We start from the raw sequence: 144,179 nt of genomic DNA, 5'->3' as shown, positions 1-144,179 counted from the left end.
TGAGGAAAGATTATTAGCTCTACAAAGTCTAGAAGCAATGCAAAAACGTCGTAAAGCATGGCATGACCAGAATATTAAAGTACGGGAGTTTAAAGAAGGCGATTTAGTTTTACTTTATGACAGTCGTTATTATAAATTTCCTGGGAAGCTTAAAATTCGTTGGTTGGGATCTTTTAAAGTGATTAATGTTTATGATAATGGTTCTCTTGATGTGCAGGATATTAATGCTGAAAATGAGATATTTAGGGTCAATGGCCTGCGCCTTAAACATTTTGTGACTTAGGCTAGCTAGGTATAGTTAGATTAGTAGTTAAAATAATATTTTGACTAATCCACCCTTGGATGTCTTTTCTTTCTTGGGGGGTTTTTAAAAGGGATGCAGGTATGGCCTTTTTGTGGATGGATGCGCTTTACCCTCGTCTTGATGCCGATAGTACTGATCCTGTTCATGCTGGACCTTACGATATTCCGCGTCTTCAGACGCATGACAGGTTTTTATATGCACCGAGAGGGGAGGCCTGTTGTGGTTCTTCTTTTGTGATTATTTTTTGTTTACAGTATCATCCACCTTTTGGTTGTAGGTCCTGTCAGCGGCATTTATTTGTGCGTGCTCAGCTCTTGTGTTGGGAGTGTCGCACATACTTTCGACGCTATGGTACCACTGCCATGCAGGAAATGATTGGTTATACCTACCAGCGTCATGATTATAATAGTGTTTTTTCTCCTGAGTGTGGCGCTGGTCAGTCTAGGGTAGGCCGAGAGCAAGCAGAATTTGCGAGATATCGTTCCACTGTCTACCGCCTTACTCCATCTTATCATGATCTGCAGACTAGAGTTCCATGTCCATGTTGGGATTATATTTGTTGGTATATGGATGCGACCGAGGGGCATTCTTTAGATGCTTTACCAGTGGCCCCTATGCCCTACTATGATGATGCAGCTTCGGCTTCGCTCCATGATGTGATGGAGGTTCTTAGCGATGCACCTGATAGCGGATTTGTGACTTCTGATATGCCTATGCTAGAGGCTATTCTTGAGCATCCTATAGCTGATAGTTTAGTTAATAGGTTTGACTTAGATAGTGTTGATGATTTCGGATTAGGATTATTGTTTTCACTAGAAGATCTCAGAGACTTTGAAGATTTTAGTCTAGATATTTTATTTTCTTAGTCTTTTATGTTTTTCTTTTCTTCTACATTTTGAAAAAACAAACAAACAAACAAATATATATCGTTTTTAAAAAAAACATACAATGCTTTGAGTTATTGATATCCTGTAGGTTTTCATGCACTTTAGTTTTATTTTCCACGTAGTTAGGTAGTTAGTTGCACGCACGGTCAGGGTATTCCTTTCAGTGCTGGAGTTTGGGATATTTAAGTTAGTGAGATGGACAGTTCTATATGCAAGAATGGTTATCAAGTGGAGCAATATACTACTTCTTAAACAACTGAGCAGTGGGAGCGTTACGACAGTCTAGTTGATCGAGATTGTGCCATGAGTATCTGACAATTCTTTTGCACAGGGAAAAGTTTTATTATTTATCTAACCCTTTAACATTGTACTGGCTAGTGTATGTTTCATGTGCAGATTTGACTATGATTTTGCGTTACACACTGTTGTATGCTTTTGTTGCTGATTCTTGGAGTTGCAATATCCACGAACATACAAGGTTGTTTCATACCTAAACTTTTTATTTCATATTCATTTTGGTATTAAAAAAATAAAATAAAATATAAGAATAAAAAATTGATGGAACGAAATTGGATATGTTAAAAAAAAAAAAACCTAAGTAATCACAGAGGAATTATAAATAAATATTTTAAACGAATATGAATGATATATATACAATTCTGTCTATATGAAGTCCACTCACAAGGGATGGGACTTAGCATTAGGGAGTGATTAAAAAGGGGGTGATATGTGTGCATAACATAGTGAATTTCATTGTATGGGTGTCCGATTAGGAATCCTATAGAGTTTTTCCCTATCTTTTGGTTGTTTTTCTAGCGATATGTGGGATAGCTGAATAACAAGGTTCTCTCCACGAAATTTTGACTAGGAGTAGCGTGGAAGAGAGATGCTGAGCTGGTGAGTATTCTTTGCTTATCATTTGCCTAGGCAGAGTGACTAGTATTATGCGTTAGATTAGATTCCTCGAGCAAAGTTGTTGAGCTGAAATGTTTGACCGTTCAATTAAGTAATGTATTCTTAGCTTTCTAGTTGATCCTTTAAAAAAAAAACTACTTAAAATCCAATCCAAATACTAAAAGTTCGGAAGAGTCTATATATTTATTCTTTTAAAGAAAGAAAGAAAGAAAGAAAAAAAAAACACCCTGAGACTGCAGGGTTTGAAAAAAAAAAACAACCAAAAGAAGATAACCATCGCCTCTGAGGTCTTGGTAGGCTGTAGGGATTTCCTTGACGGGTGCCCTGCGTCCGATGCCTTGTATCTCTTTGGGGTGGGACCTTTTGGGAAAGAGAATCAATGTATATACTCTTTTGACATTGACAAAATGCCATTAAAACTTAAACTTAAAAGAAAAGCCTTGGACAGTTAGAAGTTACGAACCATTGGCTGGTTGTTCTAGTAGAACGTGGAGGGTTAGCAGCTAAACCCTGGGAGTCCCATTTAGTGTTGTAGTATTAGTTTGCCTTGTTTGGGTTCTTTGTTAAGTAACGACCTTATCAGTGATGCTATTTCATAAGCAATATTTTTAGTAGGATAGTAGTGTGGCAATTTATTGCCTAGAGGGATTATTGTTGTTTAGCGGCTCTAGACAGCTTCCTAGTTGGTATATTCTATGCAATGGATGAAGCTCTGTTATGCATTTCAGTGGGGAGAGTGAGTAAGGGAGAATGTTAGTTTGCATAAGTTTTTATACAATTTACTTGAAATGCTTGTATGGTTTGTGTTTTAATATGACACCAACAAGTATTTTTCCTATCTTTTTAGTGTCTACTAGTTGTCCATGTGCGGTTTTGCAGATGATATAGCTGTGCTCGCGAGGACGCTTCGCAATTAAGTGGAGGAGAGTATATTTTTCTTTCAAAGTTGCGTAGCAGTGCTCGTGGTAGTTGTGTTCGTGATGCAGAATGTTCGTGATGTAGCTGTGCTCGCGAGGACGCTTCGCAATTAAGTGGGGGAGAATGACAACACCTAGAAACATGTCATACATTGCAAAAATTTTCGATAAGATTGTATACATTTGATACATTATTACCATTATTTTACATTAATTTAATGCAGATGCGGTATTCGTTGTTGCTGTCTTTGGAGGCCGTGTCCCTGCAGTCTAGCCAAGAAATGTCGGTACAAAATTTAATCGGGGTTGGCCTGTGTACAACCACAAGAAACTCCTATATCTCATTTGTAAGGCATAGGCTATTGAGACCAAGACTTAGAGACTGTAGGACTTTGCAAAAATGAAGTCCTTTGAGCTTATGCAATCCATATTCTTAGAGCCACTAGAAATCATGTTATTCATAGCAGATTATGTAGTCTTAGGTTATGGTTCAGGTCATGGAGGGCACAGTTTATTTCAACTGAAGATGAGTGCCACTGCATCAATGCAATTAAGGAGTAGTGCATAAGAAAATGCAATAGAGAGCTGAAAGTTCCAATCAGCTATAATGAATCCAATGCCAACATGAAATCATTACAAACTTAATAATGTGTGCACTATCCCTCGGCTTTGCAATCGACCTGAATTGAAAAGATTTCAATGTTGGTCTTATCGTAAATGTGAGTGTGCTCGAGGAAATTCTCAAAAACTCCTACTCCAAGCCACAACTGGGAGGAGTCGTTTATTTGCAAAAGAAGATGGATGGGGTCTTGACTTTGCCTTAGGGGAAGGAAGGGAAGATGGAGGTGGTGAGACGCTTTCAGAAGAATTTTACATAGTGGAATGCATTAAGAAGAAGCGAGTGCATAAGGGTCAGGTGCAATATCTAGTTAAATGGGAAGGAACCTTAATAGGAAGAAACCTTAATAGAAGGAACTTTAACGAAAAAGAAGAAAAAAACGAATGTCATGGGAGAGGGAAGCCGTTGCAATTCGTGTCGTGGGGATGGAGAGAGGTGCCTTCTTGGCTATGAGAGAGGGATGGAGAGAGAGAGAGGACCAAGGAGATTGAAGGCGAAGGTGATTGGAGGCGGTGTGATGAAAGGGAAGGGAGGTTCTTCTTGGCCGAATAGAGATGAAGGAAGGGAGGAGATCTTCGAATTGTTGGGGCATGAGAGAAAGGCGCCATCGTGAGCATCAATCATCTTCTTCATCTCCTCTTGCCAATCCTCATCCTCTTCATCATGCTTCTTAAGGAGAAGAAGAGAAGCGAGAGATTGTCGTTTCCCTACCTTTGAGAGGTCATTGCCTTCATTATTTCCTCCTTATGGTTCATCAATGATGCGTAATACCTACCCACAACAAGCAATATACCACTACTCTATTGCAAGTCAATGACATAGAAGCCGCAAGGATTTAGTTGGTGCTGTGATACATCATCGTTTTCTTTCCTCCTCTGAAGTCCATGAAGTATTCTTCTTTCCCTTTGAGTTGATCGAGGCGGGATCAATTGACACAATTCCAAGACATGGGGGCTCCAATAAACGACATCATGGCGGCCATAATTCAGAAGGATAGCATAGTAGGCGCAAAGGGTTATCTGCAACCGTTGCTATCATCATCATCAAATATCGTAAAATCAACATAACAATTTGCAAAACAGAGAGAATCCTTTTAAGGGAGAGAATCTTCTCAAGGAGAGGAAAATGATGAAAGGTGCCATCTTCTCTCAAGTGACACCTTTGTACCTTTGTAGGAGAGAAAGAGGTGGAGGGCGCCATCTTTTGCCCATACGACTGGTGCAATAGGAGCAGATGGAAGTCTAGGGAAGTAAAAAGAATACAATTTAACTGTTGATATCCAAAATGATACCAATTATTGTTTCTCTCCTCCATCGCCATGTCCTTCTTCATAATGGCCAAATTGGAGCCTCAATGTACTTGGGCAAACTGAGATCATAGGCTGGTAGAAGATTTTGTTCTCATCAAATCGCTTGGCCTCGCGCAGGAATTGGTGGACAGATCATGGAGATATTGAATTAGTCTCCACCTCCTTCATAAGTCGTCGCTTCCTCAACCAAAAGCCAATCAACTCTTGATTAAGAGTTTAATCTTTAATTTAAGAGAAAAAGGTCATTCCCATTGCCATGGAGCAACAGTCATGTGAGGATCGGTGAGAGAGTAAAAAGATCGACGAGCTGATGGTTGGAATGACTGGCCGGACGATGGACTTGCATTGACTAGATTGCAAGAGGACACGGCCTTCAAAGACGCGACAACGACCCGCGGGATTTACAAGTACATGCCTAAACCGTTTATCTAAAATGAATGATATATTATCAGTAAATGTTTAGTTTAGTATTTTTAGAAAATGCTTTGAAACTTGTTTTTCTACGTTGAATGGTTGTTTGCATTTATGTGGACTTGTTTCTATTTATTAGAAATAGAAAATAGTCGAAAATGCTTAAAATGACTTAAAAATGACACAAATAAATTTTTATAAAATGGCTGATTGAAAATTTATACGTTGTGACATTTTTTTCTATAAAGTTTATGACTCAAGAAATTTACTGAATTTTTATCAGAATTTTTAGAGATGGTTTAACATATTTAAAAATTCAAAATTAGTTATTTTCAAAGCAAAATAGCGGTTTTCATTTAAATAAAAAATGTTCTCTATCAATAAAAATATGGATCTTTACATGGAAAGCTGAAAAGACAATTCTTGATTGCTGATGAATTTTTGTAAGCTTTAAGATGAAAAGAAACATCAGTTTAATTATATTCTATCAAAAAAACATTTTTTTTATAAACATGGTGTTTTTATTTTAAGTAAGTAAAACGATACGTGATGTACTACTCAATAATACAGGGATGGAAAAACAAATGAGAGATACAATAGTATTTTCCTGATGTTTGCTGATGATAAGAAAATTATAACCTTAAACTAAGTTACAATTTTTTTTAAAAAAAAAACTTAATAAGATGATTGAATGGATGGCATGGGGGAAAAAGCCTCAGCATCTATATTAAATTTTTACATGTTATTCATCTTACAACCAATTTCTTAAATACATAGAGTGGAGGGCTACTAGGACTCATTGATAAATTAAAGGGTGATATGGGAATTTAAAATAAATTATGAATGTGGACACGTGAGAGTATGAAAGAACTTGTTTTATTCTGGTTGATGTTTAATAATAGAAAAGAAGGAAAGAACGTTATGTTTGCAAAATGAATTAAGTATTTAAATACTAATAAGCAACGATGAAATCGCGGTACAAAGTGGGGAGACGTTTATCAAGGGATAAAAGCTATGGGTTTTAGAACGTTGGATTGTTTTGATTTGAATGTTTGTTGTTAATTAAATAAATAAAATGAAATAATTTTAATCAGTTGAAGAAGATAAATATATAAAGGAATTTAAATGGAGATATTTAAATAGATCCAAGGGATCTGTTACATGAAACAAACTTCTTAAAGTAAAACATCAAGACTTCCTGGATAAACCGCCACTAGTTGGCAGGAGAAATTTATGAGAAGCCGCTCCTGAAAGATGGAGGGAAACTGTAGTTATCCTAGGTTTAGCGTTTTAGTGCCCAATATAAAGATCTAGCTGTAAAAGTTGAAAAGAAGCGAAGTATGAGATTAAGTATGTTTACTGGAGTTTAGATATTCATAGTTGGACTACTACGAACAAACGTTAAATAATGGAAGACTAAACCAATTTAGTAAAGTTAGTAGTAATAATCACCTGTTTAGTGCAACAACTCTTAGGAGTTGGCTTGTTAACCGGGTTAAAAGTGGCTTGGTCTTTGGCCGGTCAACTCGACCCAGTCTCATTCGACCACTTGGCCCTCGGACATAACATCCACTCGGCCCTCGGCCATTCGCTGGTCGACTTAGCCAATCATCCACTCGGCCACATCCATTTGGCCCACCAACCATTCCGACCATCTGAACTCCATATTCGGCCTCGGCCTGTGTCATTTGGACATCCCAATTTGGCCTAGTTCCACTTGGCCCTCAGCCATTCGGCCTGCTCGAATTATACACTTGGTCCTTGCAATTTGGATATGTTGGACCAAATTTGATTTTTCTCAAATTTTTTAAATTCTGGACTAGACCCACGTAGACACCAGTCGTACGAACCTTCGAAGGCCATATAGACACTTGAAACACCTTTATGGCACAAGGAATAGAAGAATCAACAAGACACAGATGTAGGGGCAATGCTAGTCGACTATCTAGCGATCCAACTTGTTAGCGGCATCAGACAGAGTTGTAAACCCCCAAACAAATCTTGACTAAATGGAAGGTGCAACGAAAACTCTACAAATCGACGAGGACACCCAGAAATCGAAACATACAAGCTTATCAGGCTAAACTCATAAAAGAGAGTGTAAGAGCCGCTCAAAAACTTTGTTTTCTCACTCACTCTGATTTCTAGCACTTGAAACACACTTAAAAAAAGCTAAAAGCTTGATTGCGCACAGTGCACGGAAAAGAGTACACACACACACACACACACATAGAGTGAAGATAAGTTGAGGATTGTTTGTAATTAACAAGGAACTCACTCGAACATAAAAACTTGAAAGAACCCACTAGTAAGAGAAGATCCCAAGGCATAGAGGGGTGATCGAATCCCCCAAGTATAGGACCAATCGAAGAACACAACTGAAAAGACATAGCAAGGACTGACACTATCGGGAAAGTGGATCTAGCCAACCTCATCAACCTAATCGACAACGTCGCTGAACAGGAAATCTTGGGCATGGAAGAGGGCAGCTCAGATCGTAAAAGCAACAAAGAGCTTGACGTAGGAGACTTTCATGAGGTGATCCAACAATTAGTGAGTAAGTATGATACTCAAACCCAGTTAGAACATCGCGACAGACATGCAGAAGACATGAGAGCGGACCTTGACGAGGAGAGGAATCTAGTACGCAAAGCTTTGCAAGGCATACTTGCTTACAAATACGATCAGCAGACTAGGAACTTTCACCAGAGCATGGAAATGCGAGAAATCTAGAGAGTGCTAGCCCTAGTAGGTAGAAATCAGAAAGAGAAGGAGAGAGCGCTAGAAGGAGACCTCACGCTGAGCGAGCTTTTGATGAGGTAGCTGCTAGATAACAAGGCAGTGGAACCGAGTGCTGTACCATTAGCAACATCACTACTAGTAGGGTTAGAAGTTAGCCAAGGCTTTAACAGCCAATAGAAAATTCCGTAGTAGCGAACCAGTTGGACAAATACTAGCCAACCCATATACAACTTTGTAGAGAAGTTCAAGTAGGTCTATGAGGCCAACGGCCTCACTGATCTCACTCAACACTTGCAAGCTTTTGGTTTGTGCTTAGGCAACAAGGGTATGACCTAGTACATGAGTCTAGATGCTGCTGAGTGAGCCAATTTCAATGGCCTGACAAATCTCTTCATTAAGAGATTCTCCGAATTAGCATACTCCAACAACCAGCTAGTGCGACTCATGAATGTCAAGCAGAGAGAGAAAGAGGACATCAAAGATTACGTGACCCATGTGAGAAGCCTCTTCAAGAGAATCCCTATGGGCGAGAGACCAACTGAAAGAGCGGTATCCACAATAATCATTAACGGAGTACGAAGTGAAGAGCTCTACAAAGCCTTGGCAGGTGACTCGAGCCTACAGTGAGATGCGCTGCAAGGGTTTTTGAAGAAGCTATTAGAGTGGACGACCAGCTTGAGGAGAGAAGCTCCAGGAGCTTGAATCGAGAAGAGTCCAGTGCTAGGAATTCCAAGAGAGCTTCAACGTCAAGTGAGAGATCATGCCGAAGTGCTCAGGATAAAGGGAAGGGCACTGATTCAGGACAAGAGCTAGCAGAGATGAAGATGGAAATAGCCAAATTGTAGGAGATGATGAGATGACCAACGCTCCCACACGTTCAATGAATGTATTGTGGTACAACCCTAGGTCACGACCTTTGTGCTAATTGCGATAGGTTTGGCCATGACGCCATGCATTGTTGATTACTCATAGACTCCCATACTCGCAGCCTTATGGTCAACCCTACCTTACGAATAGGCCATTGACAAAATTCTTGGGAAGGGGAGCCCCATTGGTCTTCCTAGCACCTAATGACACTAAGCCGGCCATCCCTAGGATAGAGATAAACCCTACAGGTATCCCTAGACTACTTGGACCCTACGTAACCCATCCATCAAGTGACACTCCAGTCCACTATGTGGAGGAGCCGAACGGCAAAGAGCCTTATGTACACCCTTACGTATCGTACGATGAAGAAGGCAATGCAGTCCTTATGGGCTATCGACCAGTATTGGTGATGGCATTAGGTAGAGGGGGAGGCAGAGGCCTAGGAGGGTAGACCCAGGAGCCAATCTTGTGTTGGACTTGTGGTCACCTAGGACATGTTTCTTCACGTTGCCCCAAGAGGGAGTAAGAAAATAGAGACAAGGCTGACCTAAGATGCGTTGAGTGTGGAATCACTCATCTCTTTGTCAATTGCCCTAGACAGAAGCCATCCTTTAGTTCGACAAACAAGCCATCGGTCCCATTGGGGTTGTTCGGTGTTGAGACACTCAGTGGGGAGGCCACACCTATCCCATTGCATGCCATGACCCATGCACAGACAAAGCAAGCCGGCATATCATTGCTAGGGCCTAGCAATCTCAATGCAACCTCAATCGGAAAGAAGAGTCAGAGATGGAGGAAGAAGAGATCAGCCACTAAGGTCACGCTCAAAACCGAAAGTGCCATGACACTACCCGTTGGAAAGAAAGTCAGTGACGTAGAGGCAGAAATGTCAGCTCCAAAGATGGCTGAAAAGGGAAGTGCTAAGGTTGGGGAGTACCCCAACGTGAAGCCCCAACTTGAATCCATTGAGAAAGTGAAGGAGTGGGTAAAAGAAGCCCAACGACACCTAAAAGACATTGAGTCCATACTAAAAGATGAGATTGATGATCTCTCAAGCATAAGCATGCTAGTCTCACCCCCATGACCAAAATTGAGGGATGCGAATGGACCACAATTAGTACTACTTACACAAAGTCTAAATGCTACGGGCCAGCAAATTAGTCAAGGCCATTGGCCAAGAACCACGGAGTTAGGAGAGAGGCAAGCAGCTAGCAACCTCCTTAATACATTGGTGACCACCCCTATGACTCTAAGCTTAGGAGACATGCTTAGATAGCATCCAATGCTATGGCAAGAGTTGAAACAATGAGTCCATTTGTAAGAGGAGTAGTGAGGGCTTAGGACTAGAATCCCATATGCACAGTAAGAGAAAGTGCCACCACTCAATTTCTATAAAGCATTGTACTCACACTCTTTTTCTAATGCAATGATAGTACTCTTTTCTTTATAGTAAAGTGTCTTGTCACTGTCAATACACAAGATTGTGTTTATGAGTCCAAGTCTCAACCTGGAACCTAATTCACTTGTATGACAATTTGTCTTTGTTAGGGTCAATGTCTTCATGAGTCTCTTCTTCCTCTTTCAACCTCCATAGCTTCCGCATCTGCCATGCTCTAGATCCCATGTATTTTAGCATGGTATCAAAGTGCAGCTGAGTATGGCTTAGCTCATTTTAGTAGATCTTCACCTTTGGTCAATCTCTACTCAGCTCAGTCTCAGTCTATGAACTCACTTTTCATCTCCACCTTCAAGCTTGCCTTCATGGCTGCCATAGCCAACTGCACCTTGTTAGCTTGAAGCTCTTATATCTCACTCCACATGCCAAATCTTACCGAGATTTCTTTTGGAGAAATGTTCTCCCACTGCTGATGCTTCTCTATATAATCTCAGAACTTGATATTGCCTTATCCACTACTCAGCATTATCAAATTTCTCAGGTTCTGTTTTGTGGCCTCCATAGCTAGGCAGTACCTAGGCATCTTGGAGCTTATGGATCTCACACTACATGCCACCATTCATCATGATGTCTTCTAGAGAAATCTTCCTCAACATCAATGCTTCTCTGTGGCACATCATGCTGCAACATTGGTCATTCTATGCTTCAGTATTATTGAAGATTCATCACGCTGTCAAAATCTGCGCTCGTGCTGATCAAAGGCTTTGATCCATCTCTACGCAGCATGATTTCAGTCGCCATCATAGTGCAATGATAGCCCTTGAAGTAAGCTTCATCCTCATATAAAAAGTTTTTAACATGATTAAATATAGCTTCCACAATCAGCAAAAAACCAGTGCTGGGTCAAAATCCTAATCAAGGAAGCCATAGCCAAACTTCATCAAGCTCGAAAATCTCATCATTTTCTCTCTCTGCCACCTAGAACAACCCATTGTCACTCAGATTTGAAGGTCCCAGCATCAAATCAAGAAGGGGAAGATTTGGATCTGAAATATCTTGAAGGATTTTGTAGATTTGGAAGACTCAAGGAAGAAACATAGTGTCTATTGACACTCATTTTTAGTGCTCTAAGCACTTGTGTCTTTTGACACATCTCAACCAACTCTTTTGCTGCTTAAATCTAATAATTCTGAAATTGATTTGTTGATGTTCTGCAAGTCTAACATGGGCAAAGATTCTCCAATTGCTCGTTTCAAAGGAGGAGGGTTTCATACCTGGGGCAAACTCGTATCAAACTCATCCTGATGAAGAAGGGCCTCTGAGCCATTATCAATGGAAAAGAAAAGAAGCCTCGTGATACGGACTGAAAGGAAGTGGAACCTAGGAGGAAGAAGCTTGGTGTCTTACGATGGCGGATCTTATATTGCTCTGTCAGCTCCTCCATGATTTTGTTAAGGAAATGAGTACCTTTGTCACTTACCAGCTCGAGGGGATTGCCAAAACAGGTGATAATATTCTCATATATGAATAGGTCTACGCTGTTACCATTGTCCCGCTTCAGAGCTTTAGCTTCACACCACTTTGTGACATAATCCATACATACTAAGATGTATCTATTCTGCTTCCGTCTGGTGGGTGGATTAATGGGACCCATAAAATCAATCCCCCACTTCTCGAACGGCTTTAGGGGAAGAATAGGTTGCAGTGCATGGCACTTGTTTTGGTGGGTTTTTCTATTCGCTAACAAGCATCACATCTCTTGCAGTAGTCATATGCATCCTTGTGGAGGGTCGCCCACCAATATCCTGCTAATAGAGCCTTCCTGGCTGTCGCTTCTCCTGCGAAGTGTCCACCACATGGTTTGTCATGACATGCTTTCAATACTATGCCGATTTCATCCCCTCCAACACATCTTCGCAGCACTTCATCTTTGCCTCTCTTGTACAGTGCACTGCCTAGCAAAGTGTAGGGGGCTGATTCTAACAAAAGCTTCTTCTTCTCATGGCTTGAGATGCCAGGAGGATACCGTTGAGTTATTAGGAGGTTGGCTATGTCTGGATACCAGGGAGTAACTATTTCAACTAGAAAAAAGAAAGCATCAGGAAGGTCTGGATTATCTTGTTCCTCTTTTGCAGTTTGAGGGATTCGTGAGATGATCGACTAGGACATGGGAATGGCTACGCTTAGTGACCACTTCAAAGTCAAACTCTTGGAATAGGAGCAACCATCTCATCAGTTGTCCTTTAACATCCACTTTATTCATCAGGAAGGACATGGCTTCATGATCCACGTAGAACTTGAAATGCACTCATGGCCTACCACTGTGTCCAACAGTTGGTCTGTAAAAGGGATAGGGAAATGATCCTTCTTCGTCTCTTCTAATTGAGCTTCCGAAAGTCTACACATATTCGAAGTTTCCCATTCTTCTTGGGTACTACCACAATTGGGCGAAACCCATTCACTATTAGCCACGGGATAAATGAATTCAATAATTCCACCTTCACAAGAGCAGAATAATTAGGATTCATATGCCTTTGTATTTGCCTTATAGGTTTGGCATCAAACTCTAGGTCAATGTGATGTTGGCATCCTGTGGGATCAATCCCCTTTAGATCTTTATATGACCAAGCAAACACGTCTAAGTTCTCCTTTAGTAGATCTCGCAAGACTACTAGTTCTTCTTCTGGAAGATTGAGACCCACTTTCAGGTGACGTTCAGTACCGTCAGTATCCAAGAACGTCACTTGCCTTTCACCTTCCAATTCACAGATAAATGTCCCACGGATTGCTTTTGGAAAGAGGTGACTCTTTCAAGGGAGTAGTGTCATCGTCTGGTGTTCCACTAGAACCAATGTCCTCCTTCTGAACAGATTACTCATTTGTCTGTTGAGATTGCTGGAAGGGTATTAGAGCTTTGTTTGCTTCTGTGTGAGTGGTGATTTCTTCTGGACTCAGGGATTCATCTTCAGAGGATGCATCTAGGAATGTCACATAGCACAGTGTCATAGAGTTCGTGCAAGAGCTGCAGAACACGGGGTTCAAGATACAGCAAGGAAAGAGGCTAACAAGAAGAACTCAAATTTTTGATGCCAAAGATCACTATATTGCTTGTCAAGTGAATTACAACGAAGATACTGTAAACAAACAAATTTTGTTCAAGTCCTTTTTATCTCAGCATATAGCTTTTTGGACAAAGATTTTGTAGCTTCATCAGTTCATAAAGTGTCAAAGTATCCTGAGCAAGCCCATGTTCATTATATGCTGTCATGAACAGTTTTGATACAACACCTTGCTGGTATCTCAACAAGTGAGCCACACCTTGGTAACCAAAGATTTGCCAATTGGAGAAACCTTGTCAAATCTTTTCTGAATAATCACAGTATGAAAGCTTAACCCTTCTTCTTTATTTCTGCATCCCTGTCTCCACTCTTCTTTAGGTGTTAATAGAGATTAGGATGATCTGTAAGCAAGCTGGGCAGAATGTTTCTCCTTTTACAAGCTCCGGTACATCCTCATCATCAACTGCAGCAGCATCTTCAAAATTACAGTCGAGCATCTTCAACATTTAACTCCCTTCAAAGCATCTGGCTCCTTCCTTGTAGTATGCAAAGACCAAAGAAGTGCCATCCTTCATGCTCTCATCCACAAAGTATTGTAAGTCATTTAACTTAGACATGAATCACTTCACTGCATCTTCCTCTGACAGGACATCAGATGCCCTTAAGACAGCAGGAGGCTCCTTTAGGTGTATGGTTGAAAAGGCAGGTTCATTACTGGTCACAGGTTTGTTGTAAGCTTTATTGACTGTGGTATCTTGCCCATTGGAACGAGCATCATTTCCACCAAAAATTGACGAAATGCCCACATTCCAGCAGGCGTTGGCCCTGAAGAGCTGCCACCCTCAGAACGGGCGGTTCTGATCCCATGATCAGCAACTACTCCAGATGGAGTCGTCCTTGCAAGGATGGCTCTTGATTTTGAGCCCTTCTCGGACTGTGGAGCTACAGACAGCCTCTCCTCGTCGGCCTCCAAGTCCGTCCTCTTGTTATGCACCTGCCTTGACACAAAAGCAAGACGCCGTCAGTTATGTTGCAACGATAAAACATCTTGCACAAGAACTCGCTGCTTTGACATTCTCTCTCGTGTGAAAAGGGGATGTTTTCCCCTTCTGTTGTTCTACATCGTGAGCTTTCTGCTTCCCCTCTCCACTCAACATTCTGGTCAGAGCGAAGGTTTTCCAGATGTTGTAGCTGAGCTTCTAAAGGCGGATCTTCTGCTCCTCTCAATGAGCTTTGCTAAGATCGAAGGTAGGATCGGGGCATAGCTAGTCGCTGATCACGTTGCTCCCATGAAATCCGATTAGCTCTTCAATGGAGGTGTCCACGATCTGCGGAGACGAGTCAATCATGTGGGCCTTGAAAGAGATTGCGAACTCGACATCAAAGGGGATGCAGACGACAGAGAGGTGTCTACTCGATAGGCTTTAGTCTGACGGACCAAAAGTGTCAACAAGATTCCTTATCTTGCCCCATTTGCTACTGACAATAATGTAAAGTCCAGCGCGATCAGCTCTCATTATCATCAAGCTCCTCATCTCAATCATCTGCAGCCTCAATCGCTTCTGTCAACTGCTTTTTCTTTGGCATTCTTGGAATGTCAATCTTTCAATCGGTGAGTGAAAGCCGCTTGAAGTTCATAGCTCCACACACCATGTTTGGGTAGAGCCCTGTTCTAGTCGATGACATCAACAATGACCACCGGCTTTTTATAGCTTGGACCATAATTCGATATAGCAATGCGCCCCCCAATCTCAACATAGCGTCCGAAAGGCTATATTGAGGATGCGAAGCTTTTGATCTTTCCCTCCAACTTATTGCCTCCTGGATCTCAATGTTGGAACAATTTTATGTTCCTTTGGGAAGTTTTTCGAAACAGGAAGCCTAACCCAAAGCAATCTGGTTCACATCCTGTTGTCACTACACCAAAGCAATCGAAAAGCTTATCTGATAGCAGACTATTGCAACCTGGTTCTGGTTCTTCTCTAAAAGATGAGGAGTTTGTTATGTCATAAAGCAAAAAGGGCCAACAAATTTAGTTGCTCCTATTAGCAAGGACTAAAACCTCCGCTGGTAACTTCTCCGACAACCTTCTCTGAAGCATCCAGTATCTCTGAGTGACCACATGGAGGAGCCCCTATGGCTATTAGACCAACCATAACCCATGGCTATGTTCTTCTTCAAGAATGCTTTATCCCGCATGTTACGTTGGCCTTGTTCACGTGCAACCTTTATCTTCATAGCTTAAATGTAAGCTTCCTTTGATTCCACGGTATCCTGCACTTTTCTTGGAATTCATCATTGAAATTGACAACATAATATTACTCTTTGGCATCAGTTTTTCATATTTTTCTGACACACACACAACATGCACACAAACTGAAAGACACACAAACACAAACACACAAGTGGAGTATGTACATTGGATGCGGGTACTGAAAAGGACGGAAAGATAATGTAGCAATCAAACACAATGAAACACACGCGAAAAGATAACACAGATGCACAACAAAAATGGAGGTGTTTACGGCTCGGATGCGCAGTAGCACGACAACGGACCTTCTAGAAGCTGGGGCTTTGATAGCTTTGGATTTTGTTGGCAAGGGGCATCGTCATCATCTTTTCTCTGGAGTGAACGGTCAGGGCGACAGGAGCCACTGGTGAACTTAGTTTTTATGCCTTTGATCCATTGCTTATGCAGATTCTGCATACTTTGTGGTCCATTGGTCAACCCAAATGAAACCATGGTCATTCCATCCAACACTTCCAACACCCCGATATTTTCGACCTCTGAGGTCTCTGTAGGGACATCAACAAGATCATCCACTATCAGAGGATCTTCTTCAACTGCACTTTCATAATCTGCTTTGTTTTCTTCCTCATCATTTTCATCCTGTTCCTCTGGAGGCTCTGTCTCTACTTTTGTAGAGGCTCTGTAGGAGAAGAACAGATCTTCCACTACTGCGTCTGTTTCTGCTTCTGCTTCTGTCTCTGGCTCTGGCTCTATTACTATCTCTGCGACGACTGCCATGTAACAGGGAGAACAGTACATCCATGCTTCTATCTTGCTGTCAGAGGTGATTTCAAAAGTTACTTCTAGTTGAGGCAGGAGGTATTCTTCCATGGACAAAGACTTTTCTTCCCTTGTAGTTGGCTTACAGTGCCCATTGTTAGGGAATGTGCCTCTGTTTTCTTGGGAAAGATCTATTTAACAGCCTCTTCATCCCCTGATGTACCATCTGTTACTTCATTGGAGGAGTCAGTTATGACTTTGATGGATGTGGATCCATTGCCTTTTTGCGATCCATACAATTTCAACACACTTTGTTTGGTCCTTTGCCTAGGGTTAGGGTTCCTTTGAACCAGTCAGTCCTGGCTCTCGCTTCACAAAGCCAAGGTCTTCCCAACAGCAAAGGGTATGAGGTCCCATAAGAATTTGGTTTGACCACCAAATATGTCAGCCAATAGTCTCTCCCTGCAAGGGTTGTTTTTACGTATGGGAGGATGCCCAACGGTTTAATTCTGCTTTGGTCTGCCAATCTAATAAGCCACTATGTAGGTTGAATTCCTTGCATCCTAAGTCCTTCATTTTCACATCCGTCATTATGTTTATTGATGAGCCTCCATCAATCAATGCATCTGAAATAAAGCATCCTTCTATCCATACACTAATCTCTGGGGTTCCAGGATCTAGGAAGATGTTAGCCACATCTACTTCCTTTACAGGCTCTGGGGCCTTATTGGTCTTGATCGCCGTTGAAGGAGCAATTTTTAGTCCACGTCTTCTTATCAAGATGCTTTTGAATTTCTTTCGGCAGCTCAGAGATAGCATCAGAGTGTTGGAATGTTAAGTTAGGTTTAAAAGTATGTAGGTCTTTTACCAAGTCATATTCTTTGATAGGATCCACTGGCTTCTCCAGCTTGCTGGGGAATGGGGCTATACCCATTTTCATCTTTCCTTTTTCTTCTAACAATGGCAGCATCGGCATTTCCTCTGTTTCTGGAAGTGCTTCTGTATCATCTATCTCCTGGACCTCTGGTCCTGTTTCTGGGAATGTCTCTATGACTCTCTGTGGCACTATAGTGCTTTGTAGTACTGCACTGTTCTTTCCTGTACTGCTCTATCCCTCTGTTGACAGGTTGAACTTCACAGTCTTGGCAGGAGAATTATTTTTATTCAAACAATTGGTTCCTTCTTCTTCGAGCGTGTGATAGCGGCAACTTCCAACTCTACCAAATTGGAGGCAGGCTCTTGTGCCTTCTGTTGGCTATCGGTGGCATTGGCCTTGATAGGGGGTGGACTTGGACAGTCCTTTGCAGTGTGGCCTTCTCCTTTGCATTGGCTGCATAAGGGCTTGTAATCCACAGATCGTCTAGGGTTTAGACAATTCAGGGAGATATGACCCTTTTCTCCACACCTGTAACATTCCACCTCTGATCTCTGAGACCACCGCCAGACTGTCGTCCTTTGTAACTTTGAGAGGGAAACCTCCTTGGACCAAAATTAGGACCAAATTCCCTAGGCTTTGGTCCAATATCATGTGTTGTCATTTTGGATTCTAGCAAGTTGAATCTTGCATTTTCAACCTTCTATCTTTGTTCGTGCATCTCTTTCAGAGAGCAAATATCCTCTGTATGGTTCTTCCGCAAACAGTAGGAACAAAAGGCTCCAGGAATGGTTGGTTTTTGGGTACATTCAGTGGCTAAATGTCCCACTTGATGACACTTTCCGCACCATGTATTAGAGCGCATCACATCTCTTCCAGCTCCCGTAGGGGTGGATATATTTGCGGTAATCACCTTCAGCATCTGTAGCTGCTCTGTAATCACATCCATAAGCTCTTTCTTGATACTTGCAACTGAGTTGGATAAGTAGTCCTTTAGATTTTCACCTCTTGAAGTACTTGTAATAGGGTTTTGGGAAGCTTCTGTAATTACTGCATACACTGGTTGGGTCGATCCAGAGGGTCCTTTGTTCTAATTCTGATTTAGAGCTCTTGTTGAGACTTGGGGTTGTTGATTCCAGTTGGTAGGTTCCACTGTTGTTGAGTCGCCATTGGAGGAATTGTTTGAGGCCACTGTTGTTGTGGTTGAACCATCATTTGAGGCACTGTCGTCTGAGGCGACCATAGTGGATTAGGTGCATTATACTGTGGCACTGTTTGCATCTGGGGATAGGGGTAGGGAACTGTCCCTGGGACTGCATTTGGTGGATATACCATTCCTGTCATGGGAGGAGGTAAGACTCCTCTTCCTAGAGTCATTGACAGCCTTGCTTCAACTTCATCATACAATCTTGCACCTTCCACTGCAGCTTGCAGATTGATTGGTCTTCTCAATTCCACGAACTTGCGAACTTCTAGTTGTAGGCCTCTGAGAAACACTCCTTTCTAGATTTCTTTGTCCAAATGATGGTTAGTCCATCTCTTCAGGATGGATTCCATTCGCGAAACATAAGCTTCTACTCTTTCTCCAGAGGACTGACTTAGGTTCATGAACTCCTCTCGCATCCGCTCTTCAAAACCTTCACGCCTGAATTTAGTGAGGAAGGCCAACTTCGGGTCGTCCCATGTGCCAAAAGTTCTTGTTGCTTGTCTCTCATACCACTGAAACCCCGCGCCCTTGAAAGTGGCGGGGAATATTGCTAACCAATGCTCAGGGGTTATGGCATTGTTAGCCACACATGCTACCATAAACTCTGCTACATGAAGATCATGGTCTTCATTGTACTCTCCCTTAAGAACTGGCAATGGGACTACATTTGCTGGCTTGTCATCAATATTTAAAGGATGAATCTGACTAGGAAGGGGACCTTGAGTCGCCATGGAGACTTTTGTAAAGAGTGCTTTTAGGGCGTCAAAGGAAGCTTCTGTTGTTGTGAGCTCGTTCTCAGTCTTGATTCTTGCCTTCTCTCTTCTTACGTACCTCTAGACTCGTTCTAACGCTTACCTCTTGATTGCGTCATTCATCAAGGGCTTGGCTCCAACCAGTTGTTCACTACTCAACAGAATAGAATCAGAGAGGGGCTTCAGCCTCTAGGGGATTCTCTGGCCAACATCTCCCTACTTCCTTCTTTTCAACATCTTTGAATTTGGCTTTCAAACCACTATAGAGGGGGAGATATTCCATTCTGAAAGTATCAAAACTCATTCTTCTTAGGATTGTTGTTGTGCCAACATTATAATAATGCTAGTTTCTGAGGGTTTCAATAGTGTATGTTGTGAAAAACACTCTGTCTACCAACTTCCAGTGGGTTGCTAACTGGACAAATAGAAGATTGTCAGATGACCAAGCATCCCACGTATCTTGCTGTTGAGCATCCCCCACGAACAAATCCCAACTCTTTTCCTTCTTGTTTTCGTGAACCTCCACAAACCACGACTCCTAAAGCTTCTTCACGATCTCCCACTTAATGATGTCTGGAAACCTCTCAATGAATACCAAATCTTCCATGGATAGTCATTCTCTCTACTTCTGCTCTTTAGTTTGTTCCCAAACAATTTGCCACCAAGATGCAAGTTTCTACTGCCTCAATAGGAAGAGGAAATAGTCCACCACATAGAGCTTGCATCATGATGATAATATGTTTCCGCCATTGTGGGATGAACTTCTTGTGGAAAGTGGCTTTGGCAATGAGAATCTCCAACTCTTCAATGGAAGAAGGAACTTTACAACCATCCATTGAATTCTTCTCTTCTTGGCAATGCCACTTCCTTCATTTTCAGCCTCTTTGGATGCTTATTGATGGCAAGTTTTCCCCGGCTGCGCACCAAAAACATGGAGCCCCAAGAGGAACACCAAGGAAAAGGGGGTTTCTACTGTAAGAAAATCTATATTGTAACATCAACAAGCTTTTATTTCATTCTTTTGATGACCAAAACAAAGAAAATAGCAAATCTTCACGTAGCATCATAGTAGATATCTCCCACGGATTTGATAGAATCAACCATAATCTTCAACATCTTCATAGAATACATCAATAGAACAAGGAACATAAAAGAATACACCATTTTTGAATGGAAATCAATCACATAGTATTCATCTTCAATGTCTTCATAGTTTTCTTTCTCAATCTCTCATATACAGATACATTGTTTTGATAGAATTGGCTATCTCTGACTCTCTTTCTTTCTCTCTCTCTCTCTCTCTCAATAGTACATCATCTCCTCACTACAATACTCAATAATGACTCTCAATTATCTTTCTTAGGTCGTGGATGCACCTCCCAAGAGGTATGTCTGATGCAAAGAGGCACCAGAGCCACTACAGTGTCTCTTCATAGCTCACTACTGTCACTTCATTCCAGTCTTTACTTCAGTCTTCAGCAGCTACTTCTTTGACTTTCTTAAGCTCTTTTGCACTTAGAGTCATCTCTTTCCAAGGCTAGAAAACTTTTCCATGCTACACCGTCATTCAATAGAACACATACAGAGGCATACAGAAGGTCTACAAAAGCTCACAGAGGCTCAACAGAGAGTTACAGAAGGTCAACAGAAAGCATTAGGACCACATAACTCATACCAAAACCATTCAAACCCATCAAAAACCACTCAATGAGCTTGCAAAAAATCTCAAACCTTATCAATCAATACTTCGTCCTTCCATATAGAGAGAAAACAGAACAAAATAGAAGCTATATAGAAGGTATTAGAATCAAACAGAACATATCAGAACATCAACAGAACATCACAGAACCTCATATCTCTACTAAAAAACATCATGAGCTTAAGAAAACCATTCCAACCTATCCAAAACACTCTCAAACCACTTCCAAACCCAATCAATCATCACATAAAATCAACCATTCAGCTCTCAAAAACAACAAAAATTAGCCAAAAAATAGGTCATTTCAACACTCAATACGCTTCCATTCGGTTCCCTAGGAACATTAGATCATTGCCCCAGTCTTCAATGACTCAAGCGTTCCTCATCCAGGGTCATCCTAGCAGAATGTCGTAGTCCACTCCCTTCATAACAATGAAGTTCACATAGAACTAGACACCCACGATCTTCACTGGCCAATTTTTTAAGAATCCAAATGGCCTTACTTTCATTCCATTAGCTAGAGCGATGTTGAACCTAGTGGTTTCAACGGGCAGATTTTCCCAAGCCTAGAGCACAGTATGGCTAAACACACTCACTCCCGCCCTGGTATCTATGATTCCTTTCCATGTGACATCTCCGAGGGCTAGGATAGGCAAGACTGCGTGCATTTCAGTGCCTTCCCAAAAGGCATTAACGTGTAGTGGCTTCAGCATTGAGTGCAATGTCAAGTTGGGCATTTGCATGACTGCATCATGATCCTGCAAGTCAGAGATAGCATGCTTCACCAGTTCTTCCACCCAGTGTTTCAACTCTTGCCATAGCGTGGGGTGCTATCTAAGGAGGTCCCCTAAACTCAGGGTCACTAGGGTGGCCACTAATGTCACGAGGAGGTTGCTAGTTGCTTGGCTCTCTCCTAGGTTTTTGCTCCTTGCCCACTGGTCTTGACTGACTTGCTAGCCCGTGGCATCCAAAATTGGCCTAGGTGGCACCGCTGGTGGCATGGGTGCGTCTCTCAACCTTGGTCGTGTAGGTGAGACTGGAGTGCTTACACTAGATAGATCCTTGATCTCATCTTCCAAGTTACACTTAGCATCTTTGAGGTGCTCCTGGACTTCTTTTACCCACTCCTTGACTTTGGCTATTGCCTTGAGTTGGCATCGACGATGGGGATACTCCCCTACCTTGGCACTCCCTTTCTCTACCACCTTTGGAGTAGTAGTTTCTACCTCTGTATTCGTGACCTTCTTGCCAATCATTAGCATTGTCGCACCCTCAGTATTAAGAGGGACCTTTGCATCTATCTTTTTCCTCCTTTTTTGGCTCTTTTTCCCTATTGAGGTTGCATCTACATTGCTGGGCCCTGGCAATGATATGCCTACCTATTTCGTTTGTGCTTTTTTCATGACACGCAATGGGATGGGTGTGTCCTCATTGCTGAATGTCTCAACCCTGAATAGCCCCAAGGGCACCAAGGGGAAGTTCACTGGGTTAGGGGATGGCTTTCATCTAGGGCAATCAGCAAAGAGGTGAGTGATGCCACACTTGACACATCTGAGGTTGGCTTTTTCCTTATTCAATTGTTCTCTCTCGAGACATCGTGATGATATGTGGCATGGGTGACTGCAAGTACAACACGAGATTGGATCTTTGGTCAGCCCTGTGAATCCCCTTTCCCTACTTCTACCTAACACCATCACTGGTACCAGTTGATAGTCCATCAGGACTAGATTTCCCTCTTTGTCGTACAAGACATAAGGGCTTACATAGGCTTCGTCTTCATTAGGCTCCTCCACGTAATGGACTGGAGCATTGGTGGATGGGTCACATAGGGTCCTGGTGGCCGAGTTGATCTCTATCTTAGGGATGATGGGATTTGCATCATTTGGTGCTGGAAGCACTAGCTGGCCTCCTCTTCCAAGGAAATTTGATGGCCCGTTCCCTTGGTACATCGGGTTGTACTGCTGGACATAGGGGAATCTCCTAGGCATCCTATAGTGCATGGCATCATGGTCGAATCTACCACACTTTGTGCAACGCCTATACCTAGGATCTTGGCACTCTGTCGAGAGGTGGTTGCTGCCACAATGCACGCATTGGACGTGTGGTCGCGTTGGTTTCCTCAACAATTCGTGTAATCGTGCTAACTCCATCTTCACCTTGGCTAGCTCCTAGCCTTGGTCTATACCCTTCCCCCTGTCCTGCATGCTAGGAGTTGATTCATTGCTGGAGGCGCTGGCCCCCTCTAAGGTCCTCTGACTGGAGTTATCGCGGTTCAAATTTTGAGAGCTCCTCTCTCTCACCTAGTCATCCACCCTAATTGCTTCATCGAAGACCTTTGCTAGCACATCTCACTGTAGGCTAGAGTTACCTGCCAAAGCCTTGTACAACTCCTCATTGCCCACGACCTGCAAAGTATTCACGGTTGTAGTTTCTATCTTATCCACATCTTGCCTTCTTTGTTGTTGTTGCCAGTGTTGTTGCAACTCTAACAATTGTTGCTGCTACTATTGTTGTGCTTGCAACAACAACACAACCTGTTGTTGTTGTGCCTGCAATAATAGCACAACCTACTGCAATACATCACCATCGAAATCTAATGAGTCTCCCATATTCACACTCCATCTGATGGCCTTCACATCGAGTTCGCCAATGTCAGAGCATGTTTAGTGGAAGGTCAACCGCCGGCGGGGTATGAGATAGAAGGGTGTGTAGGTATTTAAAGATAGGAACAAACGAAAGAGAAGAGTTGTGGAAGAAAAGAAGATTTAGATGAGACCAATAGAGATGAATCCTATCATTTTATTTCATAGTCTATGTTGACTCAATCCATATGTTGCAGTAGGTATTCACCTCAACTCCTCATGTAGACATTAAACCAATAGTGGTAGATAGAAAATATCATCATCATAAACAACACCCACAAGCATTTGGTAAACCAAAAGCACATGGCAAATCCTTGCTAAGGCTACCAAAGCACATTAGCCCTATTATTTCTATGTATTTACAACAGCCAATCAAGAGCCATATGAAGCTCAAATTCCAAGATAAATATGCTCAAAACTATCTAGACTATGTCTAGTACTGTTAGAGATCCCTTTCGGGTCAAAAGCTCTTTAAAAGAATCACTTTGATGCATCCAAATGAAAAATCACAGCAAGTTGTCCTGATTTAGATTGTTTATTATAGCCAAGAATAGCCCAAATCAAGTCCATACATGGCCAAAACTTCTCTTTGGTGAAATATGCAAGTGCCCCTATTCTCTATGACGATGAACCAAGCATAAACCATCATAAAGTGATCAAAGAGAGTGCATGAAACCCACATACAATATTTGGCCTTATTTTTTCTTATCATAAATAGTCAAAACAACCCACACTCAAAGCTTGTAGACCAATCCACCAACGATCAAGGGTCAATCTTCCATTGTTAGAGGCTATGTATCCAGCAGATGATGACATAGTTGGTTCAAAGAGAGAAAAGGATAATCAAAAGTTTGTCTTTAGCCATGTATGCTCTATTGTTGGTTATCAAAATAGTCCCAAATTAGTCCACAAATGGCACTCATGACACATAGCACTCTCCTTCCATGAGCAAAGATGAATTTCTATTGGTAAAGTCCAAGATGCAAGTATAAGAAGATATGGATAGTGTAGAGAGAGAAGAAGAGAACAAATCCGAGTATTCAGCCTAAAGACTCTGTTCTAAGATTGAGAATATAGAAGCACACCCTATTCTAAGATTGAGAATACAGTAGCACACCCTCTCCAAGAGAGCCACTTTGCATGAATAAAAAGTCATTTTTACCTACTCTAATGGTTGAGAGCTTCCTCCTCACTTGCCACTTGAGTTGCATGGCCACCATGAGCTCTCCTCCATCCCTTTTTCTCCATGATTGAGACCATGGCACCTATCAAAAGAGGCTAAAAATTGTGCTGAAGATACTGGCCATACTACATGGCCCCTTGTCTACCACTTTAATTCTCTAGTGAGTCACTTGAGTGACTAATCAAGGCTTAAGTTATGCCACTCACTAGCATGACTTGTCAAGTGCTTCCCATGGCCATAAGATAAGTCAAACATCTAGTAGACCATCATTAGTTGGTGAAATGGACAAGAGCTCTACTATCACTACCTTCAGTTAAATGTCCATTTTCATACTCTGTACCAAAACTCCTTCGACACCATTGTTGATGGATTGCTCGTGGATATCACTTGCATAGATCGATTTGCATTGGACATGTATATTCCATTTCTCATTATTTAACCACGGTATTTGCTTGCAAATATCACATTATAAACTAGTTTCTCTCTACACAAAGGGTTGACTTTGTATGGCATGGATGGTGCACCATGTTATGAGGTTGCACGGTTGATATTTGCAAACTTTCCTACGAGTTTGCTAGTGGACACATTGGGTCTAGGGTTAGCATGTGAGTTATGCTATGTGTCACATACTAGGTGTGCATTATGTGTTGTATGCCACTTTTGAGGTTCATGAGTTGTCATGTTGTGACATGTATATAGAGTATGGTGATCGGGCACCATGGAACTAGCATATGAGTACTTGGTAGATGAGGGATTCTTGGTTATTATGTGCTTAGTAGAGCACATTGGAGAGTTCGTTGCAAATGTCATGAGGGTAGGCCTTGTTCTTCATTGCACATGGAATCTTTTTTGCAATATGACGGCTTATAGACACCCTATTACTCGAGAGGCAGTAAGAACCTAGAACCTTCTTTACTTCTATGATTTGGTTTTGTGAGTTTCTTTATGCTGCATATACACATGTGCACTTTTCATAATGCTAAAACAAGTGCTAGACCTTGACATTTACTTGTGTCATCAGGCGAGTAAGTGGGTATGATTATACAACCATGAGGTTGGTGAGGCCATTGATGTAGTTTACTTTCCAACATTGAGCTAAAATCTAGTTCTTCTTCATATTTGGGCTCTTAGGCTAAGTACTTTTGAAGTATCTAAACTTTAAACTAGTACTTTCCATTCATGATTCTTAATGTCATATTCTTTTAGTAATTATGCTATTGTAACCCTTGACTATGCTTTAACCTAGCACTTGTATGCAAAATATTTTAATTCGTGATTTTAATGACTATACCCATCATAACCCTTGACTAATTCTTTCTTGTAATTGCTCTACTAGCAAATAAGCCATATGCAACTAGGTGCGATTAACTTCCCTTGATACATGCACTTCGCAAACTCCATCTTTTGATTACGTGAGATGAAATGATCTATACTTGTGCACCATAGTATGGCCCTAATGTATCTGATACGAGAATCAAAACAAGCATCTATCAATTTTGAAAATACATTACTTACGACTGGTACCACAGTTGGATTGACAGTGATGCCTTCGCCTGAAGCTTCGTCATTGGTAATGGGATTGCCATCTACACGTGACATTCTTCTCTTGGGGCCATCGTCCGCAAGTAGACTCAAGGGATTAAGAAGGCAGAATAGATTCGAGATGGGAGAGTGTAAGGGAAGTTGGCTAATTCGAGGATCAGAAAAGAGGGAATTGAGCTAACTCTCTCCCTTGCAGCCTCTCGAGGTAGCTCTTCTCTCTCTCTCTCTCTCTCTCTCTCTCTCTCTCTCTCTCTCTCTCTCTCTCTCTCTCTCTCTCTCTCTCTCTCTCTCTCTCTCTCTCTCTCTCTCTCTCTCTCTCTCTCTCTCAAGCTCTCAAGCTCTCTCTCACAATCTCTTGGAGGGGTATCCTTCTATCTACCTCTCTCTCGAAGCCTCTCGGGGTCTCCTTATGCTCCCTTGTGCCTCCCCATGCCTCATATTTATAGTGAATTAGAGAAGAGGGCTTGTGGTGGCTGAGAAGTGGAGCTCTTGGTGGAGGGACATCTTGGAAAGATCAGTGATCTGATTGCTATAGACCGTCCTATAGCCCATGATGCCTCCGAGCTTTCTATAGATGGATAAACTAAATGTCTGCATCCGCTCTTTCCTCTTTCTTTCTTGTACTCTAGTTGTTATTGCTCACATCAAGCACTTGACTGTGGCTCAAGAGATATGGCTGGAGTTGGGTCAAATGTACAATCGGATGACTATTATATAGCAGGTGTCTCTAGAGGTTAAAGCTCTAAAACATGTAAATTACTAAGAGCATCATTAAACAGGCAGCAATTCTAGAGAGTTTCTATGTCCCACATGCAAAACCCAAATTTGGGAGGATCCTTCTACATCTATAAATAGATAGGATGCCCACCATTTAGCCCTATCCTTTTGTGCAGATCATAAATTTGATGGTTCCATTGGCTCCCAAAGGGGGGTAAAATCCCAAGACACTTGATTAGAAAGCTCTCAAGGTATTGAGTCTATACCTAATTTCTTGGCACACTTTGGTGACATGAATGAGTGTGTGCTTCCATAGTCAATTAGAATTTTAAAGGACTTACCTTGATATTCTGCTGGAGTTTGAATCACCGAAAATTGGCGATTTGGGCCTTTATGGAGGGTGGCATGAACTGATGGCCTTTGCATATCGACTTCCATAGTTGGGTTTCCTTATTCTCCAAGCTCTTTAAGAATTACAGCACATGCTTTTCCTTTTGTAATTGAAGCTTGGTTTTGGTGACCTCCCTTATCAAATACAATAGGTTGTTGTTTCAAAAGACTGCATGCCTATGAGTAATCAAAGTAGCGCAATGGAAGCCTAATGGGCCCATAACCCACAGGTTCCATAATGATACCCCCGGTTTCTCTCGAGATGAGGACATTTCAATTTCTCTAAGGGGAGGAGAATGTAATATTTCCACGCAATAAAAATTAGTTGGTTAGTTTGAAAGTTAGTTAGTCAAGTAATAAGTTAGTAAGATTACTAACTAAAGACTAACTAAGGTAAAAACTAACAAACATTAATAACTAATAACTTTTATTTAATTAAAAATATTTTATTTAGAAAAAATGGGAGTCGTAAATCTAATATTTTTCTCGGATTGGCAAGGACCGTAGCCACCCTTCACGTAAGTTGCAACATGAATGAGACGTATGAGCTATATTAATCACTATTATTAATGTGTATAGTTTGGATGGTCCAAAAATATTAGATTTTGGGCAAAACTAGTATATTTTAGATATTATCTTAAAAAGATGTGAAGATTTCTAGAACTGGATGTCATTTAAAAGAAAAGACAAGTGATGTTTTAGTTAGTTTTGGAGATTTTATAAAAAGAAAAATAAAGAGAGGGATTTGCAAAATCGTGCGCGCCGCGATCGCAGTCTACAGGCAATAGACAGCACTTCGAACAAAGAAAAGAAGAAGGAGTGAACTTCGGAGTTTTGATTACAAGAGAAATTTTATTTTAGTTACATCTCATGGATATCTTCTAGGTTTTTCCTAAGCACCCGGAATATTATGGATCACTGGAGCTTGTACAACTTCATTTCTTGTAAGCTCAAGTTTTCTTCGAGTTCTGTTGGGACAATTGATGTAGTTATGTCCAATGTTGTGGCTCTCGGAGCATCGATGTTTATGGTGCTTTGGACATTCCCTTTTGAAATGACCTAACTCTCTGCAATAGAAACATCATAGGACTTTATCACTTGTGGTCACAAGATTCTTGGTTGTCTTGGTAGGATTTTCTTCTTTAGACCAAATTGTCCTAGGATCCAATTGTCCATGGAGATTAGTCTCGAACTAAGAAGAGGACAATTTGGGAACATAGTTTCCAAGATAAAGGACCACTCCAATCCACTAAAATGATCCTAGGAGATCCTATTCTAGATAAAGGATTGAATTTGTGGTGCCATGTGATTTGGACCGGTTACTTCTGTAGGGCAGAAGAGGTACTTCTGTTGGATAGAAGGGATACATAATTTCTCATGTATGGGTGGGAGACAAAGAGTAACTTGAAGATAAGTTAAGGAACTTGTTTATCAATAGATTGCTTTGCTCCGTTTTTGTGTTTGTGCTATAAGTTATGCGAACGAACCCTGTTCCCTAAAAGGCTTAATTAATGAAGCTGACTTTAAGTGTCACACATTAATGTGGTAGGACCTAATTAGAAAACTAAAGCTATTAAGAGAAGCAGGTGGACAGAACCCCCGATGGGTTCGTCCTATGGCAAGGTGGTCCCAGAGAACTGGGAGGCTTCTTAAAAGATTTTACCGTCATTTGACCTTTAGGTATTGTTAGGTTAGAACTCGATTCATGCCATTTTAGGGGATCAGAATGAGACTATGCCCTACGGGTAGAGAGGTTGAGCGGCGCATGCCTCTCGTTTTCCATTCTCTTTGAACCAAGTGCGGCATGGGTCTGCTTTGGCTTGAATATCTCTGCGTAAAGTAGGATGTGCAGGATCCGACGGTAGAATGCTGATAGGAGACCTTGGCCACTAGGAGCCCAAATTTTTGGTTGATCCTAGTGGGTTCGGCCGTGAATGTTCTGTTGTGAGGCGGATTTGGGAAACCCTAGGTAATAAAACCCGAAATATTCCATGGGAGCGCCGTGCAGCGAAGCTTAGATTCATTTCTTGATAGACCGCTAAAAGCGTGCCTAGACAGTCCATGGGCGGGCACCTTACAGATAGTCACATAGTAAGTCCTATGGCTATAAGTCTGCATTGACATATCACTATTGTGGAAAGTAAGGTCATATTCAGCCATAAAGCCATAAAATTCATGATGGCATGTGTAAGAAAAAGGGAAAGGGTAAAGTGCAAGAAAACAATGATGATCTCATATAATTGTCCTTAGCAAGTCTAACAATTTTGATGATGAGCATATACTTGCAGCTTCTTCTCTTGATGTTTTGTAATTGATTAACACCTCACTACCTATACTCAGTATTGGCTGATTGATTTACCACAGCTAGTCTTGGTTAGTCATACCTATGTGTGTAAGTCTCTTTTAGTTAGTATGATGGAAGAATAATGGAAGAAGAACAACAATGAGCTGGGACTCATCTTCTGCTCCACTCTGTCTCTCTCCCTCTCTTCCAACATTGCCTGCTAGGGCTAGCACTCTTTGGATCTCTCGCATTTCCATGCTTTGGCGTAAGCTCCTACTCTGTTGATCCTGGTTGTACGCGACTATGCATTGCAGAGCTTTGTGTGCTAGCTTTCTCTCCTCCTCAAGATTTGCCATGATGTCTTCTGCAAGTTTGCCGCAGTGTTCTAATCGGGTTTGAGCATAATATCTGCTCACTAACTACTAGATCGCCTCTAGGAAGTCTCCTAGGTCAAGTTCTTCATTGCTCCTACGGCCTAAGCTTCCCTCGTCCATGTCTAAGATTTCTTGTTCTACCAAGTTGTTGATCAGGTTGATGAGGTCAGGTAGATCCACTTCACTCGATAGTGTCGATCCTTGTTGCTGTGTTAGGCCTTTCAGTCATGTTCTTCGCTTGGTCCTACCTTTGGGGATTCGATCACCCACCGTCTATGTCTTGGGATATTCTCTTATTGGTGGATTCCTTGAAGTTTTTATATCTAAGTGAGTTCCTTGTTAATTACAAACAATCCTCAACTTACCCTCACTCTATGTGTGTGTGTGCATACTCTTTTCTGTGCACTATGCGCAATTAGGCTTTTAGCTTTTTTCTTAAGTGTGTTTCGAGTGCTAGAAATTAGAGTGAGTGAGAAAACAAAGTGTCTAAGTAGCTCTTCTGCTCTTGTTTATGGGTTTGGCCTGATAGGCTTGTATGTTCTGATTCTTGTATAATCAAGCTTCCCCTTAGCAAATACCTCCTCTAATCTTGTAGGCTTAGGTTGACTCTTGCTGCTTGTAATGGCATATGCAGCCCCTGTCTTAGAGCCATGTAGGTGATTCCCAGCTTTCTTTTTTATGACTCAACAGCCTCCTCCTCCTCTATTTCGGTGACATCCATGATAGCGTTGAGGAAGGCATGTTGTTGGGCTTCTAAGCTTACTTGTGTGGCCTCTCGCCCTACTCTCTACTAGCACCTTGTCAGCTTCTACATGAGCTAGATGGCGCCTTAGGCATTTGACTCTTCTTTCACTTCTACCTACCCATTCATCTATTATCTTTTTCATCTCTTCCAAGCTTTAACCCTGCCTTTGAGCTAGTATCATTAGTCTCTACTCTTGTTCCTCAATTTCTCTTTAAAATCTTTTCTTCTCTTCTTGCTCTAAGGCTACCCTCTTCTTCAAATTTTCTATGTACTCTTGATACCTTGGGCCCCTCTCTTCTTCTGCTATTGCTAACTCCTCTACCATGGCATCTTGGACTTTTTCCATCTCCCCTTATAGGTCTTTATGTAGCACTACTAGATCATCATAATGTTGTTGTAGGCTCGTGAGGTTTTGTGTCTCTTTGGCAAGCCTAGCTTGCCACATGTCTTCTTCTCCTTCCTTGGCCTTGAGCTCGGTTGACTTTAAGCTCACTTATCTCTTTTTGGCACAAGGCCACTTGGCAATTTTTCCCTATCTAGAAAGGATTTTCTTACTGTTCTCTTCTTTGGCCTTCTCCTATGGAGTCTTTTTCTTTGACTTCTTGGCACCTCCACGGCTAGATCGTGCTTTCTACTCTTCTTCTTTGTCACTCACTATTCTCTCATTGGACTACTCTTGCCTGCTCTGCTGACAATGAGGTGGTGACCTATCTCGACTTCTTCTCCACCTTAGGCTTCCCCCAATGCCTCCTTGATGATGGCCATCAAGGCCCCACCAAATCCTATAATCGAGGTCTTGGAGGATGACGTCTTTCTTGCGTTAGAGGCTGGGGACTCTCCACCTGCGGGTGTTCCTCCTATGGCCAATGCCTTTGCTAATGGTCTTCTGCACAAAGTCGTTTAGGTTTACTTCACCTAGAGATTTAGTCACAATGCTTTCCAACATCGAAACCCATGGAGGGCCTCCAGTCCCAACTGGACATTAATGTTGTCGTTGGTTCTCAACGCTCGTCTTGCAGCCGCCCGCACCAAAACTTGAATTGATTGAAAGCCCTTGTCTCGACTAAGAGGTTATACTTTGCCTGCTTTTTCTCTGAGAATGGCAACTTGCTGGTTTTTTCATGTGTTGCCATTGTAGGTGCTTGTTATGAAGCCACGACTCACCATTCGTGTTCTTTAAAACAATTTCTTATGGAAAGACATGTAGAAAATGGTTGTGTGCTTATGGAAAATTGAAATGCTTAAGTATAGAAAGAGATTTTTCCTTCAGGAAATCCATGCATTCCTTTTTTTTTTTTGACACTTTTCCTCAATCCCAAGTTGTTTTTTATCCATTCTTTTCTGCTAGTTTGTTTTTATGTTCCACACCTTACCCCCTCTCCCTTGGGAGATGAGAAGAATCCTTCCTAGGATTTGAAGGGTTAAGGGTCTTCAGTGAATTCTCACAGTGCTTCACTTTTGCATGAGCCAAGCGTAGATGTTTGGGTTGTACTCCATATTAGCATTGTGGTCCATGTCGAAAGGTCGAATGCCTACATGAGTAATGTAGGTGAGGACATCCATTAGGAAATCACCGAAATCTATTCTGCCTAGCAATGTGTAACTCCTCTCGTGTCAAAATGTGATCTAAGTAGGTGTGAGTCATGATGTGCTCTTCTAGGGGCCGGTTGTTGTTGCGAATGGTGGTAAACACCCCTAGGAGGTTGGAGCTACATAAGTTGGGATTGTATTCTGAGGTCTTGATTGCACGTCTTTGCTCAATGTTGGTCATGATTTGGTAGCCCTATTGCTCCCATTGAAGTCAAAGAGCATACCATTTTCGTAAGAAAGAGGAGTCGTTGTTAGCAAGTTGTTTCAACTCCTCAATTTCTTGGTTGGGGGGGAGCAAGGACCGTGCCATTGTTATAAGGCGTAATAAGGCGTTGCTTAAGTGCTTGTTCGCAGGAAATCTTGGTGGCAATTAGTTCCTTCGTTGCCTAGGGATCTTGAACGAATACAAATTTTGATTCTTCCCATGAGCAAGGCAGTGCATGTACCTCCATTGCTAAAGGCTCGTCTAAAAGACCTAGGTCTAATCGGTTATAGCTTTTAGCAAGTGTGGTAAATGTGGCATCTAAGCATCGAAGGCAAACAACCAAGTCATCCCTCATATTTTCAGCTAATTCTGAGGCCAATGTAAAAATCGATTATCATTCATAAGATGGTTCAAGTCCTATTGGAGGCTGGGGTTTGATTGGTGGACTCGATAGCCTAGTAGATGATATCGGCAATTGCGGCTATTTCTTAGTGTGCAATTTAGCCTCTTGTGCACTAAGCAAGGTTTGTGATTCTGACATTGTGTTGCTAGATGTTTGTGAGGCTTTAGGGACGCTAGTAGTGCTAGGTTGAGTTGGTTTAGTGTCAGCAAGCTATAGTTTCGGTTGATAGACCCATTGAGGCTCTGCAGCTTTAACAGTATTGGACTCTATGGGCTTCACAGCTTGAGTCTTTTGTGGCCTTAGTGCCTAATCTTTCATGGGGCTTTGTGTGGTTAAGTTTGAGGGTGGCATTTGAATAGTGCCACTGGCCATCTTGGCTTTAGGCACCCATATTCAAGAATTGCCCTTGTAATAGCCTTACACTTGCAATAAGGTCTTGGGGACCCATCGTGGCTTGACCATTCATCCGTGCCTGCCTCCTAGGTTTTGAGTATGAGTTTCTAGGCTTGCAAGGTCGTGTTTGTATTCTTCTAGGCGGTAATCCTTGATGTTTAGGCACCCAATTGAACTATGGTTCAGGGGCCTTAGCTTTGATCTCAGTGATTTTCTGGTAGTGTGGCTTGGCAGGATGTGACAAGTCACAACCCCCCTCCTTAGGCTTTGATGGAGCCCCACTACCCTTGCTAAAAGCGGTGACTATTCATACATTGCCTATAGCAAGGTGAATACGCTGAGACTCGTAGTAGTTGACATTACAATGTGCTTGCTTTTTAAATGAGCGTCCTAACAGCGATTCCTTACCATCATCTTTTGTATTCGGCAACATATAAAAAATTACGAGTATGATTTTAGACTCAATAGAGACTGCGATTTTGCACTTTCTTGAAAGTGCATACAATTGGCCCCCAAATGGGCTAAGTTTGGGATTGGTGGGTTGTAGTTGTGGTCGACCAATTTGAGTCCAATGATCGTGAGTTAAGATATTAAAATCAGCTCCCTCATCAATCAATGCATCGAAGGCATATGTTTGTTGGGCAGTGACCGTTATGGGCAGGTAAGCAAGTGCTAGTACCTCTTCATCATCCTCATCAATTTCCATTATTGTGGCAACTCAAACATTCACAAGGGACTCTAGCATGGGAGGCTCGTGCAGTGGATGTGTGGGAGGATAGTACTTCTTTATGCGGCTACCATTGAAGAAGCCTATGCCCTCTCCAACTAGGGTCTGGAGCTCTACATTGCTGGTTTGACTGATAGTGCGAACTCAGAAAGGCCTTAATTCCCTAAACTTCATCTTATATTTATGGCCTTTTATTGAGTACAACAACACTAAGTCACCCTGCTTGAATTCTCGCTAGTTGTCGTGCTTGTCAAACTACCTCTTGCATCACGCCTTTTTGCAAATTAGCACATGGGTGGCTAGAAGTCAAGTCTTCGGATAAGCGTTCTAGCTCGATTAGGTGATCCATCCATGCCTCCTTTCCATCCCATATCTCTTGGATGGCTACTCTTAGGCTTGGACAAAGAACTCTATAGGTAGAATAGCTTCAGTCCCATAGGTTAACTTGAAGGGACTTTGTCCTACTGTCGTTTTATAGGCTATTTGATAGGCCCACAAGGCTACCATTAGTTTGTTGTCTCTGTCATTACACGAGGCAGAGACTACTTTGGTCAATAGTAGACTCAACATGGCCATTTGCTTGAGGATAGTAGGGTGAGGATTTTTTATGGATGATCAGAAAGGTCGACATGAGGTGAGCAATCACTTCATTTATGAAGTGTGTGCCTTGATCACTAACTAGTTCAATGGGGCAACCAAATCATCAGATCACCTACTCTTATAGGAACTTAGCAGTGGTTCTAGCATCATTTTCTCTTGTGGCTCGTGCTTCTGCCCACTTCATGAGATAATCTATGGCAACTATAATGTACTTAGCTTATGAGTATTGTGTTGCAGGACTGATCGACCCAAAGAGTCAATTCCCCATTTTTTGAAAGGATATCTTACAATGATTGGGGTTAGCTCCCTTTGGTCTTTGCGGGCATGTACCTTAGTCCATTTGCACTCATCATAGTGCTTTACGAATCGTGCGGCATCTCAGAAAAGAGTAGGCCACCATAGTTGAGACTGCAAAACCTTATGGGCTATCGTGTCTCTACCTGTTGAAGTATCCTCCAACAATTCTGCCATGTGCTTCCGCAAGTACGTCATGCATCTCATGTTCACACATGCATCTATGCAGCGATCCGTCTTGCCCTAGCCTATCTATCAACAACTGATAGGGTTGTAACTTGAGGATGAGTTGCCTAAGTCGGGCCTTCTTGATAGGTCATTCAGGTAGTCCATGTTCCAGCAGTTGGACTATGTCATTTGCCCAGTATGGCATCAAATCAGCTCTAAAAAAATCCCCCTCACTATGTCATTTGCCCAGTATGGCATCAAATCGGCTCTAAACAAATCCCTCTCACTAGATAGGTTAAACAGATGCACGTCTGGAAAATCATCCGTGATGCCTTGTCCAACAGCTTCTCCTGTGGGCATGCAAGATATATGATCACATCCATGTAGTATTGCTTCCCTTTGTGTACAACCACATAGAAGTCAAATCTAATAGCAGAAGTAACCATCAAGCAAAGAATCCGATAGCATAGGGTTTGTTAACAAGATAAAGCAAGGCTTGATGGGTCAACAAAAAAGGTAAAAGGCATAGCCAAAAGATAGTGCCAAAATTTATTTACAGTAAACACCATGGCTAAACCCTGTCTCTCCATCATAGAGTAGTTCATCTCCGTATCCATGAGTTGTCTGCTAGGAAAGCGAATTGGATAGTCTAGATTGTGTTTACTAGGCTGGCACAACATAGCTCCCATGACAAACTTTGAGGTGTCAATGTGAACGTGGAAGGCTATAGTTCAATCTCTGGGGATCTTAGGATTGGTGTGGTGGTTAGAGCCTTCTTCAATTCTTCATATGCACATTGGCATTCCTTAGTACATTTGAATATTATCAGCAGCTTGTATAGAGTTCTATCAATTAACGCATGGTTCAATAAAAATCATCGATAGTATCTCGTATGGCCTAGGAAGCACTAAACTCCCTTGTAATTGGTTGGTGGTGGCAGGTTTACAATAACCCTAACTTTTGAGAAGTCGGTGGCAATGCCGTTCTTGGACACCACATGCCCTAAGATACATCTATGATTCACCCATAAATTGATACTTCAAGGGGTTTAATGAGAGATGATATAATCTGCACCATTCAAAGACTGTTCAGAGTTTGTCTAGGTGTTCCTTCCACCTTGAGTGAACACACAAGTCGTCAACAAACACTTCTAACTCTTACCTAAGCACGTCCTTGAATATAGCACACATGAGCCATTGAAACATGGTTGGTGCAATTGTTAGCCCAAAGGGCATGACTATGCAGGCAAAGACACCCCACTCGGTAGCGAATGTGATTTTATGCCTATCATTAGGATGCACTTGATTGTATTTTGAGAAGTCGTCCAAAAAATTGTATGTATCTTTACCAGCTACTCTCTCAAGCATATGCTCAGTGTATGGCAATGGATAATTATCTCTCTTTATATCAACATTGACTTTCTTATAAGTGGCGCACACTCTGATCTTTCCATTCTCCTTTAGTACAATCACAATGGGCGAAACCCAATCCATATGCTTAATTTTATAAATGAATCTTGCACGCAACAGCTTATCAATTTTCTCTTTGAGAGTGTGAGCATGTTTAGGATTCATAGGATACGGTCGTTGCTTGACTAGTGTTGCCATCAGGTGTCATGAGGATGTTATGAGTCACCACACTCGGATCTACCCCTTTCAGCTCATCAAGGGACCAAGCGAATATGTCTGTATACTCTTGTAATAAGAGAGCAATGAGACTCGCTTCTTCTTGCTCGCCTCAAGTCATTGGCTATGCACACAATTCGGGGTGTTTTTCCTTCCTTAGCTAGATATAGACCGTCTTTACTTTGGCAAGCCCTCCTATCAACTCACTTGCTTGTCCTTGTCGTTTGGCTCCTAGCAAGATCACTATCCTATCACCTTTTTTAAATTTTGTGAATCGTTTCAGTAGGTCTTGCGGCTTTCTCTGCTCCTTAGGTTGCAGTTCCCTAGGCTGTCTCCTTTTCCTCCTTCAACCTTTAGTGCCTTAGGTGGATTGGTAGGTCTCCCTTAGTGTGTTTGGTCTTAGTAGAGGTGGTCGGGGTATCTCAGGATCACTATCCAAGATTACTTCTGACTTAGAATTGAACTCTCCGTCTTCACTAGAAGAGGGAGTCTCTCATGGTGGTCATAGCTTGGATAGTGATTCCATTCTAAACAATGGTACGACACTTGGTTGGGCGAGACCTACTTGTTTGTAATCAAGCGCTCTTATGTGCTTCAACCATGTGTGATCACAATCCATATGCATGACTCCTTTCTCGATTCTGAAGGTGTTCTTCTTCTACGGTTTGGAGTCTACCCATATTTGTTCAATCACGTGTCCCTCAGTGTTGTACTCTATTGTGTTGATCTCTCCTTCACTCTTGTCACACTGAAGGAACAATAATCCTTGTACTTGTCGTTTGAATTGTCCTCATCCGACTGCTCATCATCCCCTAGGTCTTGATACTGTGTTTTCTCATCATTGGTGACTAAGGCCTAATTGTACATCAAGTTCAGATCGTGCACCTTGGTCCATCGCCACTTGGGTTCAGTCCAATAGATCCTTGAGTGGTTTAAGATTTGCAGTTGGGTTACCAGCTATTTTATCCGTCAGCTCTCTAAGATCTCGTGGAGCTCTCGTTTGTTGTTTGGGATATGGATGTGACAAGGGTGGGTCATCTATGAGAGCTTCTAGCCATCATACAAATTGGTACTAAGGGTTTGTTCTTAGGCTCACCAACTGCCTTGGCAGCTTGTTTGTACTCCTTGTTTTCTGAGAATGGAAAATTGATTGTGGGTAGCACATACATCCGATCTTGCTCATCCTCAAGGCAAGGGATATACTTGGTCAGCGGCTTGTAAGTTTTTCTAATCTGAGCGTCACCCTTTGGCATGGCTAAGATGGTGTTTAGGTCGACTAGTGTAGTCTTCCAAGTATCAATCTCTACTCCCACCGCTTCTGTTCAATTGCCCAGGAAGATTAGGCCATTGCCCTAGTCTTCTATGACTCATGCATTATGCATCCAGGGTCTGCCTAACACGATGTCGTAGTCCATTTCTTTCATGACTATGAAGTCCTAAGAGAACTGGATTCCTGTGATCTTCAATGGCTAATTTTTCAACACTCTAAATGGCTTTACTTTCATTCCCTTAGCTAGTGTGACATTGAACCTAGCATTCTTGATAGTCACATTATCCCAAGCCTAGAGTATTGCATGGCTAAGCACACTAACTCCTACTCCATGTCTACAATCCCTTTCCTTGTGGTATTACCTAGAGCCGGCAAGATTGCGTGCATCTCTGTGACTTCCCAGAAACCATTAACGTGCAAGGACTTGGGCACTGAGTGCGGCGTCAGGCTTGGTATTTGCGTTATTGCATCGTAGTCTTGCAAGTCAATTGTTGCTTGCTCTAACGATCCTTCTACCCATTGCTTTAACTCTTGCCATAGTGCCAGATGCTACCTAAGCAGGTCTCCTAAGCTTAGAGTTACAAGGGTGGCCACTAGCATTGCCAAAAGATTGTTGGCTACTTGCTTCTCTCCTAATTCTGTGCTCCTTGGCCAATAGCCTTGACTAGTTTGCTGGCCCATGGCATTCAAGCTCCGTCTAGGCGGCAATACTTGAGGTGCAGATGCATCTCTCAGTCGTGTGGGAGAGACTGGCATACTTATGCTAGAGAGATCATCGATCTCGTCCTCCAAGATGGACTCAATATTCTTTAGGTGTTATTGGGCTTCTCTCACCCACTCCTTAACCTTTTCTATAGCTTCGAGTTGGTGCTTTGGATTGGGATACTTGCCTACCTATGCACTCCCTTTCTTAGCAATCTTTGGAGAGGATGTTTCTGCCTCTGTGTCTGTGACTTTCTTTCCAACAAGTAGTGTCATTGCGTTCTCGGTTTTAAGTGTGACCTATGTGTTGGTTTTCTTCTTCCTTCGCCTCACGGCTCTTCTTCCCTATCGAGGCTACGTTTAGGTTACTGGGCCCTGGCAATGATATGCTAGCCCGGTTTATTTGTACTTGGGTCATAACATGCAATGTGATGGGCATGGCCTCTTCGTTGAGTGTCTCGACTCTAAACATCCCCAATGGTACCCCATGGTCTGCTTATTACTTCAAGTGTTTCAAGTGAGCACAAATGGCTATCTCTCACCTAGCCAACGTGCCTTCAATCCTATGGGGGTGCAGTGAGCTCACCTTGATGCCCGGACAAGCGGCTAAATGCACTCACTTTGTTCCTATGTCCCTTCAAGATGGAGGCCTTTGTCCAAAATCCTCTGATGTATTGCTAGTTGTTTTGAGATATTCACCACTTGTGGTATTGCAAGTTTTGTTGGTGGGAAGCTTACTTTCCCTTTTTGTTGTTGATTGTTTGCCAACTATCCCCAGATCTAGCAATCTCATTTCCTTTATTCGCATTTGGTCATAGCTTGCCTAGCTCTAAGGTTGCTACTTTAGCCTAGGACGTAGAATTGCCTTTTTAAGTTAATTAGTTAAAATCAATAACTAATCAATTTTTACTTATTAGTTCATACTTAAATTAAAATTGATTAAAATAATGAATAATAAATAATACATATTTTAAATTTAAGTAGTAAGTATTAATTTTAAATTGATGTATTTATTTTATCAAGTAGTTATTTAATAATTAATATTGTTAATTACTCAATTAATTAATATTAACATATTAAGTAAATTATTTATATTAAAATTAATTAATACAATTATAAATCAGTAAATATTTAGCTAGATGGTATCAATTAGTTTGTTAATTAGTTAATTAGTGTATTAATCTCGCAGGTACATACACCTCTCTCCCTCTATCTTGCCCCTCCCTGTCTGTGTCTCCCCTCCCCTCCCCTCCCTCATTCTATCCATTACCCCACCTCTCTACCATGGCTTCCTCTTTCTGCCCCTCCCCTCTCTCTCTCTCTCTCTCTCTCTCTCTCTCTCTCTCTCTCTCTCTCTCTCTCTCTCTCTCTCTCTCTCTCTCTCTCTCTCTCTCTCTCTCTCTCTCTCTCTCTCTCTCTCTCTCTCTATGTGTTATGCTGTCGACGACTGCCAACCATCTCGTTAATATTGACATTGCTGCTCACACCCACACCCAAGTCTATCGACACATGTGCACGCACTCACGCCCAAGTTCTACACACACACACACACATAAAAAGATGCATTTACTTTTTAAAATAATTAATTATTTACAATTAATGACTAATTAGTTAAAACTAATAAGTAACAACAACTAGTTAATTAAATTAACTGATTACTGATTATAAGCTAACTAATTAATTTTAATTTTAGCACTAATTAATAATTAGAGATTAATAAGTAAAATAAATTGCTAATTCATTTTAAACCTAATAGTTGATTATTAACTAGTAAATCAATAATTAGTTAATATTTTATTAATAACAAATTATTAGTTATTACTCATATAACTAATTATTTAATTAATTATTAGTTAGTTGGTTAAAATAATAATTGCTAATTGACTAATTAAATTAAAATACTAATTAATTAGTTATTTAAGTAGTAACTAATAATTAGTTACTAACTTTAATTTGTCTTTAACTAGTTATTGATTTATTAGTTAATAAGTTTGAAATCAATTAGTTACTTATTAGTTGTTAATTTTACTTATTAGTTTATTACATAAATAAAAATTAATTAGTTATTAATTTTAAATAATTAGTCATTTTAGTTAATTGGTTATAAGTTATTAGTTACTAATTTTAACAAATTAGTACTTATTATTTTAACCAATTAACTAATAAATAATTAAGTAATTAGTTATATGAGTAATAACCAATAATTTGTTATTAATGAGTTATTAACTAATTATTGATTTACTAGTTAATAATTAGCTATTTATTTTAATTATTACTCTCTAATTATTAATTGCTATTGAAATTAAAATTAATTAGTTAGTTTATAATTAGTAATCAGTTAATTTAATTAATTGGTTATTACTTATACTTAAAAGTATTATTAATTATTAAATTAATTAATATTAAATCATTATTTAATTATTAATATTAAAATTAATTAAGACAATTATAAATCAATAAATAGTTAGCTAGATGGTATCAATTAGTTTATTAATTAGTTAATTAGTGTATTAATCTCGCAGGTACGTACACCTCTCTCCCTCTATCTTGCCCCCCCCCCCCCCCCTTTCTCTCTCTGTCTCCCCTCCTCTCCCTCATTCTATACCTCTCTACCCTGGCTTCCTCTTTCTGCCCTCCACCTCCCCCGCCCCCCCCCCCCCCCCTCTCTCTCTCTCTCTCTCTCTCTCTCTCTCTCTCTCTCTCTCTCTCTCTCTCTCTCTCTCTTCTGGTTTTGCTGTTGATGCCTGCCAACCATCTCGTTAGTGTTAACGTTGCCGCTCACGCCCACACCCAAGTTTGTTGACACTTGTGCACTTGCTCACGCCCAAGTTCTACATACATGCATACATACATACATACATACATATTATACATACACACACACACACACACACACACACTTAAAAAGACACATTTACTTTTTAAAATAATTAATTATTTAAAATTAATGACTAATTAGTTAAAAATAATAAGTAATAATCAGTTAATTAAATTAATCTATTACTAATTATAAACTAACTAATTAATTTTAATTTCAATAGTAATTAATAATTAGAGACTAATAATTAAAATAAATAGTTAAATGATTTTAAAACTAATAGCTAATTATTAACTAGTAAATCAATAATTAGTTAATAACTCATTAATAACAAATTATTGGCTATTACTCATAGAACTACTTATTTAATTATTTATTAGCTAATTAGTTAAAATAATAATTACTAATTCATTAAAATTAGTAACTAATAACTTATAATCAATTAATTAAAATGACTAATTATTTAAAATTAATAACTAATTAATTTTTATTTATGTAATAACTAATAGTAAAAAACTAATAAGTAAAATTAACAATTAATAAATAACCAATTGATTTTAAAATTATTAACTAATAAATCAATAACTAGTTAAAGACTAATTAAACTTAATAACTAATTATTAGTTACTACTTAAATAACTATATATAACTAATTAATTAGTATTTTCAATTTAATTAGTCAAAATTAATAACTAATCAATTTTTACTTATTAGTTAATACTTAAATTAAAATTAATTAAAATAATACATAATACATATTTTTAATTTAAGTAGTAAGTACTAATTTTAAATTGATATATTTATTTTATCAAATAGTTATTTAGTAATTAGTATTATTAATTACTCAGCTAATCAATATTATCCTATTAATTAAAATATTAATATTAATATTAATTAATACAATTATAAATCAATAAATATTTAGCTAGATGGTATCAAATAGTTTATTAATTAGTTAATTAGTGGATTAATCTCGCAGGTACGTACACCTCTCTCCCTCTATCTTGCCCCCCCACCCCCCGGTGGTCCTCTCTCTGTCTCCCCTCCTCTCCCTCATTCTATCCATCACCTCACCTCTCTACCTTGGCTTGCTCTTTCTGTCCTCCACCTCCCTTCTCTCTCTCTCTCTCTCTCTCTCTCTCTCTCTCTCTCTCTCTCTCTCTCTCTCTCTCTCTCTCTCTCTCTCTCTCTCTCTCTCTCTCTCTCTCTCTCTCTCTCTCTCTCTCTCTCTCTCTCTCTCATGCACACTCTTTATATATCATCCTTTCTCTCTCTCCCTCTCTCATATATGACATACACCCCACAGTAAGTCTTTCAATGACACCCATATCTGACATGTGTATCCGTACATGTATAGATAACTTTGGAAATGGATCCAACATCAAATACTACACCAAACACCGAGGTCCGCATATATGTATCCTTCCTCTCTATCAAACCTATTATGCACTACATAAGCAGTCGGTTCCTAATGTTGAAGAAGAAAGACATTTGCAATGGCAATGGCTACCATGTTCTTGCTATCACTCATGCGAATAGCTAAACACAAAGCACGTCGATCCATTGCAACAATGACCATGAGGCTAGCCAGGTATTTGTTCTTGACACCTTGGTCTCGCAAGACTATCTTGTCGAATAGGGAAATGGGCCTACATTGTAGCCTTCCCCACCATAGAACTCACCCAAAGCCCTTATAACATTGAGAAAATAACAATCATTGTGGAAGCCTCAACACTCCATTAGACATGGCAAAAAACAAAACCATCCCTATCACGCTTAATGTGGAAGAGGAGGGGATATGGCAATCCTCTTATGATGTAAGTGTGGTTGAGTACATAAAGTCTTCGGGGGACCGACATTGACTGTTACATCATTTGCTTCAAAATACGAGCGCTATAGAGAGAATGAAGGAGATCCCAATTTTGTATGATGGCAATGTGGCATACGAGCTTCCACCAGTAGTAGTAGACAATATGCATCCAGTGGAGGGTATGGAGCAAAAGTACAATGGCCATTGATGGACAAAGCCTATGTGAACATTGATGGCATTCCTCCCTGGTATTGTTCTTACCGAAGCAAATGCATTGCAGAATTAGAGTGTCTAAATAGAAATTGTGCATAGAAATTGTGCTGGGTAGTCACTTTTTCTGGTTCCCCAAACTAGGTGGCATGGATAGGTACACAATTCTTCATTCTCTCCACTATCATTAAAATGATTGCAGAGTTGCATGGCATGGTTCTGGCACCTTATTACAAGTAAATCATACTAATCAAGTCCCAATACATGCCATGCATGTAAACTTAATACCAGCATACCGGTTGTTGGAATGTCAACCTGATGGTCTCAGAAGCCTTGGATGCTTCTATTGTAAGAACCCTTCCATTCTGCTCTCCAAGTGCGAGTGTATAGTGTATTATGTGATGTCAACAAGCCCAATGTCAAGATTGTTCATCCATCAAGGCACACATAACCATGAGGTGCAAAGAGGCACGTGCAAAGCTAATGTCAAAGAGGTACGAAAGATCATAGAAGAAATGGTAAGAAACTTTAATGCAGCTGGACCTCAACACCTGCAAATGACTGTGGCTAGAAGGCTAGTGATGACGAGTGCTCATGTCTTACACTAGACTCTCGAGGATGCTTGAGGAACTCCAACCACTCATTCAAAGTAACAAGTGGCATACTATTCCATTCACAACACATCCCAAAATATAATTAAAAAGCCATGCATATGAAGATCAATATTCTGTGCATGTAAGTTCAAACATGATCCGTGTAGCACATGTTGAGAGTGATTAGGGAATGGAATCTTGTCTTCTAAAGTTAAAGCAACATTGTGCATACATATTTTTCCATAGTACCCTATTTCCTAGGCAAGCCGTTGATAATGATATCAAGTGCTTTATATTCAAAATGTCAACAACTAGCCCATCCTCAGGGGTTGACTTAGTGAATCGTATGCAAAGGAATGGCACTGGGAACCTATGCAATAGCTAGGTATGCTTTGACCACGTGCATCGCATTAATGATTGAACCACCATGGTAGCACATGTGTATAACCCAAGGTAGTTTCTCTTACATGATTCTACCATCACAACACAAACTTAACAAACATAGTTCTCCTTACTCTTCCACTTTTGTCTTGTGTTTCTATAGTGTACAAGAGTTGATGACTCTGGCAATATGTGAGATGAAAGAAGAGGATACAGATGCACAAGCTCTTTTCTGGACAAAGATGAATGAAGTGATAGAGAAGTGTGGCCACCCAAGCGGCGCTGATTTTTGAGGGTTCATGGCAAACAAGGCAACCCTACCAAGTAGAGGGCCATCTGCATAGTGTTCAATGGTGGTCCAGACATGTAATGCAAGGAAGGGAGGGATCTTGCTTATTTCATTGGGAACAAAGTCTTCAAATACACGCATCACAGTATGTGCACAAGAGTTTCCAAGATGAGCATAAGTGCTTGTGCTGCATGTGGAAGTTTGCAACCATGGAAGATGATGCAATAATGCAATATTGATTCATTTGGGCTTGGTGGGTCTTATGGAAAGTAACGGATTGCAATGTACTAGCAATGGATTGTTGGCTGGGTTGGTGGTATATCAATATCCATGTTGGAGGCGACACTTTGCTGAGGTAAGACTAATTCGCAATAGTAGGATGTGATGTGTGGTGCATTTATTTTCTCACGCTCCATACCCTCTCATGCTATATTTTTGTCCGAGTGGTGGAGGACATTGCTTATATGCCAACCACGAATGTAGTCGAGTCAATGCATGCAAGTTGGTTAGCATGGGAGGGATTCAAGGGATCTATCAGCTTGTACAATGCATGTGTTAGTGATTTGGCCAATGTTCTACTACAGAGCACAAGACAATATGCATTCATTGGTGGAAAGTTCCATGGTGCAGGACCCAGTGCAGAGAAGCTTTTGAGTCAACTATAACAAGGAATTAACCCCACACCTCGAGCAACAACAATGATGGTTGAGGAGGTGGCAGGAGGAACTAAATTGCATCAATGTCCAAATTTTCGAGGGGACAATGTGAGTGTAGTGAGAAAATGTAAGATTGATGGAAAAGTGGGATCAGAGGAAGTCAACGCCTCTCACAGGCCTAAGTATGTGACCAAAAATATACCTAGAAGAAAGGGCATAAGGAAACCAAACTTTGAGGATCCTTTGTCTTCTGACCAATCAAGGGTAGTATCACCAAATTCTTCAGAGGAAATGGTAGTGGAGACGGTCCTTCATGGCATTGTTTGGGCTATAAGAAGAATTCTAGCTCACAATCATGTGCAATGTCAAGGATGGTTGGGAGTTAGAGAGGGAAAATACAAAAAACCAATCAAAAACACGATGTATGGGGTGCCTACACCTTCGTTTTAGGGCACCATGGAGTGGCCCAACTCAAGAGGAGAAGCTAGCAATCAACATGGAATGTGGTACCAGTTCATGTGGTTCTGTAGTGATAGTGTGGACCATACATGGAACATTTGTTCTTCCATTCATCACACACCGCCCAAGGTTCCACAAGTATGGCTAGTGGCATGAGGCACAAATTTGATAGTAGAAGAAATCCACATGTTGGAGAGTGGTGGGTTTGTTTTACAAAAGGTGGCACAAGAGGTGGGTGCTAAACAACGGCTCATGTAGATATTGAAGAGGTGTTTCATAGGTTGTAGGAAAAAGGATAACTCAGCATGGCTCTAGGTGCAACTGTGAAGGGTCACACAATGGTAAAGCCCTTAAAGCATGAGCTTTTCAAACTAGAGGTACCTAACTCAAGTGTCTTACAATAATGTTATGATGTGGACATTGCAAAGAATCCGACATGTGATTGTCGGGATTTCATGGACCGTGTTGCAAAAGGAAAAGCATATTTGGCATGCAAGCACCTATACTATGTGTACCTTTGAGTGTTTGGAATGGATGCAAATGCCAACATGTTTATACACCAACCCACACTCATTGAAGAAAACTTACGTATTGTATTTGGAAGCAGATCAACTTTTCCAACACCACCTACACTTTAACCAGCAATGCAATGCCAACACTACCTCTTAGCACAACTATATTTTATTTTGTTGAAAAAGTACTATTATACAATTCAGTTGGATAGCTTATGTCAAAATTTTGATAAGCCTTTGGTGACCTTGTCTCTCTTAATTTGTCAAGCAAAAGCACTATTGTCAAAGTTAACTCAATATAAGTGTAGAGGCAAGCACAAGCTCTATCGCCAAGACCCATGGACCGCTTATTGTTTCAAGCATTCCAAGCGAGCACTAATGGCTATCTCTCACATACCCGACGTGCTATCCCTCTCTACGAGTATAGTGAGCTTACCTTGATGCCCGTTAATTGAGTTGCCTCCTCTCTCGAGCACTCCGATAGCTCCACAATTCGTGATGCAAGCTCAAGCATCCTCAAGCCTCTTCCTCCAAGCTCCATCCTCCATAGCCACGTGCGAGATGAGAGAAGAGAAGAGAAGAGAAGAAGAAGAGAGGAGATGATGGAGAGCTTCACCTCCAAGATCCCTCTCTCTCACAAGCTCACTCCCTCACACTCCCTCCCTCAAGCACTCACAAGCAAGAAAGAGAAGAGAAGGAGAGAAGAAGAAGAGTCTACTTTGCCACACACCAAAGAATGAGCTCTCATTCATCTTTTAAACTTTATATACAAAACCCTAAATCCCATTTGGGCGGTCATCCCCTTTTTACATGGTTGGCCTAGACCCTTTTTTCCACTGTTCTCCTATCTTCCTAGCTTTCTTCCTACTGCCCATCTATATTTACAATTTGCATAGGTTAGAGCCCGATGCTTTTAAAATAAATCACAATGCGCCTTGCACTCTTTTACAAACCTATTGACTTGTGCTTTCCTTGAGCGCCTCTCCTTGATTTAGGACTTTTTCACACTTCTTATGTTTTCCGATTTTCCTTAGTGTGCCTTCATTCTCCATTCCATTTTTGCCTTGGCTTTGTCTTCTACTTTAGATTTTCTTGATTTTCCATCTTTTTTATTTGAGGATTAACATTACCCCGCTCCTAGTTGAGTGCCAGTCCCATGGCACTTTTTGGGAGATGAGTCAAACTCTGTTGCTGGAGTAGCCAAGTAGCTCTTTGAATTTGTGTACAAGTCAAGTTGGAAGGTGTGTTGGAGGGATTTATGGAAATGTGAGGCCCTTGAGTTGGAGATGATTCCTTGTCTTGGAGGGATTTATGGACCTATTGGAGGGATTTTTGGAACTGAAAGACCCTTGCATTGGAGATGATCCCTTCTTATCTTGGAGGGATTTATGGACCCGAAAGGCCCTTGAGTTTGGACTGAGCCCTGGTCGTGGAGAGATTGGTGGGCGGATCTGGCATTGAAATTGAAAATTGTGTTGGATGGATCCGTCGCCTGGCCCTTTGTGGTGACCTTCTTATGCATTGTTTGAAATGAGCTTCTTCATTCACTTTTCGATTGGGGTTGTTGCATCCACCCCTTGGTTTGTTGGGTTGGCATGGTAGGATGTTTCATAAGATGGGGAGAACATTGCATGGATGATGGGGTCACTAAAGCTGGTGGGGGGACCTTTGGTTGTGCATTATGTGTGAGTGTGTGCCATTGTCATGTGGTGCATTGTGCACATGCTAGTGGGATGGAGCTTACGGTGATAGGTCTAAGGTGAGTGTTACCTCCCTAGGTGTGTCCTGCCATTGATGTGCCTTGAAAAGCGTGATGTGGGGGGTCAAAATGAGGCTAAGGGGTTAGGGACGGAGTTGACTGATCAAAGCCACCGGATACACCTAACTTGAGGACCCCTAGGTGTGATGGCTATGGTGGATGTGCAACTTGCAGTGGTGACGTGTGATATTTTTCTCATTTTTTAATAATAATAATAACAAAGTTACATAGTCATGACAGAAGTTTAATCTTCATCATCGGAGTGAGGTGGAGAAGGGGATTAATAGATTTACTAAGAAATCGGTGGCTTTGGAGATATCCCTTGAGGTTTAGGCAGACTTGAAGGGTGGTGGTGGAGAGGAATGGATGATTACAGTAGGTGAAGCGGCTATCATTCATGTCCTCATCATTAGTCGAGCCATCGCACAACTATCTATAGCATTAGGATCAAAATGGAGCACTGGGAGGCCACACTCCCACGAGGCGGGGTCTTGCCTAAAGAGTATCCTAAGAAATCTAAGGTAATTACAATTGTTAATAAAGGCATGGTCAAGGCATGAAAAGAATTAGTTAGTGAATTGGATTCGAGTATCATATAAGTTTTATGATGTGAAGACGAGGGCATCTTCATTTGTAGTACACTGAGGATTATAGATTACATGAAAGTCATAATGGCTGTGGACACTGGAGTCAAAATCCACTCTCACCCTTCGAGGATAATGCATAAAGGTTGGGTTGTTCCACTCAAAGGCTTGAGTGTTGCAAAAGGCCATCCAAGTATCCAGGTTGGTGTCGCAGACCCTTCTTCTCCATGTAGGTTGGCATTCGTAGCCGAGCACAGACCGTGGTACTTCAAAAACTTTATTTTGCCAAAATTCGGCGTCTTCTGTGGCCCATAATGTGAGGTTTTGCTCTCTCTCCTCCAACCATCTTTGTCCAAGCCTACTTCCAATATTAATCACCTCCTTCACCACCTTGATAGGTAACACTCTACGCAGGGTGGTGGGGAATTGGAAGTTGAGGTCAAAGGGGCTCCTTGCCATTTCTTGCCTCTCCCAAATTATGAGGTCAACGTGAAAGTTTGATGGGGTGTCATCTACACATGGTGGGATAGGTGCCTGGGGTGCCCTCACTCCCCTGACATTCCATTTTCTTATTGTCTCCTCCACCATTTGCTTTCTTCTTTCTCTTAGCACTGCCTTTCTTTTTGTGAAGGTATCTGCATGTTGTTGCTCTTCGGGCCTTGGGGAAGTAGGCGATGGGACAAGCTCATCTTCATGTGGTCCCATTTCAAAGTTCACATTCACCTCCCTTTCCCTACTCGGCTCTTGCTGCTCCTCTTTGAGGAACCCGAGTGCATCCACTTCCTGTGAGGCTAGTCCTGCCAATAGGAGATAATGACATTGTTCTTCCACGCTTGGGCCAACTCCACTAGGTTGTGGTGGCATATGCAGTCCAGCCTTCAGTGCCCTATGAGCCATTCCCTATTTCTTTTTCATTGCCTCCATGGACTCTCCCTCTGTTGCCTAGGTGACGTCCAATAGGGTTTCTAGGAAGGCGCATTGTTAGGTATGGAAGCTCACTTGAGTGGCCTCCACTCTACTTTTGACGAGTATCTTTTCTTTTTCAACTTGAGCAAGGCAATGCACCAAAGCTTTGACCCTTTTTTCATTCTGATTGCCCATTCATTCCTCCACCCTCTTGTTCATGTCTTCGAGGCTTTCCCCCTGCCTCTGGGCTAGTACTTTTAGCCTTCATTCTTGGTCTTCCATTTCTTCCCTTAACTCTTGTTGCTCTTCATGTGCCGGTAGCCTCTTGGGTTAGTCTCTTCATCTTTGTTTCACACCTACAAGCTCTTTCCTCCCTTAGCTCCTCCAACTCTTTTGTGGCTTTAGTGAGTTTCTCCATTTGAGCTTGCAAACCTTCGTAGAGTGCCACAATCTCTTCATTGTGCTGCCATAGGCGTTGTGTGGTTTCGATTTCTCCGTTCTAGTGCACTTGCCATTCATCTTCTGTCTCTTCCTTAGCTTGTAGCTGCTCTTTCAGCTCATTAACTTCCCTTTGGGCCATAGCCATTTGGTGTGTTCTCTCCAGCTAGAATGCCGCAATGGCCTCCTTTTGAGCTTCATATCGCGGTTCTCTTTTCCTCCTTAGCTCTCTCTAGTTGAGAGAGGAGCTCTTTGATGTACTCATTGTATTCTTCGGGTGGTCTTTCTGTTGCAGGGATGGAGATTGTAGATCTTGCCACCTTTTGCTTCTTAGTGTCTTGCCTCGACTCAGCGTCTGTCACAAGGGGGGTTCTGATGCCAGGAGGCATATTACATGGAGGATTCTGTGCCACGGTGGATTCCATGAGGTTTTACGGTGGATTCCGTAAACTTTGATTACCGGGGCTCATACACAAAGTGGATTCTTTGTGCGAGAAGTCGATGGGGATGCCTATCCTTTTCGGGCGTTTCGTTAATTTAGTGTGTACATGGGTGATTCCATAGCAGATGATTCCACAAAATACATATTAAATTAATAAACGTTTATGAGTTTAGAGTGCATACTCGTGATAAATTAAGGTTAGAATTGATTTCTAACCAATTGATTTATTTATGTAGCTGAAGACTGCTAGGTATTCACTTTTGTCGGTTTAATTGTATTATTTTACTAACAATTGTGAATGCTTCAGTTGATGTGTAGAGATAGCAGCAGTGGCGGAGGAAAGCATTGGAGGATAGTGTGTATTCGTGTTATCATCTATATTTTGATAGGCGCATACCTTAGGCATGGCGCCTATATTTTGTCGCGCCTATTTATTAAGGCGTTGGATATTTATTTATTATATTTGTATGCGCATGGGCACACGATTATGATATTTGTATTTGGACATTGTATTGGGTATGCCTGACTTCTTGGGTGCCCGCCCATTAGCTTTATTTCTATTTGGCACTAAAGCAAACTCAAAAGCCAAAAGCGTGCTATTTTGTAATTTGGGCTATTATTTGAGCTTGAAGATTATTAATACATAAAATACATGCTTTGTGGAGCGCTCACACAAGGCATGGGGGGAGATTGTACCCAATTGGTCTCTTGTTCATGTCGTGCATGCTTTCTACCTTGAGTTTTGTGCAAAAAGTAGAGTTCTTTTGTTCTTAGGGACCTTCTGAAGCTCACTACTTGTGCGAAGGCGGACCTCCTGGAATGATCGAGCTCTACAGTGAGTTTCATCGCAAACAGTCAATACATGTGGATTCCTGGTGGTCAAGAACCTCTATCTACAGCCTCTGATTACGAAGGACCGGCCTGAGGAGACGGAGGACCACTCCTATATCTCTTTCATCAAGCCGTTTTTCCACAGTCAACAAATAAGCTCCCATATCTTTCAAAAGTTTAAGCTTAAGTAAGCTTAAAAAGCTTATTTAAAAGCTTAAAGCCCACAAAATTGACGTCTGGTAACTCGGCAAATCCTGAATGGATTCGCAACGGAAAAAACGACCCCCCCCTCAAATTTCATCGACAGCTAGTCAGTTTACTTTCAAGCTTAGTCATCTAAGCTACAAGTCATAAATCTTCCTAATCATTCAAGTTTTGCAAGTCTTGTTACTACTGCAAGTCACAAAGGTCAAACAAGTCCACAGGGATCAAAAGACACTAATTCCAATAACTCCCGTAAGGACTATTCCTGCACAGAAGGACAGAACTACAAAATTGTTCCTTGGAAGACTCTCTTCACATACGCATACTTGCTGAACCAGTTTCAGCACATGCAGAAGGTCATACGCAATTTCTAAGAAGACTACAAATCCCGCAACTGCAAAAGTCGAAGACCATAAAAGCCAAACAAAAAATCTATAAGCCTTGTATACCCGACTTTGAGCTACGCTTAGCGGGATTTTGAGAGTGTGAGGTCTTTTGGATTTTTACAGGATAACGGAACAAAATATGGACGATTTAATGGCTGAAGGCGATCTTCCTGAACCTACGATGGAACAAAAATTGGATTTAATTATGATGCAGCTTGATGAAAAACGAAGAGCCCGACAAGCTTTGCAAGTTCAACAAGCCAATTTGCAACGATCTACTACCAACAAAGATGGACCACAACCCGAAGATCTTATCCAACGTACCATTGATGCGACGCTCGAAGCTCAATCCATCCGCAAAGAAACAAAGATAAGTAAAAGAAATTTCAAATTCCGTACTTTCAATGAAACTCAAGATTGAAAGACTGTCCTTGCATTTATCAGTCAGTTTGATGATTACTTTCATGAAGAGACATACGCTGAAAAAGATAAAATTAAATGTGTCACTAATCATTTAGTCGATCGAGCCTCTCTTTGGTGGACCGTGGTTCGTAATAGCATTGATTGTCCCACTACCTGGGAGAGTTTCAAAAAGAAGTTTATGCAGAATTTCCTTCCTCCTCAATTTCATGAAAAAGCCATAAAGCAATGGGATCTTCTACAGCAAAGAGATCGTGAGCCTATTTGCCAATACACTGAACGTTTTTGGAATGCCCTACTCCAACTTAGAATGCTTGAAGACGTACCTGAAGCGACTCACAAACGCAAATTTATGTCTGGCTTACTTGGACATTACTACGCTGAAGTCAATATGTTCAAGCCTACAACCCTTGAAGATGCAATTTCTTTGGCTCATGACACTGAAGACAAGATTCGAGGAAGAGACAAGCGTCCACAACAATTTCAAGCAAATGGTAACTATGGTTCCAAGCAATTCAATTCAAATTTTAGAAAATTTAATCAAAGTCGTTTTCCTTCATCATCTTTCCGTAAGTCTTGGACAAAACCACTTGCTTTGCCATCAAATACCAATCAAAACCCTAAGCCATCCTCACAGTCAAATCCTAATATTCCTAGACTTCTTGCTATTGCCAACAATGTATCTAAAGCCAAACCTATAGTTTGTTACAAATGCCATCAACCTGGACATCTAGCAGCCAATTGCCAATCGAAGAAGCCACCTGTCCATATCAATTATCTTGGAGCAATGGAAGAAGAAAAACGTGAGGAAATGCTTGACTTTACAAAAGATGAGGATGACATTGCTACTCCTTTAGACACTTTACCAGGTATGCTAACTCCACATTCTTTGTTGACAATGAAATGTTTAGTGCATGGAAAAGAAAAGATTATTTTGCATGATGATGGTAGTACACATAATTTTATTTCTGCAAAGTTAGTGAAAGAATTGAAATTACAAACTGTTTCTACGCATTATCGCATTAAAGCAACATTCTTAGGCACAAGATATAATGGAACGCAAGAGGTGCATGACTTAGAAATTAAAATTGGTAAATATACTGAACGAAGGAATTTCCTAGTTGTACCTTTACAGTCTAGTGATATTATCCTAGGTATGCCTTGGCGTCATCAGCATAATCTTGACATAGATTATTCCACGCATTCAATTAAAATTCATTTTCAAGGAAAACAAATTACATTGCATGGTATGCACGCTTCTAATAATTTTCCACTGCTTACTCATACTCAAGCTAAACGTGCATTACGTAAAAGCAGTAAATCTTATCTAATTTGGGTGAATGAACTTCAAGCAAAAGAAAAACATATGCATCCTAGGCATAAACAATTCCTTGTACAGTTTAAAGATTGTTTTACTGAAGATTTACCACCTGGACTACCCCCTTCACGTCCTGAAGATCACAAAATAGATTTAATTCCTGGTACATAACCACCATGTAAAGCACCATATAGGCATAACCAGATTGAACAGAAAGAAATTCAAAATCAAGTAGAGGAATTATTAAACAAAGGATTAATTAGACCCAGTAGTTCTCCATTTGGTGCACCTGTTTTATTGGTAAAGAATAATAATAATACTTATCGTATGTGCATTGATTATCGTGCCCTGAATAAAATTACTGTAAAGAATAGATATCCAATTCCTAGGGTAGATGATCTTATGGATAAACTACAAGGTTCTGCTATATTCAGTAAGATAGATCTTAAATCTGGTTATCATCAAATGAGATTAGATAAATTTGATATATTCAAACTGCATTTAGAACACAATTTGGACGTTATGAATTTCTAGTGATGCCTTTTGGATTGACTAATGCACCTGCTACATTTAGCTGAATGATGAATCGCATATTTTTTAAATATCAACATTGTGTTATAGTATTCTTTGATGATATATTGGTATTCAGTAAAAATGAGAATGAGCATTATGAACGTCTGTCTTTAGTTTTCAAGTTGTTGAAAGATAATCAATTGTATGCTAATCCGGAAAAGAGTGAATTCTTTCAAACAAAAATTGAATATCTAGGTCATATTGTGTCATCAGAAGGTATTAAGGTTGACCCTAAGAAGATAGAAGCAATATTGAACTGGCCCATACCTAAAAATGTGCATGAGTTATGTTCTTTTCTAGGTCTTACTAGTTTTTACAGGAAGTTTGTGCGAAATTTTTCATTACTTGCTTTGCCTTTGACTAAACTTTTAAAGAAAGGTATTGTTTATCATTGGTCTGAAAATCAACAAAAATCTTTTGATTTATTAAAATATGCATTAACTCATGCTCCTGTATTACAACTATCTGATTTCAATAGACCATTCTTTTTAGTAGTTATTGATGCTAGTGGATCTGGAATAGGAGCTGTACTTATACAAGATAATCATCCCATAGCCTATTCTAGCTGTAAACTGAAACCATCTGAACTTAAATATTCCACTTATGATAACGAATTATTAGCTGTTCTACAAGCCTTACGACAATAAAAACATTATTTAATGGGTTATGAGTTTATGATTAAGACTAACCAACAAAGCATTAGACATCTCCTTAGTCAACCCCAAATATCTGACCGACATATCAAATGGGCAGCTTTCATTCAGAGTTTTCATCCCCTTATCCAATATCAACCAGGAAAAGAGAATGTAGTAGCTGATGCTTTAAGTAGAAGACCGACCATTCATAATATTTCTGTCATATCATTTGATTCCCTTATCCCTATGAAAGATACTTATCATCAGGATATTACTTTTCAAGCTGATTGGAATAAATTAGTTGGAAATAACTTGATTCCTATTGATTCACTGTCTTACAATGATGGATTCATGTTTTATGAAAAGAGATTATGTGTTACAGTTCCATTTAGATCTTTAGTTTTGAATGAGATTCATTGTCCTCCATATCAAGGTCATAGAGGTATTATATCTACTTTGCGTACATTGACTGAAGATTTTTATTGGCCACATATGGACACTGATGTATCTAACTATGTTTCTGAATGTTTAGTTTGTCAAAGAGTTAAGAGACATCATGGTAAACATTATGGTTTACTAATACCTTTATCTATTCCATCACGACCATGGGAACAGATTTCTATAAATTTTATTACTGGTTTTCCTAACACTAAAGCTAACCATGATATGATTTGGATTGTTGTAGACAGGTTTAGTAAACAAGCGTATTTTCTTCCATGCAAGAAAACTTTAACTGCATCTCAAGCAGCTCAGTTGTTTTTGAAAACTGTTTTTACTAATCATGGTTTACCAAAAGTTATTATTTCTGATCTGATTCTAGATTTTGTAATAATGTTTGGATTACTTTGTTTGCTAACTTAGAAACAAAGATTGATTTTTCATCTGCATTTCATCCTGAAACAAATGGACAAACAGAAGCTACTAACAGTACTATTTTAGATCTTTTACGTGCTTACACTATTTCAAAACCACATACATGGGATACACATCTACATTTACTTCAGTTTGCATATAACGATACACCACACACAGCTACAAAGAAAGCACCGTTTGAAGTGATTTATGGTTATAGATTGTCTACACATGTTGCATCATTATCAAATAGAATTCAGAGTGTTGATGATATTACTAGCATGCACGCTACTATTTTTTATGAAGTAAAAGACATGATTGCCAAAGCCCAACAATCATATAGCCATGAATTTTAAAGTTGATGGCTATGTTTGGTTAAGAATAGAGAAACGTAGATTACAAAGTGTAGATAAACACCCAGTTGTGAAATTAGCACCTAGATTCTATGGAACATTTAAGATCATTCACAAAATCAATGACAATGCATTTAAGTTAGAACTACCACCACATTGGAAAATTCACAACACCTTTCATATTAGTTTATTACGACCCTTTAGAGGCCAATTACTTGTACACCCTGTTTATGAAAACCCACCTTTGTTAGATGAAGAGACTGAAATTCTTGAGCCTGAAGCTATCATAGATATTGACTTTATGACCACTAGAACTGGCCGTAGATATTCTAGATATTTGGTCAAGTTTAAGAACCATCCTGTTGAAGAGGCCTAGTGGATGCACGCTAGAGACTTAAATGCTTTTCCCACTCTTTTAGCTCCACATTGAGCTAATAGCAATTGAGGACAATTGCTATCCCACCCCGGGGGTATGATGCCAGGAGGCATATTACACGGTGGATTTCGTGCCACGGTGGATTCTGTGAGGTTTTATGGTGGATTCCGTAAACTTTGATTACCGGGGCTCATACACAAAGTGGATTCTTTGTGCGAGAAGTCGATGGGGACGCCTATCCTTTTCGGGCGTTTCATTAATTTAGTGTGTACATGGTTGATTCCATAGCGGATGATTCCGCAAAATACATATTAAATTAATAAACGTTTATGAGTTTAGAGTGCGCACTCGTGATAAATTAAGGTTAGGATTGATTTCTAACCAATTGATTTATTTATGTAGCTGAAGACTGCTAGGTATTCACTTTTGTCGGTTTAATTGTATTATTTTACAAACGATTGTGAATGCTTCAGTTGATGTGTAGAGATAGCAGCAGTGGTGGTGGAGGAAAGCATTGGAGGATAATGTGTATTCGAGTTATCATCTATATTTTGATGGGCGCATACCTTAGGCATGGCGCCTATATTTTGTCGCGCCTATTTATTAAGGCGTTGGATATTTATTTATTATTTTTGTATGCGCATGGGCGCACGATTATGATATTTGTATTTGGACATTGTATTGGGTATGCTTGACTTCTTGGGCGCCCGCCCATTAGCTTTATTTCTATTTGGCACTAAAGTAAACTCAAAAGCCAAAAGCGTGCTATTTTGTAATTTGGGCTATTATTTGAGCTTGAAGATGATTAATACATAAAATACATGCTTTGTGGAGCGCTCACACAAGGCATGGGGGGAGATTGTACCCAATTGGTCTCTTGTTCATGTCGTGCATGCTTTCTACCTTGAGTTTTGTGCAAAAAGTAGAGTTCTTTTGTTCTTAGGGACCTTCTGACGCTCACTACGCGCGCTTACGGCATCCGATCTATGCACCAGGTTCCTTCTCTTGCTCATTGGCCCATTTTCTTATTTACAAAGTATTGAACCCAAGCCATTAGGTTTCTGGCATCCACCTGGTGTTAGAAATCAAGCTCACCGTCAGTGTGTCTTCATCTATGACTGACATCTATGACAGCTAGTGTGTACAGCTGTCTACATGTGACTACATTAAATAAGTCGGGGGGTTAGTAGTCAGTTAGTGACCTGACTAGAGTTAATCCGTCTAGTCTACATTTACACTAGGTCACTTTATCTTGTAGAGTGTGTGCTTTTCAGTTTAGTGTGTGAAAATGAAGGAATGAGCTTGAGAGCCTGAAGGCTCATGGATATGGTGTTTTCCCTATCTCTCTCTCCTCTTTGAACATGGTATCAGAGCATTGCCAGGTTGAGCTCTCTGGAGCAGGAGGGAGTCAAGAAGACCTGAAGAAGCTGAAGAACAAGGTCTTTTGAAAACAAGAACAGGCTGCCATTACTCTGTCAAGGTATGCATTTGCTCATCTTGGACTCCATGCTTTATCACAGTGGTTGAGGCCTTTCTGGGAGCCTTGGTGGGCATCCTTGAGCATCTGCAAGTGGTCATTGAACCTCATGATGAGGAGGACCAACTGTAAACAAAGCCTGGAGTTCTGCGTGAACTGCGCCTGCTGATTTGGGTGGACAGCAACATGTCAATCTTCAGTGGGGCACCTGGACAAGATTCATAGAGCATGTATGCTCACTATTGAAGGTATCTGAAGTGTACAATAAGTAAATGCTTGTGTGGGAGCTCTGTTATGAGCTGGAGTAACAGACACAGACCTGTAATCAGTTCTGAACTGTTGTAAACATGAATGGACAACATGCATTCAGTCATTACTGACATATAGGAGCCTTGTACTACACTCAGAAGGCATATTTGGAGCACAAGAATGTGTCAAAGCATGTATACATTGGATCAAGTGTCTTGGAGCTGAGATTTCTTGCTTAGAATACTCAGATCTGAAAATCATTGACAGGCTAAAAACTGTCATACACAGTCAATGACAAGTATTGTGCATTATTGAAGCAATACAGGTCATCTTGGGGGTTCCATCATCTATATGAACTAACCTATACATGCTGAATGTATGGAGGATTGAAGCAAGCAATGAGCATCATTGAAAATGTATGATATGGTCGGAAGACATTTTAGAACTTGCCACTACAAAGTAAATGTATGACATGGTCGGAAGACATTTTAGAGCTGCTTGGAGCTTGGTATGCTGAATTTTGGTTGACTGCAACCTGCAACTAGATTTGTTGACACTTATATGTGCTGATTATGCACTGTTCTGTCCCTCTATGCTCATGTCTTGACTGCCAAATGTACTAGCAGCTACCTGGGAGATTTTGGAACATGTATGACATGATTACCACTCAGTTTTGAATTTGAAATTGCTGCTGGTTACTCACAGTTTATAGTTTTCAGACTGCATGTATGTACCCTGGCAGTGAGGTTACAGAAGCTTAAGCTGAAGCAAACACATAGCTTCTGTATTGACAGTTATATCTACAGTTGAGACCACTTGTTTGTGGGTTGTTTTGGGGTGTCAGCGGGCTGAAATACCCTGGTTTTTTTTCTGCAATTTAGTGCAGAAAACTGTCATAAACTGTTACAGACTGAACTTAGTCAGTCATACTTATTGGTCTGCAGGGAGTGAGGCACTTGATAGACAGTCTATTGCATCATGGCTAATGCACATGGGACTGACAATATCACTCAGATAGTTGGAGAGAAGTTAGATAACAAGAACTTTGCATTATGAAAATTCAGAATGAAAAACTTTCTGGTTGGCAGAGGTTATTGGGATCTATGTACAGGAGATGAAGTTGCTCCTGACTTGCCTGCACACAATCCAACAAATGAACAGAAAAGAGCCTACAAGCTATGGAATGAAAGAGCATGCAAGGTGCTGCATTGGTTTTCTTTATGTATATCTGATGCTATGGTAATTCAAATCACTGGATGTGAGACTCCGAAGGATGCTTGGGACATACTGATGAAAAATTATGGAACCATGACACATGCAAGGAAAATCCAGTTGAAACAGCAGTTCAACAACATGTCTAGGAATGGCAAGAGCATCCAGGCGTATACCACAGAGATTAAGACCATAGCTGATCAACTTGCTACTATTAGCTCAAGTGTATCAAAAGATGATATGATTGCTGTTGCTTTGAATGGCTTAGGCAAAGAGTACAAAGCTTTTGACACTTCCATTTCTGTGAGAGAAGAGCCCCCTAGCTGGGAAGAGCTAGTTGCCTTGTTGCTGCATGAGGAAGTCAAACTTGGTTTGAATACAGGTTCCAGTGCATCTCAGAGTAGAGACACTGTGTTATACTCTAGCCAGCGTGGCAGAGGATCTAGAGGCCCTGGTTCATTTCGAGGTCGTGGTGACACTTGTAATGCTTATGGACAGCAGCAGCAGCAAAGTAATTGGCATGGTCATGGTGGGTTTAGAGGCAGGGGGAGATCACCCTGAGGTAGAGGTGGTGGATCTGGTTCATGGCAGTCGTCTGATCAGTCCAACAGGGACAAGGACTGCCATTATTGTGGCCGGTATGGGCATATTGCAAAGGATTGTTACAAAAAGCAAGGAGATATGAAGGCAAAGGGCAGACAGCATGGGCACTATGCATCTTCTAGTGGTGCTCATGATGAGCCAATTGATAGACTCTTTGCCATGCAGCATGTATCTAAAAATGCATCGAGACATGATAGAGATGACAGATGGTACATTGACTCTGGAGCGTCAAATCACATGACACCGCATGGAGAGTGGTTTGATGAGATGGTTGCAGGTATACATGGTCATGTATGTACTGGGGATGACACCCAACATGACATAAAGCATAAAGGGATTGTTCCTCTTATGATGCCTGATGGCAAGAAGAAAGGTTTGCATGATGTATTACATGTACCAACCATAACAAAGAATATGTTGTCTGTGGATCAAATGGCAGAACAGAATTTGCAAGTGAGGTTCAACAAAGATGGGTGTTTCATTGAGGAGTATGGAAATGGCTGCAAGTTAATTGCCAAGGGCAGACGGGATGGCAGGATGTTTCCATTGGATGCGACCATTCCAGGACTCAAGGCCGCCACGTTTACTCATGATGAGAGTGCCATTCGGGATGTAGAGATTTGGCACAAGCGGATTGGACATGTCAATCTACAAAAGCTGAAATCTATGCAGCAAAAAGAAGTAGTACTTGGATTACCTAAATTCAAGTATAATGATTTTGGTCATGTATGCCCTGCATGTCAGTTTGGGAAGCAAGCACGGTTTCCTTTCATGAGACATGTAAAAAACAGCACTAGGCCTTTACAGTTGGTGCATTCTGATGTCTGGGGTCCTTCACATAATGCTTCTTTTGGCGGTGCACGGTATTATGTCTCATTTATTGATGATTTCAGCAGGTACACTTGGCTTTATATTTTGAAGCATAAGGATGATGTGTTTGATGCATTCAAAGACTTCAAGAAACATGCTGAAAATGAATTGGGCTGTTACATATCATGCTTGAGATCAAATGGAGGAGGTGAATATGTCTCAAACTACTTTGACAGGTATCTAGCTAAACATGGGATTAGAAGACACCTCACATGTAGTTATACACCACAGCAAAACAGTGTTGCAGAGAGGAAAAACCGGGTTTTGATGGAGTCAACTATATGCTGAATGAAAAATGTCTGCCAAATGGTTACTGGGCTGAGGCAGTGGTGACTGCTGTCTATGTGTTGAATCGAACCCCTACAGCAGGGATTCATGATGTCACTCCGTATGAACGGTTGTATGGTCATAAACCTGACATTTCACACTTCAAGGTATTTGGCAGCATTGCATATGTGCATATACCGGATGAGAAGAGGAAGAAATTGGATCCTAAGGCAGTGAAAAGTGTGTTTATTGGATATGCACAGGAACGGAAAGCTTATAAGTGTTATGTACCTTCTACGCATGAGACACTCATAAGCAGAGAAGTGGTATTTGATGAGTTAGCATCTTGGTATGGGAATCCTGTTGCAGTGCCTACTGATGGCTCACCCAGTATGAGTCATGCTGAAAATACTCTTGCAGAGAGTACTTCCATGAGTGGTCAGACAGGTGATGTATCATCTACAGTGAGTCCTTGGACAGGACGATTACGGAGTCGCACTACTGCATCCACTAATACGGATATGTCAGTGAGGGGAAGAACAGATAAGGGAAAAGAAAAGGTTTTTGATGATGTAACAGGTCCACTCACGGTAGGTTATGATTCATCTAGCAGTGACAGCTTAGACAGTGAATTGGGGATTCCGTCTGTTATGACGCCAGGTGCTAGGCAGAGCGTGGGGGAGATTGCACCCAATTGGTCTCTTGTTCATGTTGTTCATGCTTTTTACATTGAATTTTGTGCAAAAAGTAGAGTTCTATTATTCTTGGGGACCTTCCGGCATTCACTACGCGAGCGTACAGCATCCGATCTGCGCACCATTTTGCCCCTGTCCCAAGGCTTCCTTGATGATTGCGGTGAGGACCCCACCAAATCCAATGGTTGCAACATTTGAAGACGAAGCTTTCCTTTTAGCTTTGGTGGCAAGAGATTCTCCTTCAGCGGGCTGCCCTCTTGTTGCCAAGGTTTTTGCTGAGGTCTCAATGGTATTTCTCACAAACGTGTTGAGGTTGACCTCATCCAACGACTTTGCTGTGACACTCTCTAGTAGGGGGATGTTGATGTAGCTCATGATGGAGTTGTATCTTTGGCTAGAAAATAGCACATGCACCATCTTGGCTTGGAGTTGGATTTCGGGATCAGAAATGTTCGCCAAGCTGATGCCATCATTTGTGTGGACTTTTACCTTGTCCATCCCTAATAAGGCATATATGTCTCTTTTTGGCTTCCTTTCTACTTTGTTTGCTAGGCCCAATGCCTTTTCCACCAGCTTTGGGGTCAATTCAATCTGCACTTGGCGAGTTTCCTCCCCCTCACACACGGTTATGGTGCTACGATTTATGTGGAAAGCTTTATGTGGAAAGTCCTCAGGAACTTTGCACAGTGGAAGTAGTCCACTCCCCGGCTCACTGCTTCCACATATTTCTACAAACCGCATTGCTCGATGATCTGTCTTATCGCCTGTTCTTCAATGGCCACGTCATCTAGGTTGAAGATATGCCGGAATTTGAACTAGTTGAAGGCTCGCATTTCCACTAAAAGTCCATATTTTGCTTGTTTGTCCTCTGAAAAAGACAAATTGCTAGCATTTTTTTGGCATGTCATGATGGGTGCATGTCATGAAGCCATATTCACCATTAGTGGTTTCTAGAATAAGCAACAGGAAATAACTACATGCTTGTTGAACTGAAATGCTTGTGTGCAGAAGTAGACTTTTCCTTCTAATAGTCTATCTATTTTAACTTTTATCAACCTTTTCCTTAGTCACAACTTGTTTTTTTTTACCCTTGCAATGTCTTCTTTTCCTTTATTGTTTTCTTTATGTGTTTGGTTTGATTCACCTAACCCCTATTTGGTTTGATTCACCTAACCCCTGATTGGTTTGATTCACCTTACCCCTTCCCCCTTCGCACAATCTTAGTGTTTTACTATCTCATGAGCTAGGCATAGAAACTTGGATTATACTCTAACTAAGCATAGCTGTCCATATCAAAAGGGTGGATGTCCACATGTGTAATGTAAGTGAGGATATCAAGTAAGAAGTCACCAGAGGCCACTCTGCTAGCAACGTGCAACTCCTCCTCGGTGAGGATGTGATCTAGATAAGGGTGTTCTTTAATGTGGTCTTCCATGGGTTGATTATTACGGAGAGTAGTCAACACCCTTTTATGAAGTTGGAGTGACATAGGTTGGGTCATATTTAGATGCTTTGATTGTACGTCACTGTTCAGCATTGGTCATTATTTGGCATCCCTCTAGTTCCCATTACAATTGTAGAGTGTACCATTCTGCAAGAAGGGGGAATTGTTGTCGGCAAGTCATTGCAACTTCTCTATTTCTTGGTTTGTGGCCGTGATCGTGCTCTTGCTATACGACGTGATGAGATGTTGTTTGGTTGCTTGTTCCTTGGATACCTCGGTTGCAATTAACTCCGCAACTGCTTCAGAAGCTTTAATGAATACAAATTCTAACTCCTCCTAAGAGCAAGGGAGCGTTCGCACTTTTGTCGCTATAGGTTCTTCCAAGAGTCCTAGATCTAGTCAATCGTAGCTTTTAGCCAATGTCATGAAAGTAACGTCCAAGTATTGGAGTCCAAGTAGCCAATGTCATGAAAGTATAGGTTCTTTCAAGAGTCCTAGATCTAGTCGATCGTAGCTTTTAGCCAATGTCATGAAAGTAGCGTCCAAGTATTGGAGGCAATCAATCAAGTCATCCCCAGTATTTGCAGCTAAATCTATGGCCAAGGTTAGAATTGAGTGCCCCTCATAAGAGGGTCTAAGCCTAGCAACAGGTGGTTGAGGTTTGACAACACTAAAGAGGTCAGTAGCTAATGGTTGTCACTTGGTTTGCTCACGAGTATATAGCTTGGCCTTATGTTCAATGGGCATGGTTGTGACTGCAGGTGACGCACTACTTGGTGCATTTGAGAGTTGAGGGGGGGCATCATTGGGACTAGATGGGGTCGGTTTGTTAGTAATATGTTGTGGTTTTGGCCTATACATTGGCTTATGCCATGCTAAGCTAGGCTTTAGAGGTTCCATGGATTTAGCGGCTTGAGTCGCTTGTGATTTGAGTGGTTCTAACGGGACGTTTTGTGTGAGCAAGCTTGAGGATGGCATTTGAGTAGTGCCTTTGGATGTTTGGGCTTTAGGCAGCCAAATCCATATGTTATCCGCATAGTAGCCTTGCACTTGCAACAAGGCCTTGGGGACCCATTGTGCCTTGACTGTACGCCAATGTTTATAATTTCATCTCGGCCTCCTAGGTTTTGGGTATGGATCCTTAGCCTTGCGAGGCCACGTGTTTCTATTCCTAGGTTGCCTTCTCTATTTAGGTATCCATTTGAACCGGGGCTCATGGGCTTCAATGTTGGTTTTAGTGGGTTTCTGGCCTCGAGGCTAGGTCGGTGAACCGGGGTTCATGGGCTTCAGTGTTGGTTCTAGTGGGTTTCTGGCCTTGAGGCTAGGTAGATTGTGCCAAGTCATGACCCCCCTCCTAAGACTTGGCGGCGGGTTTCTCTACCAGTGGCTCCGTGGACTTGGAAAGAGTCACACCGCCCTTGCTGAAACCTATAACTATGCAGATGTTACCCACAGTTAGGTGGATACGCTACAACTCATAGTCAACATGGCAAGAGTCTTGCTTCTTGAAAGTTCATTCTCGCAGTGATTCTGTGAATGCATTCTTAGTGTTGGGGAACACATGGAAGATTATTGGCATGCTTTCAGACTCGATAGAAATTGCAACCTTGTACTTTCCCAAAAGTGTGTAGGGTTGGTCTCCATAAGGGGTGAGATTAGCAATAGTGGGTTGCAACTGTGGTTTGCCAATTTGGGTCCAATGGTCATGAGTCAAGATGTTAAAATCAGATCCCTTGTCGATCAATGCATTGATGGTGCATGTGCATTTAGCAGTGACCGTCATGCATAGGTAAGCTGGTGGTACTGCTTCCTCATCCTCACCATCCACCTCAGTGATAGTGGCTACTCGTATGTGGATGGGGGGTGCTAGCATTGGGGACTCATACAATGGGTGCGTGGGAGGGAAATACTTCTCTATGTGGCTGCCATTAAAGAAGCCTATGCCCTCACCCTCTAGGGTTTCCAGCTCGACATTGCCAGTTCGGCTGATGGTTCGAACCTTAAAAGGTCCTAGCCCTTGAAACTTCAGCTTTTGCTTATGTCCCTTGACTGAGTACAGCAGTATTAAGTCACCCTGTTTGAAGTTGCGTTGCTTGACATGCTTGTTAAACCAACTTTTTTGTCTTGCCTTCTCGCATATGAGCGCATGGGTGTCTAGAAGTTAGGTTTCCGCTTAGGCATTCGAGTTTAGTGAAGCATTCCGTCCGTGCCCCCTTCCCATCCCATCTTTCTTGAAGGGCTATCATGAGGCTTGGTACGAAGAATTCCAAGGGAAGAATTGCCTTAGTACCATATGTCAATCTAAAGGGGGACTGTCCTATCGACATCTTATAAGCCGTGCGGTAGGCCCACAAGGCCGCCATCAATTTGTTATCCCAATCACTGCGTGATGCAGAGATGAACTTGGTCAGGACATTTACTAGGATTTTATTTGTTGACTGGGCTTGACCATTTGCATGAGGATAATAAAGTGAGGATTTCCGATGGATGATTAGGAAGGAGGACATGAGGTGAGCTATCACTTTGTTAATAAAGTGTGCGCCTTGATCGCTAACTAATTCGATGGGGCAGCCGAATCGTGAGATCACTTGCTTCCATAGGAACTTAGCGGTGGTCCTAGCATTATTCTTTCTCATAGCTCATGCTTCTGCCCATTTGGTTAGATAGTCGGTGGCCACAATGATGTACTTAGCTTGTGAATATTGTGCCACAGGACTAGTGGGTCCGATGAAGTCAATCCCCCATTTCTCGAAGGGTTGTCGTGTGATAATTGGGGTTAGCTCCATGCGATCTTTACGGGACATCTGGCAATGTGTCGTCCTGTGGCACATGGTTTATTAACTAGATACAACAAGGCTTGATGATCAACAAAGAAAGTAAAAGGCGTAGCCAAAAGATAATGTTGAAATTTCTTCACGCGGCAAATACCATGGCCAAGCCCTCTCTTTTCGTTGTCAAGTAATTCATTTCAGTCTCAATGAGTTGTCTACTAGCAAAGCTCATTGGATAATCCAGGTTATGTTCACCAAGTTGGCACAACACAACTCCTACATCGAATTTCGAAGCATCGATGTGCACATGGAACGTGAGTGTCCAATCTGGGGCTTGTAGTATCAGAGTGGGTTAGAGCCGTTTTTAGTTCCTCATACATGCGTTGGCACTCCACAGTCCATTCGAATACAATCAACAGCTTATATAGAGGTCTAGCAATCAATGCGTAGTTTAATACAAACCGTCGATAGTACCCGGTATATCCTAAGAAGTACTGAACACCCTTGTAATTAGCTAGGGGTGGAAGATTGACAATGACCTTGATCTTCAAGAAATCTGTGGCAATGCCATTCTTTGACACCACATGTCCTAGGATACATCCATGCTTCACCCAAAACTAGCATTTCAAGGGGTTCAATGAGAGGCGATGTAGCTGACATCATTCAAAGACCACTTGGAGCCTGCCTAAGTGTTCTTGCCAAGTAGAGTGAACGCACAAGTCGTCCACAAAGACTTCTAACTCCTTCCTCAGCATGTCTTTGAATATTGTACACATCAGTCGTTGGAAAGTGGCTAGTGCGTTATTTAATCCAAAAGGCATGACTATGTAGGCAAAGACTCCCCATTTAGTGGTGAATGCCGTCTTATGCCTATCATTAGGATGCACTTGCACCTGATTGTATCCCAAGAAGTCGTCCAGAAAATTGTAGGCCTCTTTACCAACCACTCTCTCTAACATGTGCTCGGTGTACGGAAGTGGGTAATTATCTCTTTTTGTAGCTGAATTTACCTTCTTGTAATTGACACACACTCGAATCTTCCTATTTTTCTTTAAGACGATGACTATGGGTGAGACCCAGTCCATGTGTTCAATTTTGTAGATGAATCCCGGTCTCATCAATTTTTCAATTTCTTCCTTAACAGCGTGAGCGTGATTTGGATTCATGGGATACGATCGTCTTTTGATTGGTATTGCGTCAGATGTCATGGGTATGTTGTGAATCACTACACTCGAGTCTACATCTTTGAACTCTACTAGGGACCAAGCAAAGATGTCTACATACTCTCGCAAGAAAGTAATGAGACTTGTCTCATCTTGCTCAACCAAGTCATTGGCTATAAAGTCAGGTCGTGGGGTCTCCCCTTCCCTGGCGAAACTGAACTTCTTGACCTTGGTGGGTCCCTTAATGGGTTTGCTTGCTTGCCCTTATCGTTTGGCTCCCAGCAAGATCACCACCTTATCTCCCTTTTTGAACTTCGTGAACCATTTTGGTAGATCTTGCAGTTTTCGTTGTTCCTCTGTCCACGTTGCTTTGCTCAATATTTGTTATTCCTCCCTTAATCGTCGACGTCATAGGTGAACGGGTAGGTCCCCCTTAGTGCGTCTAGTCTTGGGAGGCCATGGTATTTCAGAATCACTATCTGAGAGCTGACTTCCGATTCGAAATCAAATTCTCTGTCTTTGCTAGAAGAGGGGCTCTTCCTTGGTGATCGTAGCTCAGAAGGTGAGTTCGTTTGCAGCAATGGTGCATCATTTGGCAGGGCTAGACTTGCCTACTCATAGTCAATTGCATCCATGTGCTCCAACCAAGTTTGATCGCAACCCTTGTCCCTAACTTCTTTCTCTACTCTAAGTGCACCCTGCTTGTGTGGTCTAGGGTCTACTTGTATTTGTTCGATCATACGCCCCCTAATGTCATACTCTAGGGTATCGACTTTCTTTTAGCTCTCATCACACACTGAAGGAACAACAATCCTCATATTCGTCATCGGAGCTGTCTTTGTCTAGTTGCTCCTGACTCCCTTGGTTCTGATTATCCCCTTCTTGTTGATCGAGAAGTAAGGCCCAATTGTACTTCAAGTTCAATTCTTGCACCTTGGACCATCGCCATTCAAGTTCATCCAAAGAGATCTTGAAGTGACTTAAGGTTTGTCGCTAGATTACCAACCAATTGATTGGTTAAAGATCCCAGGATCTCCTGGAGCTCGTGTTTATTGCTTGGGACTCGGAATGCAACATGAGCAGGTCTTTCACATAGATTCTAGGTTATCATGTAGATTGGCACTAAAGGTGTGTCCTTGAAATCACCAGTTGCCTTGATGATTTGTTCATGCTCCTCAATATTTGAAAACGGTAGGTCGATGGTGGCAAGAACGTGTATCTAGTCTTGCTTGTCCTCAAGGCACGGGATATATTTGGTAAGAGCTTCATAAGATCTCCTAGTCTCTGTCCATCGCCCTTCAGCATGGTGGAGATGGCGTCTAGGTCAACCGATGCGGTCTTCCAAGTGTCCATCTCCACTCTCATATCTTCTGCTCGATTGCATAAGAAGATAAGACCGTTGCCCTAGTCTTCTACGACTCTCACGTTGCGCATCTAGGGTCGGCCTAGTAGGATATCGTAGTCCACTCCCTTCATGACTATGAAGTCAAAAGAGAACTGGATCCCTGTGATCTTTACTGGCCAATTTTTTAACACTCCGAATGGCTTTACCTTCATTCCATTTGCTAGTGTGACGTTAAATCTAGCAGTCTCGATCGGTGGGTTACTCCAAGTTTGGAGTACGGCATGGCTTAACACACTCACTCGTGCCCCTGTGTCCAAGATCCCCTTTCTAGTGACATCCCTAGTGCTAAGACCGGTAGGATTGCATGCATTTCCATGCCTTCCCAAAATGTGTTGATGTGTAGGGATTTGGGTATGAAGTGCAGTGTCATATTCGGTATTTGAGTTTATGCACCATGATCAGGAAAATCTGTGGCATCTAATTCATTTAGTTATTCAACCCATTACTTCAACTCCAGATCGGGTGCTACCTAAGCATGTCACCGAAGCTTAAAGTTATAGGGGTGGTCACTAGTGTATTGAGGAGGTTGCTAGCCACTTGCCTCTCTTCTAGCTCTACGGTTCTTGGCCAATGGCCTTGATTGGCTTGGTGGCCCGAAGCATTTAGACTTTTTTTGGGTGCCATCACCTCCCTTGATCTTGGTCGTGGGGGAGAGATTGGCGTGCTTATGCTTGAGAGATTATCGATCTCGTCTTCTAATATAGGTTCAGCATCCATTAGGTGTTCATGGGCCTCCTTCACCCACTCCTTCACCTTCTTGATAGCTTTGAGTTGGTGCTTCGGATTGGGGTACTCCCCAACCCTAGCACTTCTCTTCTCAGCTGCCTGTGGAGCCGACGTTTCTTCCTCTACATCAATGACTTCCCTTCCAACCAGCAGTGTTGTGGCGCTTTCGGCTTTGAGGGTGACCTTGGCATCCAGTCTCTTCTTCCTTCGTCTCCAGCTCTTTTTTCCAACTGAGGTTGCGTCAAGGTTGCTAGGCCTTGGCAATGATAAGCATGCCTGCTTCATTTGTGCATGGGTCATGACATGCAATGGGATAGGTGTGGCCTCCCCGTCGAGTGTCTCGACACCAAACAACCCCAATGGAACCGATGGATCGTTTGTTAAACTAGAGGATGGTCTCCATCTAGGGCAGTCGATAAAGAGACGAGTGATTCCACACTCAGCGCATCTTAGGTCAGTCTTATAGTCCCGGCAGCCGAACCAAAATGTAGAGGCGAGCACAAGCTCTACCGCCAAGACCCGTGTACCGCTTATTGTTTTAAGCATTCCAAGCGAGCACTAATGGCTACCTCTCACATAGCCAACACGCTATCCCTCTCTATGAGTATAGTGAGCTTACTTTAATGCCCGATTGAGTTGCCTCCTCTCTCGAGCACTCCGATAGCTCCACAATTCATGATGCAAGCTCAAGCATCCTCAACCTCTTCCTCCAAGCTTCATCCTCCATAGCCATGCATGAGATAGGAGAAGAGAAGAGAAGAGAAGAAGAAGAAGAAGAGAGGAGACGATGGAGAGCTTCACCTCCAAGATCCCTCACTCTCACAAGCTCACTCCCTCACACTCCCTCCCCTCAAGCACTCACAAGTAAGCAAGAGAAGAGAAGGAGAGAAGAAGAAGAGTCCACTTTGCCACACACCAAAGAATGAGCTCTCATTCATCTTTTAAACTTCATATACAAAGCCCTAAATCCCATTTGGACAGTCATCCCCTTTTTACATGGCCGGGGGCTCTTTTTTCCATTGTTCTCCTATCTTCCTAGCTTCCTTCCTACTGCCCATCTATATTTACAATTTGTACAGGTCAGAGCCCAGCACTCTTAAAATAAATCACGGTGCACCTTACGCTCTTTTACAAAAGTATCGACTTGTGCTTTTTCTTAAGTGCCTCTCCTTGATTTAGTACTTTTTCACACTTCTTGTGTTTCCCGATTTTCCTTAGCGTGCCTTCGTTCTCCATTCCGCTTTTGCCTTGGCTATATCTTTTGCTTTAGATTTTTTTTATTTTCCACCTTGTTCGTTTGAGGGTTAACAATAAGCGTACATTTGGATTGTTTGTATGAACTGTATTGTATCAAATTTGTTGGGGGGAGGGATAGAGGGGGGGAGGGGGAACTATCAATCCATTGCAATTAAAGTTCTAAAGATAGAAAGTGGCAGCACGAGCATTTGCATTATGTGTGTGTGTGTGAGAGAGAGAGAGAGAGAGAGAGAGAGAGAGAGAGAGAGAGAGAGAGAGAGAGAGAGAGAGAGAGAGAGAGAGAGAGAGAGAGAGAGAGAGAGAGAGAGAGAGAGAGAGAGAGAGAGAGAGAGAATGAATTTAAGAGAAGTGTTTGTTACAACACACACCGTAATCCGATGTGAGTCATTATTATACAATGTGGATTGATTGCGTGCATGAGAGAGAGAAAGTGAGAGAGAAAGAGGGAGACAAACACAGAGGGTGAGTGAGTGATTGAGATCTACATACATACATATGCGTGTGTATGAGAGAGAGAGAGAGAGAGAGAGAGAGAGAGAGAGAGAGAGAGAGAGAGAGAGAGAGAGAGAGAGATGTGGGATGTTGTGTACCGTTCTGGGGTGATCGCATGAATGTATCCATGTTGCATGAGAGAGAGAGAGAGAGAGAGAGAGAGAGAGAGAGAGAGAGAGAGAGAGAGAGAGAGAGAGAGAGAGAGAGAGAGAGAGAGAGAGAGAGAGAGAGAGAGAGAGAGAGAGAGAGAGAGATGTGGGATGTTGTGTACCGTTCTGGGGTCATGAATGTATCCATGTTGCATGAGAGAGAGAGAGAGAGAGAGAGAGAGAGAGAGAGAGAGAGAGAGAGAGAGAGAGAGAGAGAGAGAGAGAGAGAGAGAGAGAGAGAGAGAGAGAATCGTTTACATGAGATAGAGTGCTATTTTAACAACTGTGTAAGAAAGAGAAAGAGGGAATATACACATAGAAAGAGAAACTGAGAAACTAAAGTTGAGAGATGAGAGAAAGAGAAAGAAAGGTACACAGAGTGAAGGTAATAGTGGCAATCATGGAGACAGTGAGGGTAGTGGTAGTGGTAGTGGTAGTGGTAGTGGTAGTGGTAGTGGAGGTGGTGGTGGTGGTGGTAGTGGTGGTGGAGGTAGCTGTGGTGGTAGTGGAATAAAAAATGGAGGTTACCTAGAAAAGCTCGCTCAAAAAGCTCACTTTTTTCCCTTCCCCTTCATTGAATGGGATCAAGCTACTAATAAAGAAATCGTATTTCTCTAGCTAGACATCAAGAGGGCATTTGACAAGGTGTCCTGGTACTACATGGAGAGGGTGCTTGAATGGATGGGCTTTTACCAAAAAGTTGCAAGTCTTCCCAATATCTGGTTGCTAGCAACGTGCATGCTCATATCTCCATGAAAGGGTCTCTACTCTAGCCATTCACAATCTCTAGAGGTTTGAGATAGGGCTATTCCCTTAGCCCTCATTGCTCTTTATAGTGGCAACTCATCCTCTCTTTTGTACCATGGAGTTGCCTACTAAAAAGGGAAAGCTAAAGGGAATCAAATATAGAGGTAGACAACTCTTGGGCCAGGGGTTGATTGATGACCTATTGATGTCTCTTCAACCATGCAAAGAAAACCTAGATAAGGCCATGGACCTCGTGAAGTTGTATGAATACGCTAGGGGGTTTTCCATAAGCTTAAGGAAATCAAAGTTGATTAGTGTAACTGAACCAGACCTCCAAAAGCTCCAGTGGAAGGGGCAACATTTTTTGCTACCTAAGTGTGCCTATTAGGATGGATGTTTCGGAGACTAGTAGAACCAAATGGATGAGCTACTACTAGGCCCTGCAAAATGGCCATTGCATGTAAGGCTCAAAATCATTGACAAGATGATCTTCCCCTTGCTTTCATTCTTCTTGCCATTTATTGGTTAGAGCAAGGGGGATCAAAGGTGGTGGGAATCAATTATCAATATATTTGTTTGGGGCAAAGCAAATGAGCCTAAAGCCCCTTATTGCCGATGGAGGAAATGCACGTGCTTAATTCTTGGTAGGGGATGGTCAAAGGATACTCCATGGGCATGTATGCTTTCAAACCTCCTTGTCATGAATAATCTTAAGCTATGCCAGAAATGGGGTCTATCAGGGATCGACTATCTCACATCATTAGCAAGATTAAGTCACATGGCTTTGTAACCGAACTAGTCACCACTTGGGCCAAAATTCTTGATCTAACCAACAATAACAAAGCCCTTCAAGAGGTGGGGGTTGATGAGAATGTCTGCTAGTCCAGGAAATTAGACCCTCCTCTAGCTGCAACATTGGGCAGGAACACAATGTACCTAGCTAAGAAAGGCTTCTATAAGTTTAAGCATTGGCTTTGTTGCTTTGAGCCCCTTGAACTTCCCAAGATCGGGCTGTTAGGATGGAATTGGGTTGCAACTAGATGCCGCAACTTAAAGCCTTGCGCCTCTAGTAACACCATATTGTCTTATCTCAAAATTGGAGACAAAGAGCTACAAAAAACACTCTCCACCAAAGCGATTAAATGCCACTTGGGTGGGAGAACATCTTATCTAGGCAAGATCAACCAGAATTGGGGAACTGAACTTTTGACTGAGAAGCTGGAGCAATATGTGGGAAGTAATTGGGACCTGCGTTTCCCCCTGGGGGATAGGGTGTTCTTGTGGAAGATATTAGTAGTAGCAATGGTTTATGTTTTTGTGGAGAGGAGGAACCTTTGAATCACATATTTTGGGAAGGATGTCAAATTTAGTCAGTTTGGGCCCAAGTTCGGCAATGCTTTTCGAATGCAAAGGGAGAGGAGGATAAACTTCAAACATGGATCATGGGAGACTTTAGTGTCAAGGACAAGTACCGCTACCTTGTGGCTCAATCAGTGCAGCTTTTGGTCTTCAAAATGGCATGGGGGACTGTAAGAGTTTTGTGTTTTCAGGATCTCAATTGCAAGTCGAATGTAGGGAAATTGCTTATATGTGACTAGAATCTCATCTTACATAAAGCCATAGATCTTTTGTAAGAGTGGTAATTGGTTATCGTGATATTACATAAAGCCATAGATCTTTTGTAAGAGTGGTAATTGATTACTATAATATTACTTTTTTCGCATCCGAAATAGACAAGAACAAAGACTTCCACAAAAAACAGGTAGAATCCCACTAACTAACTGAGTGCACATGTCTCACTAGTTAAAATTTGAAGGTTATTTATTGAATGGAATTTGCAATTTATTTTACGTTAAACCTGCGTTTTTTTTTCTTTGAACACTGGTCCACTCTGAAAATGTAGAGACAAGTTTTCTCGTTCGCTGTTGCAAAGAATTATGGGCATGGAGCTCCCTCGGTTGTCTGAGGAGGAGGTGGAGCAGCAGCAGCAACAGGAGGACGATGGGGGCATCGCCTTGCGGAGCTTGCCCACTGTCTTCCTCGTTGGCCCTCCGAACGTTGGTAAACGGTCGATCCTTCAAAGTACGCTTTCTGATCTCTCTATTCTCCCTGCGTTCGGATGCCTATTGTGATCAATATCAGAGAATTGCGTCTGGATCCTAAAAATCCTCAGAAAAGACCCGTAATTGCTACCGTAGTCCATTATAAATAGGGATCCGGCCGATCAAATTTGTAATAGAAGCTATCAAGCTGCTTCTCTGCTAGGTCACACAGGACGCTGCTCGTATGGCTATATTTAGATGCTAAGTTACGCGACCAGCGAATATCACAAGGGTCCAAACAAGGAGGCAAAATGTTGACATTTTCTTGATGTACAATTGTAGCTGTACGGCACATCCGGTTCCTTTTTTTTGTGTGCCCCCTGTCCACCTTCAAAAATAGATCTAAGAGATTAAATCATACTCCACAATACTATGGATTAGATGAATCGGATTTGGCTTGTTCATGTTTCATGGTTTCAAGATTAAGCACCTATACCCTAACTTCTTAATCTACTTATGGGCATGAAGGATTTTCTTTCCTTCTCGTGTTAAAGTCCATATTTAAGCTGTTTGACTAAACTATTCTTGCAGATATCAAGAAAAAAGAGACTGTAATCATGAATGAAAAGAACCTACACGAAAAATTCAAGCAGCTGCAGTGACATGGTAGCACATAGTACTCCTCTCCAAGAGAGGAGAAATAATTGCCACCCATTGAGCTTGAGCTGCCAAGGGTCCAATATAGTATGATGCAACGTTTGCATCACCCATTGCATCTCATCTAAGATCAACATGGAGTATGAATGATTAAATACTGCGCCTTAAATAAATTCCTCAATTCATGGCCAATGTATTCACATCTTGTACAGCCCCAAAAGCAAAATTAAAGTTTTCATTGGGTGGTCATATCATATCCATACAAGAACGAAGCCCACCTTTTGAGCGTCAAGCTATATCCAGATTATCGCTAACTCATCATTGTTGGACATGGATGTGGACTTGCCACTTTGCACACTAGGAGGTAAAGAATCTTATCTTAGTTAGCTGTGTCATTATGATTGGACATGGATGCAGACCTGCCACATTGACTCAATGCATGCATCTTTTGTTAACTACTGCAACAAGCAAGGTTGAAAATAAATATGCGATTGAAAAGTATAAGACTGAATAGATTGTAACAGTGCAATATAAGAGCAACATGTGATCATGAACTTGCTTCATAACATACAATTGAATAGACATCATCAACTTACAATTAATTGAAAAGTACGAACTCTAAAGAAGGGTCCATGGACTCTCTCACACATGCTAGTGTTCGTTTACAAACTCCCATCTCTATTATCAGCCTGTAGTGCCACCTCTATCATCAACCTCTAGTGCCACCCTGCTACCTAGTTGATCCTCCCCAAGGTTGGGCATTGTTGCTGCTGTTGCAAATGAAGCTCTAGTTGCTTGGCAATCATCTTAGGTGTTGTTTGTCACTACCTTATTGCAAGTCAAGGACAACAAATTTCTTTTCCGTCTCAATGGGAGATAGAGGCACAAGAGGAGGGCTTAGTTGTATATGAGTTTTACCCCCCTTTTGGAGTTGTTGGTGCTATCAAAATTGTCATCAAAGTTACAGTTTGATAGCCCATTTAGGGCAAGATAGTCCTCAAGGATAGCCTCTTTCGAGTGGTTTTTGGAGTCCTAGAACCTATATGATGTTGATTGTAAACAACATGTACATTTGTTTTTTTGGCTTCACAGTGGGTTATGAGTTGGGTTTGATAATCTATGTGTATAGCATATGTTAAAAAGTGAGTTGGAGAGAGAAAGAGGAGAGAGAAGATTGCAGAAGAGAGAGGAGTGCAGAAGTGAGAGAAAGAGAGTGACGAGGAGAGAATAAGATTAGAATAGGAGGGGAAAGACATGAAAGAGAAAGAAGCCATTGAAGCTAAGAGTAAGGTAATGGGAAGAAGGGCAGTAATGTATTAATGCATCAAAATATGAGAAAAATTACATGTCCCCTCATTTTATACCAATGTCAGTGTGACATGACATCAATATTATTTACACACTAAATTCTTATTTTTCCTAGCTACTTACAATCCTTCTCGTTCCAAAGGTTTTTGCCCTAAAAAACAAACTTACAAAGATTAGAAAAGGACGGATAGAACAGAGCACTACTCTATTTTCAGCTTTACAAATGGGAAAATGAGTGAAAGATGAAAGACATATGGATTGAAATGAAAGAATAAGAGTAGGTCTCAGCTATATACATGATCAAGAATGCTTCAAAGGTATTTGGAGCCTTAAAGTCTTCAATTGATGAGCTCAAAATGAAGTAGATAGCTTGTTGTATAAACAGACCTTGCTGAACCAAATCTGCCATAACTTTTGGTAGAAGTGTTCAAATGAGGCGTGCCACATGTCAAAATGTAGCTCTTGAAGAGTACTTTGGCCCTATGTTGGTGGTATAAGTCTGAAATTAGGCAGAATAAAAACTGTTCTAAAATAGTCTGTTGTCAGGTCCCTGTCTTTATCATAACTGGCTCCCTAGTCAGTAAGCTTCAGCCACCAATGTGTCCCTTAAGAAAGAAAACTCATCTAATATGGAATCAGGCCTCCAAGAAGCTTCCTCAGGTGATAGACCTCTCCATTTGATTAAATATTCAATGATGAAACGAGATTGAAGCTTCTTCTCACGCTGACCTATGACAACCTTTGGGATGTATTGAATAAGACCTTCATCAATAGGTGGTAGCTCATCAACTATATCAATAGGATCACCATAGAAAGGCTTGAGCTGACTAACATGGAATACATTATGAATCTTAGTAGAAGAGGGTAGCTCCAATCTATATGCCAAGTCTTCAATGCGTTTCAGGATCTGGTAGGAGCCATAAAATGTCACAACTCTATAGAAACAGAATTGGTATCCTTTTTCATTAATTTGTCTATATAATGATTTATTAAATTTGTTTCCTTTGCACTAATTAGATATAAAGAAAAGTACATTGGAGCTGGCCACTAATGAGTGGTCACAGGTTATGGTGGACCCACGCGGTGGGTTAGAGAAAAGATAGTTCACACTTCCACCTATATGGCCTGATTGGGCGCCTGTGACCAGAACTCACGCATATCAAGGTTAGACTCGCACACAGAAAGGATTGATGCCTTGAAGTGTGGGCTAGATCTACGAGAATAGACAGTTACAATCAACAAGATGGCATGATCATGAAATACTTGTACAATGTGCATGTGTGGGCTGAAAGCTTGAAATGCACATTTCTTTGCATAGGAAAGTCACATGAAGATTCTGATACCGTTTTTGTGACGTACACGGAAAAAGCTTTCATATGACACCCATATTGGGGGGTCCCTAAATTTTAGGAGGTCCCTAAATTTTAGGAGCCTCGAATTAGCCTAAAAATGCTAGTCCTAAAAAATAGGGATGTCATTTTAAAAATAGTAAATTCTGTACTCTGACTGTGCTTACTAAATTTGGTTGTTTCTATTCTTGACAGTATTTAGTCCAAAAAGGAAGGCCATAGAGAAGAGACAAGTATCAAGATACTTGTCACACAAGTTTCCAAGTGTCCCACCACTTGTCACATCTCATGACATGTGGCTGGACACTTGTCTTGTGCTACTCCACTTTTCCCTTTTGTACTAGCTCTTCCCTCTCCTATAAATAAGAGCTCATTTTTCTTCATTCAGCATCATTTTTCTTTGCTGTAAACTCATGTACAGCACCCACCACAGATAGCCAGAAACTGGCCCCATCCATCCCCATCATCATCCCCCACTTTTCCATTATCAAATTCCTCCATATTCCCTCTTCTATCATTGCTGTTTTACAGGACAACAAGCTTGTAAATTCATTACAGCACCTCCTTCTCGAGCTCTTTCTTCCATTTTAGCAACAAGAAGCAAGCCCTATCCATGTACTGCTGATCAACGATGAAGAAAGGCTGATTTCCCCTCTTTCTTCTCTCATACTGTAAAGAAATCAGTTCTTATCATTGCATAATAGATAATGCATGTGTGTTTGTACATCTTTGCATGATCTTGTGAGAGTGAGAATTACTTCTTCTCACTCTCAGGTTGATTGTAACTGAGCTTTTTCCTAAGGGACTTGGTTTGAGCAGAAATACATTCTTTCGGGGGGGGGGGGGGGGGGTTTGCCATCTTCAACCCTCAATCTTGTCTCCATTACTTTTACATTTTCATGGCTGTAATTTTGTGAGTAATTTTCATTTTCAGCTTTAAGTGTTCATTCTCTTTTATATTAAATCTCGAAAACAAGCGAATATCATAATTGTTAAGCATACTACCTTGTTCGGGGCGTTTACATAAAATCTCTGAGCAAGCGTGTTACTAGATCCATCTTTCAAAGTAGAATATTGAGACTTGGGCACCTTGAACAAAACCAATTCTTTTTCTTGGAACTCTAAAGGTCGCCTCTTTTTATCTGCATACATCTTCATTTGGTCTTGAGCTTTTCTAAGATTCATTTTACACTGCTGAAGAAGGGTTTGTATTCTTTCCAATTCTTCTTTCCCATGAGGATTGATTCTTTCATTAAAGATGAATGTGGATAAGGGCTGCTTATAGTCATACATAGTCTCAAAGGGCGAAACTCCAATGCTAGCATGAATGGAGTTATTGTAGGCAAACTCAGCCGAGTGTAATCAAGAATCCCATGAATTCTGAACATCATAACAGAAATGACGAAGATAAGTCTCCAACCACTTATTTACCCTTTTTGTCTGTCCATCAGTTTGTGGATGACAGGTTGTAGAGGGAGACAATTTAGTGCCCATGGATGTGAATACCGCCTGCCAAAAGTTACTCATGAACTTTGAATCTGTGTCATGAACAATCACTTGGGATAATCCATGTAGTCTAAAAATCTGCTCTATGAATTGAGTGGCCACTTGAGAAGCAGTAAACTGGGTCTTGGTTGGAATGAAATGGGCTGTCTTGGTGAGTCTATCCACTACCACATATATACTATTCCATCCCTTTTCGGTAGTAGTAGGCAAGCCAATAATGAAGTCCATGGTAATGTGCGTCAATTTGCCTGTAGGAATAGGTAATGGTTGCGACAAACCACCTGGCTTATGGGTGTTGCCCTTATTCTGCTGACAAGGCATCCACTTCATGACGAAGTCTTTGACATCTTTCCACAGCCCTTTCCAATAGAAGCTTTTGCTGATCCTATCATAGATTTTGAAAACTTCAAGGTGTCCAGCTAAAGGCAAAGAATGCAGCTTCTTCACAATTTTCCGTGTGAAAGAAGAAGTAGAGGGAATGACAATCTTGCCATTTAACCAAATGAATCCATTTTGAAGCTGATAATGTGAGTTATCTTCCATGAGACCTTGCTGTAATTTCTGAAAAATATGGCTGAGCTCTTTATCCAAAAGATAGGTCTCCTGTAGTTCTTCAATCCAATCACTATGTAGCTCAGTTATCATTAGTGAAACTTTGCAAGCCCACATACGAGAAAGAGAATTAGCTACTACATTGTCTTTGCCCCTCGTATGAGTGATATCAAAATAATAATTTTACAGTGTAGCTACCTACCTACGCTGCTTAGGAGTAAGATTGGATTGAGTGAAAAAATACTTAAGGACCTTGTGATCACTTTGAACTTTGAAGCAGTTGCCATACAAATAATGGTGCCATTTCTTTATTGCATGCAAGATAGCCAACATCTCTTGGTCATAAACATTCATAGCTATTTCCTTATCTGTAAGCTTACGGCTTTCAAAGGCAATCACTCCATGCTCCTATAACAAAACAGTCCCAATGCCTCGGCCATTGGCATCACAATGTATGGTAAACTCCTTCAAAAAATCCGGGCATACTAGAATAGGAGGAGAAGTAAGGAGTTCCTTTAACTAGTTGAAGTTACTATCTGTAAGAACATCCCAAAAGAAAGCTTCCTTTTTCAACCTATCAGCCAAAGGAGCTGCAATAGCCGCATAATGCTTGATGAATTGGCGGGTTTTTGTATTTTCAGCACTCTTTTTCATCAATCTTTGCTCTAAGTGGAGAGAGGGAGCTGGTGTTGGTGCCTTGACAGCTAGTGATTCACATTGGATTTGTACTGTCTCATATCTTGGTATATGGATTCCATTTCCCGAGCATCTCCTTGCTTTTGAGTTCTTTTTGTAGTGTCCTTTTCTTTTGTAGCATTCCTCTTTTCCTTTGTCTCTTGTGTTCAGCAGTCTATTATAGCAGTTTTCCCTGCTTCCATCATTGCATCCATTTTTAACATGGTATTAGTTTGTCGGATCTATCTTCCTGTTGCTGTTTTACATCGTTTCAGGTCTGCTTTTTGACTTTTCATCTGCTGATTGGACCTGTTTCTAACAGCTGCAACTGATTTACAGCCTAAACGAGCTACCTTTGCTAATTTTTGTCCTGTTTTTCTGCTATTTTCTCAGCCTTTTGCAGTCTGTCATCTGCGTTTACAGTTGTTTGGCACTGTTTCAGGGTTGGGGACTTGTTATTGACCCTTCCACATCTGCATTTCGGGGATAGCAGGCTGAGGCGACCTGTTTTCCTATAGATCAACTCTGTTTATTGCAGTTCTTGACTGTGTTTTGCCATCAATATTAGTGTTTTGCTTCTTTGCTTCTTTGTAGGGTCGGGTGACAAGTTTCAGGTTGCTTTTTGGGTGTTTGGTTGGTCTTTTCACTGTGATATGTTGCTCAGCTTTAGAGAGGTTCATGTGCATCTGGTTGTCGTATTCTATTTACTACACTTTGGATATTGTTGATCTTTTCTCTATGTGCTTTCTTTATTGCTTTGAACTCGTGCAATCCTTGTGAGTCTGTATTTTTGGCATACTTTTCTCCTTGAAGATCCCTTGTCTTTCTTCATCTTCTCTATATCCCCTTCCTCATGGCTCCTCCGGCATCTCCTCCTGATGGTCAGTATGCAGATATTCTTTACTTATCTACTAGTGTTATGTTGGAGACTTCTTGTGTTCAGCTTGAGGTTTCTGTAAGGATGCTATCACTTGGTGCTTTCGATGTTCCAATTTCAAAGAGGGGTGACATATGGAGGAAGAAGTCTCCGTGCTATTATTGTGGCAAAAAGGGACACCTCCGAAAGGTTTGTAGGATATTAGCAACTTTATGGTAGGAGTAGGCGTGGACAGTGACGAAGGGTAACGACTCTCTCAGCGAGTCTTTCTTATCTCTAAGTCCAGGTTTAGGCTCCAGCTATATGGTCCTAGCAATGGCTGTAGGGGCCTCCCTTTCTGGTTGCTAGTACAGGTGATGTGGTCATCCCTCACAACTCTCCAGTACCAAAGAGGGAGTGTGAGAAGGTGGTACGGTGGGGCAATTGTGTCTCATCTATACGAGTATATAGGTGCATAGCATCCAGAGAGGGGTTTCCCTGATGCATCGACCGAAGTTTGGAAGGTTTAAATTTTGGAGTTGGGATTGACATCTAGGTTCATGATAAGCTAGCTTTTTGACAAAGAGTGGGATTGGCTCCTAGTTTGAGCTCACATGAGGGGACACCTTGGTAGTCTGGTGAAAGGCGGGGAATCCATGGTCACATATGTCCAAAGGCATTTTTGACGAGATGGTCTTGTATGGTACTTCGAGGCATTTTTGAAAATGATTCTTCTTTGTTTTCAGGTGTTGGTATGATTGACATTGATATCAAATGTTCTTCAAGGCATCTTGGTGGTGGATTGGCTACTCTCTACTGGGATATCCATGGTTCTCTTCTGGTGGTTATTGTTGTATGGACTTTGATGGATTCTTATCATTGTATTGTTATATTGTACCAGATCACCCATGATTTGAGAGAGGGTGTTAGTGGATATGTCAGTTCATGTGTGAGCCTGTGCATGTCAGTGGGCTAGGGCACCAAGATTTTCGTTATATTGTACTAGATCACCCGTGATCTGAGAGAGGGTGTTACTGGATATGTCAGTTCATGCGTGAGTCTATGTATGTTAGTGGTCTAAGGCACCAATATTTTATATTGTGTATTTAGGCATTTTATTTTACTCGATTTGATGTGTATTGGCATTTATTGCAACTAGTTAGCTAACATTTAATGCTGGCCGACTTATCATATTCTTGGTATTTATTGTGTCCTATATTAGGCACTCCTCCTTAGTTAGTTGTATCATTTGTCATTCACCTCCTACAGGTTCTGGTGGAGAGAGAGAGCTAGTGCTGGTGCCTTGATAGCTAGTGACTCACGCTGGATTTGCACTATCTCACATCTTGGTATATGGATTCCATTTCCAGAGTATCTCTTTGCTTTTGAGTCTTTCTGTAGTGTTATTTTCTTTTGCAATGTTCCTCTTTTCCTTTATCTCTTGTGTTCAACAATCTATTATAGCAGTTTTCATGCTTCCATCACTGTATCCACTTCTGACAATTCTAAATAATCAATGGTTGCCGTTGCTTCCTCCCAAGGTTAAACTAGGTGAAGCCCACCTTGAGATTGGTCATGGTGGGATGAGATGAAACTAAAGCGCTTCGCTCATGATGGAGGAGCATGTCAATGGATTTACAAGCTATGTCCCTATGGCCACATGAGTGGAGCTAATAAGTTTCGTGCTCATTCTTTGGGAAAGGAAAGAAAAGATGTGTGCTTTTGGCATTGGCACACAATTGATGCCTAGGAAGTAGGAAGAGCTTGAGGCATGTCTACTAGATTAGGATGCCTTGGCTCGATCTAGGTGAAGTGTGGTTATTGATCTTTCCACACATACTCCATGCACCCACATCGAGATTGGCTATAGTTACACCCTCATCCTCCCATGTCCAGAGTATATTCAAGGTGGATGCTTTGTCATCTACTTCTACCACTATCTCACATATGATGATAGGGTATTCTTGAGGCTTTGTGGGATTTGTAGAAGGAGAAGAGTGATGTTGGTGTCACTCGCTATTTCTATGTTGACGACATTGCCTTTCTTACTACAAGGTAAAAGTTAAAAAGTAATAAATGTTCATCTATTAATGGTTCAAATTTTAATGATGATTTGAGCTTGTATGCAAATTTTGCATGTTTGTTTCATAACTTATTATGTGCACACTGTATGCTTGATGATGTGTATAATTAGGCTCGAGTTTTTCAAGGCAATGCTAGAGAAGGCTGCCGAATGTGGCACCACATACCCACCACCATCATGAGAAACCTTGTGTACTATTCTATCATAGAGAGAGTGATGCAAGGTTGAGTAGGTTGCATAGATTATGAAGATGCTATGGACACGCTAGGTGACATTGATTGGCATATGAATGGAGCAATAATTATAGGAGTTTCATTCATGGGTTTGTTGCATATTCTCACGGGGAGATGTATTTTGTTTCATCTCATTATGTTTTGGGCATAGGTATGAGTGCTAATGTACTTGCTCATGAGTGGGTAGATTGCATTGAGATAGTTGGGCTAGAGAATGCGATAACATTCATGGTAGATAGTGAGCCAATAAATAGAGCTATTGGTGCTATAGTTGAGGGGCAATACTACCTCATTACAGTTAGTTTTTGCATGGCTCATTGCTTGAATAACCTTCTTAAGGATATTGACAAGGTTTCATGGGTTGAGTTAACCATTACAAGAGAAGGTGAGATGGTGACCTTTGTGCTCAACTATTAGTTTGTTCACCATGAGTTCTCAAAGAAGTTTAAAAAAATTCTCCTCAAGTACTTTGACACTTGCTTTGCTTACAATTCTTGATGTTGGGTTACTTGAGTGAGATAGGTATTCATTAGTAATGCGTTCAGGTTCTTTGGTTTCTACTCTTGCAGGGATCTCGTGCATGGATATTGTTGAGGACATGGGATTTTGGAATGAGGTGAAGAGGGTTAATGCCATGGTTTAGCCTAGTATACATTTATTGCGCCTCATAGATGCTATGCGACTATGTATTACCAAGATCTATGAGGCTATGGATAAGATGATCAAGTGCCTACAAGAGCTGGTGCGAGATGAGGATCAACATTATGAGATCCATACCTTATTTCTTACATGGTGGGATGCCTACGTGTCTCCTTTGCATGTAGTTGCATACATGTTGGACCTTGAGTTTCAAGGTTGTGGGGCTGGAGAATTGCAAGGAGGTTTGTGATGACTAGAGGTGCACCTTGAAGTGCATGGTTCCTCATGTAGATACAGGTCCCTCTCCTTCTCAAGTAGACAGCTTCAAGCAAATGTGGGAAGCCTATCGACCACCCAAAATGATTCCTAACTTTTTTTAGATAGATCACGTAATCCCACACTCTAAAAGCCAATTGTTCAACTCAACGTAGAGATGTCTATGTTGTCATATTCAACCCATACCCCTATTCTCTGCTCATAATTAGTCAATACTGTGTCAAAATTGCCCCTTTTGTCAGCCTGATCCATCCAATCCATCGTACTTGCATTATGTCAGAAATTCCCTATTTTACCTCATATTTTATCTATAGTTTGATAGTAAGGGGCCAACTTACAGCCTATAGAGTTTTTTGTGGCTCATTTGGTTGTGCTGATGCACAGTTGGACACATTCACTAGGGGTGGTGGTTTGTGTTAGGAGGATTATGGATATGATGCTCTTGAGCTTCAGTGCCTAGCAGTTCGCAACTTGACCTAGATTGTGAGCTCCTCTTGTTTGGAGCAATCGTGGAGCTCTTATAGTCACATTGCCTCCAAGAAGAGGAGCAACCTTGATGTGTAGAAGGCTAGTGATTGTGTCTTCATTTGTGTAAACTTGCATATGCTTTATAAGAGTGTGACTGCAAAGGCAGATTCCTTTACTTAGTGGGAGATGGAGCAAGAGGAGAAGCATACAAGAGGACAAATTTGAGAGATTGAGGAGACAATTCAAGAGGTAGTAGAGGAGGGTACTGGTGACATGCAAGATGAGCCTTGAGGATATTGTCATGGACATCTTGGAGTAGCTCTACAACCCTTCAATACTTAGCATTATTGTGAAAGTTTATTGAGTACTTAGTATTGTAGTCAATTTGAGTTATGAGTTTTGGCTTTATGTTTGTATGTGTTGTTGGCCTTACTTGGGCCTTGGCTCTTTCATGATGATATAATATGTAATTCAGCCTATAAATATATAAATTATGGCTCGAGTCTATAATCATTAGACTCTTTTTGGGTTGTGGGTATTTATTTGTATCATTGATTGGCCTTAATGTGTCATGCAACATTCATTTTGTCATTAGTAGTGCAATATGATGTTTAAAGTGCGCTTTTGGAGTGTCTTTGAATACTTGTGAAGTTTATTATAGAGTTATGAAAAAATCCTAAATTTATCTAATTTTTAATTTCTTATTCTCTTCCCGTTCCCAAAATGTGGCATTCCCATTCCAATACCATTCCCTGTTTGCCACATCCCGTTTCCATTCTTTGTTTCCCATTCCATGTGGCTATGGGTTTTGAAGAAAAAGGAAGGGATTTTGATGAATTATTGGAGCACAGCCTCAACATCTTGCTATGGATTAGTGGAGAAAGAGGTGATACTTGATGTTCATGATGATGGAGCCTTTTGTGCATGCAATGAAGCCTTCCTTTGATACTCAAATCACTTTATGCTTTGATACCAATGCTATTAACTATCTCAACACAAAATTGAGATGGAACAAGAAGAAAATTGAGAAAGCAAGAGACAAGTGTACAACTCAAGATTGTGTATAATCTCCCCCCATGCGTTGAGAGAGCCCTTCTCAATGCACGTATTTAGTTGCACTAGACTAGCTTGTGCCCAAAATAGCCCTTTTATGAAAATAGTAGTAAGCTTTTTTAAATTTGCTTGTTGATTGAACTAACGTTTAAGCTTTCATATATCAAAAGAGTGATTAAATTTTAAGGCTAACCACCTCTCAACAACGACGATGACGATGACGATGACGATGACAACAACAACAATAATAATCAGCCTCTGCTAGGTGTCTTGTGAAAATAAATAATTGGCGATGTTGTAAAAATATATCTATCAATGCCTCCGAAATAAATAATCCTGATGGCATCACATATTTTATTTTAGAGGTGTGTCGATGGATTTATTTTTACATTGTCGCCAATTATTTGTTTTCACAAGTGCCTAGTAGTGGATTCTATTATTGTTGTTGTTGTTGAGAGGCACTTAGCCTTAGCATTCAATTATTCATTTGATATATGAAGGCTTCTAAACCTTAGTTCAATTGCAGCAAACCAAGATTAGAAAAGCTTGTTACTGTTTTTTCAAAGGGTCGTTTTGGATCCAAGGTATTCAAACTCAACCAAAGATATGCATTAAGGAGAGTATCAGAAGTGGATGTAGCAATGGAAGCATGAAAGAATGCTGAAATAGATTGCTAAACACAAGAAAGAAGAGAGAGAAAAAAGAAAACACTAGAACACTGCAAAGGGAAACTCAAAGATGTGCTTGGAAAATGGAATCCATATACCAAACATGAGATTGTCACGTGCTATAGTGAGTCAATGGTTGCGTGGGCACCGGCACCGGCTCCCTCTCTCCACAAGGCATGCATTGGATCTGCAAGTGATGAATGACAATGCGTGGAGGAGGAGCTTGAATAAATAGGACAAAAGAATGCCATAAATGGCATCAAGTCGGCTAGCATAAAATGCATAAATAACCATCAATGTGACCAAACTGCTAGAGACAGAATGCAGGCGGTAGGAGCAATTAATGCAGTAAACGCAAACTACAGAGGCTGGAAACAGGATGATTAGTAGTAGATACAATTTGCTTGATCAGCAGAGGTCTAGAGAAGATCAGCAAGAGGCAAGGGAAGGCCTATAATCAATAGAAAACAATAGGAGGAGCGTAGATCCTACTATATGATACCATGTCAGAAGTGGATGCAACAATGGAAGCATGAAAGAATGTTGAAATAGATTGCTGAACATAAGATAGAAGAGAAAACACAAGAACACTGCAAAGGAGAACTCAGAGATGCGCTCGGGAATTTTAATCCATGTACCAAATACGAGACAGTTGCGTACAATAGTGAGTTATTGGTTGTGTGGGCATTGGCACCGGCCGGCAGCTCCCTCCCTCCATAGGGCATGCATTGGATCCACAAGTGATGAATGACAAAGTGTGGACGAGGAGCTTGAATAAATGGGCCAAAAGAATGCCTTAAATGGCATCAGGTCGGCTAGCATAAAATGCATAAATCGTCGTCAATATGATCAATTAAAAATATCTAAATATCCCTAAAATGTCCAGCTCATTGGAACATATGCCGAACTCACACGAGCTGACTAGGTTGCTAATAGAGAGTTCTCTCAATGCATGGAGAGTGATTGAACCTAATCTTTGTGCACTCTTTTCTCTTGTATTCTTTCTTTGTTTTGTGGATTTGTCTCAATTTTGTGTTGATTAAGTGTGAGCTATGGTTAGAGTTGATAGCGGTTGTTACCTTATTTCAATAGTGAGTTATGTGGACACACTTAGGATTGTTAAAGTTCTCTTTTTCTCCTCTAGGAGTTTTTTTTCCTGGGCCTTGTATGTATACCTATTTCACTTTAGGATATACTTAGATTATGTTGTGTGCTCTCAAGCTTCTTCTTCTCAAGCAGTGTATGCGCATTCCTACAAACCTAAATCCAACAATTGCATTAGAGGGTGTTTCGACCTCTTGGACAGAGTTGTCAATATTTCGATTGGGACAAGATTTGATGAGCGTTCTCATAAATAATTGATCTCTCATGGAAATGACACAATGCATGATCAAAAGTCAAACTTTGCCACACAAGTTTTAGCTTGAGGCTATTATGTGTGCAACTTATACCTTATTAGGTGCCTCATCAAGGCATTGCAATTTCACTCTATATGAGACTTGGCATGGTAAAAAGCCATTTGTTGCTCGCTTGCGTGTTTTTGGTTGCCTAGCTTATGTATTAGTGCTACTATAATAATACAAAAAATTTGATGACAAGGCAATGAAATGCATCTTTGTTGATTATAGTACTAAAAGAAAAGGTTAGAAGTTTCATTATTCACACAAACTATGTTGTGATATTGTCTTTGTGGAATATTTGAGCTAACATAAGCATTATATGTTAAATTAGCCACTTAAACAATCTAAAAAAGGCTTGATTATTAAAAACCCTAAAATAATGAGTGGTTGGAGAGAGTTTTAAAACAATGCGCATTTGCCCTCCATTCAGTTCAATCTCGTTTTTGCAGGTTTCAAGCTCTCTAGCTTCGTTGTCCACACCCCCTTCCTAGAGGACATCTCAGTTGAAGTTGCTTGTTGGTGTCTACATGCATCAAGCGTCTATTTCCAGCCTCCATTGTGTGGTCTATATTGATTTTTACTGTGTTTGCTAATCAGCCATATCATCTACAGTTGGCAACTTGTTGAATTGCTGCGTTTGTGATTTGCGGCTGCTGTACAGACTTTCATGTCATCATACCTGCGTTTTTGCTGCTATCAGCTTGCCATGCTGTCATACTTGCATTTTTGCTGCCACTGGCTTGCCATGTCATCATCAACTGGCCGGGTTTGCAGTTTTCTCTCTCCTTGCATGTCCGACATTGATTCGACACCATACACTGTTGCGCTTATTGTTCGACATTAGGAGGTTGCCTTTGTTGTGTTTCAGGACCCGTCAAGAGTACGACATTGTACACTCTCTCCCGTTTAGCATCTTTGCCTTGGTCATCGAGACATGAGAGTTTGGGGTAGAGTTTTCATTCCTGCACTGTTTGTTTGTTGCATGAGCATTGTATGTTGAGTATTCAGTCATTCATTCAGATTTCCATTGTGTTCATGGTTTCTGAGTTACCCTAACCCTAACTGTGTTCTTTTGAGTTTATGCTTTGTCGTACGCTTTCATTTATGTTTCTACGTTAGAGTATTTCTTCACATGGTATCAGAACACAGTTCTCTTCCATGAAACCTTGTCCTTTGATCTGAAAGCCCTTCGCAAGAAGCAAGAATAATAGGAGGGCAAGATGACTTCGAATACACCTTCACCACATCATCATGATGCTTTTGAGCCTAGCACATTGAGACATGCGACGGAGTGGGCTTCACAGCTTGCTCCTCCATTCAACATGTCCGAAGAGTCTTCGGACAACCATGGAGTCCATTGACCATACGAGATCTCACGAGCTGAATATGATCTCATTCTCATGTATTGAGCTTAACAGCAGATTGAAGGTAAATTTGAGCTTTTCTATTGAGATTTGGTGCACCGGTCTAATGATCTTGCAAGAAAAATGGAAGTTCCACAATGGATTGGCCGTCTTGATGCAGAAAGTGGCATGGAATATAAACCATTTTCCTCTCTACCACCATCATCTTTATCTTTTCCACACACTTCTCGACCTTCATTCACTCCTATATCAAGTACGCATGCTACTACTTCTTAATCTTTTGATTTTACTTTTTTTTTCCCACAAGATATTGGAGATGCTCATGATGAAGGAACTCTTCAAACTAAGTATTTGGTTCATTAGTCTCGAAGAGGATAAGTTTTTCCAGTTGCACTCAAGAAAAGTTAAACAAAAAGTGTAAGAATCTATGGGGAGTACTACTTCTCAACTTTTTCCTTCAGCTTTTACATCTCATGGTGAATGTGATTTTGATGATTCAGCTTTTACATCATTTCCATTTAATGGACAAAAGGAACCTAACACCTTTCCCATAACTACACAAATGACAAATCCATTTAGTCTCCCATCCATCCCACCCATGCACTATCCTTTCAGCCTCCATTAAGTGCACCTTACATATCTTCACATGTCACACCAGGGGGTCCTCCTTTAGGCATGCCTTTTAGGGCCTCATCTTTTCCTTAGTTGGATCGTGTCTCCATGATAGAGGTTCATCCTTCCATCTCCACACTTTCGGGTTTTTCATGGCTTGGAAATGCCATCTAGCCTTCATTGAGTGTGGATTAGTTGGTACCACAGTTTGCCTCTATGGCATTACCTAGTGGGCCTTCTGGTCATTTTACTGTGCCCTAGTCAACTGTTGGACAAGGCTTATGTCTTGATACCTCCATCTCCACCAACACTTTATCGAAACATTCATGTTCCAATGTCTCTATATCAATTGGTACCCATTGGACATTTTCAAACCATTTCTGCTTACCCACCTCCCCCTCCTACTTATCCCCCTCCACAACCTTGTTCTTATTCCACTAATTCGACACTTGATGGTTTCTCCTTCTCATTAGCCAAACATGCCTTTAATGATAAGACTTGTTTTAATGGGTCAAACCTTACGAGACATATCTTTGACTCATAGAATCTGTGGAATCTTGTGTAGGGGTTGGAATCCCAACTTGATCTTGCACTTGTTCTTTATGAGGTTGTTCGCTTATGGAAGGTTAGAAAGGAATGCTTTTGTTATTGTCGAGCTGATGCAAGGTCTATTACTTGAATTTCATTCACAGCTTTAGTATTTTGACTTAGCATCCGAGTAATGGTCACACTTGACTAACCGCTATGCGGCTCAGGATAGGACCCATCGTATTAATTTGGATCATGGGCTCCAAAATTTTAAAATCATTGACCGGAATGACTTGAAAGTCAAGTTGGCTGAGTATTGGCATCTTCTCGTTGAGTTCTCTACTATGGGGACTCTTAAGTCCTTGGACAATTAGGCCATATTGTTTCTAAATAAGCTATCGAGAAAATACTTCCATTTTGTAAAGAAGGTGATCTCACAATCCACTATGCCCACATGCTATAAATTTGAGTGTCAGCTATTGTGCTATGCTTGGATGTTCGATCAGTTTCATAGTTGGACCTCTACAGAAGGGGCTCTCATTGCTGCTTTTGAGAAGGGGCAGTGAGGGAAAGGTAAAAAAAATCAAAATTCCAATCAAAATAAAAAACAAACTCAATTAGTTTGATTCTCGGACAAGGGTATATATTCACCTTCATAGCGGAGCAATTTCGTGGATCTCCAAGTGTTGCATTGTCTACTACAAAGGTAGAGTATGTGGCTGCCACTGAGGCATGCAAGGAGACTTTATGGCTTTCACGTCTGGTGGGAGAACTTGGCATCTCAGAGTTACCTGTTATCCATTGTGATAGTCAGAGTGCTATCATGCTAGCACGGAATCTTGTCTTTCATGCAAAGACAAAGCACATACAGGTGAAGTATCACTTCATTAGATATGTACTTGACAGCAAGAGCATTGAGCTTGTCAAAGTGCATACAGATGATAATCCTGCAGACCTTCTCACGAAGGGTCTTCTAGCAGAGCGGTTTGCTCATTGCCGATAGATGATGGGAGTTGGATAGATATATTTATTTCAACTTTGTACATACCTAGACTTAGCTGATTCTTTTCTCCTCTTAAGGCACATTGCCTTTAGGTGGAAGGTTGTTGGGAATAAAGGGCCATCATGTCTTTTATATGTGCACGGATGCGAACACATCCTTAGCACATTGTACTTTCATACATATATCTATCTAAAAACCTAAAGTGGTACACTCGTCATTGTACCAAAAACGTGTTCACTCTCTACTCTGCTCTCTCGCACTCTCTTTGTCTCTCTCACTGCGCGTAACGACTGTCTGCCTCGATCTCCGTGCCTAATCGTTTCCTACAGCAACATCACGGGGAAATGAAAAAACAATGCATTTTTCCCAAAATACATCCCTGACATATATTCTCAAGAGGTCTCTCCAAGAGAGTTAAACCATCAAGCATCTGTGTGCGTTACATAAGCATCAAGCTACCATAGTTTACATGCCCCATACGAGCATGCCATAACTTCGCCTGTGATATAGCAGGAGTAAGAGTAGACGCTAGATAGACCGACTGATCAACTGACAAAGCATCCAACTCATATGACCCATGACATAGAGTGCCAGTCAAAACCAAAGTCACATGTTCCTTATCTTTGACTATACATTTGTTATTATCAAAGATGATCTGCAAACCACACCTTGCTAAAGAAGAAATAGATAACAAATTTTTCTTTATGCCTGGCACAAACAAGGCATCCTGCAAGCAAAGAATAGAGCCATCAATGGTTGTCAACACAATCTCCCCGTTGTCTCTAACAGGGTATGATGTGTTGGGTAGCTCAGTTGAGAGTGACAGAAGTTCGAGGAGCAGTAAGCGTGAGTGTGACGGCTGGAGAGAGAGAGAGAGTAGAGTGAAGTACGATTTGATACGAGTGTACTAACCATGTGTTGGTACACAAAGAATAAAATGTATTTATACTTAGGGCACATAAGGGTGCATTCACATTACAATGTGCGTGTACTATACATGGAGGTTAAATCAGGCCTTTATCCCAACAATCTTCCACTTAAAGGTCCGATTTGAACCTCTAACCAACTCCCACTAGTCGTGTGCAATGTCGTGTTGAGCTTTGCTTAGAGTTTTAGTGAGAACGTTTGCAGGGTTGTCTTGTGTTTTGATCTTGGTCAATATGGTTTGACCATCTTCCAGAATCTGTGTGATAAAGTGATATCGCACATCTATATGCTTTGTGTGTGAACGATACATGGCATTCTTAGCTAGATACACAGCACTCTGGCTATCACATCCCAAAATTGCAGTATCCATAGACATGCCGAGATCCTTTGTAAGTCTGCTCAACCATATAGCTTCCTTAGAAGCTTCAGTAGTAGCTGATATGTATTTAGCTTCAATGGTACTCAGTGCAACGATGTTCTGCAACCTGGAACACCAAGAAATAGCCCCACCAACAACTATGAAGACGTATCTGCTGGTGGACCTACGAGTGCCCAAGTCACCTGCCATGTCTGCATCACAATAATCCTGCAAACTAAGTGCATCTTGCCCATAACAAATACACTTTCTTTGTGTACCCTTAAGGTATCGAAGAATACACTTGATAGTCTCCCAATGTGTTTTGCCAGGATTTGACATAAACCTGCTAACAACTCCCACTGCATGAGCAATGTCTGGACGAGTAGTAACCATAGCATACATAAGATAGCCACAAGCTGATGCATAAGGGACTCCCTTCATAGCATTTACTTCCACGTCATCTTTTGGGCTGTTGGCTTTGCTAAGCTTAAGATAAGGAGGTAAGGGTACCCCAAAAGGCTTAGCTTCAGCCATGTTAAATCTGTCCAGTGCCTTTTCAATGTACTTTTCTTGAGATAAAAACATCAATTTCTGCATTCTATGTCTACGAATCCTCATGCCCAAAATATGCTCTGCATTTCCCAAATCTTTCATGGAGAAGGCTGATTTCAGCTGATTTTTGAGAGCATCCAAGCTAGTCTTTCTTTTCCGAGCTAGCAACATATCATCCACATGCAAAACAAGTATGATGGAGGTGCCATCTGTATCCTTTTTCATGTACAAGCAATGATCTTCATGGCTGCGTGTAAACTCATGAGATAGCATAAAAGTGTCAAACTTTTTGTACCATTGCCATGGTGCTTGCTTCAGCCTATACAGGCTGTGTTTTAGTTTACACACCATTTGCTCTTTTCCAGGAACTACAAAACCCTCGGGCTGTTTCATGTAGATTTCCTCATCAATGTCACTATGCAAGAAAGTTGTTTTTACATCCATTTGATACAGCTCTAAGTCCAATACAACAGTGAGGGCAAAAAGCACACGTAGAGTGTTCATTTTCACAACAGGTGAGAAGACCTCTTGGAAGTCAATCCCTTCCTTTTGTGCATATCCTTTGGCAACTAGTCTTGCCTTGTACTTGGGTTTCCCATCAACTGTCTTTACTTTGTACACCCATTTGTTTGGAAGTGGCTTCCTTTCCTTGGGCAGTGACACAAGATCCCAAGTATCATTTGCATATAGGGATTTAATCTCTTTCAAGATAGAACCCCTCACCCCATCATAAGAGAGATTGGGGTTATTGTTGAGTGAAACCACCAAGGTCTCCCAAGTGTCACGCATTGTCATGATAAAATAGATTGCCCTCAACTTATCATCAAAGTCCAAATTTGCATCTTTGAGCTGATTTAGAATCCTGCAGGCTTTGACTCATCTAGTCACATATTCACTAACTTGCGCATTAAATGCACCCGATTAATAGGTGTGGTGATCTCATAGGTAGTTTTTAGCTTCTCCCATATTGCATAACCTGTATCTAAACCCTTAATGTCTGTCAAGATGCCATAAGTGTGACATCCATCTTTATGTAAGCCACAACTTTTTTATTTACTCTGGCCCAATCTACATGAGACATTAGTGCAGGTTTATCTTCCTGCAACGCATCCTCACAATCCTTTAGGAACAAAATGCCCTGCATATGGTCTTTCCAAAGGTCAAAGCCATGACCATCAAATTGTTTGATTTCCATCAAGCTCTTGATGTCTAAATTGGAAGAAGTTGCAGCCATTTTATTATGAACACGAGAGTAAATGCCCCTGAAATGCAAAAGCACAAGTTGAACCAGCAGACACCCTGCTGTTCTTTCTCAAACAGTAGTAAATCTTTGCTGTTTGTATATGAATCAGCCACCACACGGGCAAAAATGCAGAAATTTACCAAAATCTGCACAAATCCCCAAAATTTCAAGTCCAAAATCGCATAAATGTCAGCCAATCTGACCAGCTGAGCAGAATTTTGCCAATACATGAAAAGCCCGAAATTTCTGGGATCCACTGTCAAGAGATTTTACTCAAAAAAAGCAAAATTCTGACTAATTTGGCAAAATCCCCAAATTAATTGAGGTCACCACACGCAATATCTCCAATTTCCGACTTCAAAATCATTGACAGGCATAAGCAAAGTCAAAATTGGAAAAAGCCCCAAATTTCTGGCTTGATTTTGCACAGGTTTGACAAGTGTGCTTTCACGCGTGAACCCTTGGTTGAAGGAAGGAGTTAAAAAAAAAAGAATTTGAAGAAAATAATGGTTTAAACAGAGAACCGGGATGATGAGTTTGTTGATCTGTGTGTCAGGGGTGTCTGACGGATGTTAGTCCGCGTTGCATTAGGCTGAAGCCCGCTGGCGCCTATCAATTGTTGCGACCAATCCGTTGAAGCCCGTCTGTGCTTGTCAACCGCCGCGACTAGTCCGCCTGGTGACGTTGACAGTCTGACCCACGACCTGCTTGGAACAGTAGCTGCATTTTGGACCTAGTTGCGTGTTTGTCATGCAGTCGCGCGTTGGTCAGCCGTGTTGCCTACTAGCTTTGCCTGTCTCGCCAAGTTGTCGCCTGTCTCACGTTGCAATTGACTGCCTTTAGCACGACCTGCTCGCGAGCTACTTGCGCTGTTAGCCGCCCTTGGTCTTGAGAAACATGTAGGACCTTGAGCTTTGATACCAGTTGTTGAGTAGCACAGTCGAGAGTGATGGAAGTTCGAGGAGTGAGCGTGAGAGTGTGACGGCTGGAGAGAGAGAGAGCAGAGTGAAGTATGATTCGACATGAGTGTACCAACCATGTGTTGGTATACAAAGAATAAAACATATTTATACTTAGGGCGATACATGGAGGTTAAACCGGGCCTTTATCCCAACATGATGCATTGTTGGCACACTGCATAGACTTGCCAATTGGGGCTGCAATAACAGAAGCAAACAAATCTTTGCGAGATGTGATGTGCTTGGAAGCACCATTGTCAAAAAACTATGTGCTCGCATCCTCAGTAGATCTAAATGCTCTATCAGCCCAAGAAGAGTCATAACTGCATGTGTTAAAATAATAGTCATTGTTTGCAACAAAGGACACGGACTTAGTGGCAGTAGAAGGTGCATCAGAAATAGACATCCTTGACTCCTCTTTTGGCTATGCACTTTCTACATTCAATGATGTAGTATCCTGGCTTTTTGCAATAGTGGCACTTGCCCTTCTTGGCTTGCGTGCCCCTTGTTTCTTGCTACTCTCTGAAGCACGTGATGTCCCAGAGCTCTACAGAGGATTTTTAGCTTGGTTGCCCTTGCCCTTCTACCATGCTATAAAAACTTGCTCAAAGGCTATGACATCCACACCACTATTCTTTCTTGTTTGCTCTTCCTCTAAGAGCAAGCTGACCAACTGAAGGAAAGTAAGTGGCTGTGGAGAAATCCTCATGGTGAGGTTCAAGGCCGTATGAAAGGCCAAGTACGAGGGTGGCAATGAATTCAAGGTAGTAGATATCAACTGCGCATCTGCGCAATACTCATCTACATTCATAAGCTGCTCACACAAGTCTTGAATTTTATTTAGATGATGGTACATGGAATCACCCTCATCCATCTTCACAGTGTCAAGCTCTTTCTTCAAGAAAGAGACGTGTGTCTCGTTCTTTCCAACAAACATTTGCTCTAAGGTCAGCCATGCTTCTCGTAAAGAAGCTGGAGACTGAATGTGAGGGATGATAGACCATTGAACTGCCAATGCAATCAACGACAAAGCGTGTGCATCCCGTGTGTTCTATGCCTTTTGTGTTGTTGATCTCTTGGGAAGTGGCTGAGTTGGAGCGGGTTGAACAAGGTGAGTTGCCCGTTGTCCATGTCCTCCCGGAGAAGGAGTAGTAGGGGCCACAACTCTGGGCCTAACTTCTTCACCACCTTGATTTGCCACGATAAATGTCACTGATCAGAGAGCAAAAGAGCAATATCTCAAGTTGGACCAACTTGGAAATCTAAGAATTTCTAGAAATTACAAGTACTTTGCTGTAATTAGCAAATTCAATCACACTTTGTCAAAAACTGTTTGAAATTCATGCTGTCCAAGGTGCAATAAATGCTCAGCAGCACTGAAAATGCAAAAGCCCCAAAATTTCTTGTCCCAAAATGCACGAAATCAGTCTATTTTAGAATGTCACATATGTACATTTGCCAATCTTTGTGCTGACAACAAAAGCCCCAAATTTCTGACCCAAAATTCACAAAATCTCTACAATGATTGTGTCCCAAACATTGGCATGAACAAAGATTGTCTGCCCGGGTAAAAGCCCCTTCAAGAGGATTAAATTTGAATAAATATTAATAAATTTTTCTTTTTACCTTTGCTGTAGGTTGTGCAGAGCCAAACCTGGCATGTGAACTTGGAGGACATGGTGGAGTAGGTGGTGGTGTTGGCGGTGAAGATGGCTGAGCAAGTGGCTCAGCTGGTGAATTGGGCAGGCGAAGTGCTGCTCAATGGCAGTGCTGGCAGTCACGCAGGCAGCTGGTGGGTGGCTTTGGCAGCAATGCCCAGAGCTGGCGGGCACCTGTGCAGGCGCAGACAGTCAGGCTGGGCAGTGGAGGCAGTGCACAGAACTGGTGGACGCCTGTGGGGCTGGCGAAGGCGGAGGCATTGCCTGCTAGAGGTTGATGGTGTAGACCAGTGTGCTGGGCTGATTGGAGCTACTTTGGGCGATCGGGGGCTGGTGGCGGACCTTGTGGTGACGCAGACTGCTGTTGCAGACAGAGGCAGCAGCTCATCAAGCTGAAGTGCGAGTAGGACAATGGAGTGCTCATTGAGCTGAACTCAGCTCTGATACCAAATGTAAGAAGAAAGGACAGATTGAAGCTCAACTAAGAGTACAGTTGACATTGAGAAGAGTGTGAGAGTGTGATAATATGACACCGAATGCAATAATCTGAAGTGTAAGGTGCAAGTACAAAGTACAATCCTTAAACCTTAGGGTTGTAAGAGGGAGCTCACACCTGAAGAGGGTAAAACAGGATAAGTGCCCAAAACTATGTAACATAGGCACATAAAATAAAAGAAATAAAATTGGGGGAAAAAACCTCTTGTATGGAGAGTAAAAAGTGCCCGAGTGTCCTATTGAAGATCACCGACACTCCTCTGTGAGTGTAAGTGTGAGTCAAACCCAACATATATCAATGATATACTGCTTAATAATTCTATTGAGATATATTATTGATTTTAAGGCTAATCTAAATTCGACTTTTGATATGTCAGATTTGGGTCTATTGCATCATTTTTTGGGCATTTAGTTCAAGTGGTGTGATGAAGGTATTGCTATGGAGATAGGTTTGAAGTTTAGCCTTCATGATGTTGGAGATTGCTTTGATGTCTTTTTGTATCAACAGGCTGTTGATGCTTAATGTATGCATGCATTATGAGGCTTTATCTATTGTTAGAAGAGGAAAACACATAGTGGAATAATGAAAGACACAAGATCAATGAAAGAGACAATGCACAAGATATAAACTGGGAATAAGAGTCCACTATAACAAGAGTACAATGCTTGAGTGCTAGCTCATACACTCCACAAAATAGGTTGTCCAATCACCAAATAAAGAATAAAGAAAGTGCCCATAAATTAGGATGTGGGTGCCTGTAAACCTATGATAAACATCCTTCATACAACCTAAACATCTGAGACCATGTTAGGAGCGCAAGACACGCTGTTGAATAATGAAAGACACAAGATTGATGAAAGAGACAATGCACAAGATATAAACAGGAAATAGGAAATCACTATGACAAGAGTACAATGGTTGAGTGCTAGCTCACACATCCCACAAGCTTCCTCTCTCCACACCGAGCATTTGCAAGTACAAGTGTAATTTGGATTGTGGCCATACTTCTTCCTTGTATAGACAAAAATAAAAGAGTTGCCCTACCACAAAATAGGTTGGTCAATTACCAAATAAAGAATAAACAGAATGCCCATAAATTGGGCCGTGAATGCATGTGAACCTATGATATGACCACTTCTAACACAAATTAATGCATAGCTTAGGCACTAAGCATTGATAGGTTAAAGTGTATCTTTCACTATTCGAGTGGTACTCAACAACTTGGGCTGTTTTATCCCAAAGGGAGGATCATTACCGCTAGATTTACATGCTTTTTGGATTCTGACTAAGCTAGTTATTGTAAAACTTGTGTATCTACAAGTGATTTTTGCTTCATGCTTGGCAACTCATGGATATTGTGGTTGAGCAAGAAGCACCTCATTGTGGCTAATCCTAATTGTGAAGCTAAGTACAAGGCAACTTTCATAGATATGGTTGAGTGTGTTTGGCTCAGATATCTTTTGGCTGATTTGGAGTATTGGACAATCATTTGCTACCACCATCTCCATTAACAATGAAAGTGCATTTGCGGTTGTTCCATACTCGTGCTAAGTCATTATGCTAGGAAGAGAGTCTCTGTAGGAGAGATCATCTCGGTCTATTTGCTAACACCAAACATTTGACAACCTTGCAGATCTTTTAACAAAGGCTTTGCCTTGTGAGAAGTTTGAAGCTTTACACAAAGCTTTAGGCTTATTCCCCCTTGTGGATTGATTGTGGTCCACTGAGCTTGGCACCTCCTTGTACATGAGTGTTAGCTCTTATTCACCATATCACTCCCAAGGGGGATTTGTTACCATATTTTGATAGTGATTTATGTGAATGCACTTATGAATGCTAGGGCACTTTTTTCCCTCTCTAGGAGGTTTTTTTCCCTTGGCCTTATATGTATGCCTATTTTTATCTAGGGCATTCTCAATCTTGTAGATCTTTTACTTTGATATCTCTTAATACACTTTGTGTTGCATGCTCTTAAACTTCTTTTTCTCAAGCTCTGTGTGTGCATTCTTGCAATCCTAAATTTAATAGCAATTACAAGTTGTTACATCCTTGGACACCCGTATGGGTGCTAATAGCATTGGTCATAGTGGTGACTAGTCAAAGAGGGCCCTAATATGAAGTGCTAATAGCATTGATCACAGTGGTCATCATAAAGTGCCTCTAGTGCGTGTTTGCACTAGGTCACTTTATGACCACTCTAACTAATACTATTAGGGTCCATCCGAGCTTGGAGAAATGGCTTCAATGGCATTCCCCTTTGTTTGCATTTCATCCCTCATCCCCATGGTTAGATTGGGCTTTTGTGGATAAGAGATGGAGGGTGATTGAGAAAGCAAATGAAGTATGATCTTTTTAGCCAAGTGGCATGATCAGTTGCTTCAATTGTGGAGTTCTAATCTTCCGGTCTAGGGGAAAGTTTTTCTATGGTAGCTCCATATTGGGAATCTCACCACAGGGGATGTGTTGTGATATTGTAAGATCTCTAATGCTAGATATATCTTTTGTACCACATGTGATGAGACTTTTACTCATCTCTTTATTTCTTGTCTAATTGCTAGACACAATTTGGAGTTTCATTTCTCAAGTATGGGCTTTGGTTACATGACAACATATAATCATCCATTCTTGGGTTTTGGGCAAGCTGTTCATGGTCAATTCATTGCTGGAGTATAGCCATCTCTTTCACTTCTTGTTGGTCTTTGGCACACACAATGCATTCATTTTTGATTTGGCCTCATGTATCTGTTTTCATGTGGGCTGTCTTCAATGATTGTTATTGTGGCAAGTTAGTTCTATGGATTTTATTGGTGTGATCCTCGGAGAGGTGGCTGCTCCATGGATGGATATCATTTGCTTTACTTTGGTTGTGCATGCTTCGTGATTCCCTTGTCTTGTCTTTGTAGCCATGTGTCTTGTGGCTTTTTGGCTTCTATGTTGTTTTCTACTCATCTTTGAGTTTTCTTGGTTTGCTAGAAGACCCTTTGTAAATATTTCTATTTATTAATTCAAACTTCTTCACACACACACACACACACACACACACACACACATTCCACTTTAGGTATCAATGCACAAAGGCACATGAAATGAAAAAAAGAAAGATAACTAGAATGGAATAAATTTTGAACTCTTATGACTCATAAGAGCTTTAATTACAACATTGAATATAGAGGGTAAGCTAAATTCCACAAGAAGATACATTTACGTTCGGGGAAGTGGGGTGTTGAACTCCCTAATGATTGCTTTTCCTTCTTGATACTTTACTGACTTACCATTGCTACATGCCTCTCTGACTTAGGCAAATTTTGTTGCGATTTTTGTGCTGGAGTGGGGTCAACACATTTGCTATCCGCACTTTTGTCCCTTGTAGGGACTTAGTTTGCTTCATCATTGCTATCTTCTCTATCATATCCATGTACATGACCTTTGCTTGATGAATTTACTTTTTGTATTTGGTTGGTTAATTCTGCTTGTAATGACTCTATTATGGGCTCTTCTTTAGCTTTCTCTTGTTTCTTCTTCATTCGTTAGAACTGTTCTTGCAATTCTTTGACGTGTTCCTCCTCCTTAATCATCTCTTATTTCATTGCTGCCAATTCCCCTTGCATATTTTTTTTAGCTCTTGCAACAAGTAGACTCCCATGGTGAAGGCTTTGTTGTTGGTAGGGGAGCGAAGGTGTTTGGAGGTTGACTGCTGCAGCAAAGGTCTTCTTTTTCTCGATCTGTATTACTGAGACTTGGAGGGGAAGTTGTCTGTGCGGGTCCCCAAGGGGTTTCCCTTTCCCCCTTTCGTTAGAACTGTTCTTGCAATTCTTTGACGTGTTCCTCCTCCTTAATCATCTCTTATTTCATTGCTGCCAATTCCCCTTGCATATTTTTTTAGCTCTTGCAACAAGTAGACTCCCATGGTGAAGGCTTTGTTGTTGGTAGGGGAGCAAAGGTGTTTGGAGGTTGACTGCTGCAGCAAAGGTCTTCTTTTTCTCGATCTGTACTACTGAGACTTGGAGGGGAAGTTGTCTGTGCAGGTCCCCAAGGGGTTTCCCTTTCCCCCTTGGGTCTGTCTTATACAGACCCTACAAGAAGGTGAAAATGCAGGGCTGTAGGCAGGCCCTAGGGGTGGGGGGGGATGGCTTGCAGGTAGGTTTGCGGTGGGGCTATGATTAGGGGCTACTTCAGCTTAAGGCTGGGCAGGTTATGGAGGTGGCAGATAGAACTAGAAGGTGGGCAGAAAAGAAGGGGCAGCAGCTGAGGTAGTCGGCAGATCAGGGCAAACAGGGGCAGACCTGGGAGCATTGCAGGGCTGGGGTAGGGGTTAGAGCAGTGGGCCAGGGCATAGGCAGGGCAGGGGCAGGGGCTGGGGTGGGGGCATAGAGAGAGAGAGAGAGAGAGAGAGAGAGAGAGAGAGAGAGATTTATATTAACGTCTACAAAAGGCCAAATTAGCCTATGAGACCAAAAGGTTACATACAAAATGTCTAGGAAGTGTTTCAAGTCCCACTAAAGCTACTATCTAGTGTTATGGTGAACTAGGTGAGTAGGTACAAAATGGTATACAGACTTGATACAATCTAGATGCACTTCAAGTGTATTGTGGAACTGCTCATGGAGCGTTGTCATCTTAAGTTGTCCCGCATGGGCCTCTCTAGCATGGAGAGGCTGAAGCAGTGGGGTATGGCTCCCCAGTGGTGTTGTAGTATCCGTTGTATCTGTAGGTGATGTTTCCTGCGGGGGCATGGGCCTGCGGGAGAGAGAGAGAGAGAGAGAGAGAGAGAGAGAGAGAGAGCTCAATTGGTTAAGTTTGAAATCATGGTGCCCAAATGGTCTTGAGTTCAATTCCTACATGTGCATGGTTATTTAGTATAGGAATAAAAAAGGGAGAGTTCAATCCAGGTTAGGGGTTGATAAACAAGTGGCTTACCACTAGGGTAGCCACTTGATCACATATGAGAGAGAGAGAGAGAGAGAGAGAGAGAGAGAGAGAGAGAGAGAGAGAAAGAAAGAAAGAAAGTTATATTAACGTCTTCTAAAGACCAAAACTGGCCTATGAGACAAAATGTGATACAACCGATGAGGTCCAGCTATCCAAAATAAAAGTGCTGAATGAAAAGCTAAAAACTGGAAACTGAAAATACGGTGCTGTGAGTGTGATAAGTGTCGTGTATGTGTATGTGCGTATGTAGCTCTGGTACTCCAGATAATGACTATAAAAGGGGAACAAATGTCGGCTGTGATAGGGGAACAACTGTCGGCTGTGATAAAGTGGTGCGATGTGTATATGTAACAGATGTAAGGAGATATACTATCCTGGGATGTAGTAGTAGTCGTCGAAGTCGCTAATAGCAGGTGATCCCTCCTGGATGCAGGATGTGGTACATCGGCGGTGGAGAAAGAGCAAACTGGAGGTCTGAGATCCAATGTGTCGAGTGTCGTCGGATCTCAGTCTGCTGTCGATGTAGATCAAGAATCCTCCGGATCTCCTGTCGGTGTGGCTGTGGGGTCCGAAACCCACGGATCCTCGTGCGGCGTCGGGTACGCTGATCCTCAGCCTGCTGTAGTGTGAGCCCGGAGGTCTGGCTGGAGGCTGGTACAGTAGCTCTCACTCTGTCTGTCTGAAAGAACTGTGTAATAGTCGTCTGGGTGGGCCCCTCTCTGACTGGGACCCGCTGTGTGCTCTGCTCTCTGATGTGCCATGCCTCTCCCAGAAAACGGCCAAATGATCTGTGATCCATATCAGTCATACATCCCTGAAGTGAGCTGCTCAATGTGTATCTAGATCTCAACTCTGAGTATGCCGGGCATCTGAGAACAAAATGCTCCTCACTCTCCACCTCTGATCTGCAAAGGGGGCATATCCTCTCCTCTCGTGGGAAGCCACTGGCTCTGTCACTCTCAATCATAAGCTGATGTGATGATACCCTGAGCTGTCCAATAAGAACTCTCAATCGATGTGGCATATAGATCTGCATATATCTCGGAATCTCTATGAATCCCTGCTCTGATATGCTCAAGAACTGTGTATAATAATGTGCCATCTTCGATGGCAGTGGCTGTGCAGGGCTGACCCATGTCCTCTGTATATAAATATGCCATATCTCCTGTCTGATGACTCTGTTCCTCTCAGAGAGAGAGAGGGTGTAAGTGGGAGCCTGAGTATCATATAGAAGAGGTGGGAGTCTATCAATGTCCAGCCCATGTCTGTCAAACCAAGCTCTAGTCTGTGCATACCATGATGTGGTATCCCCCGCTCGAGCCATCTCCTGAGATGTCATATATGCTTTGTATGCAATGCGATCTCTGTCCATATCCTGAAATCTGTGTAGGAAGCAGACTGTCTGAAATAATGCCTCGACTAGCATGGGCGGTGTGGCAAGCTCTGCTCGCACAATGTCATGTGGGATTGAGGCCTTGTTGCGAATCAATCTAGATATCATGATCACCTGAGGTCTCTCCATCAATGTCCATACATAATCGGCAAGGCTTGGCCCCCATATAGCTGCTCCATACATCAGTGCTGGAGTGACTAGAGTATCAAAGAGCCACCCCTTGGTGCGGGGCTCCTGGAAATGTGCCTGATGACACTGTCGCTCCATAAGAGCCAATGCTGAGTATCCTCTAGTGAGGCGGTCACGAGCTGCCTGTGTCATCGAGAAAATCCCTGAAGCTGCTGTAAAGGTGACTCCTAAATATACATATGATCCAGTGACCTCAATACTCCTGCTGCCATGAAAATACTCTGTCTGCGTATCTGAGCTGATGTATGGAATATAAGAACCTTGGTTTTACCAAGGTTCACTGTCATGCCTCTCTGTATGCAAAAATCATCCAATGCTAATAAATGCTGCTGTAATCCCTGAGCTGAATCTGAGACCAACACAATGTCATCTGCATATAGTAAGATATGAACAGTGGCTCCATTGAGATCTATACCTCCACCGGCTCGCTGTTGAATAAACTCTGCTATCTCATCAATGTATAGCCCAAATAGAGTCGGTGAGAGTGGTCATCCTTGTTTCACACCAATGGTGCTCACAAGGGGATCTGATATACCTCCCGGACATCTGACTCTACTAGTAACCCGCTCATATAGTGCATAAATACCCCACATCATGTCATCATCCACCCCCAGATCAAGTAGGCGTCTGAAAAGCCTCTCTCTCGGAACCGTGTCAAAGGCTTTGCGGAAATCCACAAAGCAACAATACAATCTCTGTTTCTTCACTCGTGTCTGGTCGATCAGACAATGGAGAGTGAAGATGTGGTCTATGGTAGAAAATGCCCGTCTGAACCCTGCCTGTCCGGGTGCGCGCATGCGCTCTCTCTCTGCCAGCGTGCTGAGCTCCTCCTCCATCACCGTGCCATAAAGTTTGGCCAAAACTGGCCCAATCATGATGGTCCTATACGTGTTAGGATCCATAGGGTCTCCTGACTTGTGGATAGGTACAATGGTGTGCTCTGTCCACGAGTCAGGGAACCCCTGAGACAATGCACGGTTGAAGAGGTGAGCAATGAGTGGAGCCAATGTGTCTCTGCCATATATAATATGCTCTGCCTGAAGATCAAATTGGTCTCGAGCGCGGCCATGCTGTAACCGTGAGATAGCATGTTTCACCATACTAGTGGTGAAAAAGGATGAAATACCCGGTCTCGGTGTACATGGTGTGGGTATCAGCGGCTGTGCGGGTACATGATATAAACTCTGTGCGTATCCATGCCATACTGCAGGGTCATGTATCGGTGTGGGTGAGCGTGGTTCTCTGATCTGCCTCCATGCCTCTGCACAATCTCTGAGAGAGAGAGAGAGAGAATCCCACTTCTTTCTAGGGAGGACTTGGTTCCTTCGCATATGACAATTCCTTCTATTTCTTTACCGTGACTTTTGTATTCCTCATGTGATTTGATATAATATAACTACTCATTGAGAGAGAGAGAGAGAGAGAGAGAGAGAGAGAGAGAGAGAGTGTGTGTGTGTGTGTGTGTGTGTGTGTGTGTGATTTTTGGGGTAGGATAGGGGAGGGATTTTGCTGCATATGCGTGTCTCTCTCTTTTGGGGGACTCTTATAAAAGTAGAATCTATTTCTGATTTTGTGTTGTGGCATGGGTGGATGGTGAGTGCGAAGTTGAAAGAGGTAAAAGGAAATCATAGGGGTTTATCTTCAGAGATTCTACAAGGATACTCAGAAGGCACAGCCTGATTTTCTAAGATTTAAGATTAGGAGTAATGATATGCTTTTTAGGAATTCTATTTTTGCAGTGTCAACATAGTTTAAAATTTTCTAAGTTTATGGAGGTCTCATTCTAAGCAAGAAAATACATTTTCTGGACAGATGATTTAGCTGCTGCTTTTTTTTTTGTAAGTGGGTGTTGTTTGTGTCTACTCATTGTAGGATTGCTGGGAATGGGTCACAGGAAAGGGTTGCCTTGCTCAACATCTGGAGTAACATGCTATGGGTAATCTACTTTGGTCATGGCTTCACACCTTAAAATATGTGCACATAATGTTCTGGACACGGTGAAAATGTTTACTTTGGGATATTAAGTGATCAATCCTGATCTTAATCATACTTTGTTTACACAATCTTACGATTGCGATTTCATTCTTTTCGATGATTCATTGTGTGCAAGACAGTAAAGCTGTGTCAAAATGTACTGGCCTTCATCATTAGGTCAAAGAGGAATGAGTAGCTTTGCTTAGGTGAGAGTATGCAAATATGCTGTATCATGTATGTATCTCGGTATCTTCTTAACAAATGCATGCATTTCATGGTTTTGCTTGCAATGATGAAAGATGGCAAATTTTGTTTTGTTGAAGTTCAAGAAGTGTGCACTTGGGTGTAGCCATGTTTTCTTGACAGACAATAATTATGCTTTGCACTCTCATGTGGTCTAGCATATCCTTGAGTCAGCTTTGGGGTTTAGAGTTGTGCTGAACAAGCTACACACTAAATTATTTCTTGTGCCAGCCCACTGCATTCTGTACAAGGCTGTGCACAGTTCCATATTTCAAGGATTGGCAATATCTAATTTGATGTTGACAGCAACTTTGATCTAGTGAGGGGGAAGTAAGATGGATCATTGGTTGTGTATCATTGTAGCATTTTAGGTATGAAAGATTGCTATTATAGTTATGCTTAAGATCCTCAATATCATGGGATGTGGTGTTTGATACTTGCATATTGCTCTTTGGATGGTGTTTTTTTTTGGGATCATAGGAAAAGGGAAAAAGGGGGGGGGGGGGGGTGTTGTCAGAGATTTGGACCTAGTCCCAAACATCTAATAACTTTCTGTATTCTGATGCATGGAAATTGTTATGGGCAGTTGGACAATTGATACAAAATACTACACGGCTGATGTCTGCATGTCAATGGCCAGACTGAGTGATACTGCAGCCTATGAGAGTGCAAGGTCATACGCTCTGTCTATAAACTGCCAGGCCCTTGTGCTGGTTTTTGATCTCAGCAATGTAAGTAGAGTTTATTCATGCCCCTTTTGTTGGTTGTTCTAAAATGTTTTTCAATGGGGATGAAAGTGCATAAAACAGATTAAATTCTACTTGGCATGCTGTATGTCTGTGTTTACTGCATTGTTCCTCTTGTTTGGTTTTTGATGTCTTATGATAGTAAAAACTGCATGTGGATACTATGGTGGCAGTTACACATGCCAATATAAGTTATTTATTCTCCTAACATTGCAAGGTGGTTGCCTGCAGCACAATGTCAAGTGCAAATGGCAACTTGATAGGTTTAACAGACATAGGTAGTCAGGAGCTGCTATCAAGTTCGATTATTGTTATTTTTTCAGCAAAGTACTTGGATGCATGCTGAATACATCTGAGATCCACTATACACAAAAGCTGTCCATCATTGGTGGAGTGGGAGTGCTACCTTCCCCTCGAGCATCAGGCAATGCCTTGGACCCTTGCTTCGCTAAACCTGATTGAGCTCGATTCAAAGTCGGCTCTAACTAAAAAGCCTCAAGGTAAAGCTACAACAACTAAGGATAGGGTGCTAAGTTATCCTCTTCCATCCACATAGCATCCGTTGGTGAAAAGTTCTGAAACTTCACCAAACACCTTTTGGAAACTTTACCTTTGATATTTCTCTCTTTATGTATCCAATGTAAGAAACTGAACCAGCTATGGAGGAGAAAGAAACGAGTGTGAGAGTAGACAATGAAATAGACAATGCGAGCTGAAACGATAGTGTACTTGCTGAATTGAAAAAAGTAATAGAATGAAAGTGTAACCTTAGGTCTAAGGTAGACCAAACCCTTAATTCAATTGAAGTTAGCTAACTCTAGAACTAACTCTAAATGTGATGACACAACTTATTAACTTAGTTGTATTCACACTACAAACTAATTGATTAAAACATTGGGCATTGCCCATAAAATTGGCAAATTCTAAGAACCCTCTGACGGAAGTATAAGAAGATAAATCACCAAAGGGTAGCAAGTTCAAGGGCTTTCAAAAAGCCTCAAACTTCTCATGAGAAAGTGCTTTAGTGAAAATGTTGGCAACATTCTCTTGTGTAGGGACATACATCAAATATCTCACTTGCATAGACATAATATTAATGTACATCAATGTGTTTCGTGCGAGCATGAAACACATGATTTTGTGCCACTACAATAGTGCTTTGATTGTCAGAAAGAATGGGTGTAGGATCCTCCAAAGAAATTTGTAGATGAACCAATAATCTACGCAGCCATATACATTCCACTTATTGTGAAGCTTGCCTTGTACTCAGCCTCACAAGACAAGATAGCCATTGCAGGTTCTTACTTAGCCATGAAATGGGTGAATGGCCTAGAAAGAAATAGTGTCTACTAGTAGACTGGCTAGTGTCTGAATCACTAGCTTGATTTGAATTGTTGTATACTTGTAAGTCTCTTCCCTCAGGAAATAATAAAGCATATGACTGAGTATCTTGCAAATATTTGAAGATCGCTTGACAGCTTGCCAATGTACTATCTGTAGGTTATGCATAAACTTGCTCATATGAGATACTGCAAACTATATGTCTGGACATGTGTTGCAAAGGTAAATAAGACAACCAATAGTGTGGCTGTAAATTGCAACATCAGATATCTCTTCACTCTCATGCATGGACAGCTTGAGCCTTGGCTCTATAGGAGTGTACATAAGTTTGCAGTTGTACATATTAAGCCTATGTAAAAAGCTTATCCACATACTGCGATTGTGACATGATGATACCATACTAATTTTGGGTGAATTGAATCCCCAAATAGTAGTGTAAATAGCCCGTATTTGACATAGCAAGAACATGTTTCAGTTTAGCCTTGAAATATGTAGTTTTATGCTCTTTTGGTCCATGAGCAACATATTATCTATTTTTAGAATGATAACCAATAAACCCCCCTTCCTTCATTCTTAGTATATACAGTGGGTGCAATTGGACTCTTTGTGAACCCTATGACACAAATAAGCATTGATCTTAGTATACCATGTACAAGGAGCTTGTTTTAAGCCATAAAGAGCTTTATACAATTTGCAACCCATGTGCTCTTTGCCTTTCACCACAAATCTTAGAGATTGTGGCACATAAACATCGTCATGTAGGTCACCATTAGAATGTTGTCTTGATGTCCAATTAATACACATTTCAACCATAATTTATAGCCATAGCGAATCACACACCTAATCCTACTCCTATGAGATGTAGGAGGAAATGTCTCCTCATAATCGATGCCCTTCTTTTGTGCATAGCCTTTGGCTACCAAACATGCCTTGAATTTGTCTATAGTACCATCAACATTGTGCTTCAGTTTATAGACCCATTTGCTTCGAATGGCTTTTTTGCCACGGGGCAACTCAGCAAGATTCCATGTATGATTGATGGCAAGAGTTGCATGGCTTGCAACCAACGTACATCTTGATGGGTGGCTTCTTTTAAGGGAGTAGGCTCATCATCATCTAACAGTGAGCTCATGAATGCATATTCATTACAAGAATCATCTACTTTTGAAAATTAGCCAAATGAGCCCTTCTCTCAAAACAAACCCATCCAACCCTCCTCCCCCCCTCTCCCCCCCCCCCCCCCCCCCCCCCCCCCCCCCAAAACCCAGTTGTCAAGTATGAAAGGTATGGTACGATAAAATACGTTACTAAATGGTACCTTAATATTTTATAAGGTATGATTCAATATTAGTACGAAAAAAAAACTTGATTATTTTTTGGACTAAAGATAATAGAATAGATATTTCAAGTCTAAATAGCAATGCTATTAGAGTATATAAGATGAATACTTGAGGGTAACATGCCAAAACCTAATGCTACATGCACATGTGCTATTGCTGCCTATAACTTACAACTACATAGATGGGAGTAGATATATCATACATGAATGATCATACAAATAAGGAAAGTGTGGGCTTGAGAGAGAGAAGGTTGAGAGAAATTGTTTGAATCTCAAATAACCTAATCTTATGGGAGAATCAGATTAATATAAGGAGTATTTAGCTCATCCCAAAGTGCATTTCGAATGGGAAAAGATGTATCCATTAAGTTGGTAATGTGAAGAAAACTGCTAGGGTTTGCATTGAGGAAATACAAAGTGTACGACCAGATAGAAACACAAAGACACAGACACAGACACAGAAAGCAAAACTCAAACCCTAAATACAAAACTCAAAACTCAAACACAGAAACAGAAGAAGGGAAAGAAGAACACAACTCTGAAGTGAATGAATATTGTAAATGAATGTAAGAGTGTACGAATACTCAAGGGCAAAGCAGTGTGTCGGAGAGTGACGTCCACCGGAGACGGATCCCAAGTCTGTGACCACAAGTCTGAGTGTAGGATGGAGAGGATGCAGCAAACGTAGGTCTTAGGAGGACGTGGAGCACCAAACGCAAGCTGGACAGATGACGAAGAGGGTGGGCAGCTGTTGCCTGGTGTGGAGAAGCTATTGCTTGATAGAGAAAGCTGTTGCCTGATGATGGGATGGGCTGCCAGTTGTCGCCTACACACCGGAGGAGTGAACGCAGCAGCAGGTGTGGCAGTAGTGTCTAGGGCTGGACAGTCACGTGTGCGTGCATTGATGGCTGAAATCTACACTCAAGGATGTGAAATCTGCACAGACAGAATGAGATTGAATGGGGGCAGCCTGTCTATTTATAGATGTTGAAGAGTGCCCCAAAGAATTAGGGTTTTTGGGGGACCACTGAAACTCTCTCGGACCGCTTCCCTTTTTAGGGTTTTTCATTAATTGTGTTTTGGGGCTGTTTAAGAATGCTAATCAGCTGAGAAGCGTGTTTTAGCTCAGCACTCTCTCTTAGGCCCAAATCTGAGCCGAAAGGTTAGGCCAGCCACTTTGATTTTTACTTACCTCAAGGTGTCCCACCCCAAAGCAGCTAGGGTATTGGACAAAGAGTGTACGGCGGCTGCCCAGTGGCCTACCAAGACTATAGAGGTGATGGTTATCTTACTAAGGGAATCCAAGTAGTCACCCTAGATAGGACAGGGCATTAGAAAAAGGGTGCACGTCGGCTGCCTAGAGGCCTACCAAGCCCTACAAAGATGGATGGAACCACATTGAACTTGTTTTTTTAAATATAAAATAAGTGAGAGTTAAATTTTATGGGATGCGGCCGATTGAGTAATAGTGACCTAGAAGTCGGGAGTAGGGAGGGTATACCCAACACATCACAAAACAGTACAAGCTTACCCATCCACTCAAGGGTGTCAATGATGAGGAAAAACAGGTGATGAGGTATCCATGTGATGGAGTATGGTGGTGTGGTGACAATAGCTGCCGATGGAAACAACTTAGGATCCGCTCAAGGGGTGCTCTGCACAATGAGATGCAAAGTATGCTGCATGCTGAAGAATGCTTATGCAACAGTTGCCACTTGGACAGTGTTCCTTGTGGAAAAATTGTTCACTTACCTAAGGGCCCTAATACAATGATGATGAAATCATGCAATGCAAAGGAAAGGTACAATAGGGGGGGAGAAGCCGATGTCAAAGACAAAGTGATGAAGCCTGTAGAATACCAAGGGTAGGAACCCCCTCTCAACCTGGATGTGGATGCTGAAGAAGGAAGAGGAGCTTAATGCTGGTCTTTGTGTGGTGCCGAGAACCATAAGGAATGGAAGAAGATGAAGTGGATGAAGCACTCCACTGGAAGAGCAAGGTAGAAGTCACTGCCATGATAGCATCGAGAGAGATGTTGCAAGATCCGCTTTGGGAGGGGAAACCTCTATGCTGGAAGAAGAGCAAGCACTTCTAGGATGATGAAACCATGAAAGAAAGGATGCATATCCCCGCGTCTCTAGCCCAGGTAGGACCAAAGCAATCTGCAAGTTAGCCCTACACTGAAAAACAAAACCCTACAAAAGAGATGAGAATCTACAAACATAGAGGCCAGTGGTGAGATGCTCCAAAGCAAAACATAACAGAGATAAAATCTAACTGAAAAGACAATGCAATGAATGTGTATGTGTGTGAGTAAATGCAACAGAAGACTTAAGAATGGAAAAGCTAAGGACTATGAATCCTATGGGCTTGACTCAAAGGGTATGAAAAAATGAACGCTAGATTGACCTAGGGTATCCTAAAGGACCTATTCACCATCGCGTATGTCCAGTAGCAGGGGCTCTGCCAATGGAACACTTGACGAGGTGGAGAGAAATGTGAGATGGATGCATGAAGTGCAATGTGATCAGAACCTGTAGACCAATCAACTAGTTTCTCAGGGGTAGTAAAAGAGACTGTCTGCTGAGGCTGTACTCGGGCCACATGTCCAGTAACAACAATGGGTGCTGAAGGAGCAGATGAAGCAAGAGTGGAAGGCGTAGCCCCATTGGACTGTGCAGTCGCAGCGGTTTGTTGAGGCTTTTTAGGTGGAAGACCTTGGGCCTTGGAGCGACACTCCTCATCCACATGGCTTGCTCTCTCGGAGTGTATGCAAAACCGGTTTTTCTTAGGGAGTTGCTGCTAGATAGGTCTAGATTCTTTGGTTCCATCTGAGGAAGAGGAGTCACCCTTTGATTGGCTTACCTTCGCATCTTGTGAGTTCTTGCCATTGTTGGTTTTCCCTCCCAAAGAAGAGGCAACCAACTTACCTTCGCATCTTGTGAGTTCTTGCCATTGTTGGTTTTCCCTCCCAAAGAAGAGGCAACCAACCCCCTTTGCTTTGAATAAGGTTGTGATGAGGATTTCTTGTGGACTTGATCATGCAGCCTCGCGTAACGCAAGATGTGGCATTCAAACTCGTAGATGGTTGACAATCGAGGCTGTGAGTTGATGTGCTGAATGAAATTGAAGTATTTTTTAGGCAACTTATTCAAGAAGGATGTAACCTAATCATCGTTTGACTTTGGAGAGCTAGTAGTGGCGAACTTGGCGAGTAACTGCCTATATTCAGCCAACTTGACTTTCAGATCATCCCCTTCCTTAATAGAGAACTCTTGAAGCTCAAAGTTGAGATTTATGTGCCGAGTACGATCTCGGGCTGCATAGTGGTCAAGAAGGTGACTCCAATGCTCTGACACGAGTGGGAAGTGCTGTAACTGAGAGTGAAACTTAGGAAGTAATCCCTGCATCAGCTCAATATTGGCTGTGGCATTGCGGGCTCTCCATTGACAGATGTAGTTAGGGTGAGCTAACCGAGGGTCCCGTAGCGGCTCTAGACCAATGACGAGGTCCCAAAGACCTTGAGACTCGAGCACTTGTTGCATGAAATTTGACCAAGTAGTGAAATTCGACCCGTTAAAACGAGTCTTATTTGTGAAGGCATTCTTGGCCGTTGCAATAGGAGTGGTAGTGCTCGGAGATGGGTAGTGTGAAAAAGTGTAATAGGGGTAAGATGACGGAATAGAGTGCACTTGGGAATGGGCCCCAGAGTGCCCACCAAGCATGCGGGTAGTGTGCAAGGTGGATCCATAGGTAGGTATGGGCTGACTAGACACAGGCATGGTAGCCACATGAGTAACCCAAGGAGGTGGGATGGGAACATGTGGAGCAGAAGATGGGAATCTGTGCGGAGGTGTAACCCAAGGAGAGTGTGAAGATGCACCACCATAAGCTGAAGATGGAAACCCTCGCGTTTGAGTGATCATGTGAGATGTGAAGCTGGGAATAGTGAGGGGGATGCCCATCATAGTCGTCCCTGGTGCTATGAATGTGCTCATTGGTGGAAAGGTGAGAGGCATTGTGTTAAAGAGTGGCATTTCCCCTAACGAAGTACCATGGTGCAAAGAGATAGAGAATGGGTTAGAGAAGGAGCAGGTGCTAGGAGCAGAGATGGACGATCCAACCCCTAGTGCGTGTGAAGCAGATATGGAGTGTGATCCGAGATTTTGAAAGGATAAGATAGATGATCAAGGATGGAGGTAGAAGAGGGTGGGATGGAAGGGAAGTAAGAAGTGTGTGTTATATGCTCAAACGAAACAAAAGCTATAGATGTACTTGAATTCCGTTTGCTTTGTGAGCCCCCTCTATTAAAAGTTCACATATGCAAAGCCATCTGGATCCTGTACCTCAAAAGAAGAAATAGGCGAGTGTTTTGATTCATGCAACTCAAAAGGATTGTACAAACCTAACATTGGACAAGGCTGAGATGATGAAGAGGATCTCCAGACGTTCTGAAGGCCGTATATCCTCCATGATCGGAGAGGTGGCCAGTCTCACCAATCGGTCCGAATGTGGTAGTAAAATTGGTAGGAGGGATGTAAACATCACCGTACCTGTTGCAATAGTACTCCTCAAAGTCCTCCTCTGTCATGTTAGTGAAATTTGGAATAGGAGTAGAAAAAGAAGGTGAAGGTGAAAGTGGAGCGTTGTCCTCCTCACCGAGTCCATAATGCCATCTTAGGGCCTCCTGTGATAGAGAAGCCTGATAGGATATCGTAGGAATTGGAGAAGAAGATGTCTGGGACATTGTGGTTTGTTTACGAGTCGTATTGTGTGCCTCACACAAAGAATAGCTCTCCACAATTTGCAGGATACTCTTTACAAGAGCACCGGCTTTGATACCATGTGAAGAAAATTGCTAGGGTTTGCACTGAGGAAACACAGAGTGTACGACCACGACAAAAACACAAAGACACAGAGACAGACACAGACACAGACATAGAAAGCAAAAATCAAACCCTAAACTCAAAACTTAAACATAGAAACTAAAAAATTATAGAGGAGAGAGAGAGAGAGAGAGAGAGAGAGAGAGAGAAAGAAAGTTATATTAACGTCTACAACAGGCCAAGTTGGCCTATGAGAGAGAGAGAGAGAGAGAGAGAGAGAGAGAGAGAGAGCCATGTGAAGAAAATTGCTAGGGTTTGCACTGAGGAAACACAGAGTGTACGACCACGACAAAAACACAAAGACACAGAGACAGACACAGACACAGACATAGAAAGCAAAAATCAAACCCTAAACTCAAAACTTAAACATAGAAACTAAAAAATTATAGAGGAGAGAGAGAGAGAGAGAGAGAGAGAGAGAGAGAGAGAGAGAGAGAGAGAGAGAGAGAGAGAGAGAGAGAGAGAGAGAGAGAGAGAGAGAGAGAGAGAGAGAGAGAGAGAGAGAGAGAGAGAGAGAGAAAGAAAGTTATATTAACGTCTACAACAGGCCAAGTTGGCCTATGAGAGAGAGAGAGAGAGAGAGAGAGAGAGAGAGAGAGAGAGAGAGAGAGAGAGAGAGAGAGAGAGAGAGAGAGAGAGAGAGAAAGTTATATTAACGTCTACAACAGGCCAAGTTGGTCTATGAGAGAGAGAGAGAGAGAGAGAGAGAGAGAGAGAGAGAGAGAGAGAGAGAGAGAGAGAGAGAAAGAAAGTTATATTAACGTCTACAACAGGCCAAGTTGGCCTATGAGAGAGAGAGAGAGAGAGAGAGAGAGAGAGAGAGAGAGAGAGAGAGGCTTGGGGGAGAGAAATAAGAAAGACAAGAAGAAAAAAGAAAGGAGAAAGAAAAAAAGAAAGTTATAGGCTTGAAGGAGAGTGGCCAAAAAGTGTCTATTTTTTTATACTAAATCATACAGATACGTATTATGGATCAGTTCGTACTACGTATAGACAAAACCCACTCCCACCTACCTCCTCCTCCCCCCCCTCCCTCCCCCCCTTTGCTGCATGATGTGTTGTATGTCTAGCAGCCCTTCTAGTGCGTTGAGGCAAGGGAGTATCCATTTTACTCTCTTGGAGAGTTTGTAACCGCCATCTTGGGATGGTTTTTACTTCATTTAAAGTAGCCCTTTCTTGTTGTACTGCATGTTCCACTGCTGGAGACAAAGCAAAGACATGATTTGCGCACTAAAGATCCTCTAAGCAAAACATATGTGGCAGTCCTTTTTTCTTTCAACCACTTCATTCTGTTGAGATATTAGCCGCTTCATTCTATTGAGGTATCATCCTCACAGTGGCTTGACGTGTAATGCCATGCTCAAGCAAAAATTTCTCAAATGCACGAGACATATACTCCCCCTCTCTATCCGTGTGTAGAGTCTGCTCCTTTAGACATGTTTCTGCTTTCAATTTTGCAACTAAGTGCTTGAAGTGCATAAATACATCTGATTTTGCCTTCAAACCATACACCCACATGTATGTAGAGTAGTCATCGATAAATGTAACAAAATACAAATGACCATCGAGTGCTCTAGTCTGCATAGGACTACACACATCAAAGTGTATGAGTCAATAACTTTTGGACAACACATATTGCACCATCCTTTTTAAAGGCAAAGCTGTGTATTTTGCTAAGGATGTAACCCTAACAAGTATGGGAGGTGAAGTTCCAAAGTAGACAAAGCATAAACTATCTGACACCTTTGAAGAGTCATGAGACTGCCAATGCTCATGTGACCATAGCGAGCATGCCAAAGCTCCACATTTTGCATCGTGGGTGTGAGAACACCTCTCATGTGAGTTTGACAAAAGTAGGCCCTTATACAAGATGCATGATAATCGAAGAGCGTAGTCAAGCTCTCTGTCTTTGACAATATACTTATCATCCTCAAAGATGACTTGAAATCCATACTTATTGAAAGCTAAAATGGACAATAATACATCATAATTGCTATTATTGGCACATGTAACATACTTACTTGTAGGGGATGAATGCAATGATGCGAACAAACACTTCCATAAAGTGATGTGCTTGGATGTCCCACTCTCAAAATACCAAGTATACTGTGTTTCAGTAGCATTAAATGTACTATCAGCCATGGATGTGTCGTGACCGCATGTTAACAATGCATAGTTCTCCTCTACAAAATTGGTTATAGCATCCCCATCCGAAGACTGAGTGGCGGTTGTCTCTTGGACAGCCAAACTAGAGTCCTTTTCTTCTCCTTGGCCAACCTTTTCTTGCATTCATCAATGCAATGTCGTGGTTTTTTTATAGTAGTGGCATTTCCCTTTTTTCTTTGTCTTCTTTGTGTCTTAGGCAGCTTTGTTAGATTGCTGTTCCATATTAGCCTTTTGTTGATTTTTTAACATACTGCTTTGCTTTTCCCTTGCCTTTATATTTACAAAGCATGGCTACATCCCCTGAACACCAATCAACATTTTTCCAAGTCTATTTCTCTTGTATAAGAGGCCTTCCAATTCCACAAAAGTAAGGGGCTGTTGCCCCCTCCTTGACCCCCAAAAAAAAAGAAAGGAAAAAAAGAGGATAAATCTAGCGAGGTGTGGAAGCCAAGATGAGACTCTAGGAGACAGTTCAGAGTGACATTCACCATTTCTCTATTCAAAATAGCCTCATCAATGCTTAGTACCTTCACTGATGTCTTGCAAGTGTATAAGGTGATCAATCATATTGTTACTCTCATCTATATGTGCATTAGTCAGTTCTCTTCGTAAATAAGAGATTTTGGCTTAATTACAAGCTGCAAACATGCGTTCCAAGACATCCCAAGCTGCTTTAGAGGTATGATAGCTCTCTTAACTGACAAGGCAATCAAGGACAAAGCTTGTGCATCCTTCAAATCCCACTTCCTCTGATTTGTTATAGGAGAAGCAAGGGCAGCAATAGGAGCAACTGGCTGTTCTCCAGCACTATGTTGAGGTGCCTAAGGTGCAAGCTCACTTGGTCTTGGCAAATCAACTGTGACATAATCCCAGAGATCCTTTGCAACTAGTAGATTGCGCACTATTAAACTCCATAGAGGATAGTTGGTGCCATCTAACTTGTCCTCTTGAGTGAGGACTCTCAAAATGTTGCTTTGATCTTGGGTATCATGATTTGACATTGCTGCAAATTAATGCACAATCTAAGTAGCCACACAATTCCAACCTGAAGTATGAAATGTACTCAATTGGTATGAAAATTCCAACACAGGATACTAAAGCAAGTACAAAACTGTCAAACTCCTTGAAAAGCGTGCCTACTTTGCATAAAACAGCATCCAATATGCAATTTGTAGCACGACATATGTGTGAGATGTGTGCCAAACATTAAATGCAGCAACTTAATACTGAAAATCCCTAATTTTCATAGCAAATTTTCAAATTTGAAGAAATTTATCTGCCTACTCTTAATAAACAGCAAAAAATGCTGTTGCAGCACTTGCCCACTACTTTGGGATGCATGCCATGCAAAAGCCCCAAACTGTGTGAATAAATTTTGAGAAATTTCAAAGATTTTATACTTACATCCTGAAATTCGGATGGAATGTCGCATCGGGATGCGTGTCGACAGCAACGAGCAACTTCATGGCACCTCAGGCTACATGTTGGATGTAAAAATCACAAAAGCCTAAGTTTTCTTGTGTAAATCTCAAAGAAATTGCACAATAGTGGCACTTTGGGTGACGAAATGCATGTAGGACTCCAATTCGGGCAAAAGCCCTTAATTTCTAATGACTTGCTGGCCTCGGGAAGCGTGTGAGGACTCCGAATGTGTCTTCAGCTTGCTAGGCAAACTATGGGGTACTCAAGTATCTTTTTGTTACATAAATAAGGTAAATTACGGGAAACGGGCATGAGGGATGATCGTCCGGGGGACCTTGGGCGCCCGAACAGGGTTTAGGGGAGCCTAGAATTAAAGAGAGTCTAAGAATAGTAGGACTCACCAAGAAGTGACGGCTGGATGGGAGTTGCTAGCAATTAACTAAGCAAGGCTGGGAGGAGAAACGTATCTCGTGCCCCTTATAAGAATCGGATTGTGTGGTCTTCCTTTATCCTCATCATATCAGTTTTTGGACTGAATTGCCATCTCAACTACAACACTTTGCCATCTCGACTACAACACTGGTATCAGAGCAGGTGCAGGCGTTGGATCTTCCTTCTTCAGAAGTTGTCGGGTCATTCTGTCTTCAGAGCTGACGGGTCTCGCTCCGTTTACCCGTGAAGTTGTTTTTCCCCGGCGCCCACATGACACGTCATACGAAATTTGACGTGAAGATCATTTCCGCCATGTCACTCATCATCCGGCGTAAAGATGCTGTCCCTCACGCTTAATGCCCGTATCCTGGACCACGTTTATTCCGTGAGGCGCAACCAAATAAAAATCGGTGCTACCCTCTGGTCTCTCTGTGACCAGCTTGACTGCACGCTACCCTTTTCTTTTTCTATGATCAGCCCGACTGCACGCTACCCTCTACCGTCTGGTATCTCTGTCGCCAGCCCCGACTGCATTTGTATGACAAGTACAGGTTGGGCAGAGAACAAATTCGGGAAAGATAAATTATCCCTCGCTCTCCGGGCTTATTATTAAAACCAGCAACAATTGCCCTGTCACTATAACCAGGGAAGTACTTTATTTGTACGCAAATTTCTTATCTTTGCTTTCCAATTCCAGTGTATTAATGGAAGAAAAAGGGAAAGAGGGAGTAATGGAAGGTTCTAGTTCTAGGGACCACCCTATGGTAGATCCCCATGAAACGGAGATACAAGAAGAACAGTGGGAAGAATTCTTTGCCACACGAGAATAATTTGATGATTTAACTGCTCGTGTGCAGGCACAGGGGTTTCAAATGGAAATTTTAACTCAAATACTTACTGAAATAAAATCTCAATTAACTTTATTACTAGAAAGGGATAAAAATAAGATAGAAACCTCGGATATCCCATCTTCATCGAAAGATTTGGATGTGACTATGCGAGATCCTAAGGAACCCCACCACAAGTTGAGGGATAATCCAGTTTTAAAAGATATGAAACCCCCTCAGTTTCACGGGGAGGAAAAAGATAGAGATAAAGACACTATCTTTAATTTTCTCCAAAAATGGGAAGATTTACACAAACTTAAAAATACTCCACCACATCTCCAAGCGCTGGGGGCCAGTTTAACTTTGGGACCAAAGGCGTATAAATGGTGGCGAACTTTAAAGGAGGCAAATAAAATACCTGAAACTTGGGCTCAATTTGAATCCGTCTTTTTGAAAGAACTCCTTCCTGAAAATGAAATGGAAAGAAATTGGGAAGATTGGGATTATGTCAGACAAAAGGGAAGACCCTTGTTGACATATCTGGAGGAATATCGTGAGATAATCCTCAAATTGGAAGGAATTGATGAATTTCAAAAGACAAGAGGATTCATTAGGGGACTAGATAAAGCCTGTAAAAAGGAAGTAAAAAGGAGTTCACCTAAGACGTTTGAAGAGGCAATTAAATTTGCATTAATCAATGAAGATAGTACGCGTCCAGATACACTCACTAGTCTCATTGATACGGAGCCCAAGACTAAGGAATTGGAAACCTCAAAATTTGTAGGCAAATTTAAAAGGAAAATGCCATTTTTAAAGGGGAAGAAACAACCTTTTGAAAAGAAACAATATGTAAGGCCAAAGTTAAGTCCAGATGACTTTGATAAGGCCAAAAAAAGAAAAGCTGTGTTTCAATTGCCTATCCCCTAACCATGCTGCCTGGAATTGCCCTTAAAGGAAAAAGGGGGAAGACAAAGGAAAGGATAAGGACAAGGGCAAGGGAAAAGAAAAACAAATCCATGTAGTGTAGACTCTAGAATTAAAGGGGCATGAAAGGTATAAATCTTTAGAGGTCTTGCATAAGGATGTACAACATAGGTGTTGTACGTCAACTTCTATGTGGCAGCCTACCTTTGGGCCACATGATTTAGTTAGAGTGCATGGATTGATAGCTGGAAAGAGGGTTAGAGTCATGATTGATGACTCCGCTACCCACAATTTCATAAATTATGCACTTGTCAAAAAATTGAAACTTTCCCAACAAAAGAGTGGGCATCAATATGTTGTTCGTATGATGCAAGGTTAAGATAATAAAATATGGGATACAATGGTATCCAATTTGAAAATTGAAATCCAAGGATATAAAGATAAACTTGATTTTCAAATTATGAATATGGAAAGAGCTGATATTGCTTTAGGGAGGGAGTGACTATGGGGATTGGAACCATCCTTAAAACGTAGTTATCATCATAATACACTGGAATTTGAAAGGGATGGTAAGAATTTTGTGATTCAAGGTGAACATGAAGTATCTGATAATTCTTTGTTGTGTTCCACTGAGGTTCAGAAGCTGATAAAGAAGGAAGCTTGTGAGGTATATATGTTATGGTCTCTTCCTGTATAAAACACTTTTACTTTTTGTAATATAAAGCAACAATTTTCTTATGTTTGTGAGTTGAATGTAAATAATGAATTAAGTAGTTTGCTAGATGAATTTAAAGATGTGTTTCCTTCTGATTTACCAAGTGGCCTTCCACCAGATAGAGGTGGTATAGATCACCCAATAGACACAAATAAGGATACACACCCCATTTCTAAACCACCGTATAAGTTAAGTGAAACATAGCACCAAGAAGTTGAAAGACAAATTAAGGATTACCTTGATAAAGGGTTTATACAACCCAGTAATTCACCTTGGGCTTCGCCAATTTTATTAGTAAAGAAAAAAGATGGTTCTATGCGACTTTGTGTTGATTATAGAGCACTTAATAAAATAACGGTGAAGAATAAATTAGTGAAGCGGATGCGAGTGATAAGGCGATAGGTGCGGTCTTATTACAAGAAGGTCGACCAGTTGCTTTTGAAAGCAATAAATTAGACCGTGCAAAACAGAATTATTCTGTTTATGAGAGGGAGCTGTATGCAATAGTACATGCAATGAAGAAATGGAGGCACTATCTGTACGGTACCAAACTTTTGATCTTGTCGGATCATGAAGGCATTAAGTGGCTTAATGACCAACTGGATCTACAAGGGCGTAAAACCAGATGGGCTGAACTCCTCCAAGAGTTCGACTATGAGATAAGGTATAGAAAAGGAAAGTATAATATAGTGGCTGATACACTCAGCAGAATGCCCATAATAAATGAATTGAGTTTTACTCAGTTCACTTCCGATTTGCTTGAATCTTTAAAAGGGAAATGCCAGGTTGATCCGGCATATTCCAACATATGGGAAGCAATAGAAAATGGGGATCCAAATGAAAGAGCCTCCACTGAGGAAGGAATATTTGAGGATGTTCAACAAGGAAATGGAGCATCAGGGGTTGCTCAAACCGGATTTAAGTGGAAAAATTTTACCACTGATAATGGTTATTTACTCTACAAGGGTAGGGTATGTGTCCCGAAAGATAAAGAAATAAGGCGCCAGATACTCTTTGAGTATCATGATACCCCTAGTGCGGGATATCCAGGAGTTAATAAGACTTATAGTCTTATTTAAAGGCAGTTCTATTGGCCTGGAATGAATAAGGACGTCCTTGACTATGTGGTCAAATGTAATAAATGCTAGGTTAATAAAGTTGAAAGATTGAAAATGGGAGGACTTCTCCATCCATTAGAGATTCCTTTGGGAAAATGGGAAAGTATCTCCATGGATTTTATTGTTGCATTACCCAAAACACGGAGGGGGCACGACTCTGTGTGGGTAATTGTGGATAGGTTAACCAAAATGGCTAGGTTCATTCCAACTTCAACTGATGTGAAACCACCAGAATTGGCTAGATTGTTCGTAGAGAACATATACCGATTGTATGGCCTTCTGGCAAATATAGTTTCTGATCAGGATAGAAAATTTGATAGTCAAGTTTGGCGTGCGGTATTTAGGAAGTTGGATATTAAACTTAGCATGAGTACGGCGGACCACCCGCAAACTGATGGGCAAACTGAAAGGGTTAACCAAATCCTTGAAGATATGCTCAGGGCATATGTAAGTAAAAGGCAAACTAATTGGGAAGAGTATCTATCAATAGGAGAGTTTGCATATAATAGTGCCAAGCACTCTTCCACTGGATATAGTCCATTTATGTTAATGTATGGGTTTCAGCCCAAAGCTCCTCATGCAGTAGGACTGCATAAGGAAAAGGTTCAGGCAGCCAAGGACTTTTTGGAGGATATGAGTAGTATGTTAAAATTTGCTCAAGAAAATATTAAGAAAGCTCAAAATCGAGCTAGAGCTTATGCAGATGCTCACCGAAGAGACATCTCCTTTGAAGAAGGAGAATTGGTCTATATCTTAAAGTGCCTGAGCAAACTAAAACCATGAAAACGGGACAATGTCCAAAACTTTCACTCGGGTATTGTGGTCCTTTCACAATACTTAAAAAAGTGGGAGAACAGGCTTACAAGCTCCAACTGCCTTCTGGTAGTAAAATACATCCAGTTTTTCATGTAAGTAAGTTAAAGAAGAAGCTGGGTGATTTGGATAATCTAATCCTAAATGATAACATTGAGGAGTTATTAGATGACCAATCTAATCCACATGAACCAGAAAGAATATTAAATGTTCGTAACAGACGAACAAGGAATACTATTTATCAAGAATGTTTGGTCAAATGGAAAGATTGTTCAGAAGAAAGCTCAACATGGGAGCGAGTAAGTATCTTAAGGAAAAGGTTTCCCGATTTACAGTTAGACCTTCCCAGTATCGTTTTCGAGGACGAAACCGATTCTTAAGGGGAAGGAAATGTTACATAAATAAGGTAAATTACGGGAAATAGGCACGAGGGATGACCGTCTGGGGGCCTTGGGCGTCCGAACGGGTTTTAGGGGAGCCTAGAATTAAAGAGAGTCCAAGAATAGTAGGACTCACCAAGAAGTGACGGCTGGCAATCGGATCACGATGGGAGTTGCTAGCAATTAACTAGGCAAGGCTGGGAGGAGAAACGTATCTCGTGCCCCTGTTAAGAATCGGATTGTGTGGTCTTCCTTTATCCTCATCATATCATTTTCTGGACTGAATCGCCATCTCGACTACAACATTTTGCAAGCTCGACTACAACACATTTGGTGGCTGAATCTGTTGGCACAAGTAGAGCTAGTGCAGATTTCTGGTGGGTGGTAGTGTTGGAGGCACAACAGGTTGTAGGAGTAGGAACAGGTGGTGGCAACAATGTAGGTACGTAGAGTAGGACAAGCGGCACTAGGCAGATCTCGAGGCTGGTGCAGGAGGCAGCAGATGGCGGTGATTGGACGGGAGTAGTTGGGCTGTTGTGGCAGTGCTGCACAGATGAGAGCAGGGCAGGATTGGCAAGGTTGGCAGGGCAGGCCTAAAGGCGGTGTTGTGGTGTAAATGCCCCGAATAACGTAGTATGCTTGACAATTATGATATTCGCTTGTTTTCGAGATTTAATATAAAAGAGAATGAACACTTAAAGCTGAAAATGAAAATTACTCACAAAATTACAGCCATGAAAATGTAAAAGTAATGGATACAAGATTGAGGTTTGAAGATGGGCAACCCCTATTCCCCCCCCCCCCCGAAGGAATGTATTTCTGCTCAACCCAAGTCCCTTAGGGAAGAGCTCAGTTACAATCAACTTGAGAATGAGGAGAAGTAATTCTCACTCTCACAAGATCATGCAAAGATGTACAAACACACATGCATTATCTATTATGCAATGATAAGAACTGATTTCTTTACAGTATGAGAGAAAAAAGAGGGGAAATCAGCCTTTCTTCATCATTGATCAGCAGTACATGGATAGGGCTTGCTTCTTGTTGCTAAAATGGAAGAAAGAGCTCGAGAAGGAGGTGCTGTAATGAATTTACAGGCTTGCTGTCCTGTAAAACAGCAGTGATAGAAGAGGGAATATGGAGGAATTTGATAATGGAGAAGTGGGGAATGATGATGGGGATGGATGGGGCCAGTTTTTGGCTATCTGTGGGTGCTGTACATGAGTTTACAGCAAAGAAAAATGATGCTGAATGAAGAAAAACGAGCTCTTATTTATAGGAGAGGGAAGAGCTAGTACAAAAGGGGAAAGTGGAGTAGCACAAGACAAGTGTCTAGCCACATGTCATGAGATGTGACAAGTGGTGGGACACTTGGAAACTTGTGTGACAAGTGTCCTGTCTCTTCTCTATGGCCTTCCTTTTTGGGCTGAATACTGTCAAGAATAGAAACAACCAAATTTAGTAAGCACAGTCAGAGTACAGAATTTACTATTTTTAGAATGATATCCCTATTTTTTAGGACTAGCATTTTTAGGCTAATTCAAGGCTCCTAAAATTTAGGGACCCCCCAATATGGGTGTCATATGAAAGCTTTTTCCGCGTACATCGCAAAAACGGTATCAGAATCTTCATGTGACTTTTCTATGCAAAGAAATGTGCATTTCAAGCTTTCAGCCCACACATGCACATTGTACAAGCATTTCATGATCATGCCATCTTGTTGATTGTAACTGTCTGTTCTGGCGGATCTAGCCCACACTTCAAGGCATCAATCCTTTCTGTGTGCGAGTCTAACCTTGATATGCGTGAGTTCTGGTCACAGGCGCCCAATCGGGCCATATAGGCGCAAGTGTGAACTATCTTTTCTTTAACCCACCGCGTGGGTCCACCATAACCTGTGACCACTCATCAGTGGCCAGCTCCAATGCACTTTTCTTTATATCTAATTAGTGCAAAGGAAACAAATTTAATAAATCATTATATAGACAAATTAATGAAAAAGGATACAAATTCTGTTTCTATAGAGTTGTGACATGTGGAGCAGTAGGTGGCATGGACTGGGACAGCATGCAGAGAACAAAGCAGTCGTGATGGATTGCTAGTGGAGAAAGCGTTGTGGGGAGCTGGTGGCAGCATAGGTCTAAATGTTGGCAATGCAGGTGCTTGGGTGGTGGTGGTTACTTGAGCAGTGGTATAGGACAGCTCTTGTTCCTCTTCCTCGCGGGCTGAGCTGTTGGCTGCGAGTTCTCGGGTGGAGTGGCATTGGTTGACGGTGGCTAAGCAAAACCTGCACATGTACAACTTTGATAGCAAATGTTGGAAACTGAACCAGATATGGAGGAGAGAGAAATGAGAGTGAGAGAAGATATTGTGAGCTAAAACGTAGTGAACTTATTGAATTGCAAAAGATGATAGAATGAAAGTACAACCTTAGGTCCAAACCCCTAACTCAATTGAAGTTAGCTAACTCTAGAACTAACTCTAGATGTGGTGATACAACTTATTAACTTAGTTGTGTTTATGCTTGGGTATGAAAATCTCATCAACTCCTCAACTTTTGGCCGAATTTTAGTAGATATATCCTTAGGCACATCATCATGAAAAGGTCTCAACAAGCTCACATGAAAGGCATAGTATATTTCTGCTACTGTGGAGGCAGTTTCAGCTTGTAAGCAACATTGTTAATTCTCTCTAGCACTTGAAAGGTCCCATAATATCTCTTACTTAGCTTGGGATAAAATCTCTCTTTGCCTTTTATCTTTTTTAGCTTTGCCTTTTCAAAACGTAGCAATACATAACCGCCCTTTGCAAACTGCAAAGCATGTCTACGGTGATCAATTGCCTTTTTTTGCTTCTCTTGAGACCTATGAAGAGCATACTTAACCTTTGTTTAGGCTATATCCATGTTTTCTAAATGCAATTGGCCTCAAAGATCTTATCCTTTGTGTGCAAAATAGGGGGCACTTTCTTGCTACCTTCCACAATTTCACATGGATCTTTGCTAGTGGAACTATGCACTATATTATTGTATGCAAATTCTACCAAAGGTAAATGCTGCTTCCAATGTGTCTTGTGCTTGAATACATAGCATCTTAAGAGATCAAATACTGTAGAAATTTCCCCTTCTGACTAACCATTCCTCTCCATACGAATTGTGCCTTCTCACATGACCAAAGGCAGTGCTTCGAGGTTTCCAAAGGCTGCTGAGTGGAGCGCTTACAACCTCCCTCTTTCAGCATCTTTGCTAGCCAACTTCCCACCGCCAAGCCACCATGTGCCACCAGCCATAAGAAATATGATATCCTCCTTGGCGTCTAGCTATCTCATAGGCGACACCAGAAGGTCCGTCGGAAAGGCTCCGTAATGCTGTGCTCTGCCCAGTGCCTGCTACGTGACGGTGCCCAGTCCATATCCTCCTACATCAGTACATGTCTTCCAATCTTGGCAGTGTACTCTAGGAACCTCGGTGGCTTCTTGGCAACTGCAGTGGCTGGCCATAGCCACTCTCTTGGATCTCACTCCAGCACATCAAGTGGCTTGCCCTCCCAGATCCAGAGGCGCCACTCCCTAAGCTCCTCCTAGAAGACAAAAAGGTTCAGCCGCCATGTTTTTCCCTGAAGGCCAATCACCCGGATCCTCCTCCATGAAAGGACAGCTATCCCCTCATCCTACTGTCCTTTGTCAAGAGCCAAACGCCCCCCCTTCTGTACGGTGAAGAAGGTCCCAAGCAGAGCGCTGCCCACTCTATCTGCCATCTGTAGAGGGATGCCTGCTAGTGAAAACCTAGCGGCCCATACCTCCCCGGGTTCTATCAGCTCTCGTATCGGGAAACAAGCCACTCCTGAGGTATTGCTGTGTCTATCTCCCTTCTCAACTCCACTCCTCTCTAGCAGCCTGAAACTCGCTGCAGCACCTGCCATCCTGTACACCTCTCACCATGTCCTAATGGTATGAGTCGGGCCAGTCTCCCAACCAGCCCATTGGATATGGGAGTGTTCGCGAATCTGTGCCCCTTCTCGATCTGTGACCTGGGGATTCCAAATCACCGGCTGATGTTCTATCTTCTCCTAGCAGCTTGGGGGGTTCTAGATTAGGGCCTTGCAGAGGCCCTGCCACACGCGGAGCAAGGTGCGTAGGAAGGGTGATTTGGGGGGGGGGGGGTGATCTGGGCGGACGTGAAGATCCATCTCAGGAACGGCCTCCACTCACCGCTAAGCCTCAGTCTACACTCCTGAAGACCCTCCTCAATAAGACCTTCCAAGTTTGCTTGCCTGGTGTGAGACCACGGATAACTAGCTTGCCCAAAAGGGCCATACTCTGATACTTTGGGTCTATGCTCCCAAGTCCTCCCTATGACCTCTACAACCTCCTCTGCGATCCGGTCTCTCCTACCCCATTCCCTGGTCCAAATCTGCTCTATCTATCTCGTCACCTCCTCCCTCCTATAGATCGAGTCAGGGATCTGGCATGATCGTGTGTCTAGGGTAGATGCTGGGGGATCAAGGGTCAGGATAACCGGGCAATGATCGGATAACGTGGTGCCCTCCAACTGCTCAATTTGGCCTCCACGAGAGCCTCCCCACTCTCCCACATAAAACCTGTCCAACCGCTCCAGCAGGACTCCACCTAGCCACCTGTATCCCCAAGAGAAGTCGAGCAACCTTTCCCTCTTGTGGAAGGCAGGGTCTCTCTAAGCATCGCGTGCTCCTACTGCCAGTAAAAAGACCTCCCATGCCTCTTGCTCCTCCGTAGCCATGCCTTGGTAGTTTCTGCCTCTGCCCTGTTGGTCCTTCAAAGCTGTAGGTTGAAATCTCCTCCAACGATCTAGGAATCCACCTCTGGGAGTCCATCCGCGATCTCCATCTAGAACCTGTTGCGTGTCCTAACCTCCGTAGGGGCATAGACATTGAGGACTCCAAGGCACGAGTCCCCAATATCCAATCTGATCCATGGAACCCTCCCTGCTACTATCGTCGCGTGGTCTCGTACAATGCGGTGAGACTCGAGCCAATAGAGGTGCATACGTCTCCTGTCCTACCGTGTGCACCTATGGCGTACTCCCAGTAAGTGTGCGAGCTGCCTGAGAGTACCTTCCCAACCTGTTGGGCCTGGGTGGGAGTGAGCTTGTGCTCCTGTAGAAGTAAGATATCGATCCGTTCGGCAAGGGCAGGTTGTGGCTCTCACCGAACAATCAACTTCCTGGAACCATGTGCCCTACTGTAGTGGAGACTATTCACATTCCAGGATGCAAGGTGTAACCTCATGGGGAAATCTGTGACCGACCGAATAGGCATCTATTCAGTGTGAAAGATGGTGATGAGGAGGAAAAACTATGGGGCATACAAGTATGCTTTGCTGCCGGTTTGAACGGCGAACTCCAGTCCCCCATGGTGGCCCTCGGCCAGACCCTAGGGGTGATAGATGCTCCAGGTGGCACTATCAGCCATGCTGAGAGTTGTGACTCTGTGCACTGGTAGGAATGGGCTGTCTATGCTAGGGGCCACTCGATCACATCCCACGGAGCTCTCCACTGTGAAGAGGCTCGAAAGATAATGCTCAAGTGTGGGACCTTAGTACCAGCCCACTAGTTAATGTCCATCATGCAACCAAGCCACTGCTATGCAAACAATGCTAGTTCTTCTTCTCCCATCCGCTGGGAGGTGTGGTCTGCCACCTGACTTTTCAGCTCCTCTATCTGTGTCGTTGTCCAATCCTCTGAGTGAGAGGACTGAAGGAAAAAATGTAGTTTGGTCCATCTGGTGGTGCTAGTAGATAGACCTTGCCCCTCCTTGACTTATGAACCACGAAGATCCCCACCTCAAGAGGTAGTGGGAACTCTTTGCGCTTCGCAACACTCAGGTAGGACCATGGGCCAGTGCGGAAGAACTCCTGTGGCAACAACTGTGCCTGTCTCGGGAAAGTGTGACGGGCAGCAGGGACAGATGAGGTGGTGATTGTGTGGGAAGGTGAGTACTGCTGGTGCGAGGAGGATGTAGGCGTGTGTGGCATAATATCACCGCCTGTGGGAGGAGCGGGGGTGGCATTAGGGGGGATCTCCTGAACCGGGTGCGGATTAGGGGGTTTACTCGGCAAGGGAGGTGGTGGGGGGGAAGAGGGGGCTTGGGGAATGGAGGTATGGTCGGAGGTGTGAGGTGGGTGCGGAGGGGGCTGGTGACCCTCCAAGGAGGGGGCTGTGGGCCAGGGGCAGTGGGGGGGCATAGGAAATGGGGGAGGAGGGGTGTGGGGGATGTGGGATCTCAGGTGAGTTAGTCTGTGGTGTAGGTGATGGATGTAGGGGACTGTGGTCTTGCCGGGTGGAGCGGGCTGTGGAGTGCTTTGCCGAGGGGGCGTCGCTCACTCTCTTGCTCCTTGCTGTCGAGGCTCGGTCTGGTTGGCTGCGGCCCCCTTGCCCTCTCCCTTTCTGTCATCTCTGGACCCGTGTGAAGTCGTCAGCGTCCACCTGTGGGCCTATCGATGGAGCCGCCTTGGCCTTGAAACGTATACAATCTATTGCCTGATGCCCAAAGTCGTGGCAGCGCAGGCATTGCCCTGGTTGCCCAGTCACAATGACCTGTTGCCTAAAGGAGTGATCTCTAGCCTCAATCTCCAGGAACTTTGGTATGCTTTTTGTGTCTTTCACGGCCACTCATACCTTTGGGACTCCTGCAACAATCACTGCATCCGTGAAGGAAGCAGGAAGAACTATGCCAAAGAGCTGTCTAAAGTCCTCCACTAACTAGCAGTACTCTACCACCAGTCCGGGGAGAAGTAGAGTGACTGGGTGTCTGAGAAAACTATTGTGGAGCGCAAATGTCTCCAGTGTGAAGCCGCTATACTAGGAAACCATGTAAATGACCCCCTGTGTGGAGACATAGGGCGAGCTCTCCACTAACTTACGGACTGCGTCCACAGATGTGAGTCGAACCATGAAGATCCCTCGGCCCATGAGGTCCGTTTCCATGATCTGCGCTGTACCAATGTGTAGTGTGGAGTAGAGCCAATCCCCCAGCTGGGCCCTCGATGGGGAGTGTCCAACAACCTGACCAAAGATCGCTGTTTCTTTCAACTCTAGCTCTGTGGCTCGGACGGCTAAGAGCTGTTTCTTAGAGAGGATGATACACAAGGTGTTTGACTGGGGGGAACTCGTAGAATGTGTTGGCGTTTGACCAGAGGTTTCCATTGCGTGTCCCTGTTGAGAACCTACCTATCATGCTACAATGCTATCGGAAGGGGGGGGGGGGGGGGAAGGTTGCTGCTTTCAAAAAACAGGTGGTGAATTTGCCTGGCCGGGCCTCAAGGCTGAGGTAGCATTGGGGGGGGGGGGGGAGGGTGGGTTTGGTGGGGCGGGCAGACCATTGGCCTCAGGCAGGGCAAAGGGCATGGTGGTGTCACCAGGCGGGGACGACAGGCAGGGGGTGAGGCGACGGGCTGCAGGCGGCGGGGGCACAGGCGAAGGAGACCGCTAGGGGGGCGACGAGCAAGCCAAATGCCGGGCCGTAGGCAGGGGGTGACGGGCAGGGAGCCGGGGGGTGATGGGGCCACAGGTGAGAGATATAGGTGACCGCGACGGCAAGGGTGGGCGTGATGCGACAGTTGGGGGTGGGGTAGCAGGCGATATGACAGGAATAATAAAAAGAAAAAAATTATGTTGTTTCAGATTCTTGTATTTTGCTGCATTAAACTTATTCCAAGTTGTCATGATGTCCACCTTAAATGTACCAGTAAACCAATTTGATGCAAACATTTGCTTGAATTGTATCCATGTTGATGGTCCTTCACCTTGCATTAAGAGCATGGATCACCATTGTAATGCATTCCCCTTCAAGAAAGTGGTTGCCTTTTAAATCTTTGAGGATTTAGTGAAGTTGCCTCCTGGATTGGTTGCATCAAACCGTTGAATAGAAGTCAGCTTTTAGCCTATCTTGTGTACTTTTAAAGGACTCAAAATTCACCCCTTTTCCACCCTCATCATAGTCTTTTTCTGCCCCTTTGGGAGTTAACTTGTTATAGAATAGTCGTTGCAAAAAAGATGCATTTGCTGCATTTACATAAGACCAATACCAAGTGAAGCATTTGCATGACCAGCACTCATTCCTTGAGCCCCACAAGCACCAGAGGGTGCATATGCATTATCATATATGCCACTTTGTGCCTTAGGTGTTATGCCAATGCTGCTATATATGTAGTTATGCATATTACAGCCATATCCGAACACATTGAGCCTTGTACACCATGCATTGGTTGCTGCATACCATAAGGAGTCGTGCCATCCATTTTTATATGTGGTTCTTGACCCACCATAGTATAAAAAATAGTGCCGCCACTAAAGTATCTTGGCTGCCCTATCATTGCATGCATGCTTGACTATCCAAAACCCATTGGATTGGCACTAAAAAAGATGGCCTTGCATTTGGGTGTCCAATCAAACTGGTTTCATTTGCTTTTGCGCATCCCCCACCTTTGGTGTATCTTTAGGATGTGATGGCTGTCCTTTTGAAGCTTCTTGTTGCTCGAAGACGACATCTTCTTCTTGCCCTTGCTATCCTTATTGGGAGAATTCAAAAGTCTCTCAAAGTATGGATCTTTGGCCAATTGAATAAAAATGTGAGCTACTGCCTTCAATCGAGCCTTGAATTGGTCATCATATTCATCTCCTTCTTGCTGGTCATTTGCTCTTGTGGCCTAGAAGGATTTGCTTCTTGGTCATCAATCACATTTTTTCCTTGTTGTCCATGCTATAAGTGTGTTTCAAGATTAGACATTGCATTGTTCCCTTCATTATGTGCTTTTTCAGAATGAGATGCATAATCATTGCTTGATCCCATCTCACTGTAAGAAGACCTACTTGCTATAAATGCTTAGTTGAACACAATTTCAACACTTAGAGCAACACTTTTGACCTTCAATTAGGTACTTTGGGCCCACCAAACCAAATCAAGGGATTTGATGGTATCCCGGCAATGGAACCATGAAACCAATCTTCTTCCTCGGAGAGGGTGGTAATAATCTGATTTAACAATAATTGTAACAAGTAAATAAATCACATAAACTAAAATGCACACTTTATCACTTAAATCTTGGCTAATGGACAGCTTGTTGGTCCCAAAATTGACACCCCTTATGATATTTGCTTATTTTTAATTGTAAATGGATGAAGTACAACTGAGATTCTTTGATCTCCTCTGCTAATCCAAGTGTCACTTGCTATCATAAATGACTAGTAAGCCTTCAAATCAATTTGGGATTAGCCTTCACTTTGCTCCTTGCGAGACAAGCCCCAAATTTGATATTGGTTGGCCTCTTGAATCTCTTTGAAATTCTTGAATTTCAGCTATTGGAATTTGAGTCCTAGGCCCTCAATTTTGAGCACGCATCTTGGGGCAATTGTCAAATCCTAATTTTTGGTGTAAGTTACAGTTTACAGTAGAGATAAATCAAAATCTCCACCTATGATGACTCAAATGGTTGGATTTTGCTGAGATAACTTGAGAGATGGTTGGAGGATTGAGAGAATGGTGAAGAGAGAGAAAATTCAGACTTCCATCACGAGAAAATAGAAGAAATTAATTGTTGCCTTGTCTAGACAGCCATGAAACCCATCTTCATTGATGGAAATTCCTGAATATGATGTTGCCTAAACTGTTGTCACCTAGCATTAGTTTGTTTTGGGCATGCCATCAGCTCTCTGAGGGTCTCTTGCTAGCTAGAAATGGCTTGATAGCCTTTGTCTCTCTCTGTCAACTTGCACAAGGTTGGAATCATAATGACCCCTCCTCTCTCTTCTAGTCTCAAAAACGTTTTTTTCACTTACATGGGCAAGTTTTGCCAAGGTAGCATTCTAATCCCTTTTTCTAGCATTGTCTAGCTTATCAAATTAATTTTGAAAATATTAATTTTGAAAAATAATTTAATAATTAGTTTAGTTCCTAGAAAAATAATTCCACTATTCAATAATTAAAATCGGCTAGGCCAATTTTTCTCCCAAGTATCCTTGAGCAATTATGAATCCTTAGACCAACATTAATTAATTAATTAATGCGTAGTCTCTAATATCACCGCTGACATTAATGGCCAATAAATTGGTCTAGGCCAAAAATTGACACTAGGTACCACCTAGTACTTGATAGGCATAACTAATTACAACTTTTGCCTTTGGCACCAACTAATATCTCGGGGTTCTAGGTCTCACATGATGAAATAATTAACTTGCACTTCACATGTGCAAGTCACTTGCACATTTGATTTAACTTTTAATCAAATGCTAAGCAAAGCATTAAAATTTCACATCCTCATGACAAAGGGGTGCCAATTTTGGGGCTAATTGGTGTTGGTTGTCTGTGGTGATTAGTAAAGTGTTAATTTTGTTTTTTCCTTAAATTAGTCCTTGTTGTGAATTGCTGGTAAATCAGGTACTTCATCAACCACTCCATCATGAAAGCCTGGTTTCACGTTTTTTTTGGGGGTGGGGGGAAGCTCCACAGTTGTCAGAATCAGTTTGCTAGTTTGAGTGCAACTCATTTAAGATGTTGCAACATCTGGTCTATGCTATTGTCTGGGAGATGTCTAGATATAATCAATGCAGAGGGGCTGCTGGGTTATATGCTTTGTTTTGAGCTTCTCATTTTCCTGTTTCAGTCATGTATTAAACTAGAGGTGCCTTTTTTGCAAGCACATAGAAAGTGTATGCTTTAATGTTTTTGGCTTTTTATATGCCCAATATCTGTCTTCACTATTTGGCAGTTCTCATCTTTTGAAACCTTGCAAGAATGGGTTTCTAGTTTGGAACTTCGTGATTTCGAAATTCTACTTTGCATTGGAAACAAGGCAGATCGTGTACCGGATCACTTTGGTCACAGAGAATATCGGCGACGGTTGCAGAAGCGAGGAGAATCCTCAAGTGATCCCCACCCTGAGTTCTGGGATTATGGTATTCAACAGAGTGATGGATCCAGCTTGCTAGACAATGAAGGAAGCTCTACGGATTTTAGGAGGCAGTCATGTATTGCATGGTGTGCTGACCATGGAATTGAGTACATCGAGGCTTGTGCTGTGGATACTGTGTTTGATCAATGTATGAAGATCTCACTACCATGTAGTACCATTTTCTATCATACTTAAAAGACACTGTTGGCAATGTATTGATACATGTTGGAAGATGACAGAATCTATCAATGAGTGATGCAGGTATGTCAGTTGATGGTGATCTTCAAGGTGTGACACGAATTTGGGGTGCACTTTCTGCACACATGTGGCCTGGGATGACTATGAAATCTGATAAGCAGAGCTCCAGTGCTTTGGCTTCAGATGAGGCTGAAGGTGCTTGCAGCTTTCCTTTATGCGAGATCTATCTAAAATAACAAAATTTCTGAAGATTAGTTTTGCATTTGACTGTTTCATTTTCTGCACAGATAATAGCACAGATGAAGACTCTGAGATCACAATACAATATGAACTTTTGTCCAATGGCTCAGCAGAACCCTGGGATGGTGATGACGGACCATGGAGTTCTTATGAAGATGCAGGGATCAGCAGTGCTGTGAGTAATAATGACCAAGAAGCAAGTTCGTCAGGTGATGTCCCTACCATGCAGTCAGACACACTTCTAGCATCTTTGCAGGAAAACTTATCAGTAGTCAATGAGCCAGCTGATATATCCAGTTCAACTCCCCATGAGATGACTTGTAACACAAGTTCTGAACAGACCATCTCTCCATGTTTGAATAATGTGATTCTTTCACCTCATTTTGGTAATGGAACTGGTCCACCTGGAGCTGTTAGAGGAGAAATAGCCTCTAATCCTGCTGGTAATGGAAATGGCCCACCTGAAGCTGTCAGAGGGAACATAGGCTCTAATCCTGCTTCTCAAAGTCCATCAGGAAATGGGAGCTCACAACAAGAATGCCAATCAATTGACTTAGAGCGATTGATGATGGAAATGGCTCGCATGCGTGAAAATGCACACTTGATGCCAGACACTCAAAGAAGAGAGAGGGCAGCAATGCTAGCTTTACAAATGGCATCCATGTTTCATGATGATGACGAGGACTGATGATTTGTTTCATTTGCACATTCATCAGAGACTTCTGTTAATTTTGAACAGAGGCCAGTGTATTTGTTTATGTAATGGATGAATGAACACCTAACTGGTTTTGACTATTTACAGCGTTCTAGTTTCTTGTGACTTGTGTCAAAATATACAATCAGCCAGTAAGGTCAAGCTACTATTACAACCATGTTTCTCATGATGGGGCTATAATGATGGTGTCGGTCAAGGTTGAGCATTTACCTCCCTACAAGTATTTTTCTGTGTGTGTGTGTTTGAGCACAAATTTATTGATGTTTAGAACTACTTAAGATCCGAATAACTTTTTGGCTAGCATATTTTGGAGTATGCAAGTCCTGTTTATCAGAGGGGGATAAGGGGGAAAAGAAATGGCTATAACAGTTTATGACGGCAAAATCCTGTTACAGCTCATGTATCGTGTTTGATATGACAACAGAATAACAAACTGGACCTTCATTTGTTGAAACGACGAATGCTGAATATGTTTGAATCTCAAACTTGAGTAGCTTATCTTTATCAATGCAATGGTCCATATCACCTTTACAGTGGACAAACTTGCATAGGTTGTTTTCAATGTATATTAAGAGACCATCTGGCCAATTTTCATTTTCATTGCATGCCACATGTTTTCATGTATGGTGCTTGCTAGGGGCTTCATCAAAGTGTGATGTGTGTGAATGTAGTATTTATTTCTTGTGTGAGTTTGAATCCAGCTGTGTTATATTATGATTATCATTTGCAAGACCTTTAGGTCCATACATCCTTACATTAAAGACCTAAATGGGCTCTTTCAAGCCTTGGAAAGGTTATCGTTACAAGTAACTTTGGAGAAGATCTTGGATTTCATCCCAAGCTTCAACAGAAATTTATTCCTAAAGATTTACAATCACTAGAGTAGAAGGTTGAGCAAGAAGCTAAAGCGGGCATATCCATTTTCAGTATGTCAAATGTAGTAGCCTCAACAAATGAAATGGTTGATAAAAAAAATTCCATTACACAAGTGGAGTATGCAATCAAAGTACTTAATGATATAAAGAGAGAGAGAGAGAGAGAGAGAGAGAGAGAGAGAGAGAGATTAACGACTTTTACGAAAAAAAAAGAGATTAACGTCTCTAGAAGGCCAGAACGGCCTATGAGACCATAACTAATACAATTGGTATCATCATCTCTCATCCAAGAAAACAAAATTATGTCTAGGTCTACATGATAAATTGAAATGGAAGATGAAACATATGGAAAATTGAAAAAGTGAAAAGAGTATAGAGTATCCCCCTTGCAGTGTATGGAATCCACCAAGATTTTGCAAGCTACCTCCAATTGAGTCATCATGATAATCTTTGTCTATAATGAGCAATCATGATGTGAATGTGTTGCATATGAGCATGCCTACGTTGTTGAGCAAGTACCTTAAGGCATCGTGCTTTGCATAACGCTATAGCTCTATCTATTGTGATGCCACTTGATGATGTCCCTTGATGGCGCATGGTAGTAGGAGATGTAGTGTTTAAGGTGGCAGTGGTTGAGGGGTCAACTATACTTAAAAAGTATGTAATTGTTTTGTAGAGGGTTGGATGTGGTTGGGGTTGCCTCCAATCTTGTAACAATGTTGCTCTATGCTGTTGGAACTTCAATAAGAAAAGGCCCATACATATTTGGTCCTCATAGGCTATCACTCGTCTCAATGGTCCAAAGCTCTCCTTAAAGAGGCAATGGTAGCGGCCTTATGTGTGGGAAAGGGCCACAAAAAAGTCTTCTTTCACAATGTTTGCCATTCCTCTAATAATTGCTACACTGGCGAAGACTTTGTGCTCTTGTCTTGTAAATGCCTCTTTCTTTACGCTTTTCACCAACATGTGCCATGGCAACCTAAAAATATACACATAGGATTGAAGTATTAATATAATTATGGACAAGTATTTATTTTATTACCCATTTTTTTTAACTATAAGCCTACATACCCTATGGTTTACCCCCACAAACTAAAACATTGTAAGGAAATTATGATATGTGTTAATTTTTAGGCACTAATTTCTAGCATACTTCTAGCACAAGTATGCTATATGACATATACATGTAGGTACACAAAAAATGATGTATCACTATGTTCTAAATGCATGCTTTGTAGAGGAACCTTGATTTTTTTCTTTAGATGATGTAAGTGCAAGTGCACTGATCCAATCTAAAATCTTCTCAATCACTTAATATATTTTTTTCTAAGCACTAACTCCTAGGATATTTCAAGCTTTAGCGTATGCCTTTTCTAATCCTAAATACATTGGTGTGCATGATGCATACAACCCGATACCAAGGTGTTACTATCTATCCAAATTCATTTCCTAACCTTAAGCATGTTGGTGTAGGATACATGGAAATTGGCACCAAGGTGTTAGTAATTTCTAACATGTATATTCATTCCTAATCCTAAACACGTTGGTGCAACATGCATGCAAACTAGCACCAAGGTGTTACTAATTTCTAACATATATTCAAGCCTTATGTATATTCATTCATAGTCCCAAACAATTGGTGAAGAATGGATGCAAATTGACACCAAGGTGTTAGTAATTTCTAGCATAATCATTTATTATATTATATTATATTTTTAGTTAAAAAGTTACATCATATTTTTAATTATATAATTTTAATTAAATAATTAATTATATTAAAATATTTTAAAAATTTAATGATTAAAAATATTAAAATATTAACCATGTAAGAGTAGAGTACTAGTCCTATTGAAAATTTTGTTTCGCTATGAAGTTGGAATTATTGTTAATATTGAATTCTTTCATATGAGAAAATTTTGATATGTTGATCTTACACCTTATATGGGGGGACAATATAGCTTTCATGGGAAAGATTAATGACTATACAAAAATTAAGTATTATATAGATTATATAGGGGTATTTAAGGTATAATACTTATTTTTGAATAATAAGGATATATGAATGCAACCAAGAGATGGACCTAAAGGAGTAGTAGCCAAAATATACACAACATTTTAAACCTAGCATAGTGATTCCTGATCTAGCACAGAGTTGCACCCTATAGCTTTAGGAGTAAATACTTTCTAAAGAGAAGCCAAAAGGCACACTGTTCTACCAATGCTAGCCTTATGAGATACTTCTAAGAAGGGGATCATAGATATGGGAGCAAGTGTTAGTATTATAAACTCAGACATAGTTCATGCATATGGGATAGTCCACCCATAAAGAATTTGCACTTCAATTTGGTTGATGGCTTAAAAGTTAAATCCACATGAGCTATCAAGGACTAGCCAATCAAGATTGAAGGGATATTATTCTAAGTTACCTTTGTAGTGATGAAAGGAGTGAATTATGACCTATTTCTTCGAAGGACTTAAATGTGGATTGCATGCCTCATAGACGATTGGGCAATGGTCTAGTGTTTTTTGGCCATAGGGCAAAGATAGCATGAGTAGAAATTGAAACTTGAAAAACCTCTCCTAGGGATCTAGATGCTAAATTAAATATGCCATTGGGATAATAAGTCCAAGACTTACCCAAAGTTAGCCATGTGAACAAGTACATTCCCTTCCCAAGACAAATGAGATTCAATGCATATGTTGGTCACCCTAGACCTACCAATTACAGAAGAAGATGAATTTATGCGGGCTAATATTTATTGAGTGCTAGAAAGTTCATAGCATATCCACTCATGCACCAAGTAACTATAGACTTAGATCGAGGATATATCCCTATTAACGATAAGTACAAAAGTTTAATATAAGAATAGTTCAAATTATAGATCTTGATCTTAAGGATGAGTCGATGATACTACTTGCTTACCTTATAGTCATATTGATTACAAAGAATCAATGCACACTAGATGCTTCTTGATGAAGGTGCTGACCGTAATACATTTTAATTATGATGCTTGATTCAAATTAGACACTGTAAGATTGTGCCAACTAATGCTACTTAACCCACATGGGGTAAAACCATATTCATTGTTAGGGGAAGTGCAAGATAATGGTAACCATTCAAAATAAAAATTTGCTAACAACCGTGACTATGTTTGAAAAGAAATACTGTTTGATAGGCATTTTAAGCTACAAATCAACAATGTGTATGTAGTGCAAAAAGAGTTCACCCCTAATTCCTACCTAACTACGAGAATCATCATGAGTTTCAATTTAGGGAAACCAAGCCAAGTCGGAGGATCATCCACAACAACCTAGAATACCATCTACAAGGGGGCAATATCCTATATTTCAAGAAACGGTTGTGTTGTACTTTATTAATACACTCAACTTTCTTCATCCATGCCATTCATAGTGAGATTGCTCCTTCTTCAGTAGCGTTATTATCAAGGCTTTCCAATCAAAGTCATATTGGCCATCATCCACTTGCATACCCTCATTGGTAGCAATGAAGTGTGAGAGCTAGGTGTATAGCCCTCAACCTTTGTATTTCAAATCCCAAGTAAGTAAGAGTGATAACATTATGGAATGGCATATGATGGCACTTTAAAAATTTAATAAAATGAAAGGAAATAAAAAAATGCATTTATATTCATGATACCACACCTAGAGGTCCTTAAGTTAGAGATGCTTGGTGTCTTCAATTAGTTAGCTCCATCTCTAATGCCCTAGTGCTTGATCTTGAACAACACATATTACTCATGAAGGATTGGTGGTATATAAAAAAGACTTATTCAAGGAATTGTGGATTCTCTCATGGATAATGGTATACTCGAGCAACCTAAGAGAGATGCGAATCACATGGATAATGGTATATTTGAGCAACCCAAGAGAGATATGAATCACATGCCTTATAAATCATTTTCCAAATTAATTTAAGGGCTAGTTTGCAAGTATTTTCTCAAAAAATGAGTTGATTATTTGGGTCATTCCATTAGTGTTTAGGGCATAGCAAGGATTAGATAACCTAGGAAGCTCTTGCTTGCCTAATATTAGAACTTAGTCCTTGAATCACTTGCACCTTTTTTTCCCTTACAACTTCAATCAACCTAGTATCAAGGAATGAACTTACAAATAGCAAGGGAAAAAAGGCACATTACAATGAGAGATTCATCATGTAGCAACTAGCATCTCAATTGGTGGTTGAGTTACAATGAAGTCATATGCTTCAAACTACCACTCATATAACTTACATGTTTGCCTATAGAACTTTTTGTCATGCTACATTCTTCTTCACAATTCCCTTTTCCTCCACATCAATAATATTTCATTTTCCTCAACCATAGAGATTATTCTTGCCAAAACAAAAGCCTTCAACAAGTAGCAACCTGAAAAGTTGTCTTTTATAAGTATGTACTTTCCAATGTAAGCATATGCATTCACATAATTATCTACATCATAGACTATACATATATTAAGCACTATAGTATAGACCTATGGAGTTCAAGTTCTCCTAGTATTTGATCCATCTCTAAATCCAACGACATATGACTTGTGTAGAAGAAGAATAGCACTTTCCTTAGGAATTGATTGCACACACGAGGTTTTAATTTAAGTGTTGAAGCTCGTGAATAACCCCATCCGTCATCTTTACTTTTGAAAGCAATTTCTTCATCCTTTCATACCTTGCCATCCCTCTTCTCTACACGAGAGAGAGAGAGAGAGAGAGAGAGAGAGAGAGAGAGAGAGAGAGAGAGAGAGAGAGAGAGAGAGAGAGAGAGAGAGAGAGAGAGAGAGAGAGAGAGAGAGAGAGAGAGAGAGAGAGAGAGAGAGAGAGAGAGAGAGAGAGAGAGAGAGAGAGAGAGAGAGAGAGAGAGAGAGAGAGAGAGAGATGAAAAATTTGACCTTACCTACATTGTAGCAAACATGAGTAGTGATGAGGACCAACATATTAGAAATCAAGAGACATATCTCCACGGGGGATTCACTAGTAGTAATAAGGAGGCGTCACCTGCGTGCAAGAAATATATGAAAATACCCCTTATCTACCCCCTATTTATGGGACCTTACCTTATAAAATGTACCTTCCTTCCCTTAAATAACCCCCTCCCTTACACTCACGTGGTAACATATGGTAAACCCTAGTGGACCCCCCGGGCATATCTCAATTAGTGTGTCCCATATCCATGCACTCAATGTAAGTGGGAAATTCCTCAAAAGTGTCATTTGTCCATAAAGCATATGCAATGGTATGTTGAGTTCCAACTAGAAATTATTGATCAAACTATCATAGACTATGAGTTAGTGGCGAGTAAAGTGTATGTGGCGTGCATGGACTCTACACCAAAGACAAGCACTAAATACAATGTTTTGCCAATGTATTATTTGCCTTTATAAATTTGTGTAAGGTGATGACTATACATTGCAATGAGGAGATCTACTATGTCGAGTGAGAAGAGTTTGTGGGCATACCATGAAAGGAGAACTTGAGCAATTTGACCTCATGGGAGATGCTTTCTTTAGTGCACCTCTCATTGGAGATGAAATTTAGGAGTAACTAAATTGTTCTTAGTTATTGAAGCTTGAGATGGAGGTGATGACCAAGGTATTGCTAGGCATGGATGCATTTTCTTCAGACACATTGAAAGAGGAGGCCTTCATACCACTATATGGCAAGTCATAGGTGTCCTACTTAAAGTAACTTCTTGTGCTCTTGAGTATATAGACAAAGTATGGATGGAGCAATGCAAGTGTAGTTGAATTGTTTAGGTACATAACACATTTACCTTGCCTATTGAAAACACAATTCATGAGTATCATGAGATGAGGCAAGGCAAGTGCTGTGAAAACTAGGCATGGACTACCATAGCACACATGCTTTTTCCAACAACTTTGTGCTCTTTCGGGGTGAATATGAGTTAATGGCCACATGGCCGAAATGTGGTGGTAATAGACATTAATAGAACTTGCAAGGTCAAAAAATCCCACAGAAGTTTCTCAAATACTTTCCACTCATGTAGCATGTTCGTCACATGTTTTGTACTAAGAACACGACAAGCTTGATAACTTGGCATGCACAAAATAGATCCACAGATGGTATCCAATGTATACTAGAGACAAATTTGAAGCTCGGAAAAGAGGCAAGGAATCTGTAGGTTGGTTTTGTTATATGGATTGCATGAATCCATTTGAATTGCCCTCAACCTCTTATAGTGTACAGTCAATAGCCCTTGCTAGCTACAATATTCCACCATGTCTTTGTACTACCAAGAAAGGATACTTGCTTGTGCCTAGATGGTATGAGGTCAAAAATATGGATGTCTATCTCTATTCACTAATTGATGAGTTGATGGAGTGGTGAAGGGGATTACAATGGATGATATGAGTAGGTACATTGGGAAGCAGTTTGCCAATACAAGAGCCATTCTCATGTGGACCATGCATGAATTTTGGGTATGAAGAGTGCTTAGGTAAAATTTTATTCATTTTATTTACTTCCTCCAATATATACTTTTATGATCAAGTTAGTTGCATGCAATGGTTGCACTTTTAGTTACTATGCATGTCCAATGTGCATGCCAAGGTTGGACTCCTGTAGATCAAGCATGATAAAGCAGGTAGTTTATCAGGGATATATGACACTTCTATCAAGGATTCCTTAGGTGACCTCTTGCACAAATGAATGCATGAAGCTAGTGTGAATGGAAGATCGCCCATGAAGAGTCTCTCCCAAGTGGAATGAGACAGTTGTCCATATTCTATGAGTTAATGTATTGGACTTAGATGATCTATAGATCAATCATCTTTTGGATCCCATGCACATCTTCAAGAATGTTTATAGCTTGTTGTGGGACCACATCATAGAAAAGGGTGATAGTCTTGGTGCAAGGATGGATTTGAAAGAGATAGATACCTAGGAGGTGTATTGGCAGCAGAGCAGCAGTTGACCACCTTAGATGGTCATGTACAAATACCTCATGCTCCTTGGGTTTGTCCACCAAACAGTTTTCAAAATTTTTTAAAAAAGGTCACGAAGACCATTTGGTGATGATTGGTTATTGAATTTACCACATGGGCAATATTCTACCCTAATTCACAACACTCTCATTAGTTGTATGTTGTCCATGTAGCATCTTAGATAGGTCAATGTATGAGAGAACCAATGTCCCCATCATGGAGGAAGAGGGCATGAAACAAGTAGAGGATGAAGGTTTGCAAGAAGTGGGGGGTAAGGAGGGCTTGCAACAAGCGGAGGAGATAGGCTCACGAAGTTTGGTGCACCAAGTAGAGGAGATGCGTGTAGGAATTCTTTGAAAATGAAATGGACTCCTCTTTCTATGAAGACCTATACATAGATATTCTAGTGCATGTCAGGTTATGCCAAGATGAAGTTATGGAGCCCTATATGAGATTGCATTCTTGAGAGCTTGGTCAAATAGTCATTATTTATCACTTACATTGGTACTTCATTACATGTCTTTATCTTTTGTGCAAGTCTATATACATGCTTCTTATTACACTTCTTTTCCCCCACACATTGGACTAACTGATGTTTCTATTGTTTGTGCAAGTCATCACATGATTATAAAGGCATCATGAGCCAATAGTATACAAATGATGAGCGTGAGGACATTTTTGCACATATGTCTTCTAATTAAATGATCCATTTTAGGGATGGAATGGATGCTTCTTTCTCCTATTTGACATTGTCATGTTGTTCCTCAGTGTGCCCAAGTGCGTCAATCTCTAGCAAGCATAGTTGATGCTCTAAGTTGGCC

General features: G+C 41.6%; 1 protein-coding gene across 1 annotated transcript; it reads left to right on the top strand.

Moving 5' to 3' along the window:
• The first annotated feature begins 74,024 nt into the window (after window positions 1–74,024).
• Window positions 74,025–135,956, top strand: LOC148033547 (GTP binding protein). Its single transcript, XM_087681493.1, has 6 exons — window positions 74,025–74,236; window positions 106,003–106,066; window positions 106,934–107,078; window positions 134,194–134,524; window positions 134,638–134,769; window positions 134,862–135,956. The coding sequence occupies exons 1-6, from the start codon at window positions 74,092–74,094 to the stop codon at window positions 135,500–135,502; spliced, it is 1,458 nt and encodes a 485-aa protein (XP_087537619.1). The 5' UTR covers window positions 74,025–74,091; the 3' UTR covers window positions 135,503–135,956.
• Window positions 135,957–144,179: the final 8,223 nt, after the last annotated feature.

This window comes from Lygodium microphyllum, chromosome 7, assembly GCF_053477565.2.
Source record: "Lygodium microphyllum isolate KBCC chromosome 7, Lygodium_microphyllum_v1.1.10, whole genome shotgun sequence".
Taxonomy (NCBI): domain Eukaryota; kingdom Viridiplantae; phylum Streptophyta; class Polypodiopsida; order Schizaeales; family Lygodiaceae; genus Lygodium; species Lygodium microphyllum.
Note: the sequence above shows the minus strand (reverse complement) of the source record. Positions and strands in the feature narration are given on the sequence as shown.

Coding starts and splice junctions, on each gene's coding strand:
- LOC148033547 (XM_087681493.1), top strand. CDS start 74,092: ATGGGCATGGAGCTCCCTCGGTTGTCTGAGGAGGAGGTGGAGCAGCAG. Junction 106,067..106,933: donor TCTGGAGTAACATGCTATGG/GTAATCTACTTT, acceptor TGTTATGGGCAG/TTGGACAATTGATACAAAAT. Junction 107,079..134,193: donor TGGTTTTTGATCTCAGCAAT/GTAAGTAGAGTT, acceptor ACTATTTGGCAG/TTCTCATCTTTTGAAACCTT.